Source organism: Hordeum vulgare, chromosome 6H (assembly GCF_904849725.1).
Source record: "Hordeum vulgare subsp. vulgare chromosome 6H, MorexV3_pseudomolecules_assembly, whole genome shotgun sequence".
In the NCBI taxonomy this organism is placed as follows: domain Eukaryota; kingdom Viridiplantae; phylum Streptophyta; class Magnoliopsida; order Poales; family Poaceae; genus Hordeum; species Hordeum vulgare.
This window is the reverse complement of record NC_058523.1, coordinates 286,224,107-286,368,285: the sequence shown is the minus strand read 5'-3', so window position 1 is coordinate 286,368,285 and position 144,179 is coordinate 286,224,107.

Sequence of the window (144,179 nt, the reverse complement as noted above, 5' to 3'; positions counted from 1 at the left end):
CGCCGGTGACTCACCGTGGCGCGCATGGGGGTGCAGAGAGGAGCTGGGGTCGAAACCACGGCCTCAGGACATGGTTTTGGACTGCCAGAACCTACTGCGAGGAAGGAAGAGAGAGGGGAGTCAAGCATCAGTGGCCGCGTAACTCTGACCGGTACAGGTGCGCGCGGGCACGCGTCGCACAAGCTCTAGCGTTGGAGAGGAGGGGTCCTGATGGTCGCGTGATGTAGAGGGGTTGTCTGGGAAGAAGTTGGACACCTCGGGGGAGGCTGGAACTGGCCGAGGGCGTCGCCCCCACCTTGGAGTTCCCTGTAGCGCGCCCAGAGCGCAGTTTTGGCATGCCATGGCATGCTGGCGCGCTCTGAGGTGCTTTGGACGTTTCTAGCATGTCATGGGCACTGGCTGGGATGAGGCTAGCCGTTGAAGTCCCGTGTGAGCTTTGGCTGGTCAAGGGAGACAAGAGAAATAGGTGCTGCCAGCTTTGAGCTAAAGCTTAGGATGGAGATTTTGGCATTTCTACTTTGAACCAGAGAGGGGCTAGTTGACTGGGGTTGGGCATTGATACTGGCCACCTAATCTGAGAGTTTGGGGCAAAGGGGTTGGGATTAGCTATGGTTAGAGGGGCTTTTACCCATCTGTCAGAAGGTGCTCGATAGGTGTTTGGGGTGGTTGCACCCCACCACTGGTTCTGCAACTTAACAGGATAGGGTTTGGTGCTAAATCATGGGTATTTACCAAGTTTGAGCTCCATTAGACAAGTTTAGCTTTGTAAACTTGAAAACTTCCCCATTTGACTAGATCTCCTCCTTTCAAAGAGAGTGTGGGCAAACTAAGTCCCACAAATCCCATTTTTGGTATGGAACCCTCCTTTGAGGTATTAGGCACTCCTGCAAAATTTCAACATTATTGAACAAACTTTGCTATGTAGAGTTGATCTAACTTTAATCTGGACAAAAGGGGTTTTGCAGTTATTTGGTGTCCTTAATCACTTTGGATCTAGATGAAACTTTATGTGGACACCAATTATGGCTTGGGGATACCACTGGAATTTTCTAGGAATTTATTGAGAATATTTCCTTTGGAAATATTTCAAAAGGTCAAAACGGACAGAAATGGTTTTCAGGGTTTTACTCAATTAATATTAATATAAATGGGGGTTAAAAATCTTATGTATGTAAAATATATGTCCTTCACATCATCTCTAAATTTAATCACATTTTTCTAAGGCAGAAAAGTATTTTTCTATATAGGAATACCATTTCTGGCCTCAGAAATGGACACGCAATTTAATTAGAAAAATAATTCACAAAATTAATTGTTTTGTGGTTTTGGTGCACTAAAATAGTGCTAGAATAAAACCACCAACTTTGGGTGAGAACACTCCTTGCCATCAAGGGCATGTAGTGCAAATCAAAGTAGGGTTTTATTTTATCTAGAAATGAGGAAAGGGTTTTGAAATTAATCTGATCTTGAGAAATATGGTTTTTATCATCACATTATCAAGCACACAAGCATACAATGACAATCATGGCACTCACAACATTAGTTTTTAGAAAAAAATAATAAGCTCAGATTTTTGCATTACAGAGAAATATGGTAGTGAAAAGAGGGTGTGACAGACCTATCCCCCTTACAAGAATCTCGTCCCCGAGATTCCTAAGCTAGGTGCTAAAATGTCCGAAAACTCATATCGGAGATAGTCTTCACGCTCCCATGTTGCTTCTGCTTCGGTGTGGTTGCTCCACTGAACCTTGAAATACTTGATGGTACTGCTTCTGGTGCAACGCTCTGCTTCATCCAGGATGCGGATCGGCTTCTCACGGTAGGTGAGGTCTGGCTGAAGGTCGATGGCCTGATGGTCAATTTCCTTGTAAAGATCGGGACGGTTTGGCGCTTGAAGACACTTCCGAAGTTGTGACACGTGGAAGACATTGTGCACACCCGAAAGTTCCGGAGGTAGCTCCAACTAGTAAGCAACCTCTCCACGCCTTGTCGTGATCTTAAAAGGTCCAATGAACCTTGGAGCAAGTTTCCCTTTAACATGGAAACGCTTGGTTCCGTTGAGAGGGGTGACACGGAGGCACACCTGTTCTCCGGGAATGAACTCCACATCTCTGCGGTGAGAATCCGCATAGCTCTTTTGTCGTGACTTGGCTGCTTTTAGGTTTTCTCGGACAAGCTGCACCTTCTCTTCTGCCTTGTGCAAAACTTCCGGCCCGAAAATCAACCCGTCACCGGTTTCGGACTAGTTGAGCGGGGTGCGGCACTTTCGTCCGTACATCACTTCAAATGGGGCCATCTAGAGACTGGACTGGTAGCTGTTATTGTATGAGAACTTAGCGAACGGGAGACAGTCTTCCCATTTGGCACCATGTGCCAAGACGCAAGCGCGAAGCATATCTTCGACTATCTGGTTTACTCTCTCCGGTTGTCCGCCCGTTTGCGGGTGGAAAGCGGTGCTGAAAGAGAGCTTGGTTCCGAGGGCTTCTTGGAACTTCTTCCAAAATCTCGAGGTGAACTGCGTGCCTCGGTCAGATACAATCTCCTTGGGAACTCCGTGAAAGCTCACAATACGATGGATATACAGACTAGCCAATTGGTTTCCATCATAAGTGGTGTTGACTCGAATGAAATGGGCCACCTTGGTCAGATGGTCGACAATGACCCATATGGAGTATGCCCTTTGCTTGACCTGGCAGTCCAATGATGAAGTCCATGCCGACTTTGTCCCACTTCCATTCTGGCACTTGAAGTGGTTGTAGAAGTCCAGCAGGTCGCTGATGCTCAGCCTTGACTCGCTAGCATACGTCGCACTTGGCAACATAAGACGCTATTTCCCTCTTCATGCCATGCCACCAGAATTTTTCTTGGAGATCTTGATACATCTTGGTACCACCAGGGTGAATAGAGTAGGGTGTATCATGTGCTTCCTGTAGGATCAAATCCTTGAGTTCAGCCTTGTTGGGTACGCATAAACGTTTCCCAAACCACACTACTCCTTGTTCATCCACTGAAAATTTTGGGGCCTTCCCTTCATGAATCTTCTTCTTGGTGCCTTCAATGCTCTTGTGCCCCTTCTGGGCCTCCTTGATATCATCAACCAGCATTGGTTTGACTTCGAGGTTAGCTAGGAATCCTGATTCCACTAGCTCCAATCCGAAGTTCTCCATTTCTTCATATAAGGCGGGTTGCGTTTCCTTGAGCATGACGTTCAAGGTGCTGGTCTTCCTGCTTATGGCATCACCCACTACATTGGCCTTACCGGGGTGATATTGAATGTTGAGGTCATAATCTTTGATTAACTCCAACCATCTTCGTTGCCTCATATTCATTTCCCTTTGGGTGAAGATATACTTTAGACTTTTGTGGTCGGTGTATATTTCACATGGCTTCCCCAGAAGGTAATGTCGCCATGTCTTTAGGGCATGCACTATTGCTGCGAACTCGAGATCATGGGTGGCATAATTCTCCTCATGCGGGCGCAGTTCTCGTGACAGATATGCCACAACTTTGTCGTCCTGCATTAGAACTCCACCAAGCTCGGTTCTGGAGGCATCACAATATCACAAACTCCTTGCTGATATCTGGAGTGGCCAATACCGGGGCTATAGTTAATCTCTTCTTCAACTCTTGGAAGCTTGCATCACACTCCGGCGTCTATTCGAACTTCTTGCCCTTTTTCAAGAGCTGAGTCATGGGTCGAGCGATGCGGGAGAATCTTTCTACAAACTTGCGGTAATATCCCGCGAGTCGGAGGAAGCTCCTGACTTCCTTCACATCAATTGGCGACTCCCAGTTGTTTACCATAGTAATCTTGGAGGGATCAACTGCCAATCCACTTGTTGTCATGGTATGACCCAAGAATCCAACTTCGTTAAGCCAGAATTGGCACTTGCTGAATTTGGCATAGAGTTGGTGCTCTCGAAGCTTTTTCAACACTAACCTCAAGTGTTGCTCATGCTCTTCTTAGGACTTGGAAAAGATTAATATATCATCAATAAATACGACGACAAACTTGTACAAATATTCCATGAAGACCTTGTTCATGAGGTACACGAAGTAAGCTGGGGCATTAGTCAACCCGAAAGACATGACGGTGCATTCGTACAGACCATATCGGGTCATGAACGCAGTCTTGGATATGTCTTCAAGTCAGATTTTCAGTTGGTAATATCCAGATCGGAGATCTATCTTGGAGAATACCTTAGCTCAATTTAACTGATCAAACAAGTCTTCAATCTTGGGGAGTGGATACTTGTTCTTGATCGTGACCTCATTGAGAGAACGGTAATTGACGCAGAGTCTGATAGTCCCATCCTTCTGGACACGAACATAACAGGTGATCTCCAAGGTAACGCACTCGGACGAATGAACCCTTTCCTGAGTTGCTCATCCAGCTGCTTCTTCAGCTCCGCTAGCTCTTCGGATTCCATCATGTAAGGCTTCTTATAGATAGGTCTTGACCCGGGCATGAGCTCTATGATGAACTCGATGTCTCAGTTGGGAGGCATCCCTGGTAGCTCATCAGGAAAGACGTCCGGGTACTCACAGACTATTGGCACTCGATCGAGTTCTACCTCTGACAGGCTGTTAACCTGCGGTACTCGAGTGGTTAGTGGCTCAGAGACATACTTGACTTTGACCCCTTAGTCGCTTGTCATGGAAATAGCCCTGTTGGCACAGTCCAAGATGCTCTGATGTTTGGCCAACCAATCCATGCCGAGTATTACTTCTAGGCCTTGCGACTTAATGACAATGAGGTCTGCTGAGAAGCTTATCCCATTTATAACAATCCCGACCTTCGTACATCCTAGGTTGGTCCTTAACACTGCTCCCGGGGTTTGAATTGCCATTTGCCGTTAAGCAGAGTAGGCTTTAAACCACATTTTTCCGCCATTCTTTGTGTAACAAAAGAATGCGAAGCACCACAATCAAACAATACTGTTTCTGGGGTGGAGTTGCCGAGGAATGTACCCATAATGTAGTCCGGGTCTTCGCGTGCCTCTTCTGTAGAGAAATGATTGATCCGCACCGTGCTGTGATACTGCTGATTGCGGGGAGCTTGGTTCCTGCTTTGTGCTCCTTGGCCTTGGTTTGGCGCATTAGGGCGCGGTGTGTCGGGCTTCTTGTTGGGACAGTGCCTGGAATAGTGCCTTGTCTATCCACATCCAAAACAGGTAACTTGTGCTGGAAGATTGGTCTTGACTGCACTGTTGTTCGGTGGGTTGGATGCTGGATTGGTGTTGACTTGCTGCTGAGGCTGGTAGTTCTCGCGAAATGTTGGGGACTTGTACTGCTGCTGTTGATAGTTGGGTCTTGCTGGAGCTGACTGCCATGGGCGTGGCTTCGGGTTACTAGGTCCTCAACTACCCATTAGCTTGTGCTTACGGGTGTCGTCCATAACACGACGCTTATCCTCCAACATAAGGGCCTTATTAACCAGATCGCTGAAGGTCCGCCATTCACACACAACTAGCTGATACTGGAGTGACTGTTGTAGTCCTTCCATAAAGTGTTCCACTTTGGCGGCCTCAATGTTGACACCTTCTGGTGCAGATCTTGACAGGAGGTTGAACTTCTGCAAATACTCCTCGACGGATCCACTGCCTTGCCTTAAGGCTCGGAATTCCCGCTTCTTAATGGTCATCATTCCGGGAGGAATGTGAGCAGTGCGGAACCCTTTGTTGAACATAGCCCAAGTGATGACTTGCCCTGCTCGCATGATCTGAAATCCATCCCACCAAGCTCTGGATGTGCCTCCGAGACAGTGAGAAGCATAGAGGACTTTCTCACGATCGTCAGTGCATTTGACCAGCGTGAGGAGGTCTTCGATGGTACGGATCCAGTCATCGGCATCCAATGGTTCAGTCGTCTCCGTGAATATGGGTGGCGTTGTTCGCATGAACTCAGAGAGAGTAGAGCGACCATTGCCATTCCCGTTCTGCGGCGGGTTGTTCACCAAGACTTGAGCTAGCTGCTGAATAGCGGCATTATTGAATTGACGTTCCTCTCGGAGAGCTTGGAGGAACTGAGCCATAGTCAAGCTTTCAGGAGGAGGTGGTGGTGGTGGAACATCGTCTTGCTGCTCGTGGTGATCTCCAGCTTGAGCTTCCCCTCAGGTTCCCTGCTGCTGACCTGAAGAGGCAGAGCCGTGGTTGCCAAAGGTGCTGGTGCGAGTTGCGATCACCATCATGTCAGGGGAGTAGATAGGTCCATCTGCCGAACTGGCCAAAATCGTAAGGGATGATGCTCTAGTAAAGAGGGGTCTGGTGTTGTGCTAGTGTGAAATTTTTAAGCCAAAGGTTTTTGAAAAAGCTAATGCATTAGATTAAAACAAGCGATGTAGTCGCTCACAAGCTGCCTAAGGCAGAATGCAACTTGCATCCATCGTTCTTACACAACACTCATGGTTCACACGAACCGATACATGAACTCCTACGCTTGGGGAGAACCTCCTAATTGCCTATGTCATCATACTAAGCGGCGGGATGCGCGGTCTCATAGGCGGGTTCTGCGGGATCTTCGTCTTCATCTTCATCTTCATCAGTACTTCCCTCCTTCAAAGGGGTAGGAGAATGAAGCGGTCCATCACGGCGTCTCTTGGTAGGTGAGGCAGCGAAGAATTCGGTGTACTCTTCTGCGGTCAGGCGGGGACTCTGAATAGGAGTGGCCTGAAGCGGTGGTACTCCTCCTCAGAAAGCAATGCCTGATTGTCCTTCGGGTGCTCCTTCCTTCTTCACCTTGCGGTTCTTCATCTTCTCCACGTGGATTAGATCCTTGACTTGGTGCAACTCTTGGCGAATCTTTGTTGAATCCTTGATCAAAAGGTGCGTCAAAGTGTCAGAGGGGAGGCTGAAGTAGGTCTGAAACCTTAGTGGCGTCCCGTCCTCAGAAGATGGGTTGAGTGTCCAACTCCCGTCTATCACATCCTTAACAAAAGGTAGGTGACGAGTAGCTGGCTTGTTAGCCATCTCGGGAAGGATGTCACGGAGACGCATGAGCGCCTCTCGTGAGGTTGTCTCCACTGCCAACATCAGATCCTCCGTCTATGGTCCTTCAAAGAACCAGCTAGTCGGGAATTCATTAGCCTTCACTATCACATCCACGTGATACTTCTTAGTGTCGGCTCAGTGATCTACCTAAGGGTTCCTATAGTCAGGATGGCTCTGATACCAACTCTGTGGGGACCCCGACTTACGAGTCAAGATCGCCGAATGTACGTGCTCAGTGATCCGAGAGATCAATGCTCACCGACCACACAAATACTGAATAATAAGAGTCTTACATCCAAGTACCAAATTATTACATCACGTGACCGAATGGTCAAGTTCACAAGGTAGAGCCTATAAGGCCAAATCACACTGATACAACTAGTAGCGGAAATTATAGGGCTAAGCGGGTGCCCATGCCATCAGCCTACACCAACAGGCATTCTAACTGGGAAGCGTGCTAGTTCACAGGGGCGTCTCTGAAGACGTACTCATCTCCAAACTCCGGTCCTTCGATGTCTGGTCAATAATATAACAAGTGGCAAGCCAATGAGTACTTTTGAATGTACTCGCAAACATCCCATGACATGAACAATGCAAGTGAAGGATAACAATACCATGCTTCTTTGGTGGATATCTCTTGGTGGTAAATAAACATGAGCACGGGTATGCATCATAAGTTAAGAACTAATTTTGAAGAACAGGTTACATATATCAATATATCTGTCAGAGGCTGAACCACCCGGGTTCACCCTATATACCAAGTCACCAAACTTGGTCATATCAAATCTTTCATAATAACTCCTTTTTATCACAACTCATACACACTTGGTTTATGCGGAAACAACTCGACGTAGTTTAAGCAGCACCACCCAACTGTCCTTGACTGTCGACACGACTATTCGTAAAGTTTTACACTCTCCAGAGGTAGTATGATGTACCCACAAGATCCGAGAAACTTCCGTGTCATCCACGAATCGCGGTATCTAACATACCCGAGGTAAGTACCCAATCAATGCCTTTCCCCTGACGATACTAGCCAAAGAGGTCCACTAGATTGGTACCCAGCCCACATGTTGTACGTCTTACGAGCATCGACTCTAGACAGTATCAACCATGCAGAGACCAACGGTGTGCCTAGAACACGTATAAACGGCATAGTCGCCCTACCTAGCACGACCCCATCACGAGAGTGACCACACATCACAACCGCCACTAGTAATGTGGCTCTTTGCTAGCACCGATTAGAGTAATCAACACAGCTCCGTCCCATAAGGGGTAACGTGGTCGTACATCTAAGGTTGGGACAGTCGACACATCATAAATCTAATCCCATTTCCGAAACCATACTCACGCAAATACCCGGTGCACCACTTCACCAAAAGTGGCCTCCTAACTCATCATCACCCTCGGGCAGTATTGGCACCCGATGGGATTTTCATAATCTTTGATTTATACCAACAACATGCTCATGCTAATATTATTCTACCTTTACTTGTGACCATGATATTAGCATGACCCTCATAGGTGGTAGGATCAAGCTCAATGCATGTGCTCCGGAGGAGCCATCGGTAACCTTACATCAGTGATTTACCAGCACTTATGATCATATGCAACGAAAATATTTGCTACACTAACATGCATCATAACATATGCTCACACATGGTCAAAGGGCTGCTTGCCTTGGTCTGCTAGGTATCCGGGGTCTTCGAGGTCTTCTGCTCCGATTCCCTCGTCACACAGATTTTCTATCGCCGTCAAAAGATAAAATAAGAAATAGCTCACTCCAAAATAGATCATAAAGTAATTTTAAAAATGTTGGTTATTTTTGATAATTCTAGGTTGTTATTTTAAAAATATTTGCCTCTGATTCCAATGAAGAAATATTTTAAAAATCAACTAAACAGAAGCAAAATTATTCCAATTTAATCTTGTTTATTCTTATAAAATAGAATAGCTGCTTCAAAAATTCAACCAATGGTTCTATTAAATACTACATACTTTTAGAAGAATAAAAGTGGAAAATTTATATTTTTACACTCGTTAAATCTTTTTATAAAAATCTTTGAATATCCAGTTTTTAAAATAAATAAAAAGGGCTACAACCCATAGTCTGGCTTGGGCTGGGACTGGGCCGGCCCAAAGGCCAGCCACCTAGCCTTCCCACGCGTGCGCGCCATCAGGTTTGAACCTGACGTGTGGGCCCGTGCGGTCAGCGGCTGCGGGTAGCGAGGTAGAGAGAGATGGGCCACCGACTCGTGGGCGACACATGTTGGGGTCGTCTCCTACATCTAGCCAGAGAGGAGGAGGAGCACGCCGGCGTGGCTACCGACGTCCTCGGGCCCCAAAGAAGACAGAAATGGCTCTGGCTTGTCGTCGCCTACCTGTTGATGGTCGGAACAACGACGGAGAGGCTCAGGTTCACCGGCGACAAGGAGGCCAAGGCGTAGGAGTTTCGGGCAAAGGTCGCGGGGGTAGCTAGGGGCACGAATTAGCTTGGGAAAGTTGGGGGAAAGCTCCCTGAGGTCAAGGGGAGTGGTTTGGTGGGCAGAGGGACGCGAGAGTCGTCGTGTAGCCGGAGATCGACCGGAGCTCCGAGGCGGAGGGCCCTCGGTTGATCTCGAGCAACGGGGCTCTACTGGCTTGCTAAGGTGGCTAGGGAGGTGCTAGAGGTTGTTGCGATGCTGTCTGAGGGGTGCTGGAGTGAGAGGGGCTATTTATAGGCCCGCGACGGTGAGCCGACTCGGGAGTGCCGGTGACTCACCGTGGCGAGCATGGGGGTGCAGAGAGGAGCTGGGGTCGAAAACACGGTCTCAGAACGTGGTTTTGGACTGCCAGAACCTACTGCGAGGAGTGCCTCTGATGGTCGCCTGATGCAGAGGGGTTGTCGGGGAAGAAGTTGGACACCTCGGGGTAGGCTGGAACTGGCGGAGGGCGTCGCCCCCACCTTGGAGTTCTCTATAGTGCGCCTAGAGCGCAGTTTTGGCATGCCACGGCATGCTGGCTCACTCTGAGGTGCTTTGGACGTGTCCAGCATGTCCTGGGCACTGGCTGGGTTGAGGCTAGCCGTTGAAGTCCCGTGGGAGCTTCGGCTGCTCAAGGGAGACAAGAGAAACAGGTGTTGTCAACTTTGAGGTGGAGCTTAAAATGGATATTTTGGCATTTCTACTTTGAACGAGAGAGGATCCAGTTGACTGGGGTTGGGCATTGATACTGGCCACCTAATCTGAGAGTTTGGGGCAAAGGGGCTGGGTTTAGCTATGGTTAGAGGGGCTTTTACCCATCTGTGAGAAGGTGCTCGATAGTGGTTTGGGGTGGTTGCACCCCACCACTGGTTCTGCAACTTAACATGATTGGCTTTGGTGCTAAAACATGGGGTTTCACCAAGTTTGACCTCCATTGGACAAGTTTAGCTTTGTAAACTTGAAAACTTCACCATTTGACCAGATTTGTTCCTTCCAAAGAGAGTGTGGGCAAACTAAGTCCCACAAATCCCATTTTTGGTGTGGAACCCTCATTTGAGGTATTAGGCACTCGTGCAAAGTTTCAACGTCATTGGACAAACTTTGCTATGTAGAGTTGATCTATCTTTAATGTGGACAGAAGGGGTTTTCTAGTTATTTGGTTTCCTTAATCACCTTGGATCAAGGTGAAACTTTATGTGGACACCAATTATGGCTTGGGGATACCACTGGAATTTTCTAGGAATTTATTGAGAATATTTCCTTTCGAAATATTTCAAATGGTCAAAACAGACAGAAATGGTTTTCAGGGTTTTACTCAATTAATATTAATATAAATAGGGGTTAAAAATCTTATGTATGGAAAATATATGTCCTTCTGATCATCTCTAAATTTAATCATATTTTTCTAAGGTGGAAAAGTATTTTTCCATATAGGAATACCATTTGTGGTTTTGGTGCACTAAAATAGTGCTAGAATCAAACCACCAACTTTGGGTGACAACACTCCTTGCCATCAAGGGCATGTAGTGCAACTCAAAGTAGGGTTTTATTTTATCCAGAAATGAGGAAAGGGTTTTGAAATTAATCTGATCTTGAGAAATATGGTTTTTATCATCACATGATCAAGCACACAAGCATACAATGACAATCATGGCACTCACAACATTAGTTTTGAAAAAGTTTTAATAAGCTCAGATTTTTGCATTACAGAGAAAGATGTTAGTGGAAACAGGGTGTCACAGCATGAGACGCTCGAGAAAGGTAAAACAAGTCCAGCAAAGCCGCCCGACGTGTCGACGATCCCGACAGGAGCCGCGTATCTCGTTCTCAGGACACGACGGATAAGCGAAGCGTACGGTGGCCTGATAGACATCTCCCGAGTTGCCCCGGGTTGGCTCGTCACGTTGCTCTGTTTTAGACCAGCACTAGCAACACAGCCCCCATGTATTATGTTGAATTAGTGGTTGGGTTCATGACGCCCTATGTTTTTCACTATTATTATGCTGGGAAAATATAGTACAAATGTTGGTCCTTGCCAGATGAGTTTTATCCCAAAACGAAAATCTAGGGGGTCCCCATAACGACCCCAAGCATGTTAGGAGCGCTCATTTATGGAACATAGCATCGATAGCCGAAACTAAGGCGACAAAAGTGGAACAAAACATCAGGCTAGAAGGCTAAGCCTTCCACCTTTTACCAAGTATACACGTGTATTAAATTAATTGGCAATAATATGATGATATAACAAGGAACCCATGTTGGCACATGGAAGCAGATGAACAAACGTAGTTGAATGGATCCTCACATTCCGACACGCTTGCGGATCTCTACCGAGACCAAGGAAATCGGAAACATGAATCAACACACGATATTCACCACAACAAAAGCACCGTATGATGGACAACCTAATATGATGCATGTCCATTTAAATTATGGAAGGCATGACATGGTAATTCACAACTATCAAAAACTACACATTAAGTTAAGCTCAATATGCAACGAGTTGCATATTGACGAAACTCCAAATTTGAATTATTTAGTTCGCTCCCGTTTAGGTACACGACAATATTAAATGTTGTTTAAACATGGCAAGAGGTGAAGCATGTGATTCTACACGTCATTCTAGTCGGTTTACACCTTAGAACATTTGAACGGAGCTACACTCTACCAGATACGTGCAACACAAGATACTATGCCATAGATGCAAGATGCATGCAAATGACAGCCACGACACGTTTCAGTTTCGATAACTCAATGAGATACCGATGCAAATGAATGACGGGGTGATCCCGGTTACCAGGTTCCCATGAGCCGGAGGCATGAATATGGGGTAGAAGCATCATAGTGCAGTCCAAATAATCTCAACAACCCGAACGGACTTAGTCAAAAGAAACAAGGTTCAAATTCAGATGACACTGCTCACAACGGGGAATGAAGAGGCCGGAGGTAATGACTCTGCTAGAACGCAGGAGGGAGGTCGGCCCTCTGGGTCTGGTGGCTGGGGACGCGCACAAAGGCTGGCAGACGCGGGAGCCCATGAGTCTTGCATACGTGGTCGCTACGAGCGTGTTCGCTGCGTTGGCGCTCCTGCTCGATGCAGAGAGCTACGTGCAGTGCGCCGAGGTGTAGGTGAGAGAATGTTGTGGGCGAGCTAGTCCTTGGGCACGGGGAGGATGCAGGGCCGAATGGCGGTTGGAAAAGAATTGACCTGAAGAAGCACTCCGGTTGGAAAAGAATTGACATGACGACTCTGGTTGACAAGAATTGAAAACACAATTTGATTGAGCAAAAGAATTTGCATTTCCATAAAAATATGAGAACACCTCTTGGGAAGTTATGGATTCACCACTTGACATCGAAGCAACTCGAATTACCATACTCCAACAAAACAGAGGATTAGGCTTGCAAATTAGACGGAACAAACATATTAAACATATTCCGCTTGATATTTTCGTGGATAGGATCGCACGGGTTCGATAGTACATTGGATTGTCATATTGAAATGACGGTTGAATATGCTCCATAGGCGTAGCGAACTTCAAGTCTTGTCGAAGCACACTGTGACATATAACGAGACTGTCCCGTGTGAAAATGACCGTGAACAAACAAATCCACTAGATGTCGAACCCCAACCTCACATCATGCATCTGTTGGAAGATTGTCCTATAAGTAACTACTTGAATTCCCACCTAAGAACTCTCGAAATTTTCTCGTCATGCAATTGAGTCCATGGATACAAGGAGTAAAATCCATCACTCAACTCCTAGCAATAACACTATCCGTCCAGTGTATCACATTCGTTAACACATAACTAGAGATCTCGAAAACTCATCTATCTCAGATCCTCGAAAACACAATGATACTAAGTATGGCAGTACATCCGGACGCTCTCCACCAGTACTGGGATGCCAAACTTCTCTCGCCACTACTAGTTTTGAAGCAATTTCGAACATCCTCCATCCTGAGATACTAAGAAATCTGAATGATAACGATGTGCTCAAGAATTCCCTGAAGCTCAACTCACCGGAAGAAATCAAGTCAGATAGGAGGCACCAAGACATAACTCCGTTACATCGACATCATATAGATTCCAGAATACCCGCGTGATCCTGATTTTTTTTGAGTGAGAAGAGGAGTATTATTAAAATTATTACGTCAAGATTCCTCACCAAAGCATAGAAGAAGAGTACAAAGAATCCTACTCTCCGATATATAACTAGACTCAAAACAATTTTTCACTAGACTCAACTCGGCCAGGTTCGATCAATCAAGGGGGCTCCTAGGTCGATCCTGCTGTGATACCAACTTGCAACGCCCAAGGTGCGATCCTATCTTTATTTTGGCAATAGCGCCTCGACAAGGATAGAAGCACATCTCGTCATTTTGCAAGAATGGATATCGATACAAGTACATGTACTGAAGAGATGAGTATATGGAATTGGCTTACACTTGCCACAAGCTACATCAAGTTCACATCAATAGAACAATATACAATCATCATGACCAAGAGCAGGGTCCGACTATGGACCAAAACGAACGACAAAAGAACGACGTCCATCCTTGCTATCCCAGGTTACCGGCCTGTAACCCATCCTAGATCGATGATGAAGAAGAAAAACTTCAAATAACACAATCATCGCGCTCACATCTTAATATCACTTTACCTGTACCTGCAACTGGTGTTGTAGTAATCTGTGAGCCACAGGTAACTCAACAATCTCATTTCCAAAGGTATCAAGACTAGCAAAGCTTAATGGGTGAGGTATGGTTAAGTGGTGAGGCTGCAGCAAGTGACTAAGCATTTATTTGAGGTGGATAACTTATGAGTACAAAAACAAAAGAGGGGGATGATCTACGCATAGAGGATGTGAACTACTGATGATCAAACGAATGATCCTGGACAACTACTTACGTCAAACATAACCCCATCATGTCCTTGATCGGAGAAGGAGCTCACGAAAGAGACATTCGCGGTTATGCACTCAGTTGTCAAGTTTTAATTAAGTTTACTTGAAGTTATCTAGAACCGAATGTTAAACTAAGTTCCCAAGTTGCCACATCATCGCGGGAACAGCTTTACAAAAGATTTAACCCTGCAGGGATGCTCCAAATAGGCCATCACAAACTACCACACACTACGCCGGAATGACCTTGATTAGGAAAACCCGTGATCTCCTCGGGTTCCTATTAGGAAACCTCATCCTCGAGAAGTATCCTCGGAATCCATGCACGAGACGCTCGAGAAAGGTAAAAGAAGTCCAGCAAAGCCGCCCGACGTGTTGACGATCCCGATAGGAACCACGTATCTCGTTCTCAGGACACGACGGATGGCCGAAGCATACGGTAGCCTGATAGACATCTCCCGAGTTGCCCCGGATTGACCCCGCACGGTGCTCTGTTTTGGACTGGCACCAGCAGCACGGGCCCCTGTATTATGTTAAATTACTCCTTGTGTTCATGACGCCCTATGTTGTTTAGTATTATTATGTTGGACAAATAGAGTACCAATGTTGGGCCTTGCCAGACGAGTTTTATCCCAAAACGAAAATCTAGGGGGTTTCCATAACAAGCCAAGCATGTTAGGAGCGCTCATTTATGGAACATAACACCGGTAGCCGAAACTAAGGCGATAAAGGTGGAACAAAACGTCAGGCTAGAAGGCAAAGCCTTCCAACTTTACCAAGTATATAGGTGCATTGGATTAATTGGCAATAATCTGGTGATATAACAAGAAACTCATGTTGGTACATGGAAGCAACTGCACCTGCAACGAGCAACGCTATGAAAAGGTTGAGCAAGTGGTAACTTAGCCAAACAAGGTTTGCTGGTCAGTGGAGAGATTAGAGGTTTTCATGGCAATGTTGGGAGGCTGGTATTTAACAGGTGATAAACAGCGAGACATAGCAAAATAAACAAGACAACTAGCATGACAATGATAGTAATGGTATCTAGGGAAATGATCATATTTCTGTGATCTAGCTTGGAAGAAGAATGAATCCGTGAAGCAAACGAACCAACGTAGTCGAACAAATCCTCACATTCCGACACGCTTGCCGAACTCTATCGAGACGAAGCAAACCGGAAACAAGAATTAACACACGATATTCACCACAAAAAAAACACGATATGACGAACCAATTAATATGATGCATGTCCATGTCAATTTTGAAAGGCATGATATGGTAATTCACAGCAATCAAAAACTACACATTAAATGAAGCTCAATATGCAACGAGTTGCATATTGACAAAACTCCACATTTCAATTATTTAGTTCGCTCCCGTTTAGGTACACGGCAATATTAAATGTTGTTTAAAAATGTCAAGGGGTGAAGCATATGATTCTACATAGCATTCTAGTCGGTTTACATCTTAGAACATTTGACTGGAGCTACGCTCTACCAGATACGTGCAACACAATATACTATGTCATGGATGCAAGACACATGCAAATGACAACCACGACACATTCCAGTTCCGATAACTCGATCAGATACCAATACAAATGAATTGAGAGTGTGAGCGTGCCTAAAAATGATGGATGATCCCAGTTACCGAGTTCCATGCGCCGAAGGCATGAATATGGATATACATGCAACTAACATTTCATCTAGGAAATGTCGAACTCGAAACTCATACAACAATACAAAATCTACAGAGCTGAAATAAAATAAAATATGCAGGGCCCGAAGCATCATAGTGCACCGGTCGAGAAGTAGATTAGGCCCAAGGAACTGAGGGTGTGCATTTAGACAAAACATGACAAAGTAAAATTGTCGAACTCGGCACCTCGAGCTTCAAAGTTGGCTGCTCTAGCCAACTGGGATACCGATATGCTCGTGGTGAAAAGTGGTGGTTAATCTAAATAAGCTCAACAACCCGGACGGACCTAGTCAAAAGAAACAGAGATCAAATTCGGATGAGACAACTTACAACTGGGAATGAAGAGGCCGGCGGCCATGACTATGCTAGTAGGCCCGAGGGAGTCGGCCCTCCGGGTCTGGTGGCTGGGGACAAACATATAGGCTGCCGGACGGGGCAGTCTAGGAGTCCTGAATGTGCGGACGCTACGAGCGCGTTCGCTACGCTGGGGCTCCTACTCGATGCACAGAGCTGCACAGAATGCTCTGAGATGCAGGTGAGCGAATGTTGCGGGCGATCTGGGGCTTGGGCACGGGAATGATGCAGGGGCAAACGGAGGCGACCGAAGTCTACGCGGGATCGAGGCCCACCTGGCCGATGCGGTCAGCGCTCGACGATCGAGCGTTGCTGCTGTCCGTTCATGGTTGTGCCATGGTTGGAAGGAGGCGGCACATGTGGTGGCTTGGAGCGACGGCGAGGCATGGAGCGACCGGGAATGGGAGGATCCGGGGACAGGGACACCGGATCTGGGCGAGGTTCGACGGATCCGGCTAGTTCCCATGGTGGCGACGTCGGGGCTTCGATGGGCACGGCTTGAAACAGAGAGAGAGAGAGAAATTAGAGAGAGAGGTCGAGCAGAGGGAGAGAGAGAAGGCATGGGGGCGGTGATGTGACCTGGTTGCTGCTAACCGACGAGGCTGCACAAAGCGCTCGGGGACATGTGCGAGCGCAAGACGAGGGACACGGTCGGGGCGCAGGAAATTTATACTCCTAGATCACTACGTTCTCGACAGAATGGGTGGCGGCAGCGCGTACGGGACAGATCTCCCAGTTTTTAGGGTTTGGATTGATTTAGGCTTGTTTGAAACTACTCAGATTATATAATTCAGTTTTTATAATCTATTCTGTCTTTAAATAGAATAGATTATGGTGTAGATTATAATAACTAGATGGATAGATTATTAAAAACTCATAATTTACTCTGCACCAGCTAAAATCAGATTATGAATTGCTAATGACCCATTACCCTTGTAAAGTTGAAGATAATTACATTCCTACCACCGCCACCCTCCTCTTTTAAAAAAAACAGAGTACAGACAGGTCATTATGCAATGTAAGACCTGGATTACAGTTTATATAATCTGGCCTCCAAACATGTCCACCTAGATTATTTTTATAAACCAAATTATATAATCTATCTTCATAATCCAGATTATCATAATCTATTATGGTTCCAAACAGGGCCTTAAATTAGGGTCCATATATATAGCTGTAGACTAGCTTGAGGTTCAGCTCGATCCTCTGATTTTTAATCGAACGGTCTCGAAAATAGGTTAGGATGACCAATGGAAAAACATAAGACGGTTTGCGATATAATGGGGTTGATATGGATCCAACGGTTACGACCGTATGTTTCGGGTACCGGGAAGTTTTCACACTCGGTTGCATGCAGGTCGGTGCACCGTGTAGAGGGGCTAGGCGGTGATGAGAGGAAACTCAGGCAACCAGTCATTGAAGTTTAAAATACCGAAACGTCCGACAATTTACCAGCTATAGTGCCACTATGGGTTTAATGGTTCGGTTATCGAACGAACTCTGATTGTGAAAAAATTTGACACGCGGTCTATCTATACTATACTAAGACCGCACGTCAAGTTTCAACCCAATACAAGAAAGTTCTATACACATTTTTAAAAACAAGAATTAGACGATGTCGCGGGCGCGTGCATGTGTGCTTGGTCTCGAAACTGTCAACGGCAAAATGGAGAGAACTAACAACTAATAACAGATGCAAGTTTTAAAAACTGGCGGCAATGGAGTGCTCATACGAGGCGGCCCCTTCCCCCTCTCCTTCTTCCTCCTTCCTCTTTCTTCCTTCTCCCTTCTCCCATTCTACCTTATCTCCTTTCTCTCTCTCTTTCTCCTCCTTCCTTCTCCCCCCCCCACACAAAAAATATTCCATTTCCACGTTTTGAACCGTACTTTTATTGTGTAAGGAGGAGGGCATCCAAACTATCCGTCTCACTCGCGACGGGGTAGTTTGTGGTGCTTGTTTTAAAGCTATTTTTGGTGGTGGTGGTGGAGGTTGAGGTGGAGGTTGTAGTGGTGGTGGTGGTGGTGTGGGTGAAGTTGGTTGTTTTGGTGGAGTTGGAGGTGGTAGTGTGGGATTATTCTCGGTGTTCGTCAAGAGTCGTTCGTCGTTCATCGTTTCTGCGCATGCTTCTAGGGTAATTTTTTTTTTGTAGATTAGTGTATTAAGTAGTTTATAAACTTTTAGGTGCTCCAGTAGATTAGTATAAATTTAGTTGTTTAACTAGTTTTAGGTGGTCTGGTAGATTAGTATAAATTTAGTTGTTTAACTAGTTTTAGGTGCTCCCGTAGATTAGTATAAATTTAGTTGTTTAACTAGTTCTAAGTGGTCCGGTAGATTAGTATAAATTTAGTTTAGTGAATGAAGTAGTTTAATTATTTTTAGGTTCTCCGATAGATTTGGAAAATATATTTCGGTTTGTCGTTCTTCTAATTTTTTTCCTTGTTCAATAATATGTTAGGTCAGCAGAGATGTCTGATTTAGTGACGTTATGTTTGCACTATGGTCTTGGTACCGTTCAAACAAATGAGATGGGAGCTGATCTTAGTGAATTTCAGTACACAGAGGTGCAGGTGTCCTCCCCTAAAACATGGTCTGTTAGTCAGTTGACAGAATGGGTTGCGCGATGTTTAGGGTTCAATACTGAAACACACACCATCGGTGTTCATGCATTATGGACTCGGTCCAGTGCTAATATTTTCTCATATTTGAAGCATATAGAGCGGGACGACCAGTGGGTGCGCTTATTACAATCTTGTGAGCGTAGGGGATGTCATCCTGTGGCCTTACTGCTCCCCGTGCTAAAGCCGGTGACTGAACCTGAAGTGGAACGTAGCTATGAATATGGTGAGAGCAGTGTAGGGATGCATGATTCACAGTCAATTCATGCATCCCGCTGCTGGGGATGATGTTTACGAAGCAGACCAAAGTAGTCAGGCAGAAGGGGGAGATGCAGATGACTATCTCAGCGGTGAGGCGGATGCCGACAAGATAGATGGGCACATGCAAAACGAGATGCATGAAGAAGATATAGCGGGTGATATTTCCGATGAATCCGCCGAATCAGATGGAGAAGAGCACGCACATGAACTGCCTATTCCTACATCATGGAATCAGGACTTCTCATCTGGAATGTTGCTGAACGACGGTCATGATTCTGCCTGGCAGTATCACCAGAACAACATTGCAACAGGTGCCCTCTACCCGAACAAACAAGCTCTGAAGGATGCCATCCTTAATTGGGCAATGTCCACTCAAAGGGTATTTGTAGCTCAAGTTTCTTGTCCGGATAAGTTGACAATGGTTTGCAGAAATCAGGGTTGTCCCGCAAGGGTGCATGGATATCTCCCTAAGTACGACACAAGCTGGGTCATAAGTGACTTAGTTAGTCATAATTGTGTTATTCCATGCATCCCTCGAGATCATCCCAACTTTACTTCCACTGTGATTGCTCGCTTGCTTTACAACGAGATTGTGGAGTGCAAGGCGATGGAAGTGAAGGCTATCCAGAAAAAAGTCTTCGTCGGGTTAAAGTACAACATATCATATGGCAAGGCTTGGAGGGCTAAGCAGAAGGCACTGGAGACCAGATTTGGTTAATATTTTTATGCATATGACTCTGGTGTTCGGCTCGTGCAGACACTGCAGAACCGGAATCCTGGCACGTATGTTGACATCCAAGAGTTGTACCTGCCAGAGTTCCCAACGGCTAGGGTGTTGCATCGGTTGTTCTTCTCTTTCGGTGCCTGCATTGAAGCTTTCAGACATTGTCGACCGGTGATATGTGTTGATGGCACATTTCTCACTGGCAAGTACAAGGGTCAGATCCTCACAGCCATCGGTCAAGATGGGCAAAATCAAGTCGTCCCACTTGCATTTGCTTTTGTGGAGAGCGAGAACATCGAGAGTTGGACATGGTTCTTCACGCAGTTGAAAATAGCTGTTGTGCAAGATAAGCGGAATGTGTGCATCCTTCATGATAGGCATGCAGGTATACTCGGCGCGATCAAGACATTGTCAAACCCTCCTCCCGGTGAACAAACTCCTTGGCAGGACATTCAGAGTCGTTGGTGCATGCGCCATCTAGGGGCAAATTTCTTCTCGCAGTTTAGAAATAAGAACCTCATGAATCTATTCAAGAAACTCTGCAAGCAGAACCAACAATGGAAATATGAGCTGATACGTAACAGACTAAATGTTTGCACACAGAGACATGTTAGGGACAGGAGAGCTGCAAGAGATGCTGCTGTCAGGGCACATGTTGAGGCAGTAGCTGCACAATTAGCAACTGGATCTGCTACCGTGGAGGAAGAGCCGGTCGGGCTTTGTGACTTGCCAGGATTTGACCCTCCTGGTACAAGGAGAAGGCTAGCGAGGACGATTAAAACCTTTGATTAGTGGATAGAGCATGAGCCATTGGAGAGGTGGTCTCTGTTGCATGACACACATGGAGCTAGGTACGGTGTCATGACTACCAACCTAGCTGAAACATATAATTTTGTCCTCAGAGGAAACAGAGCTTTGCCACTTACAGCGATCGTGGAGGGCATTTTCTATGGCACAGTGAAGTATTTCAGGGAAAGACGTCAAATTGCTGCGGAGCATATGACAAACAATCCGAACACACGTTACTGTGAAAGGGTTATGAAGTACATGGATGAAAAGATGAAGAAAGCCCGTTCAGACAGTGTTGTCGCCATTGGAAATCTAGAGCGAAGGTTTGAGGTTCGCTTAGCTAACAACAAATTCGGATGTGCAAATGAGATGAGAACACACGAGGTGAAAATTGGAAATGAATTGTGGCCAAGGTGCGAATGCACATGCAACAAACCAAAGTTGCTTCACCTACCTTGCTCGCATGTACTTGCTGCTTGCGGGCTCATAGGTCTTGACGCAATCTCTTTTTTGTCTCCGTATTTTCTGAAAGAGGCTGTCCTCAATACCTGGACAGGTGAGGTGATGGGTTTCCGATCAATGGGTAACTTCAACACTGTTGAGCCTGCTCAAAGGCGATATAGTCCACATCCTGCGCATATGCGTACAAGTAGAGGGAGGCGGGAGAGTCAACGCATCCGGAATGACATGGATGAATCTGAGGCCGGCGGGCGCACCGTGCAATGCATTCTATGTAATGAATTTGGGCATAGGGATCCTGATTGTCCCACCTTCGTCACTGCAAGGGGCACTAGGCGTGGACGAGGCAGCCGAGGAAGAAGAGGAGGAAGAGGGAGGGCAAGAGGAGGAGGAAGAGTTTAAAATTTATGTAATAGCACTACATTTAAGTTTGTACTAGCACTATGTTTTAAGTTTGGACTATCACTATGTTTTTAGTTTGAACTATCACTATGTTTTAAGTTTGGACTACCACTATGTTATTAGTTTGTATTAACACTATGTTTTAATTTTATACTATGTGTTGCACTACGTTTTGTATTGTATAGCAATGGAGGGAATGTATCTTCTTAATCCGGACGTTGATAGTAAGCATCGTGCTTCGCTATTAACTGAGCAGAAGCTTGTACCACTAGTCACTCGTACTGCTAAGGTGGACTGGAGTATACATCCGCTGTGGGTTGAAAGGTAAATGTTTTTATCTTAAACTTTAATCATTGTATTAAATATTCATTGTAAGTAACATAAATTTTATGATTGGTGGATATGCGGACTCAAATGGGCCGGGCTTTTACCGTTCGCATGTTACCGTTCGCACGTCTAGTTGAGGCCACTGAGACTTCGAGGCACCTCAGCATTGACTCTTCTTTGCTCACTTGCTTAGTGGACCGATGGAGGCCTGAGACCCACACGTTCCACTTCAGATGAGGTGAGATGGCTCCTACTCTGGAAGATGTCTCAATGTTGCTCGGACTTCCGTTGGCGGGAAATGCGATAGGACCGTTGGAGGACCCGCCAGATTGGCAACAAACTTTGGCAGCACATTTCTTCAATATATATGATGGGGCTCCAATACTAACTATATATTACATTTTGTTTCTCTATGGCCTATGGTTAAACATCATCATAAATTACAGGATGACAAGGAAGGGAACCAATAGGACACGGGCTCAGTGGCTACAAAGGCTTGAAGAGTACATTTTAGAATGGGAAACTGCCACTAAACGTAGGTGGCATGAACAACAAGCATTTGATCTCGCTGGATACAATGCATATTTGGAGGGGTACATGAGAGGAACACGATTACGCATTGTTCAGCACTCCAATACAGATGAGATTCCGGACCCACATACGTCTGATACGTACCCGACGTATGATACTTCTGGCTCCACGCAGTACGCGGTAATATTTATTCTCTTTACGTCATTTAAGTTGTTGTTACTTGCTTCATCATCGGTACTTATTATTCTTAATGACAATTTCAGGGTGAGTTGGCATACAGTCTTCATACTGACGTGATGAACTTTGATCGACAATTGTCATCTGCACCTCTTATGGTACCTCGGTCTCGGATTCAACCATGGCACAAGAGGCTCGAGCATATGATAAGAGACATCTATAAAGCTATCACGTGCACGCACACTTCGGATGTTGTGCATCACCAGCCGCAGCCTACGCTGGTGCCGCGTCACTTCGTGCATCGACATCAGCCGCATCCATGTCTACAAGGATGGAACCGACGCCACATCCACCGCCACCTGACCAGCCTGGCAGTTCGGCGTGGCATCAGCCACAGCACCACGCTTCATCATCGAGCTTCATGTTTCAGCCAACCCCGCAACATCACAATCCTACTCCTGGTTTCATCTTTCGTCCACATCCAACAGGTATGGTCCCTCTTGCATATCATGATGTGTTGGCGTCCGGATCCGGGTTAGGGAGTGAACCAGAAGAGCCACCATCGCAAAAAAACATGTGGTTGGACATGTTTTCGACTCGTCCACCGTGGCCCACACAGGATACACAGTATGACCAGGGTGGATCCGAGATTCCTCCTCGTAACATTAGCCCCCCCCACAGGTGGGGATGGAGTACACCCCCACACCCCCTGAGCGCCAACCGAGACGTCGTGAGTGAAGCAAACTCTTTGCCCTTCTATGTATCACTTCAGACTTATGTGTATTTTATGTAAGAAACTTATGTGTATTTTATGTATGAGACTTATGTGTATTTTATCTATGAGACTTATGTGTATTTTATCTATGAGACTTATGTGTATTTTATCTAAGAGACATATTCCTATCTATTTCTATGCTCAGTTGGTTCATCGTGGATAACACATATACTACCAATAACTTGAGATTACAAACAAAGCAAGATTCCGGAGATACATAAAATAAGATACATGAAATAAGACACATTAAGATGGAGAGTACATACAAAAACTACATAAAGTCGTCGTCATCCTTCGATTATGAAGAGCTCTGGCCCTTCGACGAAGCGGTACTCTTGGCACTCGTTGATGCTGCCCTCTTGTCCATCCTACTCGGCATGAAGATATCGTCTTCGTCCTCGCTATCGTCAATCCATAAAAAGGGATGTTTTACTCCACCTCCACCGTGTATGTGCTGGCCTTTCTTCTTCCATCTTTCATTCAACCGCAGAAGTTCCTTCCGAATCTCCTCATATGTCCTTGCAGGCCACCCCTTCCTAGCTAATGCATGAGCAACCTCATTCAGTAGCGTGTCACTACTGATGAGTTCGTCCCATGAAACTATTCTATTGTCTATCTTGAAATTGCTAGCCAAGCATAGAAGACACTCGGACATACCACTGTGAAAACTACGATCGAAAGGATAATGAGACATTTTGAGCACACTCCTTACCAACCTTGCTGTGGAGAGGGTTTTATAGTTTCCAAAGAGAGAGATGAAAACCTAATGGCGGGAAATAAATGGCGGGAAAGCGAGGCAGGAAATAAATGGCGAGAAAGCAAGGCGGGAACAAAATGGCGGGAAAGCTATAGGCGGGAAAATATGGCGGGAAAGAGAGACTTATAGGAAATGGCGGGAAAATATGCTCAGTTGGTTCTTCGTGGATAACACAAATACTACCAATAACTTGAGATTACAGACAAACTAAGATACACCTTGCCGAAATTAAAATACAACTCTCTGAAATTAAGATACAACGTGCTGACACAACTTGCTGAAATTAAGATACAACTTGCTGAAATTAAGATACAACTTGCTGAAATTAAAATAAATCTACTGAGTCCAGCGTGGATATTTTCCTTTTCCATCACCGGCTTCTTCTGCTGCTTTGGCCGCACGAGCCCTTTCTCTCTTTCTCTCCCTCTCAGCTTCACGGGCCTGTTCCCGCTGTCTGTAAACCTCCTACAACCGAAGTTTCTCTTCTTGGTTTTTCCTTTTCATCTCATCAATAAAAGCCCTCTGCTCCACACGGTACTCTTCCCACTCTTTCTTCTGCGCTGCTTTCTCCTCTGCTTCAGCCTTCTCGCGGCGCTCTTCCAAGTCCAAGCTAGCCCATGCACGGCGACCTCTTTCACGAATCTCGGTCACCGCCTAGTCGGGCATTTCCGTGTCAATCCAACGATAGTACATGCAGAGAGGAGGAGGAGACTACAAAAAAATAATATATATCAAGTAAACAATAATATCAACAACATATTTACTCTGGATAACTTGAGCATACCGGAGGCCTGAGGTACGTAGAAATAGAATCGGGCGGATCAGATTCATAATTAGCGCACATGAAAAACTTCATGCCCAACCAATCTGAAAAATCCGTCACCACCTTCACCTTGCGAGATCACCGCACCAACATCGAACTGCTTCCACACCCCGAGGCAAACTCGCACTCTGCATTTTCTTAGGCCTGATGCTCTGATCCGAGCAAGGCAAACTCATATTGACTGGATGATGGAGGAAGGCAATGCTAGTGTTCTCAAGTGAGGCTGGATGATGGAGGAAGGCAGTCCAATGCCTCCTTTTATAGACTTAGATGACTAGGAAGATGGCGGGAAAACGAGGAGGGAAATGAGGCGGGAAAGATTTGGCGGGAAATAAGAGGGTAAAAAGTTGGCGGGAAAAGAAACCGGCAAAATTTGGCGGGAAAGGTGGTGCGAAAAATTTGGCGGGAATAGAGACGTGGAAATATTGGCGGCAACGGAGGAGGGAACGAAATGGCATGGCCGATTGGGGGAATATGGGCGGGAAATGGAGTCGGGAAAATAGCTAACGTTGAAAATAAAATATTCCATCGCGAGTGAGACGAATAGTTTGGATGCCCTCGTCCTTACACAATAAAAGTACGGTTCAAAACGTGGAAATGGAAGATTTTTTGTGTGGGGGGAGAAGGAAGGAGAAGAAAGAGAGAAATGAGATAAGGTAGAATGGGAGAAGGGAGAAGGAAGAAAGAGGAAGGAGGAACAAGGAGAGGGGGGAAGGGGCAAGATTTTTTGTGTGGGGGAGAAGGAAGGAGAAGAAAGAGAGAAAGGAGATAAGGTAGAATGGGAGAAGGGAGAAGGAAGAAAGAGGAAGGAGGAACAAGGAGAGGGGGGAAGGGGCGGGCTCGGGATGGCTCGTGGCCACTAGTCGGCCACGCCTAGGCCGATAGCCTTATCGGCTTCCCCAAGGCCGACAGGCAGTGGCCTGGCCACTAGTCGGCTCCCACGTGGCCAAGAGCCACTAATCGGCCTAGGCCCGGCCGACTGCTTCATGTCGGCCGCACCAAAGCCGACAACCTCCAATCGGCTTCGCAGTGGCCGAGGCAGGCTTATTCTTGAAAATTTTCGAACCGGTGCATTATTTTTCAAAACGAATAAAACAATGCAATATTAAAAAAAATTATCTAGTGTAGGTACTTGGTAACTACGCGAGAGATTGGCAAGTTGATGATGTTGGCTTGATCCTCCCCGGCAATGGCGCTAGAAATTCTTCCTGCTACTTGTAAACTATGTTGGATTTTTATCCTCGAAGAGGAGAGGATGACGCAGCACAATAGAGTAAGTATTTCCCTCAGTTAAGAAACCAAGGTTATCAATCGAGTAGGAGAACCAAGCAACACCACCACCTGCACACCCAACGCAATCCTTCGCACCGAACGTAGATGAGAGGTTGTCAATCTCTCAGTAGTCAAGAAACAAGATTAAGTGATATATGATAGATTTATAGATTGATAAATAAATAAAAGATAAAAAACTATAGAAAGTATTTTTGGTCTTTTGTATAAGTAAAAAATTGATCTTATAATAAAAGTAGACCCGGGGGCCGTAGGATTCACTAGTGGCATCTCTCTCAAGAAAATAGCATACGGTGGGTAAACAAATTACTATTGGGAAATTGATAGAAAAGAAAATAATTATGAAGCCATCCAAGGCAATGATCATGATATAGGCATCACATCCAAATCAATTAGACCGACTCCTGCCTGCATCTACTACTATTACTTCACACATCAACCGCTATCCAGCATGCATCTAGTGTATTAAGTTCAGGAGAATGAAGTAATGCAATAAGAACGATGACATGATGTAATCAAGAAAAAATCATATGATAATTCATCCCAACTTGTTATCCTTAATGGCAACAACACATGCGTATCAACTCCCCTTCTGTCACTAGGACTGAACACTGCAAGATCGAATCCATTACCGAGCACCTCTTCCCATCGCAAGAAGATCTAAGCTAGTTGACCAAACCAAACCAAAACTTTGGAGAAGAATTAGAAGGCTATACTAAATCATGCATCAAAGAGATCAACAAATAACTCAAATTAAATAAGGATATATCTGATCATAAACTCACAATTCATCGGAAGCCAACAAACACACCGCACAAAGTCATTACATTGAATGGATCTCCATGAAGATCATGGAGACTGTTGTATTGAGATAAAGAGAGAGAGAGATAGAGAGAGAGCGAGAGAGAGCCATCGAGCTACTACCTACGGATCCATAGGTCTGTGGTGAACTACTCACGCATGATCGGAGAGGTGGCAAGGGTGATGTAGATCCCCTCCATGGTGAGTTCCCCCTATGGTGTAGTACCGGAGAAGGCCTCCTGATGGGATCTTGCGAGAACACAGGCTTGCCGCGGCGGAAAAAGTATTTTGTGGACTCACTTGAGGGTTTTGGAATATTGCTGAATTTATAGTGGAGGAGGTAGGGAAAATGGAGAATGGAGGGGCCCACACAACACCAGGGCTCCCCCGCTCGGGCGTGCCCTGGTGTCGTGTGGGGCCCTTCGACAAGATTTTCCTTGGCCTCCAAGTTTGAGGTGATCCTTATCTTCAATAAAAAATCCTTAAAAAGTTTTGGGAAAATTTGATCTTATCTGATATTGATTTCCTATGAAACAAAAACAGGGTAGAAAACAAGAACTGGCACTTGGCACAAATTAATAGGTTAGTCCCCAAAAATGATATAAAAATGTATACAATGATAACAAAAACATCCAAGAATAATAATATCATAGCTTGAAACAAGCAAAAATAATAGATACGTTGGAGACGTATCAGGTGTTCATCATTATATTGCTTTGCTTGATCATATAGAGGTGGCATAGTATTTGTGGCAAAGCCACCGTTCATCATTGTATTACATGTTTCGCTAGATCGTTACACATCCTGGTACAGTGCCAGAGGCATTCATATAGTCATATTGTTCTAGACTTATCAACACTACTAGAAAAAAGGCTATTAGTGGCGCACCTATTTTGCCTATTAATGGCGCACTATAGGTGCACCACTATTATCACGCCACTACTAATAAATAGTAATGGCGCACCCCTGGTGCGCCACTGTTAATATACATAACAGTGGCGCACCACCTGGTGTGCCATTAGTAGGCCTAGAAGTGCGCCACTGCTGTGGGTTTACTAATGGCGCACTTGCAGATGGTGCGCCACTACTATGAATATTAGGATTTTTTAGCACATTGTAGCACATCATCATCATCATCATTGTAACTTGTGCACTTTTAGATGGTGCACAGGTTACAAAATACATTGTAGCACATCATCATCATCATCGTCAACTCTAACACATTGTAGCACATCATCACATCATCTCGGAAATAGCTAATAATCATCATAGTCATTACCACCAATACTATTTAATACATTGTAGCACATCATCACATCATCACATTGTAGCACATCATCACATAGTAGCACATAATAACACATTGAACCTAGGACCTACTCCTCTTCTTAGGTAGAATATCAAAAAACAAGATAGGCCCTGACTCTCCACTATGGAGAATGGAGATCATCTTGTCTCCAATTCTTGGCCTACGCACAATGTTGCTTCCAAGTAGCTCTCTAGGATAGACCATACATTTTTTCCAATCTTTGATTGTCATGACTTCATCGGTTTTAGAAATCCGGTATGGACAGGTGTACATCAGATACCTAGGCTGACCTGGTCGCGCTGGTCGTATCATCATAACATGAACGCTACCTCTTGGTAACATCAGATGAGGCACACAATCTTCCGGGGTTTTCTGTTGAAAAACATAGTATTAACTTTGTAGCTAGCAATGTAGTTTAGTTTTACAAGAATTTATGCAAAAGATGCATGGATGTCGTAATAGTAGAAAATCTTACCATGCAATCTCCATGCATGTTACCCTAGTTCACCACGTGCACTAGTGGCACATATTGACCATAATGTGGGGAAGTTTGCTGATTGGTATTGTACTTCTCAAGATCAATGATAAAATGGACAAGATGATGTATCTCCTGACAAGTTAATTCTGCTTCATCATTGTAGTAATAGGTTCTGTCTACCATTTTCCATACATTTTTTGAAGAATGAAAATAAGCTGTCAATGGAAATAAGTTGTCAACTATTTTTAAATAAACAATATAAATTACTTAATAAATGTGGTCGAGAAACTCACATAATGGTAGAACTGAGGCATCTGCACATCGACCCAAATGTCGATATTACCTTCAATTTCATCTTCCGGATGAATATCAAAGGTGATAAGCATATTAGGCTCAAATGCATAAGCCTTGGATAGTGATACCCAAGTTTTGCTTTCAAAGTAGGAGTAGGTGTCTGCATTATACAATTTTACGGCAAAAGTATAACCATGCTCGGTCCTCAAGTGAACTATCTTTACCTCCATAGTTTCTTCACTACTGAAACCAATCTTATCCAACACATAATGTCTTGCATGGCAGGGGATACGCTAGTAGAATAGTAAAAAATAAAAATTATAAGTTGAAGCAAAATAAGTCATGCTTAATTACGAAAAAAGACTTGTCGTTGTGACTTACTGTATCCACTTCGAAGTCCCCATCCAGCATGATGCTGAAGCGCCTATCATCAACTAGGAAAGGCGTGTCGCAAAGCCCGCGCTTGTCTTGGCAGTATTCGCACATAACCTATTCGCCGTCAGACAACAATTCCTAAAACAGAGAAAATTTGGGCATGACATTTACTAAAAAGTGGACATATGTAGCGCCTGAAATTTGCCGGAACGGAAATGAATCAACATTCCGGCAAAACAAGCAAAACTACCAAACATGAAGAGCACTCTTTTGGTGCAAGGGAAGTATCAAAAAGGAAAAGCATGAATGAACAAGAATAAAGAACATCAACATTCTACTTTCATCTTTGTCAGATGATAATTTTTTCGGATAATAATTGGCAAACATCATATCATAGGAGGGGAATGTGAGTATTAAACAGTACCATCACAAGTTAACAACACTAATTTTAAAATCGAGCGAGTATACTATTCAAAGTTAGAACCCCAGTAGTTCAAACAATCGACTCAGCAACTATAGATGGTCGTGACCCATGAAGCCATTAGCAAGGTTCATCTTAAGGCAACCAAATAACATAACTAGAATCAGCAGTTCAAAAACACTAAAGCACACCAAATATAATCATGTCACTTCAAATAGCTTCTAGTTATGCTGTTTTCAACTGATGTTTGGTGTGTTTTTGCTATTTGAAGCTATTCTGATGCCGTTCAAATATAATCATGTCACTTCAAATAGCAAGGTTCATCTTAAGGCACACCAAATACAATCATTGTTCAAAAACACTAAAACACACCAAATATAATCATTAGTTCAAGGCTTCCAGGGACAACAGTCAATGGTCCTCCACATGACACGTGAGCTTCTATCACCAGCATCTCTTAAACTATGGGATCACATGCCCTGCACTTTGGTCATGACTATAAAGTTAATTCCTTTGCAAAGTGGCAAGAACAGAGGCTTTACGCTAATAATCATCTAGACATGATGAAGCTAAACTTTGTTGGATGCACATTCTGAAGGACCGATAAAGTGGGAATAGAAAATTCGATTGTGGGTTTGCAGTTACATACATGTAGTCCACTTCATGGTGTTCACCTTGACAGGTAGAAAAATACAATTTGTTTTATATTGAGAAAGGCGCTAGTGGCAAGCAAATTGATGTACCTTTTCAGGTCATGCATGGTAGGAATACCATTAGTTTGGATGGAAGTTAGGTGCTCCGAAGTCCTGCAATGGGAAGGATGTGCAAGTACCAACGTGTCTTGTATTGGAGTGTTGTATGTTTTGCTCTATCATCACAAGTGAATGAGATCTCAAGGAAAAAAGACTGTCCTGCACATCCACAACAAGCCTAACGTGGGCTACAAAAGGGGAATTACTGAATTTGCTGATGGAAAGCTAAGGAAGCCCTGTTGCTCTGATCTGCTTGACCTGAAGATTGCAAAGGAGATTGACCATCTAGTTCAAGCTATCGTAGATGACAGTGGTAGACTTTACAAGCGAGTCTTCGCTGATTATAAACTGGTTCAAGACATATTGTATGTCCATTTACCCAAGGGGGGTGATGTGAAAACCATTACCAGCAACCCTTAATGGGCTCAGCTGCAATCCTTTTACTCCACCAAGCCTGATTACTAGCTGTGCTATGCTGAATTGGTTGGTTGTCCTAGTTCTGGCACCTGATATTTCTCTCGGCAGTGGAGGCTGTAAGTTCTAGATCAGCTAACACATGAACAAGACCACCATCTATGTTCAATCTATGTTCAAAAATGCAGGGGAGGGAGGTGGGCGAACCTCGGGGTGAACCTCGTAGTCGAAGGAGGGGAGCGAGGCGGAGGGGGAGGTGGCGGCGCCCTTGTCTTCTCCCATCATCGGGGGTTCCTGGCGGCGGTGGGGAGAGGCAGGGAGCGGGGAGGGCGCGGTGCGAGGCGGACGGTGGCGCAGCAGCGAGGGGGGAGTAGGGGGTTCAGCCGACGGCGACAGGTGCGATGGGGGAGGCGGCCGGAGGGCTAGTCGGCGGTGGCAGGTGCGGTGGGAGGGGCGGCCGGAGGTAGGAGAGCGGGAGTTTCTGGATTTGGATCGGGAGGGAGAGCCACGAGGGGAGGGGAGCGGGATTTTTTTTCACTTCTGGTTATCAATGGCGCACCCACATAAGAATGCGCCATTGGTAACCAGGATTACTAATGGCGCACCTCGGAAGAATGCGCCATTAGTAGTTTTTTTAAAAATGAAAAAATATTAGTAGTGGCACACCATGGACATGGTGCGCCATTACTAGTTAAAACTAGTAATGGCGCACTTCCCACGGTGCGCGCTGGCAAGTGTAGGAAAGGGTGGGGGCCAGGTCAAAGATAGTAATGGCGCACCAGACACATGGTGCCCCATTAGTAATATGGACACTAATGGCGCACTTGTATGTGGTGTGCCACTGCTATATAGCAGCGGCGCACCACATGCATGGTGCGCCATTAGTGTCCATATTAGCTATAGGCTTTTTTTCTAGTAGTGCAAGTTGTAAGTAAATAAAAGTGTGACGATCATCATTATTAGAGCATTGCCCCATTGAGGTAAAAGAATGATGGATACTACTGAGTCCTCCAAAGAATTAGGATGAGGTTCCGGAGTTGAAAAAAACATAAAAGAGAGAAGGGGTAGTGTTAATAACCATTCACCACACTTGTGCTTCAAAGTTGCACCATGTTCTTCATATATAGAGTCTCCTGATTTGTCACATTCATATACTAGTGGGAATTTTTTTTTATATAATATGGATTGTATATTTCAATGATGGGCTTCCTCAAATGCTCGAGGTCTTCTTGAGAAAGAAAGTTGGATGCACACCCACTTAGTTTCAGTTTGAGCTTCCATGTATTATACCTCTAGTGAATCTATTGCATGCAAATACATGCTCCTTGCATTGATATTGATTGATGGTTCTCAACATTTCCCATTGATCCTCCTAGTTGATACGACACTTTCTTCATTTTTATCTTCCCTTATGAACCCCTACCACCACATTCTATTCCATCTGTAGTGTTATGTCGATGGTGCACACCCATGTGTTGAGTGTAATTGAAAATGTTGAAGCGCGTGAAAAAGTATGATCCAATTTCTTGACTTGGCACTGTGTTTATCTCGATTTGTGCTTATGCTAGGAAGATGGAGTCATGCAATGTTTACATAATTTAATGAGTAGGTATAACATTCGTTGACCATCGTATATTACGAATAGTAATAATTATGTTCTTATATTCATGGATATTATTATGTTGTTATCAATTACTTCATCGTTTCTTAATATTCATTCCGTAAAAGAGATTACAAGATAAACATGCTAGGTGGCGTTGAACATGAAAACTTTGGTTTTTATTATTTACCTACTCAAGAACCAGCAGGAATTAAGCTTGGGGATGTTGATACGTCTCCAATGTATTTGAAATTTTTGATTGTTTCATGCGATTATATTATCAATCTTAGATTTTTTATGCAATTTTATATCAGTTTTGGGAACTAACCTATTAAACCAGTGCCCAGTTCGAGTTGCTGTTTACTGTCTATTTTTCATTTTAGAGTAAATCAATACCAAACAAAGTCGAAATGTTATGAAACTTTTTTACGATTTTTTCTGGATTGATAGACACCTAGAAGCTTCGAGTGATGGCCAAAAGACTGGAATAGCCCAGGTGCACCCCTTGCCATTTATGTAACCTATCCATGTATGGCACCTTCCAACTTTGGCATGTTCTATTTTGAATGAAATAAGTTTTGCTTCCTTCCTCCTTGTTGCGTCATGGCATCATGGCATCATTCATTGTGTGCTGCAATGTTTTTCTCTTGTGATGATGGTGATGTGAGTGTGTGCATGTGATCTTCATCACAGATCACCATCACCACAAGAGAAAAACATTGGAGCACACAATGAATGATGCCATGATGCAACAACAAGGAAGGAAGCAAAACATATTTCATTCCAAACACAACATGCCAAAGTTAGAAGGTTCCATACATGGAAAGGTTACATAGATGGCAAGGGGTGCACTTGGGCTGTTACAAAGACCTACAAGTTCACGACAAGACAATAGGGTGTGCCTAGAGGGTAGGGCCCGCCCTGATGTCTTGTGGGCCCCTCATGGCTCCATCTAACCTAATTCTAGCGCTATAAATTGCCAACTATTCTTAAACCCCTAGAGAGCCACCCAAAACAATTTTTTCTGCAGTCGCAAGTGTGTGTTCTTTCGCGATCCCACGTGGAGGCCTTTTACGATACCCTGCCGAAGGGGCAATCGATCATGGAGGTATTATAAATCAATCTTGCTGCCTCTGCGATGATGTCTGAGTAGTCTACCATAGACATACAGGTCCATAGTGACCAACTACATGGCTTCTCTCTTTGATCTTGAATACCATGTTCTCTTCGGGGATCTATTCGATGTAATTTTCTTTTGTGGTGTGTTTGTTGTGATCCAATGAATTGTGGGTTTATGATAGGATTATTCGTTTGGAGTAATTGTTCTTTTCTACATTCTTAATTGAATAGTTTCTATATTATTTTATGTGTGATTTATATAGCTATGCAATGCCCATGGAACGTGGCACCCGTCATCCATTTTACTGCTAGGAAGAACCAATGTACATATGTATCCTCCACCCTTTTGGGCCGAAGGAATGTAGCGGCTGTTCCAAGTCGACACTTGGGGCATACCCTTTTGATTCCTCTAAGAACACATCGTTTCTTGGGCGAGCGCCCTGGTCTGGCTCCCCGGACCCAGGGGCTCGTTGGCTGGCCCAAGCTCTCTCTCTCTCTCTCTCTCTTCGAAGCCGGTCAAGTGGTGTAGACCAAGCAAACCACCCCTACCACTCCGCCTAGCTATAAAACGGTTCCCGGCTGTCTAGCTAGAGGGACTTTGGGACGGGAAGGTTTCCACACATGAATGCCAGTTGCGAAGGAGCGACCAACTCGGGCTAACCGAACCATTTACTATTTCTAACCGGCCTGTGCCATACTCGCCCTAGCTATAATATCACTGTGGCTCCAGGAAACCCACGACCGACTCCCCCAGAAGTAGATGCCCCGTCCCAGTCTCAGACCGGCTCCCGACTATTCAGCTGGCGTGACTAAAGCCAAAGGGGATGAGGTCTTTGGTAGACAGAAAACAAAAGGAGAAAAAGGTAAAGGACGAGTCGATAATTACAATTTTTCGAGCAAGTTCAAAGCATGCATTTATACACAAAATCATAAAGGCCGACAACCACATGTTCATTAGATCACACCCAAGTGGGTGGAACCACGGATTAACTATTGCAGGAAGAAAAGAAAAAATCCAAGACAGTGGCGGCTCCATTCTTCGCCCCAACGCCTCCCGCAACGGTCGAGGTGGAGATCCCATCTTTAGCTCCGGCGTGTCCGGCAATGGCCGAGGCAGAAGTCGTGTCTCCGAGGCCAGTGCGTCCCGCCTTGCCTTCGTACCCATGTCCTCCTCTTACACAAGGTCGATGTAAGCGTCACCACTGGAGTTGATGCCCACGACATCCGTCTCATCAGCGCTGTCGTCCGGGTCGTCAAAGGATAGCATATACCGGTCCTCCGGGATCACCGCGCCATCGGATGCCCGCTTCGGGACGAATTCATCCCATAGGGCAAATGACGCAAGGTCGCTAGCACGCACGGCGAGCTCGTCGGCGACCGTGTCTAGCTCCGTGTCTGTACTGGCGTGCTGCCACGCGAGCAATCCAAGGTTCAGCTATGAGATACCACAACTTGGCGAGTCGGAGCACCATGAACGCGCTCGCTCACGCCGCCTAGGCGCGCCATGCGCTCACTTGTGTGCTCCCACCCTCGAGGCACCACGACAACCGGCTCTCGGAGCCCAGCTCCACTGCGTTCGGCCAGAGGGTGCGAACCAGTGCCACCCCAATCTTCTGGAGCCACCCCATAGCCCAAACCATCTCGTTCAGGCGGACCTTGGCGGCGATTCCCACCTCGTGCATTGTCTAGGCGGTGAACGCTCCAACATGGATGCCCAACACCCACTGCTCTTCACGATGGTCCTCCACGTCCGCTTCTGCTTCCTCCCGCATCTCCACGAAGAGGTCTGAGGAAGGAGAACGAACATGCAACATAAGGCGAGAAAAAAGCCAAGCCCAAAGTGGCGAAAGGACGAATAATCAAGACAAAGAAAACTTACCGGTGAGAAGGTGGTCCACCTCGTGCGCCTCCTCCTGCAGCTCCTGCTCTCTCGCCGACCAGGCCTGGATTCGGCGGGTGTGCTCCTCTTGTGCCGCCTGAGCTCCCTCCACCCGCTGGTCATCCTTGGCCTTCAAGGCCTCGCGGTGGCTAGCGTCCCGCTGCTCCCCCTCCACGCGATGGGCCACCTCACGGTCCCTCTTCTCCGCCAAAACGCTGCCCGCCTCTTGGCACAACCGGATGCACTCCTCCTACAGGAGATCTGGCTGCCGGCTGGCTAGGGCCAACCATTGCCGGAGATTAGTCGACTCGCTTTCGGCCTCCCGGTACCGACCCAACAACATGTTGTAAGCGACCACCCATCGGTCATGGTGGGCCTGCAAAGGACAAAGGAAAAGGTTGCCGCATGTAAGACTCAACTCGGCTGCCTCCCAGTCGGCCCGACTCTTAGGGGACACACCTAGTGGGTGCGCTGGCGTGCCCCCAGTGATAACATCCAGAAGAAAAAAATGAAGAGGAAGAACGCCTACCCCAACGTACTATTCAAGATGGAACATTCGCTCCCGAGTCGCCTGCGCTGCCCGTTGCGCCTGGCCACGACACTTAGCAAAGTTCACGATGAGCACGGGCTCTCCGGCTCCCAAGGAGCGGGGAACCCCTCCCTCGGAGGTCCCGCCAGCTAATGCTCAGCTCTCCACCGGTTGGGTCATGGAGCCGGTGCCGACTCTATTCGTAGCCGGGTCTCGCACCGACACGATGATGGCCCGGGCTCCTAAAGGCATGCCCCCAGCACTACAGGAATCAGTTTCTTTGCCATCTTCCATAACGGACGGCAAAGGGGCAGTTCACGGACGGCAAAGGGCTTTGCCGTCAGCCTTCGGTCGGCAAAACTTGTACGGCTAGTTTCGTCGGTAAAGGCCCTTCTTTGCCATGTGCCTATCGAAAGCGGACGGCAAAGGGCTTTGCCGTCATCTTTCCACACCAGGCAGACGCCAAATCCCTTTGATGGAATCCGACAGGCAACTACTCTGTTAGGTGGCTAACAAAGTATTTTCCGTCTGTTGTACTTCATTGGTCTTTGTCGTCTGCCTTGAGGGACCTTTGCCATGTGCCATACGTCAACATGGGAAGCCCCGTTGCCGCCAGGTGGCTGCTCTTTGTCGTCTATGTATGTAGGAAGCTTTGTCGTGTGCCTATTGGGGGAGCTTTGCCGTCATCCTTTGCGGGCCACAGACGACAAAGGGACCACATGGGCCCGCCGCTGCTGCCCCTGAATGCATACGTCGCCGCCACGTGTCCCCTTTGACGTCTGCTGGCTGATGGCAAAGGTCATTGCCATCAGCCAGCATACGGCAAAGAGGACATATTGTCACTCTTTTGTTTGCTTTTATTTATTTCCCTGCATTTTTAAAATACATATAGTTTCACATATTCTAACAACATATAGTTTCAAACATCCACATATACTGTCAAACATTAAATAAACACCTTAGGCCATGTATCAAACATCATATAAGAGAAATACCATCTTATATATAGGCCATAGGCGATGTATCAAACATCTTATCTCCATACATACACATAGTTTTATACTGTTCATCAAAACAAATTAAAACAAAAATTAAATAGTATCAGTCAATCAATGTTGGCTTCCATGAATGGAAGCTTCCATGAGTGCATGATATCTGCAAAATGAGAATAAGAAAGTTAGAAGAAGAAGAATACAACTAGAAGAAGAATAAAACTAGAAGAAGAAGACCAAGGAGGAGAAAAGAAGAAGGGGGAGAATAAGGAGAAGGAGAAGAAGGAGAAGAAGAAGAAGAAGAAGAAGAAGAAGAAGGAGGAGGAGGAGGAGGAGGAGCAGGAGGAGAAGGAGAAGAAGAAGGAGAAGAAGGAGAAGAAGGAGAAGAAGGATAAGGAGGAGGACGAGAATAAGAAGAAGAAGAAGAAGAAGAAGAAAAAGAAGGAGGAGGAGAAGACAAAGAAGAAGGAGAAGAAGGTGGAGGAGGATAATAATAATAATAATAATAACAAGAAGGAGAAGAAGAGGATGATTACAATATTTTTTTTATTTTGAGCTTGTTATGTCATTTTGGAGGAAGATACGCTAAGTTATGAGCTAACCAAGGTTCATGTGATGTTTTTACCTAATTATGTCATAAATGAACTAAATTAGCTAATTATTTAATTTTGGAGGATAATTAGCTAAGTATGTCTTTCTTGGGGAAAATAAGCTAAGGAGAAGAAGAAAGATGAGGAGAAGAAGAAGGAGGAGGAGGAGGAGGAGAAGAAGAAGAAGAAGAAGGAGGAGAAGAAGAAGGCGAAGGAGAGGAAGAGGATGATTACAATACTTTTCTTATTTTGAGATTATTATGTCATTTAGGAGGAAGATACGCTAAGTTATGAGCTAACCAAGGTTCTTGTGATATTTTTTTACCTATATAAGCTAATTATGTCAAAAATGAACTAAATTGCTAATTATGTCATTTTGGAGGATAATTAGCTAAGTATGTCTTTCTTGGAAAAAATAAGCTAAGGAGGAGAAGAATGAGGAGAAGAAAGAGGAGAAGAAGAAGAAGAAGAAGAAGGAGAAGAAGAAGAAGAAGAAGGAGGAGGAGAAGGAGGAGGAGGAGGAGAAGAAGAAGAATAAGAAGAAGAGGAAGAAGAAGAAGGAGAAGAAGCAGAAGAGGATGATTACAATACTTTTCCTATTTTGAACTAGATAAAACTTACCGTCATGGTCATCAAGGAGGAGAAGCACCAGGGTTGCTTGGGGCTGGTGCGTTTGGAGACGGTTGGCCTCGAGAAGGGTTGTGCGATGCCGCTCGGGAGTTATTCTGCAGCAAAGATATTTTGCAATGTCTCGTTAGCATGATGACACTCAAATGTTCATACTAGTTTATAATTACCATTGAAATGAAAGTCACCGTGCCATTAGAAGAAAACACCGACATCCGCAGAGGGGGCTGACCGGTCTTCTCGCACATAGGCTGCACATTTGGTTTTGAAGAGTCTCTTGTATTAGTTCATAATGAAACAAACATTACACACATGATTTGGCTAATGTGAAAAATAAACTTACCACAAAAAGCTCGCACATGACCAGGTGACCCGCATCATTCCGGCCCCTCTCCTCCTCAACAACCAAGCTGTGGTCCGTTCCCTCTCCTCCAGATTCACCTGAAGAGCAGCCTGGTTTGCCGCTCTCTTTCTCAAGAGTAGCTTGGTTTGCCGCTTCTCTTTATGAATAGCAGCCTGCAACACCACTCCTCGTTACCATTGTAATGATCGATGACCACACACATAATGAAATGGATGAAAGTATTCAGAGTCTGTAAAACTGGCCTCGATGGCGAGATCGAATGGCCCTGGACGAGGCGTTATCTCAAGACAGGAGCTCGACTGGCGCCCCTTGATCTCCGAGAGAGTGAGTGGACAATGTATTATCCCATCTCCAATGGCTATCGAGCGATGGGGCCTCCCGCCACCAGATATTATGACCAACTCTAGATCCAAAGGTTCCTGGCTCGGGTTAAAGTCCTCCCCTTTCCTAGCCTTCACCACGTCCGTGTATTTCACGAGCTTGTGGTGGGAGGAGATGTTGGTGAACTTCCTTGGATGATCAAGGTCAGACTCAAAGAATGGCTTGGCCTTCTTACAGGAGGCAGTATGGGCCATGCCATAAAGGTCGTACAACTCTGGCACCTCCGTCTTATCATGCTGCACCTAAAAGAGGGGAACAAAGTATTAGTAAAGGGCTCAAGATAGCATGAAGAATGAATTGCATGAATAAGGAAGCGAACCACATACCCAGTTCCGTCCGAACTGAATTAAGTTGGCGCTGCCTTGATGGTGTGGCACACCAACCATTTGGGCACGCCGATCCTTCGCATTGTCCTGGACGGCTCGCCAGTTGCCTGTGCACCACTCATCCACCATCGACTCCTAACAATCCATCTTATCTGCACATCATCTCGGGGCACCTGTAAGTTAGTAAAAAGAATTTTGAGCGCTTTGCCTATGAATCAAATCAAGAAAACTACGTACAAGGCCTTAAGAATATGTAATTACTTTAATTTACTACTCCTTCTTCATATACTTTCCGCGACACTCATTCTTCTGCCTCTTAGCACCACGCGTGGCGTAATAATCTCAAATAGCCTACGGCCGAGCCTCTTGGCGTAAGTTCTGTAATAGCCGCCTGTACTCGGCCTCGAGAACATTTGCCACCGCTTCCTCATATCCCTCCTCACACCTGTAGAAGGTCCGCAATCAAACGAGACAACACAGATTAGTACAATAATTAGCTATATTGTTAATTTTAGATTGTGTGAAAGGAGAATTTACGCAAAAGGTGTTGATCACCATCTTGGCCCTTCTGTGGCACAAGACACCATCTATAATCTCCTGTGGTGGGACCTGCACAGCCTAGTAGTGCTCCCAGGTAAATCCTATTGTAGGAACCTGACCCTCACCGGGCAACGTGACAAACCCCGAGAAATTTGTACGACAAAGCAGAAGAAGGACAGTGTTCGGATTTTGGACTCCAACGGGGTGTTTCCAACCCCTGCAGTATGACAAGGTCAACGCATTAGATATTTGAAGAAACTTAAAGGCAAAAGGTAAAAAAGAGAGTAAATGCACTTACCTCTCCCCTTCAGGCGTAATCACCAGCCTCTGCTTGCGGTTCACCGATACAACCAGGAGACGTGTACTACCACGCTTGTACACAATGACCCCGTCCACCACGTTGCCCTCACTATCCGTAGACTCATCCCCGGCACCAACAGAATGGCCACTCGGCCCCTCGGTTCGATCCGGCCAGGCACCCCATCTGAACGTCTCCACGTTGCCGAAGCCTCTATGGAGGGAGTCTCCTGGGACGTAGCCTCAGGAATCGTAGTGTCTTGGGTTGAATACCCGTCGACCAGAGGCTCCTAGACCGAAGTCTCATGGGCCGAATGCCCGTCGACCCGAGGCTCCTGGACCGGAGTCCCCGTAGCATCCACCGCAAAAGGGTCCACCATAGTAGTCTTGTGCTTGAGTGAATGAGCTAGTGGTGGTGGCGAGGACGGTGTAGCAGTCCGCCTACGTCTCTCGCGGCCACGTCCTGTACCTTTCCCCTTCTTCCCTGTCCCACCTCGTCTCATAGTGGGCAACACCGCCGACGAAGAAGCACCCGCGGGTGGTGTCACCAGACTGTCCGCCAAGGCTCTAGGAGAGATAGGGGTGGAATGGAAGTACCACCCCTTGTGTGGGCAACCGACGAAGAAGAACCGCCGAGCGATCTAGACCTGCGCCCACCATCTTTCAACACGTGCCATGATAAAGAGTAAAAGATTTATTACAACATAAAAAAATTGAATACCTGACATGAATAATAATATGTACATATACAATTTAAGTTGGTATGCATACAAACTAATAATAGTCTAGACCAATAAATGCATCATCATCATCAATATCACGCGTGTCTTCATGAATGACGTGCTCATCGGGTTCAACGACATGATCTTGTGGAAGACCTTTTTGTAATCGATCAAGCATTGACAGGTCATCCATAACAGTAACCTCTTCTAGTTCCGGCTCAGTTGGTTCCGTCTCAGGGGTGAAGTCGGATTTACTATCGCTGTCTACTTCCATGTTCTAGGGTGAAGCACGACGGTTCTAGAAACATTTCTTGGAAAGACATATTTCTTGGAAAAATTCTCCATCATATATGTCTAGGTTAATGTGAGGTTCACAATCCTCTTCATCTAGGGGAGGTGATCTAACATGTGGCGGCACTTCATAAACGACATGACAATCATTCAGATTCTTATCAGTTTGGCATGCCCACGGTAGATAGAAAACTTGGGTCGCCTGTTGAGACGTAATATACACATCGGGAACATCTAAATGGGTGCTTGGATTGATTTCGACTATCCCTATATGTTCATGAGTCATTCTAGTCTGCTTCAGCTGGAACCAATAACATTTGAAGACTACGACGTTCAGTCGGTTTTCAGCAAAAAATTGAAGTTCATAAATTGCTTCAACTCTTCCATCATACTTGATACCACCTTCTTGGATACCAGAGACACAACAATTTGTAGATTTCCGGTCGGGCATAGATAGCTCGTAGCCAAAGGTACGAAAGTGATACCCGTTGATGTTGTATTTCTGAAATGAATAGACCTTATAGTCAAAACCATTAGTAGAATTTTTCAATTCGGCGTCCATAGACTCTAAATTAGCCTACAAGTTTAATACGAAATGATTGTTGCATTAGCCGCAAGTTAGACCAAGAAATGAAATGGTCAATTATTAATAATTACCGTTTGTTTGAACCAAGAGATGAAACTGGAATAGCCACCTCCATGCTTTGCCAGAAGTACATACTCTTCGACAGAATCAATTTGGATCACCGCTCCATCCAAGAATTTGGCAACGTATCGACTGTATCAAATATCTGGGAATAAGAGCAGCTCAAAGGAATTAGAAGTTGCGGAAAAATGTACCCAGAACTTACTCGATGTACGATCGCACTTTCATTAAGTTGTTGAAGATATACAACAAAATGTTCCGCCATTCTTCGACCACCAACGTTATTGATTTCAAAGCACCGGCTGGTGCGAGCTTCCATTTGAATAGGCTAAGGTTGGATCCACCTTCTTTAGGGTCAGCATCATTGTACCGAGGCTTCAGATTATGCAAATGACGATTTTTGGCTTTGTAGTGTGCTGTCACAAAGTTAGCCACCTCCTCAGTAATGAATGCCTCGGCCATCGATGCTTTAATTCTACGTTTATTTTTAGATTTAGCTCGAAGCATCTTATGCATCCTCTCAGTTGCAAAGCACCAATGATTTTGCACCGGACCACCCAATCTTGCCTCGATCGGTAGATGTAATTAAAATCAAATGCTGCATTGGATTAAAGAAGTACGGCGGAAAGATGTTGTCTAACTTGCAGAGCAACTCTGGCGCGAACTCCTCCATGTCATCTACCAAGACAGGGGACGGTTCTTTCGCACAAATAATAGGGAAGAAATAGCTCAGCTCTGCCAGTACTAGCCATTCATCCTCATGAATAAAGCCACGTAACGTGACCGACATTACCTACTCAAGCCATATGTGCCAATCATGACTCTTGAGACCAAAGATTTTTATTTTTTCAAGACTCTCTCCCCTCTTTAGATTCGCTGCATGCCCATCGGGGAACATATAGTGCATTTTGACCCACAAGATAATTTCCGTCATAGCCGGCCTTCCAAGAACCAGGCATTTGGCTTCAACCAGTTCTGCTTTCCTTTCGATTCTCGCATGTTTTGTAAAGGTCTATTACATAGTGTATATTGATCGACTCTAGCCTTAGTATTATCCTTTGACTTCCCATCTATGCTGAACAATGTACCAAAAATGGCCTCACCGATATTCTTTTAAGTGTGCATCATGTCGATGTTGTCTGGAAGAAGGAGGTCTTTGAAGTAAGGCACATCCCACAAGCATGGCTTGTGAGTCCACGCGTGTTTTGAACTATAACCCTTGAAATACCCTAGATGCTCTGGATCAGGCTCGAGGGCGTTTAACTGATCCAGGATCTGTTGGCCTGTCAACGCATGTGGTGCCAAGGTTTTGACAACTTTACCATTAGTAAAGTTCTTCTTGTATTTTCTGAACTGATAGTCAGGATCCAGGAACTGTCTATGCAAGTCAAAGCAAGAATACTTCCCACCCGCCAGCAACCAATTAAACTGAAGAGCTTCCTTGCACGTGGGGCACAGGAACCTTCCATGCACACACCATCTAGAGAATAGCGCATACGCCGGAAAGTCATGCATCGAGTACATGTACCACACATGCATTTTGAAGTTTTCTTTTCTAGCGGCATCGTATGTCTTGACCCCATTATCCCAAGCTTCTGGAAATTCATCCTTAAGAGGGTGCATGTACACATTCATATTCTTCCCGAGATAGTTGAGCCCTGGAATTATCAACGTCAGGAATATGTTCTTTCTTTTCATAATCTTCCCGGTGGGTTGATTGAGTGGAATGACAAATATAGGCCAACAATTGTATTGGTTTGCCGTCATATCGAAGGTATTGAACCCATCCGTGTCGATGCAGACCCGAGGATGCCTTGGATCTGCCGCTTTATCCTGATGTACTCCATCAAAATATTTCCACGCTTCCCCATCCGACTTGTGTACCGCCTTCTTATTCCCATCCGCATCTACTTTGGTTCTTTTGCCCAACTTGTGCCATGTCATCTGTTTGGCTGTCTCTTCGACCATGAAAATACGTTGAAGCCTTGCTATGATTGGCATATACTGACGAACATTAACTGCGATTTTGGTCTACCTCATCTCACCCATGCCGTTGTCTACCACAAGATACCTGCAAGACTTGCAAATGGGACAATAGTCCAAGTGTGCATACTCCTTCCTAAATAAGGCACATGCTTTATGACATGCATGTATATTCTCATAGGGCATCTTAAGTACACAAAGTATTTTGTCCGTCTGATATAGGTTTGCACGCATGACATGGCCTTTGGGTAGAAAGCGTCCAAATAGTTTCATCATCGCGTCGTAGCATTCTTTTCCCAAGTTGAACTGAGCCTTCAGATCCATTACTTGTGCAATGTCAACCAGCTGAAAAAGCTCAGTGTGCTCGTGGAGAGGACGTTTTGAATACTCCAACATTACATAGAAGGCCTTTGCAGATTCCTCCATCTCATCGTCTGAATCCTGAGCATCATCAAAATCTTGCACCATGTCTTTGATCCCAGTACCATGCTCGTCGGTGCGACAACGAACCACATCAGCTTTGGTGCATTGTATAGACTCACCATGAAATGTCCACATCATATAATTAGGCTTAAAACCCCTTCTCTGCAGGTGTTTAATAATTTTCAGCCCGTGTCCTCTTTTATAGTTGTCGCACCCACGACAGGGGCACCAGTTTGTTTCCTGGCCATTTGCAAATGCGGCTTTCACGAACTCCTTGACTTTTAGAAAACATTATTTGGTCATCTCTTTCTGACTAGGGTCACCGGTGTACATCCGCGAACGATCACTCATCCTGCCTAGTCGAATGCATGGGCGGAGCTCGTCGAACACCAGACCCTCGCAGCGATGAAAACAACTGCACATTCAAATCCAAAGATGAGTAACATAGCATTATTGTTTTTACGTCAACCTAACTAAATATTTACAACATGATGCCACCGCCAAGTTCTAAAAAAACAACTCACACTGCTTGTTTCGTCCACGCACAGGCACCCCTACCCGAAATATATGTAATTCAGGGTTCAAACAACGTCGAGGCACCCTTAAACAATACAGATGTCATTTAGGGTTCCAACGATCCGAGGAACCCCCTAACTCGCTCGTCCCCGGCGCCCTCAGGTATGGCGATGCACGGTCGAAGGGTCAGCACGCCACCTCTTTTGGTTCTGGAGACCTCCCCTCTCTAACTCTCCTCTCCTCTCCGAGCATGCTCCTGCCGAGGTTCGCCGCCCGCGACCTCTTGAAGGCCGAAGAACACCTTATCGGTCAACAAGAGACCGAAGAGGTGTCGGGGGTCGGGGGTTGGGGGTAAGTGCTGTCGGGGGCGGCGTATTAACAATTGCACGGAGTTTCATGGGGAGGTGTCGGGATGTCGCGTCGGGGTGTCGTGTTGGAGTGTCGGGGCATTGTGTGAGGGTGTAGGGGCGTCGTGTCGGGGTGTCAGGGTGTCGTTTTCTTCTTTCTGCTCTTCTCTTATCCCCTTCTTCCTTTTCTTCTTCCTTCCTTTTCTTCTTCTTCTTCTTGTTCTTGTTTTTGTTCTTGTTCTTTCTTTTCCTTTCTCCTCCTCCTCTACTTCTTCTTCTTCCTTTTTCCTTTTTCATCTACTTTATTCTTCTCCTATCTCCTAGTTTTCTTCTTCTTCTTCGTCTTCTTCTACTACTACTACTACTACTACTACTACTACTACTCCTCCTCCTCCTCCTCTTCTTCTTCTTCTTCTTCCCTTATCTACTTATTCTTCTTTTATTCTTCTTATTTTTCTACTTATTTTAATTATGACTAAGTAACTAAACCTAGCACTAAACCTATCACTAAACCTATATAGCACTAAAAAGCAAAAAATAACAAAACCAAAATCTACCAGTAATTAACTAAAAAAGAATCTACCACTAATTAACAAAACAAAATATACCACTAATTAACAAAAACAACAAAAAAACAAATAACCTAGCACTAATTAACTAAACCTAGCACTAAATCTACCAATTAAGTAAATCAATTAACTAAACTACCACTAAATCTACCAATTAACTAACCTACGAACTAAGCTATATATAGCAGTATATCTATTAATTAGAAGAAAAAAAATCAGCTTGCACTAGAAGTGGGCAGCCCGGGCTGTGGGAGGGGGGGTACTGGGGGTGCGGGCCGGTGGGGAGCCGTGGCCGGCAGGGGCACCAATTGCGGGGAGGAGCGCCGACTGTAGAGAGGGGCGCAGGATACGGGGAGGGGCTCCGGCTGCGGGGAGGGGCACCGGCTACAGGGTGGGATGCCAACTACGGGGAGGAGCGTCGGCTTAGAGAAGGGTTGGCTGGCGCGGGGAGGAGTGGGGCTGGCCAGCGTAGGGAGAGCTGCGTGGAGGGGGTGGCCGACGCGAGGAGGAGCAGGGGTGGCTGGCGCGGGGCCGGCGCAGGGAGAGAGAGGGGCGAGGGGTGGCTGACACGAGGTAGCTCGATGGCTGGCGTCACGGGCTAGGAGCGAGGGCAAGGGAGAGAGACAAAGAGTGGGGTGGGGTGGGTAGCTGGGGTAGCCGGCCGTTAGAGAGATAGGGAAGAGAGCACAGAGAGGGGCCTAACGCTGGCCGTTACGGTAGGTGGCCTTTGTTGTCCACCTCCGATCCGAAAAGAGGGGGTGGGGTGGGGGTGCAGCGGCCCTAGCTGATGGCAAAAAGGCCCTTTGCCATCGGCCATATCTTTGTCGTCAGTTTTCTGGAAGCTGGCGGCAAAGAGGTTCTTTGCCATCAGCCAGCACACGTCAAAGAACAGGCTGATGGCCAATTCTCACCGGCGCTGCTGTCCGGGTCATCCAGGGCCAGCATATACCGGTCCTCGAGGATCACCGCGCCATCGGCTGCCTGCTCCGGGAAGAATTCATCCCATAGGGCAAATGACGCAAGGTCTCTAGCCCGCATAGCGAGCTCGTCGGCGACCACCTCTAGCTCCGCGCCCGTACCAGCGCGCTGGGACGCGAGCAATCCAAGGTTCAGATCCGAGTACTACAACTTGGCGACTCGGAGCATCATGAATGCGCTGGCTCGCGCCGCCGAGGCACGCCATGCGCTCACTTGTGTGCTCCTTGCCTCCAAGCACCATGACAGCCGGCTCATTAAGCCCGACTCCACTGCGTTCGGCCAGAGGGGTGCTAACCAGTGCCAACCTAGTCTTCTGGAGCAGTCCCATAGCCCGAACCACCTCTTTCAGGCGGACCTTGGCGGCGATTCCCACCTCGTGCACTGTCGAGGCGTCGAACGCTCCGACATGGATGCCCAACGCCCACTGCTCCTCACGATGGGCCTCCACGTCCGCTTCCGCTTCCTCCCGCGTCTCCACAAAGAAGTTCGAGGAAGAAAAACGATCACGCAACATAAGGCGAGAAAAAAGCCAAGCCCAAAGTGGCGCAAGGAGGAATAATCAAGACAAAGAAAACTTGTCGGAGAGAAGGTGGTCCACATCGCGCGCCTCGTCCTATAGCTCCTGCTCTCTCGCCAACCAGGCCTGGATTCGGCTGGTGTTCTCCTCTTATGCCCCTGCACCGCCTTACCTACCTTTACCCGCTGGTCATCCTTGGCCTTCAAGGCTCGCGATGGCTAGCCTCCCGCTGCTCCAGCTCCACGCGATGGGCCACCTCACGGTCCCTCTTCTCCGCTAGAATGCGGTCCGCCTCTTGGCACAACTGGACGAACTCCTTATGTAGGAGATCCCGCTACCAGCCGGATAGGGCCAACCAGCGTCGGAGATCAGCCGACTAGCTTTTGGCCTCCCGGTACCGACCCAACAGCGTGTTGTAAGTGACCACCCGACGGTCGGGGTGGGCTGCAAAGGACAAAGGAAAAGGTTGTCGCGGGTAAGACTCGACTCGGCTGCCTACCAGTCGCCCTGAATCTTGGGGGCTACACCTAGTGGGTGCGCTGGCACGGCCCCACTCATAAAATACACAAGAAAAAATTGAAGAGGCAGAACGCCTACCCCAACGGACTATTAAAGATGGAACAGCCGCTCCCAAGTCGCCTGGGCTGCCCGCTGCGCCAGATCATGACACTCAGCAAACTCCACGATAAGGACGGGCACTCGAGCTCCTAGTGAGCCGGGAACCCCTGCCCCGGAGGTCCCGCCGGCTAGTACCCAACTCTCCAGTTGTTGGGCCGTGGAGCCGGTTCCGGCTACAACCGCGGTCGGGTCTCACACCGACACGATGGTTGCCCCGGCTCCTGAAGGCACGCCTCCAACCGGGTCCTTTGACGACTTGCTCCCGCGGGGATCCTTTGTTGCGGGGTCCTCGGCCTCCGGCACCCCACCTCCTACCTTCGCGCCCGAACAGGACCCCCTGCCAGCCGGGTCACTGATGTCGTCTACCTTGCCATCTGGAGCCTTCATCCCTGCCGGCAGGACCTCGGCCTCTAGCGATGTGACGTCGGATCCCTCAGGCGCATCGTCCACCCTTGCTCTGGTATCTTGGCACCATGCGGTGCACTCGCGTCCATGCGCGCCTCTTCTACAGCCCGTACATACCCCTTCACTTGTTGCGTAAGGTCGTGTGTCCGACTGCGGCACCCAACTGACTGACTCCATGCGGGCCTCTTTGGGTGCCTGCTTCTGGCCAGCTTCTTGCCACGAGCGGCACTCCTGTTCGTCTAGCGCCTTCTGCGCCACCTCGAGCTCGGACCATGCATCACACTCCTTCTCGATGATCCCGTCGGCCTCCGCCGCCACCGTCAAAGTTGTCCTCCGCGGGGTGTACGGGGCCCTGCTCTACACGTTCCAATGGACATAGACAACAACGAAGAAAATGAAGATAAAAGGGAATAAGCGAGTGGAAGGACTTACCTGGTGCTGACGGGGATCACCCGCCAGACAGGTCCTACCGGCGAGACCTGCTAGTTCTTCTCACCGCCTCCGCTGCCACTAGCCAGATGCCCGCCTGCTGCTCGCTTGGGAGCCAGGTGGGAGCTTGCCGGTTGCTTCCCTCGCGCTCCTGCATCTACCTCGTCTCCAGTGGATCTGCGATCGGCTCTGCTAAGCCACGTCGTCGACACACTGTCGTCCTCCTCGATGGCCTCCGGGACCTCCATGGAGGCTGCATCACGCGACGCCAGTGGATCAACGTCATCATCAAATCAACTCCAAAACATGGATTTAAAGAACTCACCAGCCTTCTCGGACTCGTCCAACTCCACCGCGTGAACTCTGACGCCTCTTCTCCGGCTCGGGCCGCGTCCCCCGGCTCCACTTCGTCAGCGTCCTCGATCTCGTTGGTGTCCGAATCCGCCAAGCCGGCTAATGGCTTGTCGTAGTGTTACAACCGGGGAAACAACTACCGTCGCAAAAGGCATCCGATGTCAAGCACAGAAAAATGGCTTACACAATAGAAAAAAGGAAAGGCGATGTGTTATATATGACGGGGGCCGGATGTTGCTGATCATAGGGAGCCTTGCCCCATTGCCACTCACCCTCGTCCATCAGGGCAGCTGAGATCAGGTTCACCCGCCTCGCCACATGCACCGCCCTTAGTTCCTTCGTGGAGAGCAGACAAGGATTGGGCCGGCCGCCCATCTGGAAGATGGGGTGCGGGCGAGACTGCAGCGGTTACACGAGGCACGCCACCATGGTGGTGAGAAGGTCCACGCCCGTTAGGACCTCCATGTTGGTCAGTTGGGTCAGCCGGGCACAGAGCTGACCCTCCTCCTCAATCGGTTGCGGCAGGACCGTCTTCCAGTTCGGCATGGCGAGTGCACGCGCATTGACGAACTCAGGCAGGTTGACGAGGTCCAGATTTTGCTCGACATTCTTCACATAGAAGAACCCCTTTTGCCAGCTCCTCACCATGTCCTGCAGCAAGAGCTTGGGGAAGTTGGCTCCTGCGCGGTGGTAGACAAGGGTCGCCCCGTAGGCGGTCATTTCCTTCAGCTTGGTGCTTTTATTCAGCATCGTCTGCTTCTTGAGGAAGAAGAGCCAGCTCCAGAGGTCCAGGCGTGGCTCGATCCCTAGATAGCCCTTGCACAAGGAGACGAAGGCGGCCAGCTGCAGAGCAGCGTTGGCACTGAGGTGATGGGGTTACAAGCCGAAATGTGTGAGAAACCGGCAAAGAAGGTGCCCGCCGACAGCCCGAATCCCTGAGCGAAGTACTCTGCGAAGACCACAAGCCCTGCCGGCAGTAGCTTGAAAGCAGTGGTGGAGGCACTCAATGAACTCCTCGTTGACGTCGCTACTGTCCCCGGCGCCCTAGGTCCTCATCGGGCTCAGTGGTGGCTCGACGCGCAGGGCTAAAGGCGGCGGAGGCCATCAGATCTCGGCGGGTCTCGGCGGCGTACGGCGGCACGAAGCGCATGCGACCGGCGTCTCTCTATCTCTGCGCGGGAGGGTGAACGACGGGGAAGAGGAAGGATGTTGGCAGGGGAGCGAATGGATCTCTCTACCTCTCCTCCTGCCCATTTAAACAGTGTGTGGGGTAGTGAGGGAGGGGATCCGATGCACATTATCCCCACTATTCCTGCGCTGCATTGGCGGCATTACAATGCGTTGGGAACGCCAATCGTCGGCCTTGACCCTCAAAAGATCTACACACGTGGGAAGTTGCCGGGCCTCTGGGACCAAGGGTAACCAGGCCCGTCGTCCTATGACCCTGGGCACAAGGCGACAGGATGAGCCTGGTTCGACCCATCCACGAGCCTGACAAGGAAAAACCTCCCGAGGACCTATGCCTCACAAGGCGGGCGCTTGGACACCATCGCCAAGGGCCTCGAGAGGTTGTGTGCTGAAAGATTTCCCCCTAAGACCCGTGTGAGTAAGCTTGCCGAGGGCGACTTGGTCGGAGCCCACGACCCATCTTATTCACATGGATGAAGCAGGCCGCGCAGGCGGATCAGGAGCGGTGCAAGTGGTTGCGTACGGGGAGGTTTTCCCCTTCCATGCTAAATAAGCCGGGGCAGCCGACGTGCTCATGAAGCGACTCCCAAGGGTTTACCATTTGGTGGAAAGAGACTAAAGTCGGAGGCTCCACACAACAGATGTCATTCTCGAGCCCACTAGTGCATCATGAAGAGAACCTTTTGCAGACGAAGACCACCTTTGTTATGGCGGACTACAGTCGTGTCCCCTTTCAAAAATGGTCGCTGTGGCAACCCTTCCCGCCAATGTTTTTGGGGAGAAGAGAACCAAGGCCCATATATAGGAGAGGCCCGGCCTCCGTAGAAGGGGATCCAACCTCACCCCCGATCTAGCCCAATAACTTGCCTATGTACATGTCTGCCACCTGAAGCAATCCCATCACAAGAAGGAGTAGGGTTTTACACCGCTAGGTGGCCCGAACCTAGGTAAACTGTTGTGTATTATAGTTCATCTTCCTAGATCGCACTACCATAGGACCGTCGTGAGGATGAGAGGTTGAACAGGGTTGGAGATAAAGAGCACCCAAGTGTTTGAACCTTTCTTTAGGTCCGCGGAGCCCCGACGCACCACGTAGGGGTGCGCAACCGCTCTTTCGCTCCAGCTCACCGACCCCATGGCTAACGCTCACTACATGCGCCCCGGGAGCTCGGCGCCAGATGGACGTTACCGGTCCGCCAGCGTTGTGGCCACCACCGACGCATCAAGGAAGTCACCCTACTGCGTCTCTCGCCGCCTCTGCCTTGGCCTGCATTCACGTGGGGGACCTGAATGAGCATGACATGCTGCTCATGGCGAACGAACTGCTCCGCCACCGCCCGACGGATGAAGGATACGACGCGTGGGTGGACCATGTCGCCGATCTCGTTGTTGTCCCCAGGAGGGCCTTGGTGCCCTATGCTCAACTTCGACCCCCACCGTCGGAGGCACGAGCCTCGACCATCGAGCCGCTTCGGACTAGCGGCTCGCGCGGCCCGCAGTCTGACGGGCCTGAGCAGGCCCCACCTCATGTCATGCTCCTACTCCTCATGGTTCCTCTGACTGGCCTCGCGACTTAGCTGGCCCCCATTGGCGACGCACCTCGTAAGGCATGCGACAAGTTTTGCGCCCGCCACAACATGCCCACCCACAACACGGAGGACTGCCAGGCGGCCAAGATCCTCAACAGCAAGTACACCGCCTGGAGCAGAAACCCTGTCATCTCCACCGACCACATAGGAGACATCGGTGAGAATGCTGGCCGACCCCACGGCGATGGTGGAAGCGGGCATCGCCGAGAAGATACACGGTGCGGGTCCCCCAGAGGCGGACGCCTCCCGGACGGCGCCGCCGTGCCATCGCGCCCATCACCCTCGGGCAGGGGGAGGGGTGTCATGGTGGGTGCTGGCGTAGTGGCCTACGTGCCACAAGACATCACCCATTTCCCCCTGGAGTGAGGGGTACGCCGGGCATCACCGTCGAACCGGTCTCGAGAGCTCTAGCCTGGGGCCGCCAGGCATGGTTAGAGCGATGGGAAGGCGCGTGGAGGCCCACGAGGGCGCGCCCTGCGTGCGCCCCCACGGGCCAGGGAGAGACTACGAGCATTGGAGTCATGGGAATTCATCGTTTAGGACCCCAACAGGCTGCAAGGGACACGGGGTATGTGCGCCTCACGAGGTGCCATGGTTCCTCGGGCTTGAGAAGCTTCAGGAGCTAGCAACCTCACGATCCTGCTGTCGCCAACCGGCGTTGTGGTTCTCAGCGGTATGTGACGCCACACGGATGGATGCGCCAGTAACGATTAGGCCGTCAAGCGGTTTTTGTACCACCCGGGTTAAAACGGTCCCTGGTATTTTGTACTACCCTGAATGAGTAATTCATGAATATGTAACGAACTTGATTGACTTTCACTTGGAATGGTGTTGTCTGCCTTAAATGCTCAGCTTTAGTGCCGAGCTGCCGTCTTGCGGTCGGACTCTTCGGGTTGTGTGGAGCATGATGGTCCTCGCCGGGAGTCAAGGGAGCGACGAGACGCCGTACGCGCTTCCTCGTCGAGTGGTGGGAAGCGTTGGAGAAGAATCCTGTAGGAAAGGACCCCCCTAGTGGTGCCCATGTCACCAGGCTGGAAGGCATGCACATGGATACAGAGGGTGGGGGCCCAATAGAATCGCCCATAGCTCCAGGCAAGACTCCGCTTGCCTGTGGAGTGAGAGTGTGGGACCCAGAAGACCGTACACGCTTCCTCTCCGAGTGGAGGGAAGTGTTGGAGAGAAATCCCCAGGGGAAGGCCCCCCATGGGTGCCCATTTGTCCAGACTGGAGGTCGTGCGCCTGGATACAGAGGGTGGGGGCCCCATCAGAATCGCCCATAGCCCTAGGCTAGATGCCAAGCATGTTGGGAGTGAGGGTGGCCCCCCCTAGAAGACCGTGCGAGTCCCCGTGCTCCGTGCCACTTGCCTAGAGACATTAGCTGGGAGCTTGAGCCCAGGCACGGAGGCCAACCCGTGACCCTCTCACATAATAACGAGGGGGCTGTAAACACTCGGGGGACTCTCTTGTGTAACCCCATGATGAGCCACGTCGTAGCGGCAGTAGGCCTCCCCTCCCACGTGTTAGTGGAAGTCCTCATGCTCCACTCTATGGAAGAAGCCCTGTGATCCTCTCACATAATAGTGAGGGGGTTGTAAACGCATGGGGGACTCTCGTGTGTAACCCCATGACGAGCCGCATCGTGGCGGTGGTAGGGGCCCCCTCCCACATATTAATGGAAGTCCTCATCCTCCACGCTAGGGAAGAAGCCCGTGAACCTCTCAAGTTATAACGAGGGGGCTATAAATGCCCGACGCTCTCTCCTGCGTAACTCCACGATGAGCCACGTCGTGGTGGCCGTAGGGCCCCCCTCCCACCTATTAGTAGGAGTCCTCATGCTCCACACCAGGGAAGAAGACGAAGGAAAAACCTTGGGGTCTGCATTCCTTTTTAGGTTGACCCATACTAAATACGACAACCGCTTTCTTTCTAATGTTGACCCGTACTGAATATGGCACTCTTTTGATTCACCTTTCTCTTTGACCTACGAGTGAGCCCGCCAGGCTGATCCGTGTTGATGCGATAGCCATGCCCCTCCTTTCTGGGCTCGCTGACAAGTTAGCTTTGGATTTTCTAGTGGAGGCCTTGGTTTTTCTAGTTTTTATGGAGCTCCCCAGATTCTTGTTTTCTTACGGTGCCCATATGTAAGAGGGGATGCCCAAATGCACGTGGGCATGTACGTGCCATCAAGGTTTATTGTTTTTCTCTCTGTAGGACTTCCCACGAGGAGCTTCGTGAGGCGGCTACATGAGCTACCGCCGAGGGCGCGGCCCTGGTGCCACGACGCATTAAAGTGGGCGCAAAAGGAGACGACACGAAGTAAAGGGGAATCGGGTTCTTAAAGCACCCTCGCCCGGCAACCCAGGTGGGGCCCTTGCGAGGGTACCAGCCTCATGAGACTCACACGAGCAACCGCGGTCGAGGGAATGCGAAGCTAGACAGCGCCCGGGGGCTGCCGGTCCGCGCCCCGTGAGCGCTCCAGGGGTGAGGCCTTAGGAGATGTGTGCGATGGGCTCTTTCTATCCAGGACACAGACTACACACGAAGAAAGGGGGGCATTGAAGAAGGAACAAAGATGCACAAAGCTCAACATATAAACATTACTTAGGACAAAGGTAAATTACAAAATGTCTAACGTCTTCACGGGGCCAAGGGTTCCTTTGTGCGCCAGATAAAGGCAGAGGAAGCTCAAGCGGAGGAGGTGCTGTCCTCGTCATGGTCCTCGGGGGCTGCAACACTGACATCGCCGCCCCCCTCGAGAGGCACCGCCTGGGCAAACTGCCCAACTAAGGACTCCACGTATCTGTGTACCTCGTCCACGAGGGGGCCTTGGTCCTCCGTGGGCACTCGCTCCATTGCGCAGGAGAGCTCGAATGCAGGATTCTGGCAGTGCAGGTTGGAGAAAACCCGCGTCGGCGCGTTGGCCAGAAGGTCGCGCGTGCCGGACTCGACGTCTTCCTCCACCATGGAAGCACCCGACTCCAGCGCCTCCACCACTGTGAGGAGAAAGTCGGGGTGGCCCCACCACCGTACACTCACGGAAGCATGGGGGTATCCCTGATGAAGCGGTGAAGCGCGACACCCGCGCGCAGGGCCAGCTCCCGGGACCACTGGGCGCCTTGCTCCTCCATGTGGCGCGCGTCCGCCGCGTCATCTTTTTCCGCTTGTACGTTGTCAGTGGCTTCACCAAACTGTGCCAGGAATGACTTCAGCTCCACCTTGGCCTCCCCCTCGCTCCTGGAGGCGGACTCAAGGGCAATTTGGGCCCCTCATAGGTGGGCCCTGAGCGCGCTTGTATTCTCTTGGAGCTCATCACACTTCAGCTGGAGGAAGGCCTCCCACCTAGCGAGCTCGTCGTGGTACTCCTCCAGGGTGGCCACCCGCTCACGATCCACCCTCGCGTTTAAGCCGACCAAGGCCTGCTCGCGCGCCACCTCAAGGGTGGCCTCGCCACCAAGGACACGCCTCTCCAAGGCCCGAAGGTGGTCATGCTCCGCCTCCTGGTTACCGGCGATCTAGGTGGCCTCCCACTTGCGACTCGACACAATCGCCTCCCACTAGATGATGACAGTCTCCCTGAGAGTCAGGTCCACATCGTGCCTGAGGCCCTGAAGAGCAAATGTGGCGCTCATGACCGTGCGCTCCCGAGGTTCCGCCACCGCCCTAGCTGGGATCGAGGGCCCCTCGAGCCCTGGCACCGAGGAAGAAGCTTCTACGACCGGTTGCATGCTGAGGAGCGCCCTCAGCACGGCGCTCCTGGGCCTCTTAGGCACATGCGTCATGGAAAGCTCACGAATTAGGCTTGCTAGATCAAGCAAGGTTTGTGAGACGAGGCAATAATGGTGGCACACTTACTCATCGCTTGCGACTCGGCGCCCGCACGCCGCGACTGATCTTGGGGACCGAACCTCGCCGCCATGGGTGGGGGGGGGGGGGGGGACAGCGACGCTGAGAGTCTTGCCTGCGCTCCGGCGCTCGCGGTGTCCTTGTTGGACACCATGGAGAAAGTGAAGGCCAAGTTCGCTCAAGGACAGCGAGGAAGCAGAAGAAGATGGCAGCCGAGGGACGGTGCAGTGGTGGGTCTATCCTAGGGACGTGGTAGTTTTTATAAACACAACCATGGCCCATGAGGCACCGCGAGGGTGAAGGCGATGAATGCCCCGTTGGGCCCTGCGCACCAGGCCTGGCCCATGGGCAACAGGGGCTTGCGCCTCCCCGTTCCACCAACAACCTGCTGCATGAATGGCGCGGGCCCAGGGGCAATCTTGTGTGGGAGAGATGGCATTAGTGGGTAGCGCTGATCGACGGAGCAATATTGACCGGCTTTGTGCACAGGCGACATGACATCTTGGTTGGAGCCGTTCCCGAGGCGTTGCGGTAAGGAGGGATCCCACGTTGTGTCGGGTGTTGCGCGTAGAGCTAGGCCCGCACGCGGTTGGGGCCCACCCTCAACCCCGGGCCTGTGGGATCGGGGGTACCATGGCCCGTCAATCTGCAACCCGGGACTCGACGCGACAGGATGAGCCTGGTTTGGCCCATTGGTGATCCCGGCAAAGAAAACCCTTGTGAGGACCTCTGCCTCGTGAAGCGGGTGCTGCGAGACCATCGCCAAGGGCCCATGACCCATCTCCTTCACGGGGATGATGTAGTCTGCGTAGGAGGCACAGGAGCTGTGCCAGCGGTTGAGTACGGGGAGGTTTTCCCCTTCCATGCTAAACAAGCCAGGGCAACTGGCATGCTCCCGAAGCGACTCCCATAGGTTCCCCGTTTTGTGCGAAGAGACTAAAGTCGGAGGCTCCATAGGACGGAAGTTATCCCTGATCCCACCAGTGCGTCATGGAGAGAACCTTTTGCAGACAAAGACCACCTTTGTTAAGGAGGACTACAATCCTGTCCCCTTTCAAATTGGCCATTGTGGCAACCTTCCGCGCCAATGTTTTCGGGAGGAAGATGACTAAGGCCCGTATATAAGAGAGTCCTGGCCTCCATAGAAGGGGATCCAACCTCACCCTCGATCTAGGGAAGAACCCGCTTATGTACCTGTCAGCCATCACAAGCAATATCACCACAAGCACGAGTAGGGTTTTACACCGCGAGGTGGCCCGAACCTGGGTATAATGCCGTGTGTTCCAGTTCGTCTTCCTAGGTCGCGCTACTGCAGGACCGTCGTGAGGCCGAGAGGTTGAACAGGGTTGGAGAGCAAGTGCACCCAAATGTTCGAACCTTTCTTTGGGTCTGTGGAGCCCCGACTCCGACATCAAGACCATGGTCAAGCGGGCCCCGCCTCATGGCCCGGTCTAGTCACCCGCGTGGCGTGTCAGGTAATGGCTCGCAGCACACCACATGTGGCATCTTCTCTTTGCAGTTTGGAGAGCCCGAGGCAGCCCACGGGACGCCAACTGATCGCGATTTCGGCCACCGCCGGCTAGCGAGCGGTCCAGCTTTGGCTCCGCGGGCCCGCAGGTGCAGGATCGAAGCCGGGAGGTCCACCACTCCGAGCCGGTGGGCCTCCCCTGCTTCGAGGATTACTGACAAGGGGATAGCCCCGGGGTAGGCCTATTCAGGCCACTCCCCCTTTTTTCTTCGGCAAATACGGGTGGATGCTTCCCACTGTAGGTTGGCTGCTCCTGGCCGGCTACACAACACGACGCGGCTTGGGGCGTATCCGCCCGTCATCTGGCTCGAAAATGACACTCTAGCCGGCGGGTCAGGCCTTGTCACATCACCCTGAAAAACGCCTCATGGACACATCGGCGAGACGTGGCTATAGCAACCCAAGTCAACTGGTCAGCATGCGCCTGACTACAAACGAGGCGGATGTAACGCTAACCACAACTGATTGCGACTAGGCGAGGTGGCACAGTGGCATCATGCCTCCATCAACTCCATTACCTTCCCCCACATGGCTATAGTGTGACTGGCAGTACTGCTAACCATAGCTAGCCATCGCAAGACGATGTTGTGTTGTGTATCCCGTACCACGGCACGACAAGACCCCCAAGCCGGTGGGTCCTACCAGCGACAAGACCCCCCAGCCGGCGGTCCCTACCAGCGATGAGACCCTTTGCCGGTGGGACACCTGGCCGGCTGAGAGGCTGTCTGCCCGCCCCCCGGGTCCATGTATGTATATTGTAAGCCAGGGGGATGTCCTATAAAACCCCCTGGAGCCACCTCATGCAAGGGGTCGACCAACTTGACCACGAACACACCCACACAGGAGAGGTAGAGAGAGCAAGCTAGCTCCTTCTTCCTCCACCATCGCATAACTCGAGGAGCAGCATTGTAACTGACTCGGTTCATCAACCAAACTAGCACGACTAGGGGTGTTACCTCCAACGGAGGGCCCCGAACCTGGGTTCCACTGGTGTACACCGGTCGTTGCGGGAGCCCATCGGCATCCTTTCGTCCCCAACCACTCTCGATAAGCCACCCCATGGCATCTGTCGTGAGAAAAATACGACATGCGATTCTGTGTAGAAAAACTTTGTAAAATGCAACTACTAGTTGCTTGCGGTGACTACGAGTATCGCACAAGATGCGTATGCGAGTACTCGTGTGTGATGATTAGTAAGTTACACATACATTTCCTTATGTTAACACTTGTGTGATAACACATGACACGACATACGGTTGTCGGGTTGTGTGATCCACTTTTAGTATACCTATGCTCTAGGGAAGGCTTCCCGAGCTCCACATCAGTGAATTGTAAAATCCCCAATCCCCTAGCTAGCTCCTAGCTATAAATAACCACAACAATGGCCACTGCCAACGACTCTCTACTAACCCACTTGCTAGCTAGTTACCCACGCATACCGACCTACCCTCAATGGCGGATGAAAATATGGAGTTGTGTGTTGGCTGAATCGAGGCTGAAGGTACGATGGTCGGCTTGGCTGTCGACGGCCATGACGACGCCTCTCTCGACGATGGCTAGAGGAAGCAGGAAAAGTGGTACGAGAAAGCCTCCAGGTTAGCTAGGGTTGTCCTAAAAGAGGACAAGGATCTCCAGCGGGCGATACTGCTCGCTCGGCGCACAATGCAGTAAATGCTGCAGATGACAGAGAAGGAACCGGGACGACGCAAGGACAATTGTGGTTGTGGCGGCCGCCGCACGAGGCCCATGCTTATGCCCCTGATGGCGGAGGGCGTAGCGCCAGACGTGACCCGGGCATGCCTGGGGGGCATCACGATAGCTCTTGAGAGCCAACATCATCTCGTTTGACGTCACTGGGGCATACTAGGCGGGAACGGTAGCCTTGGTGCGATCTGCCACCGAAGCAGTACCAGCGATCCTCGGTGTCGAGTTTGCCCCAGCCTCGATTGATCAAGGTGTGTAGGTGATTTACTTGGCGGCCTCCGCTCCCACCGAGCCCATGATCGACATGTTGATGGATGATAGCTGATGCGTGTGGTGGGTCGGTGTTAGGCGCATGGTAGCTCTTGTGTGTGCACACGGTTCATTGTATTCTTGTAAATTAGCGAGCTTATGGTTTGTAAATTACTCGTCGAACTATTGATTTGTGCATGCATATCTAATATTTCAATTGTATGGGCTCGCCTATACATATATTATCTCAATTTTCAATATGGACAATTAATATGCAAATTTCTTCTGAACCTCTGTGTTGATCACCACGTTGAAAACATGGACATCCTCTACTCTATAGGGCACACGCTTAAACTGAATGACATGTGTACAATAGTTTCCACGAAAATTGAAGAACTTGGTTGATAGCATTTGAGTAACATATATATACTGGTTACACTATTCAAGAAAAGGAGGATCTTGGTAACACGGTATTTAAATTTTTTACAACCATATGGTCTATATCTACATACTTAACATAGTAACAACTAGCATATTTTAAGAGGCCGAGGTCCAATAACAACAACTATCCGCTGGAAGCAGTTTGATCACGGCGACTCTGCATCTCGTCAATGAAAAGAAAGAACCCTCCTCTACCTTGGTATAGCATGAGTAGTACAATGTCTCCAATTTTCCAATGTTGATGCATTTCCAGAACAAGCGAGAACTTGATAATTTGAATGGTTCCATTAATGAAAAGAAATAACAAGAAAGAACTTTGGCGTTATTAGCAGGCACAATTGTAATTCGACCACGCCGGGAAATCGATTCAGGAATAGCTACGGCGGGCAATTTCTGTTGCAATATAGAATAAAAACCAATTGTCACATATCGTTGAAGATATATATAGTTTATGAACATCAACATAAAAGTAAGACTTTGTAGCAGCATTTTGTGCACACAATTGGTCTTGTTTATTGTGTGCACCATAGGTAGAATTAATCCCATCCAAAATCGAGTGTTCACACGCTATACTATCTCTATGAGATTATCAACAAATTTTATGGCATGTTTCAAGTCTTTCCGGTGAAATTGGGTACGCTGAGTAACGTACAGATCGTTAACTATGCATCCAACATATCCTGCTTGAAACCTGGAAAGGTATTATTTGTTCAAAACATGCAGCAGAATATATACTCGACATAAATTGGTAAATATAATTTGTTACTGCCTAGGAACGGGGTCAGAAAACATAATCACAATTTGTTGCTTAAATAGTGATCAGTTAGTCAGAACAAATACCCCGATTTTGCTAAGTATATTCCAGCATGGATTAATTTGAAAGAACACTAACCTCGATCAGACTGTGATCGACTGATGACATTGGGGAAGTAAACATCCATGTTAATTAGATCAGGCTATGGTGCACGCACTAGAATTTTATTGCCAGCTTTCAGTTCATGAAACTTAGAAATTTATTCTCCAAAGGCCCGCATCAAAATAGGATTGACCATCTTTATCAAGTTTGACACTAACTATCATTGTAAATCCATGCTTCATTGTCAATATGACATCCATGGAGTCATCAACAAAGGAAAGCCCAAGATTTCCTTCTACTCATGTTCTTGCAAAGCAAGGGATGTACTGCTTGAAATGAAAATTAAGATAGTAAATTAGATATATTGAAATAGTAGAGAGAAACAATTGTCTTCGACGTCTAGGCTGTGTGTGGCACCATACCTTTTATCCAAATGTAGTAATATAATGTATATGTTCATAAATTTAGGCAATGGTGATCGTAGTAGGGTGAGATTCAACATATCGAGCGCTCCCTGAAGTCATATGGAATGGTGGGATAGAATTTCGTTTCCGACTGGTCGTGACTAGACTTGCCTGATTTGTGCTCGCACCATGGACACTTGAATTAAAAAATGAGAATTTATGGCAATTTCCGCTGATTGATTAAGAACTTGGACGGATTGCGACAAGAGATGCATGAATATTTCACTAAATTAAGTACCTTCTCCATCAAGAAAATTCCTGGCCTAATCCCACAGAAAACCCTTATCTACCAGAGTCCAGAAACTCGATGCAAGTCGGTGCAGATAGGCGGCGACAAGCGGTAGGGGCAAAATCCCATGCCGTTTCGAGCGTGACCTCCACCCGCCGTCGAGCTTAGGGTGTCCGCCGCGATAGAAGTCATTGAGGTGCAGAGTTGTGGAGGAGTGCACGGTGAGTGGGCACGGCGGGGTGAGTTTTTTCCCTTTTGGATGTGTGAATGAATGCACAAGGTTTGCACAGTGGACGAAGATGAATCATGTGCGATAGTAAATCACCGAGATTGAGGGGGAATCCAAATTTCCTTCCTAATTTGTCAATCAGTTTTTTTCTACGATGAACATAACCCCTCCAATGCAATGTGTTCAAATTTGGCATTTTTCTAGGCATTAATGAACATAATTCAGATTCAAACAACAAGTGCATGAAAAAATGCAAAACATTGAAAACGATGATCATGGTATTTAGTAAATTCGCATGCCTTTTACAAGGAATGTGAAGTGATTTCAAGGATAAGTGTGGCAGGAGTCAACCACAAACTTGTCGTTTATTTGTTTTCAACCATACAACATTACATACATGCTTGAAAAACATGATGTCAGTAATGGTGCCATGGTATGGCCTCATTATGCCATGATAAAAATTTGAGAAGGTTTGACGTATGTCAACATGCACGTCCTTCATAAATCGAACCATCACCAAGGAAGTTTCATGGTTTCGAGAGGGAAATTGTCAATATTGCAGGGGAATCCAAATTTCCTTCGTCCTTTGTCCTTCAGTTTTTTTTCTACGATGAACATACACCCTGCAAATATTCATGTTCAAATTTTGCGTTTATCCCGTCTCATTTGCGATATTTAGGGGATTATGTGCATTCTCTAGGCATTAATGCACATAATTCAAATTCAAACAATTGGTGCATGAGAAGGTGCACAAGAACAGTCTAGAAAACCATGCTTGTGCTATTTAGTAAATTCAATTGTCTTTTACAAGGAATGAGCTGTGATTTCAAGGATAATTGTGGCAAGAACATCAAACGTGTCGTTTATTTAGTTTTCAACTATAGAAAAATGAAATACATGCTTAAAAACATGTTGCTTGTCATGGTGCATGATATGGCCTCACTATGCCATGATAAAAAAATTAGAAGGTTTGTGTTATGTTGTCATGTACGCCCTTCATATATTGAACCATCACCGAGGAAGTTTCATGGTTTCGAGAGGGAAATCACCAAGATTGAAGGGGAATCCAAATTTCCTTCGTCCTTTGACCTTTTTTTTTCTACAGTGAACATACACCCTCCAAATATCCATGTTTAAATTTGGCACCTTTTCCGGGCTCATTCGCCATATTTAGGGGATTATGTGTATTTTCTAGGCATTAATGCATATAATTAAAATTCAAACAATCGGTGCATGAAAAAGTTAACAAGAACGGTCTCGAAATCCGTGTTCATGCTATTTAGTAAATTGTCATGTCTTTTACAAGGAATGGGTAGTGATTTCAAGGATAGTGTGGCAAGAGTCAACCACAAACATGTCATTTATTGGTTTTTAAAATATAGAACAATGAAATAGATGCTTAAAACATGACGCTTGTCATGGTGCCATGGTATTTACTCACTATGCCATGGTAAATTTGAGAAGGTTTGGCTTATGTCGTCATGCACGCCCTTCATAATCGAACCATCACCAAGGTAGTTTCATTGTTTCGAGATGGAAATCACTAAGATTGAAGGGGAATCCATATTTCCTTCGTCCTTCGTCCTTTTGTTTTTTCTACTGTGAACATACACACTTGCAATTCTCCGTATTCAAATTTGGCGCTTTTTCCGGGCTCATTTGCAATATTTAGGGGATTATGTGCATTTTATAGGCATTAATGCACATAACCCAAATTCAAACAATCCACGCATGAAAAGGTGCACAAGAACGGTTTGGAAAGACATGCTCGTGCTATTTAGTAAATGCTCATGCCTTTTACAAGGAATGGGCGATGATTTCAAGGATACATGTGGCAAGAGTCAACCACAAAAGTGTCGTTTATTGTTTTTCAACTATAGAAAAATGAAATACATGCTTGAAAAACATGACCCCTCGCATGGTGCCATAGTATGGCCTGACTATGCCATGGTAAAAATTTGAGAATGTTTGGCTTATGTTGTCACGCACGCCCTTCATAAATCAAACCATCACCGAGGAAGTTTCATGTTTTCGAGGGGGAATCACAAAGATTAAAGGGGTATCCAAAATTTCCTCACTACTTTGTCCTTGATTTTTTTCTACGATGAACATATATACACCCTAGAAATCTCCATGTTCAAAATTGGCAGTTTTTCCTTGCTCATTTTCCATATTTAGGGGATTATGTGCATTTTCTATGCATTACTGCGCATATAAATCCAATCCAGCTACAATTGCATTGGTGTGATGTGAGGGACGTGAATTGTAATTTGATCGCGGTGCATATTACAGTGCACACGCATGATTCACGTGGCTAGGGTTTCGACCAATCATAACGCAATACACAATAGGCTCAGCGCACAGTATTTCCGGAGGCGATGGAGATAAACCGTGTGCTATAATGAATGACCAAGATTGTAAGGGAAGCCAAATTTTCTAAATCGTTTGTCCTTGAGTTCTTAAAAACCACCGCACTGTACGGTTGTCCGGCCACTCCGCCCGAGAGGTCTCTGAAGTGTCGTTTGTGTTGTGTGTTTCCCCCGCTCAAGTTTCAAGTTTTGCAGCAAGATTTTCATTAGGCGCGTTGAAAGCATAATTGCTCCCCATGGTGGTTTCGGTAATTGATCACAACCTATGCATCATTGGATTTATGTGTTTTCCAAGTATATTTCAGAAAAGTTCAAAACATGCTATGGCTTAAGGTTTATGTGGAGATACCCCTGGATGCGAGAAATGACTAATATTGGCTCAAGCTTCAAGCTAGAAGACTCTTAATTTTACATTTGTGATCAATCACTTTCGAGTCCATAGTAAAGCCAATACTATTAAAAGGGGGTGAGGTAGTAAAACGAACTAATTGCTCTAATGCTCAAAGTTAGCCACGAAAACACTCAGTCATTTTTCCCACATATCCACTCTGTCAAGTTCCACATTCACAAATTTGGTGTCACCAACATTGCCACATCAGACCCACCGAGTTTGAACCTCAGACATAACCCTAGCCATTTCCACCAAACCGATGCAACTGAAACTGCATCGGTGCTACCGAGTTCAGTGTGACCAACATTCTGTTGCCAAGACAAACAAAGTTGGAATTTACGAGTTTGAGTATCGGTGCCGCCGAGTTTGGTCATCTGACCGTTAGCCACCTTTTCGGTGCCACCGAGTTCTATATATCGGTCTCACCGAGATTCAAAAGTTCACACTTTTAGTACTAGTCGGTACCACCGAGTTGTCCGCTTCGGTATCACCGAGTTTGCACTTTTGTGTGTAATGGTTGGATTTTGGCTGCTGCCTATATATACCCCTTCACCCACCTCTCATTTGTGGGAGAAGCACTCAGAACACACACTTCATTTCCAGATCCATTTTCTGAGAGAGAACCACCTACTCATGTGTTGAGACCAAGATATTCCAATCCAATCATTTGAATCTTGATCTCTAGCCTCCCGAAACTGCTTTCCATCAAATCAACCTCTCCTACCCACGCATATTCTGTGAGAGTGTGATTTGTGTTGAGGAGACTATCTTTAGAAGCACAAGAGCAAGGAGTTCATTGATCTACCCCATCTATTACTTTTGGAGGGTGGTGCCTCCTAGATTGGTTAGGTGTCGCTTGGGAGCCTCCTACTTCGTGTTGTGGAGTTGAACCATGATGTTTGTAAGGGAAAGGAGATTGCTTACTTCGTGAAGATCTACCGTGAGTAAGGCTAGTCCTCCATGGACGTAAGCCGTTGTGGGATAGACAAGGCCGCTTCTTTGTGGACCTTCCGTGGGTGGAGCCCTCCGTGGACTCTCGCAGCCGTTACCCTCCTTGGGTTGAAGTCTCCACTAACATGGACGTACGATAGCGCCACCTATCAGAACCATGCCAAAAATTGTCGTGTCAACCTCATGCGTTTGATCTCCCTACCATACTCCTCTACTTTATACTTGCATGTGTACTTTATGATGCTATACTATTAGAACTGCATGTGTAGGGTGTACTTGACTTGTTATAACTGCCATAGCTGCCTCTCAAGTAAAATTGGGAAAAGGCCAAAAAAATATCTTCTCAAGTAGTCTAATCACCCCCCTCTAGACATACTTTCGATCCTAGGAGAGTATGGCATCTAGTGAGGGAAATTATCATCGTAGAGGTTCTTACTTCGATGGCACTAATTTTGCTAGTTGGAAGCATAAAATGAAAATGCATATACTTGGCTTTAATCCTCATGTTTGGGCTGTCATTCGTGTTGGCGTGCAAGGTAACTTCTTTGCAGAAGGGCATGAAGCAGATCGTGATACGACAACTAATGAACTGAAGATGTTACAACTTAATGCTCAAGCATGTGATATCATCTTCAAGTGCCTTTCCCCGAAGAATTCAACAAAATCAATCGTCTTGAGAATGCAAAAGAAATTTGGGATACTTTGGTTGATATGCACGAAGGTATTGATTCTGTCAGAGAATGTAAGTTGGATGTTCTTCAAAGTCAACTTGACAAGTTCAAGATGAAGGATGGTGAAGGAGTCGGTGAAATGTACTCTAGGCTAGCTCTCATCACCAATGAGAAGCTATATTTAGTGGCCACACCAAGTTTCACCTCATACCAAGGTTGTTTGGTTCACTAAATAATTCCAAAAGCCTTTCTGTCCAGAACCAAGTCGAAACATCTCTACATTGCAAAGTTCATCCAAATGGGATGAAACTTTGTGGGAGATATCAACTCCCCAAACGAGGATCTCCGCCAAAAATAGGATTTGCACGAAGTGATTTACCCGCATTCCCTTTGGAAGGGGCAAATCTGCCATTTGGGGGGTGATTTATAGTTTGCATTGCCAAACTCATCCAATGAGGCCCAAATTTGGTGGAGTATCTTATTTTTACACCCAAGATAATCATGTTAACTCTCACCACCAGTGGTGAGGTGTTGCTACTCCAAACACCTGTCGAACACCTACTGCCATAATAGCAAAACAGCTCCTACCCCACCCCACACTTAAGCTCTTCCCTCCAAACCTTTTGAGCAAGTAGCCAGCACCACTCCCCAACAGAAGGAGAGTGGCCCCTCTTTGAATCCAAGCAGAAGGCCCGAAAATCCCCATTTTAATTTCTGGTCTTGCACTGGCATCTCTTATTCCCTCTCCTCCCATGGGCAATAGTGAGCCCCTCGGCTCCCAAACAGCTAGGCATCTCCAAGCCAAGCCCCAGGACAGCCCAGGCAAGGCCAAAGTGCACCAGCATGCCGTGGCATGCCAAAGCTGTGCTCTGGGCACGCTGTTGGGCACACCCGAAGCCAAGGTGGCCAGCCTGGCCGGTTCAAGCCTCCCCCTGTTGCTATTTCGAGTCCCCAACAACCTATCTGCATAAGGGCAGCTCGAGGGCCCCTCTTCCCTCGCTCAGTTGACCGGAGCGACGCGTGCCCACGCGCACCAGACCGTGGACACCCGTGCATGCTGCTCCTCTCTCTCTCCCACTCGGTGGGTCACGCAGGTCCTAAACCACGTCCGCACATTGTGGTTTCAACCCCGAAGTCTCACTGCCCCTCCTGCGAGCAGCGGTGAAACCACCGGCACCACCGGCTCGGTACACCATCGGGAGCCTATAAAAAGGGCCTCCCCCTCACTCCAGCACCTCCATACCACCTCTCTAGAGCCTGAATTTGACCCGCAGCCTCTCCATTTGAGCACAATGAGCTCCTGTGCTCGAGATCGACCGAGGCCCCGCTCCGTCGATCTCAGGCTACGGGCCAGCTCTAGTGCTCCTTTCACCTCCTACGGGTTCCTAGCAACCCCAGGGAGCATCCCGATCACCTCCCCGAGCTTATCCACACTCGTAGCACTCAGTTCAGCGACCTCCTGAAACTGCTCCGCCATTGCACCTCGTCGCCGGTAAAGCAGGTAGGCGAGGGTAGGCTGGTTCCATTTCTGCCCTAGGTTGGGCTCGAGGCCGTCGGTAGCATCGCCGGCGAGCCTCCCCTCCTCTCTGTCCCGAGCAGGAAGACGACCCCAACAGGTGGGGCTCACCTGTCGGTGGCTCCTGTCTCCCCCTCTCTCTCCTCTCTGCCACTGACCGCAGGGTCCCGCGCGTCAGGTTTGAACTTGGCCGCGCGTGCGCCTGGGCTGGCTGGCTGGCTGGCTTGCTGGGCCGGCCCAAGCCACAGGCCGAGCCAGACCTGAGCCCCAGCCCTTTTGCTTTTTCTGTTTATTCTAGTTTTAAATGATATTTATAAAAATAATTATCCAATATATTTTTATTATTATTCACCATAATTCTTCTAAAAATGAGTGGTATTTAACAAAGCCTTTTGAACAATTTTTGAGACAACCTTTGTGTTTTATAATAATTAAAAAGGTTATTTTGGAATAGTTTTGCTTTTGTTAAATTGATTTAAAAAATAACCCTTTCACTAAAACGAGAGACAAATATTTTCAAAATAACAATATGGATTTAATAGAATTAAACAACATTTTTAAAGTGACTTTGTGATCTGTTTTTGAGTGAACTACTTATTGGTTTTATTTATTTATTATGATGATAGAAACCACGTTTGACGAAGGAGTTAGACTTGCCCCGATGACCCCGGATACCTATCTGATCAAGGCAAGCAGCCCTTTGACCTTGTTTGAGCAAATGTTATATTGCGTGCTAGTAGAGCATTTATCCTCGTTGCATGTGATCATAAGTATCGGTAAATCATTGAAATGATGTTACTGATGGCTCCTCCGAAGCACTTGCATTTTTAGCATGATCCCACCACCTATAAGGGTCACGCTAATATCATGTTGAACAGTAAAGGTAGAATAGTAGTAGCATGAGCATGATGATGGTTTATATCAAAGTTTAAGAAAAACCAGTCGGGTGCCACTAATGCCCGAGGGTGATGATGAGTTAGATGGCCACTTTTGGAGAAGTGGTGCACCGAGTATTTTGGTGTGAGTGGTTTCAGAAATGGGATTAGATTTATGATGTGTCAACCATCTCAACCTTACATGTGCGACCATGTTACCCCTTTATGGGACGGGGCTTTGTTGATTACTCTGGTCGGTGCTAGCAAAGAGCCACATTACTTTTCGCGGGAGTGATGTGTGGTCACTCTGGTGACGGGGTCGTGCCAGGTAGTGCGACTATGCCGTTTTTACGTGGTCCAGGCACACCATTGGTCCCCTCATGGATGATACTGTCTAGAGTTGGTGGTCGTAACACGTACATCATGTGAGCTGGGTACCAATCGAGTGGACCTATTTGTCTAGTACCGTCAGGGGAAACACATTGATTGGGTACTTACCTCGGGTATGTTATATACCTTGAGTCGTGGATGACACAGAAGTTTCGCGGATCTCGTGGGTACAGCAAACAACCTCTTCAGAGTGTAAAACTATTTGTATAGCCGTGTCCATGGTCAAGGACAGTTGGGTGGTGCTCCTTAAACTATGTCCAGTCGTTTCCGCATAAACCATGTATGAGTGTGTGTGTGTGTGTGTGTATAATGGTGTTATATGAGAAAAAGTTGATATGACCATGTTTGGTGACTTGGCATATCGGGTGAACCCGGAGTGTTCAGCCCTTGACATATATGTTGATATCTATAACATGTTCTTCTAAATACCATCTAGCTTATGTTGCACATCCATGAACATGTTTATTTATAGTAGAAGCTGCTATCCACCAATATTGCATGCTACTTGTTCTTGCATAAATTGCATTGTTCATATCATGGGTTGTTTGAGAGTTGGGTTGCCACTGGTTATATTATTGACCAGACATGGAAGGACCGGAGTTTGGAGAAGAGTGCGTCATTGGAGACGGCCCTTCGAACTAGGACGCTTCCTAGTCAGAATTCCTGTTGGTGTAGGCCGATAGCATGGGCACCCGCTTAGCCCTAAGATTTCCACTACTAGTTGTACCAGTGTGATTTTGCCTTATAGGCCCTACCTTGTGAACTTGACCTTATCGGTCATGTGTTTTAATATTTCGGTACTTGGATGTAAGACTCCTAATATTCAGCATCTGTGTGTTCTATGAGCATTGATCTCTGGGATCACTGAGCACGTTCATTCGGCAATCTCGACTCGTAACTCGGGGTCCCCACAGAGTTGGTATCAGAGTGATCCTCTCTGTACGAAGCCTTAGGTTGCATGGTCGATAGCCGAGACGACTAGTGCACTTAGCCCTTACACTTGAGATTTTCTGCACCCACCAAAAATTTCTAACCCTCTCCTACAACCTTGTAGATGGCCGTTGTACCTGAGATGCTTCTAGAGACGGGCTTTCCCCTACTTTTGGGAGATAGCCTCGAGAAGTGTCAAGTATGCCGCACGCCCATCTTCCTCTACCACGAGCACTGGGTCAACGCCGACACCAAGGAATATCACATGGACATGATAGTGAAGGATAACGACTCCCCAACTAGTTGGTTCTTTGAAGGACCACAGATGGAGAATGTGATATTGGTAGTGGAGACGGCCGCACGAGAGGCGCTCGTGCGTCTCCGTGACATGCTTCCCGAGATGGCTAACAAGCCAGCTACTCGTCACCTACCTTTTATTAAGGACGGGATTGATTGGAGTTGGACACTCAACCCATCTAAAGAGGACAAGACGCCACTAAGGTCTCAAAACTACTTCAACCTCTCCGCCGACACCTTGACTCACCTTCTAATCAAGGAGTCGATGACGCTTCACCAAGAGCTACACTAAGTCAACGACCTACTTTGCCTCGAGAAGATGAAGAACCGCAAGGTCTATAAGGAAGTAGCACCCGGAGGGCAGTCATCCATTGCCTTCCGAGGAGGAATACCACCGCTCCAGGCCACTCCTATTCAGAGTCTTCGACTGACCGCGGAAGAATACATTGAGCTCCTCACCGCTTCAGCGACTAAGAGACGCTGTCACGGACCAGTTCCATCTCCCACACCTCCGAAGGAGGAAAGTACCGATGAAGATGAAGACGAAGACCTTGCAGAGCCTGCCTAGGAGACCGAGAAGTCCGCCACCTAGGAGTATGACTTAGGCAATTAGGATTCTTCCCCAAGCGTAGTAGAGTCCATGTATCGGTTCATGTGAACCATGAGTGTTGTGTGAACATGTATGATGCAAGCCGGATTTCTGCCTTAGGCAGCTTGTAAGCGACTACATCACTTGCTTTTAATTTAATGCATTAGATTTCCCCAAAAACCTTTGTTTTCCCACACTAGGACGGCACCAAAACCCCTTATTCGAGCATCACTCCTTATGATTCCCGGCCAATTCAGCATATTGACCTATCTACTCCCCTGACAGGATGGTGATTTCAATTCGCACCAGCGCCTTCGGCAACCCTAGCTCTGCCTCCTCTGGCCAGCAGCAGGGAACCGATGGGAACGCTCAAGCTCGAGATCACCATGAGAAGCAGCAAGGCGATATTCTTCCGCCACCGCCTCCTCCGGAGAACCTGCTGTGGCCCAGTTCCTCCAAGCTCTCCGAGAGAAATGCCAAGCCAATAATGCCACCATCCAACACCTGGCTCAAGTCCTGGTGAACAATCCGCTGCAAAACGGAAATGGCAACGGTCGCTCTACTCTATTTGAGTTTATGTAGACTATGCCTCCTATATTCATAGAGACAACTGAACCATTGGATGCCGATGACTGGATCCGCACTATCGAAGACCTCCTCGCGCTGGTCAAGTGCACCAATGATCACGAGAAAGTCCTTTATGCTTCTCACTGTATCGGAGGCACGGCCAGAGCTTGGTGGGACGGGTTCTAGATCATGTTAGAAGGGCAAGCTATCACTTGGACAATGTTCAAGGAAGGATTCCGCGCTGCACACATTCCTCCCGGCATGATGACCATTAAGAAGCGGGAATTCCGAGCTTTAAGGCAAGGCAGTGGACCGGTCAAGGAGTATCTGCAGAAGTTTAACCTCCTCTCGAGATATGCACTAGAGGACGTCAACATTGAGGCCGCAAAGGTGGAACGCTTTACGGAAGGACTGCAACAGTCACTCTAGTATGAACTGGTTGTTTGTGAATGATGGACCTTCTGCAATATGGTTAACAAGGCACTCATGTTGGAATATAAGCTTCATGCAATGGACGACACCCGTATGCGCAAGCTGATGGGTAGTGCAGGACCCAGTAACCCGAAACCACGCCCATGGTAGTCAGCTCCCGCAAGACCCATTTATCAGCAATAGCAGTACAAGGCACCAACATTTCGCCAGAACTACCTGCCTCAGCAGCAAGTCAACACCAAACCATCATTCAACCCACCGAACAAGAGTGGAGTCAAGACCAACATCCCGAGACAGGTTACCTGTTTTGGATGTGGACAAGCTGGGCACTATTCCAGGCAGTGCCCCAACAAGAAGCCCGACGCACTGCGCCCAATGCGGCAAATTAGGGACAAGGTCAAGGAGCACCAGGCAGGAACCAAGCTCCCCGCAATCAGCAGTACCACGACAGGGGACGTATTAATCACGTCTCTGCTGGAGAGGCAAAAGAAGACCCGGACTGCATTCTGGGTACGTTCCTCGTCAACTCCACCCCAACAACAGTATTGTTTGATTGTGGTGCTTCACATTCTTTTGTTACATAGAAGTTTGCGGAAAAATGTGGTTTGAAGCCTACCCTACTTAACGGGCAAATGGCAATACATACCCCGGGAGCAGTGCTAAGGACCAACCTAGGATGTAGAGGAGTCGGGATCAATATTAATGGGATAAGCTTCTCACAAGATCTCATCGTCATTAAGTCACAAGGCTTGGAAGTGATCCTTGGCATGGATTGGTTGGCCAAGCACCAGAGCATCTTAGATTGTGGCAACAGGACTATTACCATGACAAGCGACTAGGGGTTCAAAGTCAAGTATGTCCCTGATCCTATGTCCGCTCAAACCCCGCACGTAAATTTCCTATCGAGAGAAGAGCTGGACCGAGTGTCTATAGTCTGTGAATACCCGAACGTATTTCCTAATGAGCTATGAGGGATGCCTCCCGACCGAGACATCAAGTTCATCATTGAGCTCATGCCCGGGTCAAGGCCTATCCATAAGAAGCCTTATAGGATGGGATCTGAAGAGCTAGCAGAGCTCAAGAAGCAGCTGGATGAGCAACTCAGGAAGGGATTCACTCGTCCGAGTGCATCACCTTGGGGATCACCTGTTCTGTTTGTGTCTAGAAGGATGGGACTATCAGGCTCTGCGTCGATTACCATTCTCTAAATGAAGTCACGATCAAGAACAAGTACCCACTCCCCAAGATTGAAGACTTGTTTGACCAGTTAAATGGAGACAAGGTATTTTCTAAGATCGATCTCTGATATGGATATTATCAATTGAAGATCCGACCTGAAGATATGCCCAAGACTGCATTCATGACCCGATATGGTCTATACGAGTGCACTGCCATGTCATTTGGGTTGACGAATGCCCCAGCATACTTCATGTACCTCATGAACAAGGTCTTCATGGAATACCTCGAGAAGTTTGTCATCGTTTTCATCGATGACATCTAAATCTTCTCCAAATCCGAAGAGGGGTATGAGCAACACTTGAGGTTAGTGGTGGAGAAGGTTCAAGAGCACCAACTTTGTGCCAAATTCAGCAAATGCCAATTCTGGCTGCACGAAGTTGGACTCTTGGGTCATACCATGACGGCAAACGGTTTGGCGGTCGTTCCTTCCAAGATTACTATGGTAACCAACTGGGAGTCGCCAATCGATGTGAAGGAAGTCAGGAGCTTCCTCGAATTTGCGGGATATTACTGCAAGTTCGTAGAAGGATTCTCTCATATCGCTCGACCCATGACTCAGCTCTTGAAGGAAGGCAAGAAGTTCGAATGGACGCCGGAGTGTGAAGAAAGCTTCCAGGAATTGAAGAAGAGATTGATTACCGCCCCGGTATTGGCTACTCCAGATATCAGCAAGGAGTTTGTGATATATTGTGATGCCTCCTGAACCAGGGCTAGGTGGAGTCCTAATGCAAGACGGTAGGGTCGTGGCATATTTGTCACGGAAATTGCGCCCACATGAGGAGAACTATGCCACCCATGATCTCGAGTTGGCAGCAGTAGTGCATGCCGTGAAGACATGGCGACATTACCTTGTGGGAAGCAATGTGAAATATACACTGACCACAAAAGTCGGAAGTATATCTTTACTCAAAGGGAATTGAATATGAGGCAGCGAAGATGGTTGGAGTTAATCAAAGAATACGACCTCGACATTCAATACCACCCTGATAAGGCCAATGTGGTGGCCGATACCTTAAGCTGGAAGGCCAGCACCTTGAATGTTATGCTAAAGGAAAGGCTACCCGCCTTGTATGAAGAGATGGAAAGCTTCGGGTTGGAGCTAGTTGAACAAGGATTCCTAGCTAACCTCAAAGTCAAACCAACGATGGCAGACGACATCAAGGAGGCCCAGAAGGGGCACAAGAGCATCGAAGGCATCAAGAAGAAGATCCAGGAAGGCAAGGCCCCAGAATTCTTGGTGGATGAGCAAGGAATAGTGTGGTCTGGGAAATGTTTATGCGTACCCAACAAGGCAGAACTCAAGGACTTGATCCTAGAGGAAGCTCATGACACACCCTACTCTATTCACCCCGCAAGCACCAGGATGTACCAGGACCTCCGAGAAAAATTCTGGTGGCACGACATGAAGAGGGAAATAGCGTCTTACGTTGCCAAGTGCGACGTGTGCCACCAAGTCAAAGCTGAACATCAATGACCTGTTGGACTGCTACAACCACTCCAACTGCTCGAATGGAAGTGGGACAAAGCCGACATGGACTTCATCACTGGTCTGCCCAGATCAAGCAAAGGGCACAATTCCATATGGGTCATTGTCGACCACCTGACCAAGGTGGCCCATTTCATTGCAGTCAACACCACTTATGATGGTAGCCAGTTGGTTAGCCTGTATATCCATCGTATAGTGAGTCTCCACGGTGTTCCCAAGGAGATAGTATCTGGCGGAGGCACGAGTTCACCTCAAGATTCTGGAAGAAGTTCCAAGAAGCTCTCGGAACCAAGCTCTCTTTCAGCACCGCTTTCCACCCGCAAACGGGCAGAAAAACGGAGAGAGTGAATCAGATACTCGAAGATATGCTCCACGCATGTGTCTGGGCACATGGTGCCAAATGGGAAGACTATCTGCCGTTCGCTGAGTTCTCATACAACAACAACTACTAGTCTAGTCTCCAGATGGCCCGATTTGAAGTGTTGTACGGACGAAAGTGTCGCACCCCACTCAACTGGTCTGAAACCGGAGAAGGATTGATTTTTGTCCCGGAAGTTCTACAAGAGGAAGAAGATAAGGTGCAACTTGTCCAAGAAAACTTGAAGGCAGCCAAGTCGCGACAAAAGAGCTATGCGGATTCTCACCGCACAAAAGTGGAGTTCGTTCCCGGAGACCAGGTGTACCTCCATGTCACACCTCTCAAAGGAACCAATCATTTCCACGTCAAGGGGAAACTCGCTCCAAGGTTCATTGGACCTTTTAAGATCTCGGCAAGGCGTTGAGAAGTTGCATACCAGTTGGAGCTACCTCCAGAACTTTCGAGTGTGCACAACGTCTTCCACGTGTCACAACTCTAGAAGTGTCTACAAGCGCCAAACCGTCCAGATCTTTATAAGGACATTGACCATCAGGCCATCGACCTCCAGCCATATCTCACTTATAGTGAGAGGCCAATTCGCATCTTGGATGAAGCAGAGCATTGCATCGGGAGCCGCACCATCAAGTATTACAAGGTTCAGTGGAGCGTGAAGACCGAAGCATAAGCAACATGGGAGCGTGAAGACTATCTTTGATCCGAATTTCCGTACCTTTTTAGCACCTAGCTTAGGAATCTCGGGGATGAGATTCTTGTAAGGGGGATAGGTTTGTCACACCCTGTTTTCACTTCACTTTTACTGTAGTTCAAAAACCTGATTTTATTAAAACTTTTCAAAAACCATTGTTGTGAGTGCCATGATTGTCATTATATTCTTGTATGCTTGATTGTGTGATATCAAAAACCATATTTTTCCTATCTAAATAATTCTCAAAATACCTTTTCTTATTTTTGACTATTTTAAAACCCTGCTTTGAGTTGCACTACCAGTCCTTGGAAGTAAGGGAGTGCTTCCACCCAAAGATGGTGATGTGGTTTAAAAACTATTTTTGCTCACCAAAACCATAAAATAATTATTTTCTAAATTATTTTCCTATTTTATTTGCATGTCAATTTCTGAGGCCAGAAATGATATTCCTATATGGAAAAATACTTTTCTGACTTAGAAAAATCTTAGGAATTTCGGAGATACTCAAAGGACATATATTTTCCATACATAAGATTTTCGACCCCTATTTATATCCAAAATATTTGAGTAAATCCTTGAAAACTTATTATGTTTGTTTTGATCTTTTGAAATATTTTCAAAGGAAATATTTCCAATAAAATCCCATAAAATTCTAGCAAGCTTCCAAAGCTATATTTAGTGGAGACACCAAGTTTCACCTCATTCCAAGGTGGTTTGGTTCACGAAATAATTCCAAAACCCTTTATGTCCAGAACCAAGTTGAAACATCTCTACATTGCAAAGTTTATCCAAATGGGATGGAACTTTGTGGGAGTGTTAAACACCCCAAATGAGAAGCCTCTACCAAAAATGGGATTCGCAAGAAGTGATTTACCCACATTCCCTTTAGAAGGGGCAGATCTGCCATTTGGGGGGTGATTTCTAGTTTGCCTTGTCAAACTCATCCAATGAGGCTCAAATTTTGGTGGAGTATCTTATTTTTGCACCCAAGCTAATCCTGTTAAGTCTCACCACCAGTGGTGAGGTGTCGCTACTCCAAACACCTGTCGAACACCTAGTGCCATAATAGCAAAACAACTCCTACCGCACCCCACTCTTAAGCTATTCCCTCCAAACCTTTTGACCAAGTAGCCAGCACAACTCCCCAACTGCAGGAGAGTGGCCCCTCTTTGAATCCAAGCAGAAGGCCCCAAAATCCCCATTCTAATTTCTTGTCTAACACTGGCATCTCTTCTTTCCTTTCCTCCCATGGGCAACAGTGAGCCCCTCGACTCCCAAACGGCTAGGCATCTCCAAGCCATGCCACAGGACAGCACAGACAAGGCCAAAGCGCGCTAGAGTGCGCCAGCATGCCGTGGCATGCCAAAACTGTGCTCTAGACACGCTGTTGGGCACACCTGAAGCCAAGGTGGTCACCCCGTCCGGTTCAAGCATCCCCCGTTGCCATTTCGAGTCCCCGACCACCTATCTGCATCAGGGCAGCTCCAGGCCCCCTCCTCCCTACCTCTGTTAACCGGAGCAACGCATGCCCACGCGCGCCAGATCCACCAGAAGATCATGGCCACGCATGCACACTCCTCCTCGCTCTCTCTCCCTCTCGGTGGGTCACGCAGGTCCTAAGCCACGTCCACACATCGTGGTTTCGACCCCGAAGGCTCACTGCCCCTCCTGCGAGCAGCGGTGAAACCACCGGCACCACCGGCTCAATACACCGTCGGGAGCCTAAAAATAGGGCCTCCCCCTCGCTCCAGCACCTCCACCCCACCTCTACAGAGCCTGAATTCTACCCCTAGCCTCTCCATTTGAGCACAACGCCCTCCTGTGCTCGAGATCAATCGAGGCACCGCCGCTTCGAAGCTCCGTCGAACTCGTGCTAAGGGCCAGCTGAGTTGCTCCTTTCACCTCCTACGGGTTCCTAGCTACCTCAGGGAGCTTCCCCATAACCTCACCGAGCTTATACACACCGATAGCACTCAGTTCATCGACCTTCAAAAACTGCTCCGCCGTTGCATCTCGTCAACGGTGAAGCAGAGCCTCCCTGTCGACCTCTCGACCACCAGCAGGTAGGCGACGGTAGGTTGGTTCTATTTCTGCCATTGGTTAGGCTCGAGGCCGTCGGTAGCATAGCCGACGAGCCTCCCCTCCTCTCTGTACCAAGGAGGAAGATGACCACGACAGGTGGGGCTCACCTGTCGGTGGCTCCTCTCTCCCCCTCTCTCTCCTCTCTGCCACTGACCGTATTGCCCGCGCGTCAGGTTTGAACCTCGCCGTACGCGCGCCTGGGCTTGCTGGCTGGTTGGCTTGCTCGGCCGGCCCAAGCCATAAGCTGAGCCAGGCCTGAGCCCCAGCCATTTTTACTTTTTCTGTTGATGCTGGTTTTAAATGATTTTTATGAAAATAATTATCCAATATATTTTCATTATTCTTCCACCATAATTCTTCTAAAAATAAGTAGTATTTAACAAAGCCTTTTGAGCAATTTTTGAGACAACCTTTCTGTTTTATAATAATAAAAAGGCTATTTTGGAATAGTTTTGCTTCTGTTAAATTGATTTTAAAAATAATCCTTTCACTAAAACCAGAGAAAAATATTTTTAAAATAACAATACGGATTTTTTAGAATTATACAACATTTTTAAAGTGACTTTGTGATATGTTTTTGAGTGATCTACTTATTTTGTTATTTTTTTATTACGACGATAGAAACCACGTTTGACGAAGGAGTTGGACTTGAAGACCCCGAAGACCCCGGACGCCTAGCTGATCAAGGCAAGCAGCCCTTTGACCATGTTTGAGAATATGTTATATAGCATGCTAGTAGAGCATTTATCCTTGTTGCATGTGATCACAAGTATCGGTAAATCATTGAAGTGATGTTACCGATGGCTCCTCCAGAGCACTTGCATTTTGAGCAAGATCCCACCACCTATGAGGGTCACGCTAATATAATGTTGACAAGTAAAGCTAGAATAGTAATAGCATGAGCATGATGAAGGTTTATATCATAGTTGAAGAAAACCCCGTTCGGTGCCACTAATGCCCGAGGGTGATGATGAGTTAGGTGGCCACTTTTGGAGAAGTGATGCACGGGGTATTTTGGTGTGAGTGGTTTCAGAAATGGTATTAGATTTATGGTGTGTTGACCGTCCCAACCTTACATGTGCGACCACGTTACCACTTTATGGGACAGGGCTTTGTTGATTACTCTGGTCGGTGCTAGAAAAGAGCCATATTACTAGTGGCGGGAGTGATGTGTGGTCATTCTCGTGAAGGGGTCGTGCCAGGTAGGGCAACTATGCCATTTTTACGTGCTCCGGGCACACCGTTGGTCCCCGCATGGATGATACTGTCCAAAGTTGGTGCTCGTCAAATGTACATCCTGTGGTCTGGGTACCAATTGAGTGGACCTCTTTGTGTAGTATCGTCAATGGAAAAGCATTGATTGGGTACTTAGCTCAGGTATGTTATATACCGCGAGTTGTGGATGACACGGAAGTTTCCTAGATTTGATGGGTACAACGTAGAACCTCTGCGGAGTGTAAAACTATTCAAACAGCCGTGTCCAATGTCAAGGACAGTTGGGTGGCGCTGCTTAAACTACGCCCAGTCGTTTCCGCATAAACCATGTATGAGCGTGTGTGTGTAATGGTGTTATATAAGAAAGAATTGATATGACCAAGTTTGGTGACTTGGCATATCGAGTGAACCCGGAGTGTTCAGCCCTTGACAGATATGTTGATATTTGTAACCTGTTCTTCTAAATACCATCTAGCTTATGTTGCACATCCATGATCATGTTTATTCATAGTAGAAGCTTCTATCCACCAATACTGCATGCTACTTGTTATTCCATAAATTGCATTGTTCATATCATGGGCTGTTTGCGAGTACATTGAAAGTACTCATTGGCTTGCCACTGGTTATATTATTGACCAGACATGGAAGGACCGGAGTTTGGAGAAGAGTATGTCATCGGAGACGGCCCTGCGAACAAGGACGCTTCCCAGTCAGAATGCCTGTTTGTGTAGGCCCATGGCATGGGCACCCGCTTAGCCCTAAGATTTCGCTACTAATTGTATCAGTGTGATTTGGCCTTATAGGCCCTACCTTGTGAACTTCAACTTATCGGTCATGTGTTGTAATATTTGGTACTTGGATGTAAGACTCTTAATATTCAGCATCTGTGTGTTCGGTAAGCATTGATCTCTGAGATCACTTAGCACGTTCTTTCGGCGATCTCGACTCGTAAGTTGGGGTCCCCACAGGTAAGCAAGGGACAAGGTAATTAATGCATCTTTGTACATGATCGCATGTGTGCTTCACTGCATGTCCATAGATATTCTTGCATATGTTCCTTTTGCTTTGGGACTAACCCATGTAGGTGAGAGGACTATGAAAACAACAAAGATTGCTCCCAACTCAAGATGATCTTGATCAACATTGAGCATCCACCACTAGTTCACCTAGTATAAGTCTTCTATGACAAAACCCAAGGTTATTTGATCCCGCTTAGTGGGGATATTATATCAAGGGGGATCTTTACTCTAAGACTTGAGTATAAGCATCTCTTAAGGATATGAACACATTAATTCTTATGTAAAAGTGGTAACTCCACTTGTGCTTAACGATGACTATGACCTATGATCAAGTATTCTTACTTGTCTCCTATGTCAATATACTCTTATATAGATGACTTTGTCATCTCCCAAGTGCTTTATAGCAACTAGGATGTGTGTGCATGTTCACCGTGTATTATTCATCATTCTTATGGTGTGAGCATGTTTGTCTTCATGTGTTTGATCTTTCGAGGACATCCAATTGTTGTTATTTGGTTTTTGATTTATCTTTTGCCAATTGGAAGGACAAGAATACCTAGGACCCTTATCTAGCTATCTATGCTATCTCATCTCAAGTTCTATTCATGCTTCATCACAAAACTTCAACAAACACTTGTTAATCCCTCTGTGTGAAGGTGCACTCGGAGTTCTGTTTCGTCAAAGGCTGCATTCCAAAACCTCTTTGAAAAACTCGGTGTGACCAACTCCACAAACTTGGCGCCACCAATTTTTCAAAGTTGATCAGGTTTTCAATCTCGTACCACCAAAACCGCCAACTCAGTTACACCGAGTTTCCCTTTCTGCTGACAGTTGAGGAACTGGATGACACTGATTTTCCATCTCGGTGACACCGACAGCGCACGGGTATATATATCCGCGGACCAAATCTTTGACTTCACTTTGTAAAAGTGTTTCGTTCACCAAACCCTCGCTACCCCCATGTCACGCCCAAGATGCGACCCTATCCTCAATTTGGCACGAAGGCCTCGTCAGGGATAGAAGCGCATCTCGTCGTGTCGCAAGAATGGATATCGTTACAAGTACATGCACTGAAAAGAAGAGATAAATACAGAGTTGGCTTACACTCGCCACAAGGTACATCAGAGTCACTTCAGTACATTACATAATCATCAAGAGTAAGAGCAGGGTCCGACTACGGACGAAAACAAACGAGAAAAATAAGAACGACGTCCATCCTTGCTATCCCAGGCTGCCGGCCTGGAACCCATCCTAGATCGATGACGAAGAAGAAGAAGCAACTCCAAATGAACAATCAACGCGCTCGCGTCAAGTAACCTTTACCTATACCTGCAACTGGTGTTGTAGTAATCTGTGAGCCACAGGGGACTCAGCAATCTCATTTCCAAAGGTATCAAGACTAGCGAAGCTTAATGGGTAAGGTATGGTTAAGTGGTGAGGCTGCAGCAGCGACTAAGCATATATTTGGTGGCTAAACTTACGAGTACAAGAATAAGAGGGGGAAGATCTACGCATAACGGACGTGAACTACTGATGATCAAATGAATGATCCTAAACACCTACCTACGTCAGACATAACCCCACCGTGTCCTCAATCGGAGATGGAACTCACGAAAGAGACAGTCACGGTAACGCACACGGTTGGCATATTTTAATTAAATTACTTCAAGTTATCTAGAACCAGTGTTCAACAAAGCTTCCACGTTGCCACATAATCGCGGGCACGGCTTTCCGAAAAGATTTGACCCTGCAGGGCTGCTTCAACTAGTCCATCACAAATTACCACAAGCCGCATAGAAATCCTCAATCACGAAGCTCGCGATCTCGTCGGATTCCCTAGTGGAAAACCTCAACTCTGAGATTACCCAAAGCATCACCGGAATCCCGATGCACAAGATATCTCGTCAAAGGTAAAACTAATCCAGCAAGGCCGCCCGGCGTGTCGACGAGCCCGATAGGAGTCGCGTACCTCGTTCTCAGGACACGACGGATGAGCGATGGTTACCACGCCAAACACCGAGTTGCCCTGGGTAGCGTTAATAAGCTGCTCTGTTTTGGACCAACACTCGTGAGGAGCACTGGCCCGAGGGTTGAATAAATATCCTCGGGTTAATTACTCCTTATGCAGTTCATTAGTTATTAGGAAAATGTAGTACCACAGTTGGGCCTTGCCAGACCAGCTTTAATCTAAAACGAATTATCAAGGGGGTCCCCATAACAACCCCGATCGTGTTAGGAGCGCTTGTTTATGGAACATAACACCGATAGCCGAATCTAAGGGGGCAAAGGTGGAACAAAACACCAGGCTAGAAAGGCCAAGCCTTCCACCTTTTACCAAGTATATAGGTGCATTAAATTAAATATCATTAATATGGTGATATAACAAGGAACCCATGTTTTCACATGGAAGCAACTGCATCTGCAACTAGCAACGCTAACACAGGGTTAAGCAAGCGGTAACATAGCCAATCAGTGGTTTGCTAGGTCGAACAGGTTGAAGGTTAACGTGACATTGATGAGAGGCTGATATTTAACAGGTGGTAGGCAACGCGACATAATCGATAGAAGCGATAAAACTAGCATGGCAATGATAGTAATGGTATCTGGGGAAATGGTCATCTTGCCTGAGTTCCCGCTTGGAAGAAGAATGACTCCATGGAGTCGGCGAACCAACGTAGTCGAACGGGTCCTCACATTCCGACACGCTTGCGAAACTCTATCAACACAAATATTCACCACACGATGCACAACATGATGCATAACCTACTATGATGCATGATCAGTTCATTGATGCAAGGGATGGCATGGCAATTCACCTCACGCAAACTCTACACATTAAGTGAAGCTCGATATGCAACGGGTTGCATATCGACGAAACTCCACGTCTAATTATTTAATTCACTCCCGGTTATTTACACGCAATATTAAATGTTGTTAACATGGCAAGGGGTGAGCGATGATCCTACATGTCCTAGTCGGTTAACACGCGGGGCATAGAACGAGCTACAACACAAGAACATGAAACACAAGAATATATGCCATGAATGCGTCATGCATGCAAGTTTCAACACGGGCAAGAAGGGAAAGAAACACGTGTCGCCACGGCGAGCGAGAGGGAACCATGGCGGCAAATCGGAAACGATGCCACGGCAACGTTCCTATCCCGATACTCGTCGAGATATCGTGCCAACGTATATGAAGCGTGTGCGGGAACGTTAATAAAGGTGGGGTGATCCCGGTTACCGGGTTCCCATGTGTCGGGGCTCAACGAGAGGAACTCGTGCAACAGCAACATAAGGCGCAAACATAATCATCTCATACATTTCATGAATACGGTTCTCGGCCACGTCTCAATGTTATACCTTCGACGCGTGCGAATCGGAGGGGATCGATTCGAAGCGGACGTCGTGGAAGTGGTGGAAGTAGTCGTACACGCGCCGGTAGTTGAAGTAGTGGTACACGGTCTCGTCGACGGTAGTCGTACATGGTCTCGTCGACGGTAGTCGTTCGCTCGGCGTCGTGGTTCTCAGGTCTTCGGCGTCGGTAGTCGATCACGTCTCCATCGATGTTCGGGGTTTGTCGAGGTCGTCGTTGAAGTCGTGAACCCGTCGAATCCACGGCAAGAGGAACGACGCTCGCAGCGATGCAAGCGGCAGCGCAAGCAAGCAACAGCTACTAGCATGCAAGCTACAACAACTAGCTACCTAGCAGCAAGCAAAGCAGGCACAACAGCTAGCAGGCATTAGCAAGCAAGCACACCAGCAACGGTAGGCAGCAACTAGCAGCTAGCAACGGCATCTGACAGCAGCAACTCACAGCAACCGACAACAGCGGCTACCAACTAGCGGCAAGCAAGCAAACGGACAACAAAAGCAACTCATAAGGCAAGCACAGGCAGCAGCTAAGCTCGGTAGCAAGCTAGCTTAGCAGGCCACGACAGCAGCAAGCAGCTAGCAGCATTGGCGACACAACAGCAGCAGGCACAACAAGAAAAACAGCGGCAATAGAAATAGCATGCACAAGCACCTACCATCAGCAGCAAAATGCAACCGCTAGCTAGCAACATACGACAGCAAATTGCATCGCGACATGGGTCGGCAAGCAAAGCAGCACACAACAATCTTCAGGCAGCGACATGCATGCACAGCAACATCAACAACTCAGGCTCGGCAGGGGAACTAGGCAGGAATAGCAGGTCAGCACGGGACCAAGGGCGGCACGGCGAACGGCGCAGGGTACCAGCAAGGCGCGGGCGTCGGCGCACGGGGCGGAGCTTGCGAGGGGCGAGGGGCGAGGCGACGCGGAAGGGAGGAGAGCACAGGCGAGGCGGAGCAGCACGCAGGGAGGCCGGCGACCGCGTGGGCGCAGGGGACGGCCATGGCGGACGACACGGGTAGGACGGCGCAGCGACGTGAGCTAGGAGCTGCAGGCGACGGGGCAAGGGGCGAAGCAGCACAGGGTGCTCTTACCCGGCCGGTTGCTGTTGCATCTCCGGTGATGCCGGGGGCGACCGGAGGAAGACGACGGGAGGCTGCCGGAGGGGCTGGCGACGAGGAGGCGGCGGGGCACGGCGTTCGGGTCTGCTGGCGCGGGCAGGGGGCTAGGGGGAAGAGGGATCGGGGAGGCCATGGTGGCCGATCGGCCAAGGAAACGGGAGACCGAGGGGGTCGGGAGGAACGGGGAGATGAGAGGCTGCGCGAGGGGGAGGAGAGAGGGGATCGGGCGCCAGGGTTGGGACTGGAGTGCTTGGGCCTGGCCTGGCCGGCTGGGCCTCTCTCCCCTTGGTTTTTCCCCCTTTTAAAAAAATAGAAAACATCACCCCCAAAAATAAAAATAAAAATAAAAAGGATTTAACAAATTTTAAAGAAATTCCTTTGACTCCTTTGAAAAATAGAACCCCAACTATAAGAAATAGATTGGGCCTTTTAAAATAAATAAAAATGAAACATTTTCGAAGAAATAAATAAACCCTTTTGAAGAATAAAATAAAACCTCTTTTATATAAAGAATAAAATAAAAGCCCTTTAAAAGAGAAAAGTAAATGAGACGGTTTTAAAATAAAACCAAAGGAGAAAATAAACAAAACCCAAGGGTTGCCCCCGCATTTAATAATAGGATTTTTAAAAGAAGACACTTTGTTTAGAAGGGTTAAAACGGAAGCTTTAGCAAACCGCAAAAACGAAATAAGAAGGGAGAGGGGGAGCTACTATCGCACTACAACTCGCTGATCACTCGAAGCACAAAACTCAAAACACCACATGTGACAGACGATGCAAGATGCCACGCATGATGCGACGATGCAAACTAAATGATGATGCAACAAGATAAGATAACCAGACGACGGAAACGGTAATAAAAGGGGGAATCTTCTGGGCGTCGGTCTCGGGCTGTCACAACTCTCCTACACTACAAGTGGATCTCGCCCCGAGATCCAAGAATGAAAGGGGGGAGAGGATGAGAAGGAACAAGAGGTAAAAACTTAGTCACTTCTTTGACAAACGAGTGAAACTAATGATCCTTGAAGGTTGCAAAGAGATGAGGAATGACATGAGAAAGAAGCAATAATTCACAGAAAATTTTGGCAGCACTTCGGTAGGAAAATGGGACAAAAAAATCGATAAGATGAAAGAAATAGACAATATTCATAACAAACAACTAAATAGAGAAAGGGAACACCAAGATCTTGATAGAACAACAAGATAGACCCAAAAGAGCAACATCACAATGCCTCCTGAAGAATATAATAGGAACTAGCTCAAGCGAAAGAAGAGAATGAAGCAAAAGAATGAGAACTATCATCACAATAGAATTAAAGAGCCTCCGGACAGAGAATTGACTTAGTAGTTGGAAAAACCTACAATGAAAAGAACAAGACAGTAGTGGGCTTAAGGAAACCTTTTCAAACTAATGAAGTGACAACCAGCCACTAACAAAAACAAGGATTGATTGAGAGAAACAAGATATGAACAATTTCTTACACCAAGAGGATACATTGAGAATTGCATTAATGACGAGCACCATGATAGCACAATCCATAGGAAAAACTTTAGGTGAAATCCAAACCAAGATAGCTCAATGAAGAAATCATGGGTTGAAATTATCTCGTGATCATAGAATTGGTGGGTTTAATTATCTCATTCTTGAAAGGAAATCTCTTCGAGGGTCCTACACTAACAAGAAGGCTATAATACCACCGCAAAGGATAAAGGAAGAACAATTGCACATAGAAATGCAAGAGAAAGGATACTTGAGCTTCTCCAACAGAAATATTGAAGAACACATGAGAATGAATGACATCCTTGAAGAATCAGCATGACGAGCCTCCGTATGAAAAGGATGAAGCAAAGATAAGAAGGATGAAAGATTAAGAGCTTGCCAAGATTTAGATGAAGCTTCACCAAGAGATACTTAAAAGAACTCGGAACTCCGGAAAAGAAAGATAGGCACTTGAGAAAAGAATTGATATCATGAGCCACTCCGGAAGAAGAATTTAGATTACTATGAACAAGAATAATAATTATATTATGCTTATCCTTCATGAAGTTTAATTGATGACAAGCAACGGATTAAGCATACAACTTATTCTTCTTGAAAGAATCTTGAAGAGATAGAGAGAAGAGCACCATTTGAAGCATAATTGAAGGAAGCACCGGTAAGAATTCACAATTGAATGGGAAAAACAAGAATTAATAGAGATACATGAGAATGATGAGATCATAAGCCACCTGAGAGAAAACTTGAACAAGGAACCGTAATAATTGAGAGACGAACGAAGAGACAACAATGGAGAAGAATTGAGGATGAAAGCTGAAAGCTGAGAACGAAGAGTCTTCTGAAATGATGGCCTTTGGAGAATCTAGAAATAAAAACAACTCAGAAATGCACCGTATAGCACGAAAGGGATTACTCATGATTGGAACAAATAAGATGATGGCACAAAGCTGAAATGATGAATCTTCAAAAGAACGGACCAAGATTGAGAGAAACACCCCTTCGAATCTTCAATTGAGAAAATGACGAGAAGAACCTCACCAAGAATAACTGAGGCACTCCGGAATAAAGAAGAATGCAAGGTTGAGCCAAATATGAGAACTAATTCGAATATATCTTGAGAAGGGATATGACTGATGAAATTCATACTTACGTCATAGTTGAAAATAATTAATGATCTCCGGGAAAAGATTAAAAGAGTCAGGTAAGATCCTGGGAAAGAACCTGTGGGTTATGGGCCCACTCAAAGAAAGCACCGTTAGAAAGATTGCTTAGAAGAGAGATATTGCACCGGTATGAATAGAACTAGATGAGGTTGAGAACCTCGAAATAATTGAAAATGGAACTACTGAGATACTTCAGCACTCCGAATAGGAAAGAGATGAATGAACAACATGATATGTTGATAAGAATCTCCAACACCGGAAAGAATAACAAGGATGAAAAGGATATGATGAACACGGACAACTGAATAGAATTCACCGGAAAAAGATAACGAGGTTGAAGGAATGATGAACTAGAACTCCTAAGAATATACACAATGAATCACCGGGTAAGAGAGAACATAACAGACAGCGAAAGCACAACGAAAAGGAAACTCTTGGATGAAAATTAAATCACTGAAGAAAAAAGGGTGGGATGGTGGGAAAAACAAAGACAACTTGGGACAGATGAGACAAACTCCGGAAAGAATTCATAGAATGATCTGCAACAATTTAGAGAGGATTGAATTCAGTTGAAGAGAAGCACACCGGTTGGAAAATAATTGATATGACAACTCCGGTAGACAAGAATTGATATGACAATTTGAACGAACAAAATAATTTGCATTCCCACATAAAAAATATGAGAACACCACTTAGGAAAGATCTGAAATCACCACTTGACGTCGAAGCAACACAAATTACCATATTCCAACAAAAGAAGGATGCGGCTTGAAATTAGCCAGAACAAACTCATGAGAAAGATTTCGTCCGATATTTTCATGGACAGGATCGCACGGGCTCGATTTTACAGCAGCCATCAAGGGCAAGGCAGTGCACCCGACATACGAAGCGTCCCCGAGTCGTAGCAAGCTACAATGACTCTTTAAGACACAACGTGTACCGCTGTAAGTCAACCGTGAACAAACGAATCCACTAGATGTCGAACCCCAACCTAACATCATGCATTTGTTGGAAGAATGTCCTATAAGTAACTACTAGAATCCCCACCTATGAATTCCCGAAATATCTGGTCATGCAATCTGGTACACGGATACAAGGAGTACTATCACACAACTCCTGTACTAACCCATCACCTGTATCACATCCGTCAACACACGACCAGAATCTCGGACCTTCATCTACAACAGACCCTCGTGATCACAACGATACAAAGTATGGCAGTACTCCCGAACAATCTGCACCAGTACTGGGGACATCGGGGTTATCTCGCCACTACTAGTATTGAAGCAAATACAAACATCCTTTGTTTTGGGATACTAAGAAATCGGAATGATAATGATGTGCTCGAGAATCCCCTGGAACTCAACTCCCCGGAAGAAAATCAAGTCAGACAGGAGGCACCAAGACAGAACTCCGTCACATCGGCATCAAATAGATTCCAAAAATATCCGCGTGATCCTAAAAAAAATTTGAGTGGGAAGAGGAGTAGAGTAAATTATTACGTCAAGATTCGTCACCAGAGCATAGAAGAGGAGAAAAAAGAATCCTACTCTCTGATGTATAACTAGACTCAAAGTATTTTTTACTAGACTCGACTCGGCCAAGTTCGATCAATCAAGGGGGCTCCTAGGTCGGTCCTTGCTCTGATACCAACTTGTCATGCCCAAGATGCGACCCTATCCTCAATTTGGCATGAAGGCCTCGTCAGGGATAGAAGCGCATCTCGTCGTGTCGCAAGAATGGATATCGTTACAAGTACAGGTACTGAAAAGAAGAGATAAATACAGAGTTGGCTTACACTCACCACAAGCTACATCAGAGTCACTTCAGTACATTACATAATCATCAAGAGTAAGAGCAGGGTCCGACTACGGACGAAAACAAACGAGAAAAATAAGAACGACGTCCATCCTTGCTATCCCAGGTTGCCGGCCTGGAACCCATCCTAGATCGATGACGAAGAAGAAGAAGAAACTCCAAATGAATAATCAACGCGCTCGCGTCAAGTAACCTTTACCTGTACCTGCAACTGGTGTTGTAGTAATCTGTGAGCCACGGGGGACTCAGCAATCTCATTTCCAAAGGTATCAAGACTAGCAAAGCTTAATGGGTAAGGTATGGTTAAGTGGTGAGGCTGCATCAGCGACTAAGCATATATTTGGTGGCTAAACTTACGAGTACAAGAATAAGAGGGGGAAGATCTACGCATAACGGACGTGAACTACTGATGATCAAATGAATGATCCTGAACACCTACCTACGTCAGACATAACCCCACCATGTCCTCAATCGGAGAAGGAACTCACGAAAGAGACAGTCACGGTTACGCACACGGTTGGCATATTTTCATTAAATTACTTCAAGTTATCTAGAACCAGTGTTAAACAAACCTTCCACGTTGCCACATAACCGCGGGCACGGCTTTCCGAAAAGATTTAATCCTGCAGGGGTGCTCCAACTAGTCCATCAAAAATTACCACAAGCCGCATAGAAATCCTCAATCACGAAGCTCGCGATCTCGTCGCATTCCCTAGTGGAAAACCTCAACTCTGAGATTACCCAAAGCATCACTGGAATCCCGATGCACAAGATATCTCGTCAAAGGTAAAACTAATCCAGCAAGGCTGCCCGGTGTGTCGACGATCCCGATAAGAGTCGCGTACCTCGTTCTCAGGACACGACGGATGAGCGATGGTTACCACGCCAAACGCCGAGTTGCCCCGGGTAGCGTTAATAAGCTGCTCCGTTTTGGACCAACACTCATGAGGATCACTGGCCCGGGGGTTGATTAAATATCCTCGGGTTAATTACTCCCTATGCAGTTCATTAGTTATTAGGCCAATGTAGTACCAAAGTTGGGCCTTGCCAGACCAGCTTTAATCTAAAACGAATTATCAAGGGGGTCCCCATAACAACCCCGATCGTGTTAGGAACGCTCGTTTATGGAACATAACACCGATAGCCGAATTTAAAGGGGGCAAAGGTGGAACAAAACACCAGGCTAGAAAGGCCAAGCCTTCCACCTATTACCAAGTATATAGGTGCATTAAATTAAATAACATTAATATGGTGATATAACAAGGAACCCATGTTTTCACATGGAAGCAACTGCATCTGCAACTAGCAACACTAACACAGGGTTAAGCAAGCGGTAACATAGCCAATCAGTGGTTTGCTAGGTCGAACAGGTTGAAGGTTAACATGGCATTGATGAGAGGCTGATATTTAACAGGTGGTAGGCAACGCGACATAATCGATAGAAGCGATAAAACTAGCATGGCAATGATAGTAATGGTATCTGGGGAAATGGTCATCTTGCCTGAGATCCCGCTTGGAAGAAGAATGACTCCGTGGAGCCGGCGAACCAACGTAGTCGAACGGGTCCTCACATTCCGACACGCTTGCGGAACTCTATCGGAACGGAGCAAACCGGAAACAAACATCAACACAAATATTCACCACACGATGCACAAGATGATGCATAACCTACTATGATGCATGATCAGTTCATTGATGCAAGGGATGGCATGGCAATTCACCTCATGCAAACTCTACACATTAAGTGAAGCTCGATATGCAATGGGTTGCATATCGACGAAACTCCACGTCTAATTATTTAATTCACTCCCGGTTATTTACACGGCAATATTAAATGTTGTTAACATGGCAAGGGGTGAGCGATGATCCTACATGTCCTAGTCGATTAACACGCGGGGCATAGAACGAGCTACGACACAAGAACATGAAACACAAGAATATATGCCATGAATGCGTCATGCATGCGAGTTTCAACACGGGCAAGAAGGGAAAGAAACAGGTATCGCCACGGCGAGCGAGAGGGAACCATGGCGGCAAATCGGAAACGATGCCACGGCAACGTTCCTATCCCGATACTCGTCGAGATATCGTGCCAATGTATATGAAGCGTGTGTGGGAACGTTAATAAAGGTGGGGTGATCCCGGTTACCGGGTTCCCATGTGTCGGGGCTCAACGAGAGGAACACGTGCAATGCGCAAACATAATCATCTAATACATCACATGAATACGGTTCTCGGCCATGTCTCATCGTTATACCTTCGACGCGTGCGAATCGGAGGGGATCGGTTCGAAGCGGACGTCGTGGAAGTCGTGGAAGTAGTTGTACACGCGCCGGTAGTTGAAGTAGTGGTACACGGTCTCGTCGACGGTAGTCGTTCGCTCGGCCTCGTGGTTCTCAGGTACTCGACGTCGGTAGTCGATCACGTCTCCGTCGATGTTCGGGGTTCGTCGAGGTCGTCGTTGAAGTCGTGAACTCGTCGAATCCACGGCAAGAGGAACGACGCTCGCGGCGACGCAAGCGGCAGCGCAAGCAAGGAACACCAACTAGCATGCAAGTTACAACAACTAGCTAGCTAGCAGCAAGCAAAGCAGGCACAACAGCTAGCAGGCATTAGCAAGCAAGCACACCAGCAACGGTAGGCAGCAACTAGCAGCTAGCAACGGCATATGACAGCAGCAACTCACAGCAACCGACAACAACGGCTACCAACTAGCGGCAAGCAAGCAAACGGACAACATAAGAAACTCATAAGGCAAGCACAGGCAGCAGCTAAGCTCGGCAGCAAGCTAGCTTAGCAGGCCACGACAACAGCAAGTAGCAAGCAGCTAGCAGCATTGGCGACGCAACAGCAGCAGGTACAGCAAGCAAAACAGCGACAATAGCAATAGCATGCACAAGCACCTACCATCAGCAGCAAAACGCAACCGCTAGCTTGCAACATACGGCAGAAAATTGCATCACGACATGGGTCGGCAAGCAAAGCAGCACGCAGCAATCTTCTGGCAGCGACAGGCACGCACAACAATAGCAACAACTCAGGCTCGACAGGGGAACGAGGCAGGAACAGCAGGTCAGCACGGGACCAAGGGCGGCGCGACAAACGGCGCAGGGTACCGGCAAGGCGCGGGCGTCGGCGCACGGGGCGGAGCTTGCGAGGGGCGAGGGGCGAGGCGATGCAGAAGGGAGGAGAGCGCAGGCGAGGCGGAGCAGCGCGGGCGCAGGGGACGGCCATGGCGGACGGCGCGGGCAGGACGACGCGGCGACGTGAGCTAGGAGCTGCACGCGGCGGGGTAAGGGGCGAAGCAGCACAGGGCGCTCGTACCCCGCCGGTTGCTGTTGCAACTCCGGTGATGCCGGGGGCGATCGGAGGAACACGACGGGAGGCTGCCGGAGGGGCTGGCGACGAGGAGGCGGCGGGGCACGGCGCTCGGGCCTGCTGGCTCGGGCAGGGGGCTCGGGGGAAGAGGGATCGGGGAGGCCATGGTGGCGGATCGGCCAAGGAAACAGGATACCGAGGGGGTCGGGAGGAACGGGGAGAGGAGAGGCTACGCGAGGGGGAGGAGAGAGGGGATCGGGCGTTAGGGTTGGGACTGGGGTGCTTGGGCCTAGCCTGGCCGGCTGGGCCTCTCTCCCCTTGGTTTTCCCCCTTTTTTTAAAACAGAAAACATCACCCCCAAAAATAAAAAATAAAATAAAAAGGATTTAACAAATTTTAAAGAAATTCCTTTGACTCCTTTGAAAAATAAAACCCCAACTATAAGAAATAGATTGGGCCTTTTAAAAGAAATAAAAATGAAACATTTTCGAAGAAATAAATAAACCCTTTTGAAGAATAAAGTAAAACCTCTTTTATATAAAGAATAAAATAAAAGCCCTTTAAAAGAGAAAAGTAAATGAGACGGTTTTAAAATAAAACCAAAGGAGAAAATAAACAAAACCCAAGGGTTGCCCCCGCATTTAATAAAAGGATTGTTAAAAGAAGACGCTTTTTTTAGAAGGGTTAAAACGGAAGCTTTAGCAAACCGCAAAAACGAAATAAGAAGGGAGAGGGGGAGCTACTATCGCACTACGACTCGGTGATCACTCGAAGCACAAAACTCAAAACACCACACGTGACAGACGATGCAAGATGCCATGCATGATGCGATGATGCAAACTAAATGATGATGCAACAAAATAAGATAACCAGACGTTGGAAAAGGTAATAAAAGGGGGAATCTTCTAGGCGTTGGTCTCGGGCTGTCACACCCCAAGACCCCAGGTCATCGGCTTTGTCTCCCTGAGTGACGCCGCCTCCGGGATTCGCCGCCGTCGGCGCAATCTGCTCCTCCGTCGTCGCCGTAGCCAGACCACCACCAAGTTACGGTACGGATCCAATTTCCTTTGTGTTCCCCATCTGATTCTTATGCATTGGGAAAGTTTTTTCTTTGAGCCACCATGTGCAAACCCTTCGTTCCACTAGATGAATCTCGTAGTGTAGAAGAAGTAGAAATTTTGTATCTGATCTGCCGTAGCATGCAACTCGGTGAGATCAGGTTTGTAAAATCGGTTCCACCAATACTTGTTTTAGGGTTCTCGAGAAGCAACTCGGTGAGACCGAGCAGCTCTTTTCGGTGCTACCAAAAATTAGTGCCAAGTCTCTGTCAAGCAAGTAAGCCTTCTCGGTGACTACGAAAATGCCAACTCGGTGCCACCGATTTACATCCTGTAGAAGATCATACCCTAAGTTTCAAACTTCAAATTTTCAAAAAACAATTGAATTTTGTGATCCTTATCCATTCTATCTTTCCTATATCCACTTCACAGGTTCTGTTTTTTGCTATTGAGTGTGTCTGTCAGTATGTCAGGTTCAGATGATAATCAGAATGAATTCAGAGAGCAGAGTGTCGAGATGGACTCCTTCACTAGTCCAGAGAAGACTTCTTCAGATCCAAGTTCTCCCAATTCTCATGGCTTGCCCAAGGAAGCCACCAGGCAAAGGAGGAAGCTAGTTTCTGATGAGGAAGACTCAAAAATTTCTAGAAGAAACTTCAACCTCTCCTAAGGCTCCTGCAAGGGAAGTTGTGAGGAAGATATCTCCTAGTGCTGCTGATCTGAGACCACCCGAGTATGCCAAGAAGCGAAAAGCAATTGCGAAGGATGCACATGCAAAGAAGTCTGGTGTGAAGAGGCCCAGGAAGAGAACTATCCATCTTGTTGGAAGAAAGACTTCTATGCTTGAAGACCCAGAAGAAGCTCGTCAGGAGATCCTAGTTCCTCCCAAGAAGAAGAAGTTGATGCCTGACGCCATGAAGTCGGCTCCTAATCCTGCTGCTAAAGCAAAGAAGGTTGTAGCTTCCAGGAATACCACCAAAGATATACCTAGAGATGCTAAGAGCAAAGGCCGTGCATCCAGTGCCCATGTTGCAGAAGAGGAAGAAGATGAGAATGCTCCAGTTCTCAGGAAGCTTAGACCATTCCTTCCACTCCACTATAATACTCATCCTATAGAAGAAGATATGAAGAAGACGAAGGATGCCGGACTAAGAAAGTGGAGAGCTATTGATCCATTTGCTGTTAGATGAAGAACTGTTGTTGATCTAAGGTTTCACACCAAGGAACAACAAGATTTTTATGAGATTGCCTTGTATGACAAGAGCCCTGCTGTCAGTGATAGGATTTTTTCACTGTTTTGATCCTTAAGGCGTAAGTTCATCACAAAACGAACTCGGTTCGAAAGTATTTCACGTTTTGACCCTCTTGGAAACGCCAGAGACCGTGGCATTGCAGTCCTTAGCAGAAACGCCAGTCTACTGGACGTTGCAGGCCTCATGTGCAACGCCAGTCTACTAGACGTTGCAGACCAAAGAAGAAACGCCAAGGAGGCTGGCATTGCAGACCAAAGCAGAAACGCCAAGCTCCCTGGCATTGCAGGGCTCATAAGTAACTGGCCCACGTCCCCTTCCTCCACCTCCACTTCTTTCTTCCTCCTCTTCCACGAAAAATCTCTCCCTCCTCCTCCAGATCCCCCCCCTTCGATCTCCCTCCTCCCTCAACCGTTTTGTTGGTTCTTTGGGGCAAATCGAAGAGGCCGGTAAGGTCCTCCAATCCCTCCAATTAGTTTTTGCAATGATTTTGTATTTGTGTAGATTTATTTTGCACTAGGTGTACGTATGTTTTGAAGTAAAATTTATTTTGTGATTGTTAATAGGTGTAGTTTATGGTGTCTCCATGTGTAGTTTTTGGTGGCTATATGTATAACCTAGGTTTTGTTCATATTATCCGCATTAGGTTTATGCCTAGGTTTAGTTCATATTATTCGAAGACGCCGGTAATAATTTTCTTCATATTATGTAGGATGTTTCGTCCCGATCAATATCTGGGTCTTGATGACTACTATGAGCAGAAGCATCGTGCGGTGCTAGTTGAGAGAGGAGAGGTAATTATGATTTTATTGATGATTATTTTTATATACTCCATGATTTGTATATTTTCACAAGTTGAGTCCATTAACAAATTATGCCTTTGTTTGTTTAGGTTCCTCCACTACTTCGTTTGAGGAGGCACAATCCCAATGAAACTCTTGTATATGACCCTAGTTACGAGCCATATTTTAGAAGAATGGATCTTCTTCAATTTGTGCTCAACTTTAAAGGCACACCACCATGGTTGAACGCCACTGCCCTAACAGCACTTACGGATCGATGGAGGCCGGAGACACACTCTTTTCACCTTCCTCTTGGTGAGATGAGCATAACCTTGGAGGATATTGCTATGATCTCCGGGCTTCCTATCGAGGGCAGGGCTCTTACAGGGTAGGTTAGGGCCGCCGGGTGGCGACAACGGGTTGCAGCATTGGTTGGTGTCGAACCCGAGCTATGGATTGATGAAACTAGGAAGGATCCTAGGCCATCCGGTGTGTTGTTCTCTTGGATACAGAGACATTTTCACAGATGCCCAAGGGACGCTAGTCCGCTTGTTGTGGAGAGGTTCGCGAGAGCTTATCTCTATAATCTTTTGACCCAAGTGGTGTTTCCGGATGGCATTGGGGACACAGCCTCATGGATGTTCTTGGATCCGCTTCGTGACTGGGATGTGAAGTGGAGTTGGGGTTCGGCGGCACTAGCCTTCTTGTATCGTCAGGTATGGCTTAATATCATGCATTTTCATTTTATTCAATGGGATATGATGCATTTTCATTTTACTAAATCTGTAGTTGGATGGAGCATGCATGAGGAGTAAGCCGACGTCCTGTCTTGGAGGTTTCGTCTGGGCCCTACAGGTTTGGATGTGGGAGCGTATCCCTGTTGGCCGGAACTTCAGCCTTGCTCCGGAAGAACCCTGGAAGTACCCGTTTGACGGGGACAAGGAGCGATACCCCACTATCGCACACACATGGGCTAATGTCCAATGGACGAGTATCGTGGCTATGGGGCGGTATAAGGCATACATAAGCGAGCTTGACATGCTAACTTACGAACAGGTAAATGCTTTATCAAATTTGCTGATTTTGTTTCATGGATGGTTGAGTGACTTGTTGTTATGTAGGTTAATTGGAGGCCGTACACGGTACTTAGGCAGTATCCTCTGAGCAACATGTGCCTTCGTGACCAGCATCTTTGGCGTGTGCGGTGCCCGATGATATGCTTTTATGCGGTGGAGTGGCATCTTCCTCATCGTGTTTCAAAGCAGTTCGGGGTACAACAACGCACCCCGCCGGATTACGTCGAGACAAGTGTGAAGCTACATAAGTGAGTCTTTTGTATCACGTGTTTCTCCTGTTGATCAATGTCTAACATGAAAAAATGAAACTGATGTAGTATTCTAATGCTTTGTAGGACAAACCGGCAAAGCAATAAGACTGTCATCAATTGGGAGGAGCACCACATTACTTGGGTGGACATGTGGAATGCTCAGAGACAACATCGAGTTGAAAATGATGAAACACCACACACTGACGAGGCGGCATACTTAAGGCATTTGGAGTGGATGCGTACGGAGTATAGAGTTATCCATAAGGATGCCTGGACTCGTTCCGATTGCTTGGACTTACTGCCGAGTGAGGCTGCTGATGCTGCATTCAACAATTCAATTAGGGAGACAGTTGGAGCACATCTTGACTATGGTTCTCTCCATGACCGAGTGGTACGTCCCTCCTTTAAAATATAAACAAGTGTTATTTATTCGTGGATGGTATGTCACATGTGTTTTATCCAGGGCCCGGAGCTATGGAGATGTATCAACGAGAGTAACGTGGTCCTTGCCCGTGCCCCATGTCCACAAACAGACGAACTTGTTAGAACTACTCTGCAGGTTTGATGCCTTGTTAACCTTTGTTTTGTCATACCTTTGTTAGCATATTAACATGTCATTATCTTTTCCTTGCGCAGAAGGTCGCCAATCGGTGCCGCACACTAGCGGCTTTACTTTCTTGCCATGGTGTTTCGTCCACCGATGTGAGTGCACGTGCGCAGTACATGAAGGATGTGCAGACTTCCGCTCGTCCGTCTGCCAGCCGGCCACGGGCCTCTTCCGCTCGTCCTTCTTCGAGTCGAGCACATGGTTCTTCTAGCCGAGCACATGAAGAGGAGATTGAAGAAGAAGATGAGTCCGACAACGAGGCCGCGGATTCTGGCGTCATTGAGTTTGGGGCTTCGCAGATGGAAGATGCTCCGCAGTCAAGTCAACCCACTCAGCCGACGGAAGCAACACGTCGAGCTAGCTCAAGGAACATCAGACGTCCTGGCTGGCAGAACACTCCAGAGGGCTACGTTACTAAGGGCAAGATGGCTTCAAAGAGAGGGAGGAAGTGAAGTATGTTACCTATGTCGTATTCTGGGTGTTATGATGTTGTCTGTTAACTATGTTTTCTGTTGAACTATGTTATTTGTTGAACTACGTTTGTTAAACTATGAACTATGATGTTATGCTGAGTCTTATGATTTAAATTATGGTGTTATGCTTTGAATTATGGTGTTATGTTTTGATGAATGGTGTTATGCTGTGAATTATGGTGTTATGTTTTGATGAATGGTGTTATGCTGTGAATTATGGTCTTACGATTTAAACTATATTCTATGAAATACGTTTGTTGATCAAAAGAGTGAAAATATCTTGTTTTGGGGTACTGGACTAAGAAAACGCTAGGAATCTTGGCATTTCTGGTTGGGTCTGCAACGCCAGCATGTCTGGCGTTTCTGCGCTGGGTGCAACGCTGGCCAGGAACCCAGCACTGCGGTACTGGACTAAGGAAACGCCAGGGAGCTTGGCGTTTCTGCTTTGGTCTGCAACGCCAGCCCCCTGGGTGTTTCTACTTTGTCTGCAACGTCCAGTAGACTGGCGTTGCACATGAGGCCTGCAACATCCAGTAGACTGGCGTTTCTGCTAAGGACTGCAACGCCACGGTCTCTGGCGTTTCCAAAAGGGTTAAAACGTGAAATACTTTCGAACCGAGTTTGTTTTGTGATGAACTTACGCCTTAAGGATCAAAACAGTGAAAAAATCCTCAGTGATATGGGGTATGTTGACTGGGCATACATCAAGGAAAATGAAAATTTATTTCCACATGTTAAAGAGAACTTTAGGCTGGTGGACACAGAAGACATTGTTGGGAAGAAGATGACCCCATGGAATGATGAGCAGATCATGCAATTCTATGCAGTTGTTCATTTCTATGGAGATGACTCTTTAGTCTGGATGACTGATGGTCACAAGTATGAAGCCACAATTGCTGAATGGGCTGCAATCATTGGTGTCCCCAAGCAGGAAGAAGCAAATGTAGATGTGTATGCAGAAGCTAAGCAGAATAACAACTCCATGGACAATATGTACAAGACAATTCCACATTAGTACTTGGCCAGTTAGAAGTTTGGTTTAGTATATTTTCTGCAAACTAGCATTCCCACGAAAAACACTATACTACAATACACCCTCATGCCCAAGTTAGGAGATGAGAAGATGATCAGAGGATATTCTATCAACCTGCCGCACCTACTTGATACCCATACCAGATTTAGAGTGATGGACTTGATAGTTAAGACTATCCGAAGGACTGCTGCAGATCAAAAGAGATCCTATGGATATGTACCATACATTCAGATGCTCATCAATGCCAAGCTAGGCAATCATGCATATCTACTTGATCGTCCCCATCTACCTCTTCAGCCTGAATTTGAAGATAATGAGGTTGCGATGGATGAAAATGATCCCAACTCAGCTGCAGCAAGAATGGTAGCAGAGGCTGAAGCTGCTAGAAATAGGCCACCTCCAGTTCCATGGCTCAGAACCAAGCTGATAAAAAGGAATTTCTAGTGAGCACTGTTCAAGGCACGAAGAAGAACATTCAAGAGATCATACAAAATAAGAAGAGTCTCGAGAGTGTCGTGGAGACAAAATTCCACAACATGGTTATGAAGGTAACTGAGTTTACCACCATTATCATACAACTTCAACATGAAGTTCAGTCTGTGGAGATTCCACGCTCAGAGGATGAAGATGAACATGATGATAATGATGATGAAGAGGACGAGTCTCCTCCTCCCACTACCACTAGGTTCAGCACCCAGCCTCAACTAGTTGTTGTTCCTGCTCAGGAGTTAAGACAAACATCTTCAGCACAAGCTTCAACACCTTCAGTACCAGCTCTAGGTCAAGCTCCTTCAGTATCATCTCATCCAGCTCCAGATTCAGCAGAAGCCTTCGCCGACGCTGTTCTATCTACTCCACCGTCAGCTGCCCACAGAGACGAGTAGTTCTATACTTTTGAACTTTTTGATTACTTGTTACCAAAGGGGGATAAATGTATAGATCATAGACTTCATGTGAGAGAGAGATTTTGACTTTATTTTCTCTCATTTGGTTTCAAAAACTTTGGTTTTTGGATGACTTTATTCTATCTCTGTGATAGATAGCATCCTGTGTGATGCTACAATATGATCTTTTAGCTATCCTGCCGATGATCATTCACTTAACTTGTTGGAGTCATGTGCACTGCTATTATTTTTACACACCACCAACATGTATGTGACATGTAAAAGTAACCCATGATCCTAATCGATTGTGCATTTGCATTCAAACACAAAATTTAAATAATGCACAAATTTGGCGGGAGCTCTTGCTTTTCACATACTTGTCAAAGCGTCGATGCTAATCATTGATTATATCTTTTGTCGAAGCTTTGATCGATATGTTCTCATCAATTACCAAAAAGGGGGAGATTGAAAGCACAATTTCTCCCTAGGGTGGTTTTTATAATTGATCACAACATATGCATCACTGGACTAATGTGTTTTATAAGTATATTTCATAAAAGTTCAAAAGATGCTATGGCTTAAGGTTTATGTGGAGATACCCCTCGATGCAAGAAAGGAATAATATTGGCTCAAGCTTCAAGCTAGAAGACTTTTCATTTTTAATTTGTGAGAAATCACTTTTGAGTCCATGGGAAAGCCAATACTATTAGAAGGGGTGAGGTAGTAAAATGAACTGATTGCTCAAATGCTCAAAGTTAGCCACCAAAACTCTCAGTCATATTTCCCACATATCCACTCTGTAAAGTTCCACATTCACAAATTCGGTGTCACCAACATTGCCACATTGGACCCACCGAGTTTACACCTCACACAGAACCCTAGCCATTTCCACCAAATCGGTGCAACAGAAACTACATCGGTGCTACCGAGTTCAGTGTGACCAACATTTTTTTGCCAAGATACACAAAATCGGAATTTCTGAGTTTGAGTATCGGTGCCACCGAGTTTGGTCATCTAACCATTAGTCACCTTTTCAATGCCACCGAGTTCTATATATCGGTCTCAATGAGATTCAATAGTTCACACTTTTAGTACTAGTCGGTACCACCGGGTTGTCCACCTTGGTGTCACCGAGTTTGCACTTTTGTGTCTAACAGTTGGATTTTCACTGCTGCCTATATATACCCCTTCACCCACCTCTCATTCGTGGGAGAAGCACTCATAACACACACTTCATTTCCAGATCCATTTTCTGAGACAGAATCACCTACTCACTTGTTGAGACCAAGATATTCCAATCCAATCATTTGAAACTTGATCTCTAGCCACCCCAAACTGCTTTCCACCAAATCAACCTCTCCTACCCATGCGTATTCTGTGAGAGATTGATTTATGTTGAGGATACTATCTTTAGAAGCACAAGAGTAAGGAGTTCATTAATCTACTCCATCTATTACCTTTTGGAGGATGGTGCGTCCTAGATTGCTCAGGTGTCGCTTGGAAGCCTCCTACTTCGTGTTGTGGAGTTGAACCAAGATGTTTGTAAGGGCAAGGAGATCGCCTACTTCATGAAGATCTACTGTGAGTAAGACTAGTCCTCCGTGGACGTATGTCGTGGTGGGATAGACAAGGCTGCTTCTTTGTGGACCCTCCATGGGTGGAGTCCTCTGTGGACTGTCGCAGCCGTTACTCTCCGTGGGTTGAAGTCTCCACTAACATGGACGTACGATAGCGCCACCTATCGAAACCATGCCAAAAATATTCGTGTCAACCTCATGCGTTTGATCTCCCTACCTTACTCCTCTACTTTATACATGCATGTTAACTTTCCGCTGCTATACTATTAGAACTGCATGTGTAGGGTGTACTTGACTTGTTATAACACTCGTAGCTGTCGGGACAAGGCAAAAAATCATCTTGTCAAGTAGTGTAATCATCCCCCCTCTAGACATACTTTCGATCCTACACGCGCGATTTCAAAATTTATTCCTCCCACCACATTCCCATCCATCACATTTTCACGGTATATCCCCCTCCCGGTAGATCAAACCATCGTCGTCGCCACCGTAACCACAGCTTGAACCGCATCTACATTCTGCCCGAGCAAAGTCGAGCCAGTGAGGTAACCCACTAATCTATATTATGCCCTTGGCCTGATTGCTTAAATGGCGCGTGCGAAACATCCTCATGCCTCCAAATCCCTACCGCTTTACGTCTAGAGCATCACCGCACAAGCCCAACCACATATCACATGGAGGTCGAGGAGCTGATGGCAGTCGATGTCGCAATGGCCGCTGTGCGTGTTGACCCGGAGGAATACATCGCCTCTAGCACCGACTTGGTGCAGGCTCTAGCCGAGATGAAGTTCCCCATCGACTACCCCCCCCAGGACTTACCAAGTATGATCTAACTAGCTCAATCTTACCAATATGAGTTGCAATGTCTATGTTTTGTACGATTGATGTATTAAGCATGTTCGTGCCTTGTTTATTTCAGTACTACACACTGTGTGATGTTCAAGTATCAACTATCCAGTTCAATTTCACCAGTACCAGCAACAAACTTATAAGACATGACTCGGGATGCCCTTAAGCCTGTTGTAATTAACAGTTGTATCCATTTTTTAATCTGCCCCTTTGCTATCGTGCCACTCTCCAGAATGAAGATATCACTAGATATGCTATATTTTTATTTCCGTTTTCTATTTTTGATGGACGCTAATCATGTTGTATTTAACATGCCTTTCCATGTACTTTCGCAGGGCCATAACGGGCGATGGTGCTGTTTGCCGTCGGGGTTAGCTGCACGCCATCTTTCACATCATTTGTGCAATTGCAGTTGAACTTCTAACATTTACCGGTTGCCTGCAGGTAGACATGTCACCTGCACTGATCCATGCTTCAACCCAGAGGAACACCTCGCCTCCGCTGCCGCTGACTTGGGGCGGGCTCTGTCGAAGTTGAAGTGCTCGAGCAACTACCCCTCTGGACTTACCAAGTATGATCTGACCAGTTCAATCTTACCAATACCAGTTGCAGTGGCTATGTTTTGTACGCATTAACATGTTATAGTAAACAGGCCTAACATGTCTTAGTTATTTTACCTACCTTTTTATAGACAAAACGACCATTCTCTACTTTGGCAGCACTTGCCTTGCGATGTTTAACTCTGTTAATTGCATTTTTATCCGTACAAGTTTCATTGGCTATAGTAGGTTGCGTGTAGTTAAATGTGCCTTTTTATTTTCAGTACTGCACACTATGTGATGTGTCGAGGGTATAAGCCTGACAGTAGATGTGTAGGGTACGAAAAGGATGGGCAGAGTCCCAGCTACGGCGAGGATGTATGAGTTCGGGCCCCTCTGCGGTGGAGGTAATAACCCTACGTCTCAGTGCTCAGGGAGCTTTGTTGTCGAGTGGAATATGGAATACAATGAGTTGCTAACCCCTCTACTAGTGGGGGAGGGCGGCTTATATAGAGTGCGCTGCCCTCCACAACGGTTCCGGTACAGGGGTGGAGTAGTGGGGATTGAATGCGTACGTTACAGGTAACGTATGCTCTAAATGCCAATAAATGCACCCGGAAACGTACGGCCGTTTCCCTCCAGAGAGGTTACGATGTACCGAGTGTAGCCAGTCGGTTAGCTTGGTATCCTCCGAATGCTAGTCTCCGACTGGATGGTTGAGGACCTGTTACCGACTGGATGATGGGGACTCCTTAATTCAGTCGGGACTGACTAAGGGCCTTGTCCTTTGTGAGGGGTAGTCCTTGGGTAGGACCAACATGACACGCCTATGACCCTACCCTAGGACTATGACCCCATCATTAGTCCCCGAATGGATTGGGGTTGAAATGACGAGGCGGTGTTTGAAGTTTGGATCCGACTGGAACAGATTTGGCTTGGGCGTTGCCTGCCCCGATCCATTTTATCTTTTCTGACCAACGATCCGAGTGGAAGTACTCGCGAAACAGACTATCGGAAGCCGAGTGCTTCTGCGGCATCTTTTGACGCGACCGGTCAACTGACAGCGGCGGATTTTTCGGGATCTCAAATTTCGGATTCCGCGCGCTCAGCGGGGATGACGCCAGCGCGCTCGAGTAGCGCCTGACGCCTCGATTCTCGCGCCTCCAACCTCTCCACTAATATCGCCGCGGTGGGTCGGGGGTTAAGGTTTCGGGGCCACCTGCCATCGACCCAATCGGAACCCTATTTAAATCTCGGTGGCGAGGCTTCTCCGTTACGCTCGCCGAATCCCTTGCTCTCGCCTGCTCCGCCCTTCTCGCCATCTCCAGCGCTCCTATACTCCTCCCTTCTCCTTCCCCCCGAGGGCTCACAGCTGTCGCCATGACCAAGGGCCAGACCAGCAAGATGGAGGCGAGGAAGAAGAAGGGGAAGACGACGGCGTCTGCTCAGCAGCGGCAGCGGCCGCTGCCGGCGAGATGGATCCAGGGCGACTTCCTCCCCTCCACGGTGACGGAGGGGGATCTGCTGCAGCTGGTGGAGCACGGGATGATCGTGCACAAGTGCTGGAGGCTGCTGGCGGAGAACGAGGTTGAGCCAGCGCCTCGGGAGGGGGAGCGCGTCCTGCTGCTCAGCCACGTCTACCGAGGTTTTTCTTTGCCCCCGCATCCTTTCTTCAAGGGCATCATGAATCACTTCGGGGCCCAACTTCACCATTTTCCTCCGAATGCCATCGCCCATCTTTCTGCCTTTATAGTTTTGTGCAAGTGTTTCATCGGCTGCCCTCCCCATTGGGGTTTGTTCAAACACATCTTTTCCGCTAGATCCCAGACCATCAAACGACTTAGCTAGTCGGATGATAAAACACATCTTTTCCAGCTCTGCGGGGGTCTAGGTTTCCAGAAAAAGAGTCGGAGCAGTTATCCTGCCCTCCAGCTAAGTGAGTCGGTCAGGAATTGGCAGTCGACGTGGTTCTACTGCTAGGATATCGCCTGTCCGAATGCTTCGACAGGGATGCCTCCCTTTAGCCTAGATCGGCCCGCCCCACCTAAGCAACTCGCGCTCACGAGGGCGGAGAAGAACGACATCCAGCCTCTGGTCGGGGCACTCGTAGATGTCGTCAGGAGGGGGATCACTGGCATACACTTGCTGGAGGTCTTCCTCGGTCGGCATATCCAACCCCTGCAGGCTCGCGACCACGCCATGTGGCATTATACGGGGCCCGAGGATTCCAGTCGAACCAACGTTGTGGGCGTGACTGAGGAGAGGGTGACCTCGTGGGTGCTCCAGATCACAGGCCCCTGCGAGAATCCCAAAGGATCTTAGCGAGTGAAGCCCTTCTGCGCGGATAATCCTCCTCCGAATCAGGTGAGTGGCACTTGTCGAGTGCTCTTAACTGTCTTAATCTTATCGCTTGCTTGAATCTCTGTGTGATGTCTGATGTCGCCGACTGAATTTTATGGAGGAGTGGACCAATTGGTTTTCTCCCGTCTCGAACGGGAACCCGGCCGAGGAGGAGGAAGGCAGCCAGGAGGGCAGCATGGAGAGCGCTGAATATGTCTCCAACAGCGGGGAGTCGGAGGAAGAGACCAGCGAGGAAGACGAGGAAGACGAAGAGCAGGACTCTCCGCCTCCGCAAACAGAGCATCGGACCAAGCGCTGACACGAGCCTGCCGTTCCCTCGGCCCCTCCAGCATCTTCGAGTGCTCCGCCTACTGCCCCGGTGGCCCCGAGTGCTCGGAGCACCAAAAGGGCCAGGGATGCTGCCGTTGAGCCTGCGGGCCAGTCTTCCAAGGCGGTCAACCGAGTGGGTCCAAACTTCGGAAGGCTCTGCCGCGGATGAGGGTTGCTGTCCCCGTCACCTCCACGTAAGTGTATCGATCCTCTAATTTCTTCTGATATCCGAGTGAATTCTTGTTCATTGGTCGAATGGATTCCACTCGACAAAGTTGCTACTTCTGCCACCTCTCCGGCGCGCCAAGAAGATGACCCTATGGACACGGACAACGTCGTCTCGTCCCAGCCAGGTGCGTTGTAGTGACTTCGAGTGTTTTATTCTATCATAGGTTCTGCCTCTTTCTTTTTCTGAGATCTTGCGTCGTTCGGTCTCTCAGGGGCGATTTGCATGGACGAGGGCGATCAGGGGAGAGCTGAACAGGCTGCGGAAACCGTTCTTGAGGCCGCTCCGCCTGTTGCTGCTCTCGCCGCCAACGTGCCGCCGACTGAGGCGCTGCCGCCGACTGAACCGGCGCTGGTGGTTGAGGTGCCGACTGGAGCGGACCTCGGGATGCCTCAGGAGCTTCCGACGATGCCAGGCTCGTCGAATGCCGAGTTCAACATCCAGCGTCTCCCGGAGGAGCGGGTGGGAGCGGCCAAGGGAGCCATGGTGCAGGCAGAGCTGATGGCTGGGGAGGCCAAAAGGGCCTATGACTCCGTCGGGTCCTTGTACCAGCGGAGCCTGGAGCTGCGGGATGATATCCGAGTAAGTGGGCTAGTAAGTATTTACTTGTCTCTTGTAACCCACTGGGTGTTTTTGGATAGCATCTGTTGTTTGCAATGGGTTCACTCTGAGTGAACCAAGTGGGTGTAGTCCCCGAGACTTCTGTCGAGTGCTTGCACCGGCAGTTGTCTTTATACATATTGTCTTTGCTTTGGTCAGGTCTGTAAATAACATGACGGAGTGCGCGTAGTTGTGGCACTCGGAGTGCACTTACTGTAAGAGTCCCCGATAGTAATTTGTACTCAGGTCGGGTAGTATTGGCCTCGTAGGCGTAGGTGATAACATGCATCTCAATAGGGCAGGCCTGCTTGAGCTGCATGCCAGTGGGGTCACTCTCAGTGAACCCACTGGGTGTAGTCCCCGAGACCACTGTCGACTACTTGCGTCGGCAGGGGTCTGAAGAACTTAGACTTTTAACTGTTGAACTTTCTGATTGTCCCTTGGTGCTTGGTGGCAGAAAACTTGTGAAATGGGAACAACCTATGAGACTCTCAGGGCGGAGAAGAATCAGTTAGCTGGTGAGCTTGATGCGGCGCTGCTCGCAATAGCTGGCATGAAGGATGCCCTGGCTGGACGAGAGAAGTCATTGGAGCAGGCGCGTGAAGCGAACAAGGTGTTGACTGAGGAAGTGGAAAAGATGGGGAAACAGAGGACTGCGCTGATGGGTGAGATGGACGTGCTGAACAAACGGTGCAGAGCACAGGAGAAATACGTCAGCGACTGGGCTCGGCAGATGATGACGCGTCTGGCTGGTAAGTCTTGCTCTTTCCGAGTGGTTGTGTTATGCGCGTCACACTCGGCACTTATTGTCTGCTTGTCCTGTTGACGCAGATTTTTGCTTTGACGATGAAGCTGAAGCGGCTGATGTGGAGCGGTCGATTCTCGAGAACGTGCCACTCGGCGAGGACGCCAATCGGGATCTGCTCCGTGCGCACATCCGCGTGGGCAAAGTTGGTCCTTTCATCGGTCGACTGAGAGAAGTCGTCGGCCGAATCGACAAGGAGCTTTGGCCAGAAGATGAGTCGCGACAGGAGATGGATAACCTGATGACCCGACTGCAGGAGATTCCGAACCGAGTGCAGTCGTGGAAGAAATCGGCAGCGCGTTGCGGTGCAGATGTTGCTCTGTCCTTGGTCCGAGTCCATTGCAAGGAGGTGCGTGAGGAGAAGCTGAAGACACTGAAGGTCGCCAACACGAAGAAGCTTCGATACAAAGACTTCATGGAGACGTTCCTTGAGAGTGCTACCCACATCGCCGACGGAATCGACTTGGACACCTTCGTGGAGCCCTCCAGTCCTGGCGCCGACCCAGGTGACGCGTAAGAAACCTTTATCCTCGGTACGCCGAGTGTTTATCTGTAAGGTACTTTGGCCACTTCTGTTGGCCGTCACATTCTTAAATCGGTGCGGGTAAGCTTGATCCGCACCGAGTTAGCTATCTTTGCGAGAATTTTGGAATCCGAATCAAAGCGTTTACTCTTGTGTTTGAATGTTGTTTCAAGTGCGACGTTTAGTGCACACTCGGAGGGAGTTATTACTTAGGTGATTCTTGGTCACAGCTAAGTCCCCGAGTGCGACGTTTAGTGCACACTCGGAGGAAGTTATTACTTAGGAGATTCTTGATCACAGCTAAGTCCCCGAGTGCGACGCTTAGTGCACACTCGGAGAAAGTTATTACTTAGGTGACTATTGATCACAGCTAAGTCCCCGAGTGCGACGCTTAGTGCACACTCGGAGAAAGTTATTACTTAGGTGATTCTTGATCACAGCTAAGTCCCCGAGTGCGGCGTTTAGTGCACACTCGGAGAAAGTTAAGACTTAGGTGATTATTGATCACAGCTAAGTCCCCGAGTGCGACGCTTAGTGCACACTCGGAGAAAGTTATTACTTAGGTGATTCTTGATCACAGCTAAGTCCCCGAGTGCGACGCTTAGTGCACACTCGGAGAAAGTTATTACTTAGGTGATTCTTGATCACGGCTAAGTCCCCGAGTGCGACGTTTAGTGCACACTCGGAGAATGTTAAAACTTAGGTGATTATTGATCACAGCTAAGTCCCCGAGTGCGACGTTTAGTGCACACTCGGAAAAAGTTATTACTTATGTGATTCTGGATCACAGCTAAGTCCCCGAGTGCGACGTCAAGTGCACACTCGGAGAAAGTTAATACTTAGGCGATTCTGGATCGTAGCTAAGCCCCCGAGTGTGACGTTAAGTGCACACTCGGAGAAAGTTAAAACTTAGGCGATTCTGGGTTGCAGCTAAGCCCCCGAGTGTGACGTTAAGTGCACACTCGGAGAAAGTTAATACTTAGGCGATTCTGGATCACAGCTAAGCCCCCGAGTGTGACGTTAAGTGCACACTCGGAGAAAGTTAAAACTTAGGCGATTCTTGATCGCAGCTAAGCCCCCGAGTGCGATGTGTAGTGCACACTCGGAGAAGGTTAATACTTAGGCGATGCTGGATCGTAGCTAAGCCCCCGAGTGTGACGTGTAGTGCACACTCGGAGAAGGTTAATACTTAGGCGATGCTGGATCGCAGCTAAGCCCCCGAGTGTGACGTGCAGTGCACACTCGGAGAAGGTTAATACTTAGGCGATTCTGGACCGCAGCTAAGTTTTTTTTTGTTGAGACCGGAGTCTGCGACCGCGGAAGAACTTTGAACCTGCAAAAAACTCAATCTGCTTTATATTATTTCACCAATACTTGTTCTTTACATTGCTTTAGTCGACGGTCACGCGTAGAAGCGCTTCAGGAGATCTCCGTTCCATGCACGCGGCTCGTCTGTCTCCCTCTCGATGTTGTAGAGTCTATATGCTCCGTTGTTCAGCACCTTGGAGATGATGAAGGGTCCTTCCCAGGCCGGAGCCAGCTTGTGAGGTCTTTGCTGATCCACTCGGAACACCAGGTTGCCTGCTTGGAACGCGCGACTTCTGACGTGGCGTGCATGGAGACACCGCAGATTTTGTCGATAAATGGTTGAGCGAGTTAGTGCCATATCGCGCACCTCCTCTAGAAGATCCACTCCGTCTTGCGTTGCTTGTTCTGCGTCGGCTTCTAAGAAGAGTTTGACTCGTGGCGCATTGTGAAGCAAGTCACTCGGAAGGAATGCTTCTGCTCCGTAAACGAGGAAGAACGGTGATCGCCCTGTAGATCTGTTCGGGGTTGTGCGTAGTCCCCAAAGCACTGAAGGTAGCTCGATAACCCAAGCGCCAGCGGCATGTCCTATCTCTCGCAGGAGTCGGGGCTTCAAGCCTTGTAAAATAAGTCCGTTTGCCCGCTCTGCTTGTCCATTGGACTGAGGATGCGCTACGGAAGCAAAATCCACTCGGATGCCTTGGCTTGTACAGAAACCTTTGAATCTGTCCGAGTCAAAGTTTGTCCCGTTGTCCATGATTATGCTGTGAGGTACACCGAATCTGAAGATGATGTCCCTGACAAACTTGACGGCTGTTGAGGCGTCGAGCTTCTTGATGGGCTTCGCTTCGATCCATTTCCTGAACTTGTCGACTGCCACCAACGGATGTGTGTATCCACCTTGGCCTATCTTGAATGGGCCGACTGTATCTAATCCCCACACTGCAAACGGCCACACAAGAGGGATCGTCTTCAACGCAGACGTCGGCTTGTGGGACTTGTTGGAGTAGAACTGGCATCCCTCACATCGGTCGACCATATCTTTAGCCATCTCGTTAGCCTGCAGCCACAAGAAACCAGCCGTGAATGCCTTGGCAACGATTGCTTTCGAAGAAGCATGATGACCGCAGGTCCCCGAGTGAATATCCTCCAGAATCAGCTGCCCCTCCTCTGGGGAGATGCATTGTTGAAGAACGCCTGAGATACTTTATTTATACAATTTGCCATGAATGACAGTGAATGACTTTGACCTGCGGACTATCTGCCTGGCCTAGACTTCGTCTTCTGGTAGTTCCTGCCTCAGATCTTATGCAACGATCGACACAGTCCAATCGGGGATGACGGCAAGAATCTCCATGACCTGATCAACCACAGCTCTTTGGTTGTACCGGCTCCTCTGTGAAAGGATCTTCTTTGACTGAGGGGAGGTGGAGGTGCTCGAGGCAGATGTCACTCGGGACTGGTCTCTGAGTGGATCCGAGTTTTGCTAACTCATCAGCTGCTTGGTTCTTCAGTCTTGGAACATGGTGAAGTTCTAGACCTTCAAACTTCTTGTCAAGCTTCCTCACTGCATTGCACTATGTAGTCATGGTGGGGTTTCTGACGTCCCACTCTTTCATCACTTGATTGACCACCAAATCTGAATCGCCGTAGACCATCAGGCGACGGACGCCGAGTGAGATGGCCATACGCAACCTATAGAGGAGAGCTTCATACTCTGCCTCGTTGTTGGAGGAATCGAAGTGTATCTGTAGCACGTACTTGAGCTTGTCGCCCTTTGTTGATATGATCATAACGCCAGTGCCGGAGCCATTCAACATCTTGGACCCATCGAAGAACATTATCCAATGGGCCGAGCAGATGTGGGTCGGTTGCTGTTGTTCTACCCATTCTGCTATGAAGTCAGCCAGAGCTTGAGACTTAATAGCTTTCTTGGCCTTGAACTTGATATCGCAGTACAGCATCTCCATCGCCCACTTCGCCACTCGGCCTGACGCATCCGGAATGTGGAGAATTTCCGATAATGGAGCATCAGAAACGACAGACACCGAGTGGTCTTGGAAATAATGGGCCACCTTGTTCGCAGTCATGTAAATCCCGTAGATAAGTTTTTGATAGTGGGGATACCTCTGCTTGGAACGAGTCAGGACTTCGGAGATGTAGTACACTGGCCGCTGAACTTTGTATGCTTTGCCTTCTTCTTCTCGTTCGACTGTAAGAACAGTACTAACGACTTGATTTGTAGCCGTGATATACAGAAGAAGGGGCTCTTTACTGAGCGGAGCAGTAAGAACCGGCTGGGTGGAAAGTAGGACTTTGAGGTCGTCGAATGCGACTTAGGCTTCATCTGTCCACTCGAAAGTATCTGATTTCTTCATGAGTCGGTACGGAGGAAGTGCTTTTTCGCCGAGTCGACTGATGAACCTTCTCAAAGCCGCTAGGCAACCTGTGAGCCGCTGAACATCGTGTATTCTGACCGGCCTCTCCATTCGGACGATGGTCCCGATCTTTTTGCGGTTGACATCGATCCCTCGTTCGGAAACGAAGAAACCGAGTAACTTTCCGCTGGGAACGCCGAATGAACATTTGGCGGGGTTGAGCTTGATATCATACCTATGAAGGTTGGCGAATGTTTCTGCCAAGTCAGTTAGCAGGTCGGAACCTTTGCGTGACTTGACTATGATATCATCCATATACGCCTCCATATTCCGACCGATCTGATCGAGGAGACATTTTTGGATCATGCGCATAAAGGTAGCTCCTGCATTCTTCAGACCGAACGACATAGTGATGTAGCAGAAGAACCCAAATGGGGTGATGAAGGCTGTTTTTAACTCATCGGGACCATACAGACGGATCTGATGATAGCCCGAGTAGGCATCAAGAAATGACAGACGCTCGCAAGCCACAGTCGAATCGACAATTTGATCTATGCGGGGGAGCGGAAAATGGTCTTTCAGACAGACCTTATTGAGATGCTTGAAGTCGATGCACATTCGGAGCGACTTGTCCTTCTTGGGCACCATGACAACATTGGCGAGCCACTCGGAGTGGTGAACCTCGCGAATAAAGTTGGCTGCCAGCAGCTTGGCCACCTCTTCCCCGATTCCCTTCGTCTTGTGCGCGGCGGACCGGCGCAAGCGCTCTCGGACAGGCCGAGCCGTGGAATCCACGTGCAGTCGGTGCTCAGCCAACTCCCTGGGTACACCTGGCATGTCGGAAGGTTTCCATGCGAAGATGTCCCAGTTCTCACGGAGGAATTGGGTGAGCTCGGCTTCCTATTTAGGATCGAGGGTGGTGGAGATGTTCGTCGGGGCAGCAGTGGCGTCCGTCGGGTGGATGCTGACCTTCTTCGTCTCTCCCGCCGACTGAAATGCAGACTCTGAAGCTGGCTTCTTCGAGCGCATTAGGTCGGCGGGGTCCACTGTTTTCTTGTACTCGTCCAGCTCGAGGACGGCCATCTTCTTGTCAACGATTCTTGATCCCTGCTGCAGACACTCTTCAGCCCGCTGCCGATTGCCTGTGATGGTGATCACACCCTTCAGGCCTGGCATCTTCAGCTTCAGGTATACGTAACATGGACGGGCCACGATGTGCGCATATGCTGGGCGACCCAGAATTGCGTGATAAGCGCTCTGGAAGTCAACCACTTCAAACGTCAGCTTTTCCTTGCGAAAGTTCTTGTCGGAGCCAAAAACGACGTCCAACGCGATCTGGCCGAGTGATTTGGCCTTCCGTCCAGGGACGACTCCGTGGAACTGCATGCTGCTCTCGCTAAGTTTGGACATCGGGATGCCCATCCCCTTGAAGGTGTCGGCATACATGATGTTCAAGCCGCTGCCGCCATCCATGAGGACTTTGCGCAGTCGGACTCCTTCTACCACCGGGTCGACGACGAGGGCCTCTCTCCCCGGGGTGGGTACATGCGCCGGATGATCCGACTGGTCGAAGGTGATCGCAGTCTGAGACCATTTGAGGAACTTGGGGTTGGTAGGGGTGGCCATGTTCACCTCTCTGTTCACCAGCTTCAGTCGGCTCTTGCTCTCGACGTCAGCAAAGATCATCAGCGTTGCATGGACTTGGGGGAACGGATCCATCTTATCCTCCTCATCCTGTTCATGGTCCTTCTCACTCAGTTGCGCTTCGCTGAACCCCTGGATCAGGAGGCGACACTGTCGAGTGGTATGCTTCGCATATATGGGGTTGCCTTCTTCATCCATCTTCGTATGGACCGCACATGGCTGGTCCAGGATGGGGTTATTGAACTGCTTCTTCTTGGGGGTGAACTGAGCCTTCCCTTTGCCCTTGAACTTGGCATTGGTTACGGCTGCAGCTTCCGCTTGCGGAGCGGTCGGAGCTTTCTGCTTCTCCTTTCGAGTGTTGCCCCCATCGCCATCAGCGACTGTTTTGTGCTTCCGCTTCGGATGCGGTCCTCTTCTTCACCATTTGCATAGCGTGTTGCTATCTCCATCATCTTGCTCATGGAGATGTCGCCTGTTCGGCCGAACTTCAGGTACAGATCCCTGTACCGCACGCCTGCCTTGAAGGCGCAGACTGCTTGATGCTCGGTGACGTTCTCCACCGTGTGATAGAGAGTTGTCCAGTGCTGGATGAAGTCACGCAGGGGCTCATTCTGCTTCTGGACGCAGTGCTGGAGCTCCACAAGGCTAGCAGGGCGCTTGCATGTCCCTTCGAAGGTCCTGATGAACACTCGGGCCAGATCTGCCCAACTGTAGATGCTTGAGGGCGCTAACTGGTTCAGCCACGCTCGCGCCGAGCCGTCGAGGATCAGAGGGAGGTGCTTCATGGCGACATGGTCGTCCCCTCCTCCGATCTGGACTGCCACTCGGTAGTCATCCAGCCACGTTTCTGGCTTGGACTCTCCTGTGAACTTGCTAATTCCCGTCGCCAATCGGAAGTTGGGAGGGATGTCAGCCGAACAGATGGCTCGACTGAAACACTCGGGACCAGAAACGGTGGCCCTGCTTCCACTCGGACGGTCAATATCGCGACCATCACGGTGGGCCCGACCCCTGTTGACCCTCCGCTGGGCGATATGCCCTCTTGCGTCGGGCCTTGGGTCGTAAGTGTCACCGACTGAATGCCGATCATCATGATTTCGGGACCCATAGGGCCCACCCCGTGGAGGGGTGCGTGAGCGGCGGCGATCTTCGTGATTTATGGAACGGCTGCCTCCTTTGTGCCGCTGATGGGAACCTGGGCTGTGAACCGACCGATGCGTATTCGCATGAACAGAACTATTATAGATCCAGTTGTGCGACTGGGAGACCGCCGAATTCTGTTGCTGCGCCGTGTGCAACAGGGCTCGGATCTGCTCGATCCCTCTACCAGCCTCTGAATCAGTCGGCTGGAGGGAATCGGCTATCTTGGCAGCTGCAGCCAAGTTGAGGAGGGGTGTGCGGAACAGCTCCACGTTGCTCCGCCGAATGTGCCGACTGGCAGAACGGCGAGGTGGACGACGTGCGCCGGACGCTTCGCCGATCTCGTGCTCGTTCCGGCCAGCTTGATGGGGATCTTCATGGGAATTGGCCATGTGTACTTCTGTTGTGGGCCCGCGACCCGCATACTCGGAAGGAAACTCAGTCGGAACCGAGTCCGAGTGCTGGGACGGCGGGGCAACCACAACAGACTCAAGAACCGCCACTTTCGAAGAGGCGTTCTCGCGCGCTTGGGCATGCTGCACCCAAGCTGGAGCCGCGGACGGCGGGACCGCTTGCTGCGATGCGTGGCGGTGGTGCAGGTCGATACCGGAGTCGACTGTTGGAGAAGAAGAATGCCGCGGGCGCCGGCACGGAAGTGCGTAGCCCCGCGACTGGGAAGCGCCTCGACGTCGAGGGGCGCATCCCGAAGCCACGCCGAATCCGACGATGAAGGAGAGAGCGCCAAAGAGGATCTGGTGACCCATGCTCGAATCTCCACCGGACGACATGACGAAAGGAAGTAGTCGCAAACTCGCCGGAAGTCGCTTAGACGCCTGCCCCAAGGTGGGCGCCAACTGTCGTGGGTATAAGCCTGACAGTAGATGTGTAGGGCACGAAAAGGATGGGCAGAGTCCCAGCTACGGCGAGGATGTATGAGTTCGGGCCCCTCTGCGGTGGAAGTAATAAACCTAGTCTCAGTGCTCAGGGAGCTTTGTTGTCGAGTGGAATATGGAATACAATGAGTTGCTAACCCCTCTACCAGTGGGGGAGGGCGGCTTATATAGAGTGCGCTGCCCTCCACAACGGTTCCGGTACAGGGGTGGAGTAGTGGGGATTGAATGCGTACGTTACATGTAACGTATGCTCTAAATGTCAATAAATGCACCCGGAAATGTACGGCCGTTTCCCTCCAGAGAGGTTACGATGTACCGAGTGTAGCCAGTCGGTTAGCTTGGTATCCTCCGAATGCTAGTCTCCGACTGGATGGTTGAGGACCTGTTACCGACTGGATGATGGGGACTCCTTAATTCAGTCGGGACTGACTAAGGGCCTTGTCCTTTGTGTGGGGTAGTCCTTGGGTAGGACCTACATGACAGGCCTATGACCCTACCCTAGGACTATGACCCCATCATGATGTTGAAGTATGAATTGTCCAGCTAAATTTCACGAATAGCAGCTACAAACTTATAGAACATGACTTAGGATGTTGTTAAGCCTGTTGCAATAAACAATTGTATCCATTTTTTAATTTGTCCCTTTGCTACCGTCCTCCTCTCCACAATGAAGATATACCACAGATGTTGTCGTTTTATTTCCATTTGGTATTTTTGGTGGATGCTAACCCTATTGTAGTTAAAATGCCTTCCGATATACTTACGCGGGGCCATAATGGGCGATGTTGTTGTTTGCAATCAAGCTTAGATGCATCCCATGTCTACAATATTTTACATCATTTGAGCAATTGTAGTTAAAAATATAACATTTACCTGCTTCTTGTAGGTACACATGTCAGTGACACTGAGCAACGCTTCGACACATAGAAACACCTCTCCTTCGCTGCGGACGACTTGGGCCGGGCTCTTGCCCATATGAAGTGCCCCAACAACTACCCCTCAGGACTTACCGAGTATGAACTGACCACTTGAATCATACAAATACCAGTTGCAATGGCCATGTTTTATACAGTCTATGTATTAAGCATGTTATAGTAAACATCTCCGAACTAGTCTTATCTATTTTCCTGACTTTTATAGACAACATGGCCATTCTCTGCTCTAGCAGTACCTACCTTGTGATGTTTAACTCTCTCAATTTCATTTCTATCAGTAGTTCAATACTAGTTTCATTGGCTATACAGTTGTCTATAGTGAAATGTGTGAGTTGTAGTAAACAATCCTATCCATATTCTAATCCGTCCCTTTGCTATCGTGCTACTCTTTTGCAATGAAAATATCACTATAGATATTGTCGTTTTATTAACATTTGCTATTTTGGTGGATGTTAACCCTGTTGTAGTTAACATTGCCTTTCCATGTACTTATGTAGGGGAGATGTTGTTTGCCGTCGAGGTTAGCTGCATCCCATGTCTTATACACCATGTGTTCCTAAATATATGTATTTTTGAAGATTCCAATATGGACTACATACGGAGAAAAATGAGTGTCACACCCTCTGTTTGACTCTCCTGACTAAATTAACTTATCTAAAAAATTAGGACCAATTAAATTTTTTATGACTCATTGTGATGCTTGATGTGATTGCTGCTTGCTTGCTTGTGTTTGAATCCCAATGTTCCTGCTACTCTCTAGACTCACCTCCTTGACCCAAACCCTTGCCTAATGAACTTGCCATGTGTATAGGACCAGAAACTATTTTTACCAAAAAGCTTTTATTTAATTTAAGCTTCCAAAAACCCCCCGAGTTAGGATTTGTACTATAAGGCCTCAAATAAGGGAAGTTATTTTGCACAAAATATTTTATTTAAAACCCATTATCAAAATGGCTTGCCAAAACCACAATATGATAAATCTAAAAGTTATTTTACTGTTTTATTTAAATACCTCTCTATGAAGCCAGAAATGGTCCCTTATGAAGGAAAGTTATTTTTATTGCTTTCAAAATATTTGATAAAATTTAGGGAAACTCACTGGACATATATATTCCATATATCTGAGTTTCAACACATGGTCAAGTTCAAAATATTAGGCAAAACCCTTCAAAACCCTTCGTGCCTATTTCAAGCTTTTCGAATATTTCTATAAGAAATATTCTCAATAAATCCGAGTAAAATTCAAGCATGTAACACTTGAAATATGTGATGATCTTCCCAAGTTTCATCTCAATCCAAGTTAAATTGTTTCAGCAAAATATTCCAAAACCCTATTTGTCCAGATCCAAATTTGAGCAACTCTACATGGTCAAATGTCTCCAATTGTGCTCAAATTTGGTGGGCATGTTCTCATACTCCAATAATGCATCCACACCAAGTGGTGCATCAAGGAGAATACAAGAACTTGTCCCAAACCCACCAAAACCTTATATGTTGATTTCTAACTTTGGGGAACTTTACATTATAAAGTTTCTTCATTTGATCCCAAACATTTTGGGCATTCTCTAATGCTCAAATAGTGCCACCACACCAAGTTGTGGATTTGTGGGAATTGATTTGCATGCTTTTATATGCAGAAAGCCATTTCTGCCCATTTCATGGGATTTTCAAGTCTACATTGGAAACTTTCTCCACCAAATCCCAAATTTGGTGTCCAACCCTATTTTTACCTATTGTGTGATCCTATTAAGTTTCATAGCAAATGCAGTCTATTTTCTAGCCATAGCATCCATCAAATAACTTCTGTCCAATTACCAAAACTACTGCTTTGGCCCCTCCCACTAATCTCCTTGAGCTTAAATATTTACCAGAGCTCTATCCAGTACCCTTTTTCCTCGAGTAACTTTGCCATGGCCTCTAGTCAATTATCGGAGGGTGAGTCCATCTATCTACCTCTCATTTTTAACTTTGCAGCACTATTTTTACTCTCTTGCTATACTTCTGCTTAAGCAAGTGCCCCTCCTCTTTCCAGAGAGCCTCTAGTATGCTAATGCATCATTTCAAAACAATATATGGCATGCTCATGTGGGAAATATGAGCAAACCATCTGAAACTTGATTTCTGGCTGAAATGTAGCTTTGAACTACAACTTCTAGATAGACACCTCCTCTTGATCTGAAACTTTGCAGTAGTGTAGTCCTTCCATAAAAATACTGCTAGAAAAGGTTTTGTTCCACAAGCCCTCCTGCTAGTGCCCTCATTACTAGCCCTAAGTTTGCTGCCACAAACTTAAATGCAGTCAAAACCCAGTCTAACCTGATCCACTTGGGTCCAAAATTCACGAGTGCTCTCTGGCACGCATGCCTTGCATGATTGACACCGTGGTCTGGCCCAGGGGTGGCCCTGGACACGTAGTCAGGTGGTGACCACCTCCATGGTGTGTAGAAACGGTGCTCTCGACCTTGTCCCCTTGCTACAGCTCGTGTCGGCTGTCGCAACATGTCTCAACGCGTCGGGGCACTCCCCTTTTCACCTTTGCCCCCTCCGTGACACCAGCTCGCTTCCAAACGCACTTGGCACATGTGTTTCTCCCGTCCCAGAGCAACTGAAGTGACTCGAGATCCTTCTCGTCGCCCCTCTAAATATGGCTCTCCATGAGGGCCCTGAACCCTCCATATCAACCCCCTCCTCCCTAGCTGTCTCATGGACCTCCCCTTCTTCCCTCCCGAGATCTCCTCCAATTCCTCAATGGCCGCGAGGTGCCGCCTCGGCCTCCGATAGAGCTTGCACACCCCAGGGCTCCCCCTCGAACATGGATAGTGCGGGCTCCCACTGGCCTTCGCATGCCCTCCCTTCGCCCCCGTTTTCCTCGTCAAGCACCACGCACCGAGGCCAGTGGGAGCCGACGGCCCCTCCTCTGGTCGCCCACACTGGCGCCGTTGCATCCTTCCCCCGCGAGCGCGAGGAGCGGGAATGGAGGCGGTGCAGCCCTCCAAGCTCGCGGGAGTGCAGGGCCCCGCCGGGGGTTGCTGGGGGAGCTAGCTCCAGCATCGTCCAATCTCTCCTGCCTTTCCTATGTGCGAGCGGGAGGTAGAAGGAGCACCTGACGGGTGGTCCCCTGTGTCAGCCTCCCAGTGGCCAGACCGCTGTTTTTAAGTGAAGGTGCGTTTTGTGAAAACCGTGTCCCAGCGCAGGAAACGTAAACAGGTGGAACACCCCTTCGGTGTGGTCTGTGCGCGCGGCTGGAGCTGTTCTGCAGGCCCACGAGCTATCTTGCGCCCTCGCGCAGTATAGCTCCCCTCGTATAGCTCTTGCTCCTTTTTATTTTTAGCAGAGCTTCACAAATTCACATCTAATTCATTTCCACTCCAAATCTAATGGTTCAAATTCCTACAGGTTCCTAAAATCAAGATGAATATGTTCTTTGCACATTTTTCCAAAGATATTTTCTCCAGAGATCTAATGCAAACATGGATCTGATTATTTCAAACTCCACCTTTGTAAATTATTGTAGCAGTCAAACCAACTCCAAATGGAGTGATTCCAATTTCCACAGGCCTATAAAATCTTGATCTAATTTTATAGCCTTAGTCAACATTCTTATCTTCTATATTTCTGTTGCATCAAATAAATAGCCCCCTTTGCTATTTGTTCCATATTAGAAAATACATAGGAAATTCATACCCACTCCAAATCCAGTGAAACCACTTCCTAAATATTTCTAAATTCATTCTCTATTAAATGAGTGCCTCCACTCATTTTTAGCAGAATGTTTTATATAGACTTCTTATAGGATCACCTATTCCTCCTTTCCTCCATTCAAAAATCTCTTATGATCCAAATCTCCTAGAACAAGCTTCAAGTATTTTTCTTACGACTAGAGAGGTCCATGAAAAATAAAATTTCTATTTTTAGAGCACTTTTGTTTCTGCTTGTTGTGTGGTTTACTGTGGTTGTTTCCGATGATAGTTGACAGAATAGACGGAGTACTCGGAGTTCGACCGAAAGACCTTGAAGACCCCGGAGACCTATTAGAGCAAGGCAAGCAGGCCTTTGACCATGCGTGAGAAAATATTTCAAGAATGACATGTTGATTACTTTATTCCGATGCATATAGTCAAGATTAATCGGTGCACCCCACAATGCAACATCTAATTTTTTAGACCAATTCTTTGAGGACCTGTTGACAGTCTTTTGCAATATTATTTTTATTTCTGTATTGATTAATTCTACTTGACCACTAGATTGAGGATGATAGGGAGATGAAATTATATGGTTAACATCATATGTAGCAAGCAACTTATGAAAAGCACCATGAATAAAATTTGAACCACCATCAGTCATTAAATATCCAGGGACTCCAAAACATGGGAAAATAACTTCCTCGAGCATTTAATAGAGGTGTTATGATCATCATTATTGTTTGGAATAGATTCTATCCATTTAGTGACATAATCAACAACAACAAAACTATGTGTATACCCATTAGAGGAAGAAAAAGGTCCCATATAATCAAATCCCCAAACGTGAAATGGTTCAATAACAAGTGAATAACTCATAGGCATTTCTTGACGCCTACTAATATTACCAATTCTTTGAAATTCATCATAAGAGAGGACAAACTTATGAGCATCTTTGGAAAGAGTAGGCCACAAAAATCCACACTATAATACCTTGTGTGTAGTTCTATCTCCCGCTTGGTGTCCTCTATAAGTCATCCCAAAATTAATGTCTTAAATCAGAGAAGAATTTTTCTTTTTTTTGATAGGTGAAACTAGGTGGTATCTATTTAGCAACAATATAATTAGCATAATCAGAAAACCATGGTGTGTTATGAGAAACATTGACCACAACCATTTATTCATCAGGAAAGCTATCATTAGTAGGTAATGGGTCATGAAGAACATTTTCTAACCTAGACAAGTTATCACCTACGGAGTTGTGAGCTCCTTTCATATAAATAATATGCAAATCAAATTCTTGTAGCAAAAGAACCGACCTAATAAGTCTACGGTTAGCATCTTTATTTTCCATAAGATATATAATAGCAACATGGTCAGTGTGAACAATTACTTTGGAGTCAACAATGTAAGATCTGAATTTATCACAAGCAAATAGAAGTGTTAAGAATTCTTTTTCAGTGGTAGCATAATTTGTTTGGGCATTGTCTAGAGTTTTAGTAGCATAATGAATAACATTTATTTTGTATCAACTCTTTGTCCTAGAATAGCACCAACAACATAATCACTAGCATCAGACATAATTTCAAAAGGCAAGTTCCAATCAAAAGGTTGAACAATAGGTGCATAAGTTAAGGCTTACTTAAGTGTTTCAAAGGCTTCTACACATTCATCATACAAAACCAAAGGAAAATGCTTTTGTAATAAATTACTAAGAGGCCTAGAATTTTTAGAGAATCCTTCAATAAACCTCCTATGGAAACCAACATGACCAAGGAAACTACGGATACCTTTAATATCTTTAGGACATGGCATCTTCTGAATTGCATCAACTTTAGCCTTATCCACCTCAATACCTCGTTCGGAAATTTTATGACCCAAGACAATACCTTCATTTACCATAAAGTGGCACTTCTCCCAATTTAAAACAAGGTTAGTTTGCTCAATCTCTGCAAAACTCGATCAAGGTTGCTTAAGAAATCATCAAAATAAGTTCAATAAACGGAAAAATTATCCATGAAGACCTCAGCAATATTTTCACAAAAATCAGAGAATATAGCAGTCATACATCTTTGAAAGGTAGCAGGTGCATTGTATAATCCAAAAGGCATACGTCTATAAGCATAGGTTCCAAAATGACAAGTAAAGGTGGTTTTCTTTTGATCGGGTAGTGACAGAGGTAATTGTGAGAAACCAGAATAACCATCTAGAAGGCAAAAATGTGTGTGCTTCTATAATATTTCTAGCATTTGGTATATGAAAGGTAAATGATAATGAACTTTTCCAGTGGTGTTGTTTAATTTTCTAAAATCAATTACCATTCTATAGACAGACACAATTCTTTGTGGAATGACTTCATTTTTATCATTAGAACAACAGTAATACCTCCTTTCTTAGGAACGCAATGAACGAGACTTACCCATCGACTATCAGCCATGGGATAAATTATACTTGCTTCTACAAGCTTTATTATTTCATTTCTTACTACTTCTTTCATTTTGGGATCTAGTCTTTGTTGGTGATCAACAACGGGTTTAGCATCTGGTTCCATATTAATCTTGCTCTAACGTAGAGTGGGACTGATGCCATTAAGATCACCAAGAGTATACCCAATAGCAGCTCGGTGCTTCCTTCAAAAGTTTTTAACAATCTTTCTTATTCATGCTCTATAAGGTTAGCACTAATAGTAACAGGATATATCTTCTTTTCATAAAGATAAACATATTTCAAAGTGTCAAATAATTGCTTTAATTCAAACATAGAATCACCATTGGGTGGAGGAGGACCCCTTAGAGTTTCAACACACAAGTTGTGTTTAAGGATAGGTTTTTGCTCAAAGAACATATTATCCAGTTCATTTCTTTCATGCATATGCATATCATTTTCATGGTCTATCAAATATTATTCTAATGGATCCGTAGGAGGAATGGCAAAAGAAGCAAGACCAATTACTTCATCTTACTAGGCAATTCTTTGTCATGGGGTTGCGTACTAAACTTGGAGAAATGAAACTCATGAGACATACCACCAAAATTAACACTAGCACTTTCCTTTTTGCAATCTATTTGAGAATTGACTGTGTTCAAGAAGGTTCTACCAAATATTATGGGACAAAAACTATCTTGTGGTGAGCCAAGTACTAGAAAATCACTAGGGTAATTTACTTTTCCACATAAGACTTCAACACCTCTAAGAATCCCAAGTGGTGTGATAGTTTCAGCTTCAACATTGATTGGTTCTTCAATTTTTGATTTAATAGGTGGATGATATTTAAACCATTTCTCTTCAGGGAGATCAACATGAGGAGAAAAGGTTTCATAGATTAAGTCTACTATCTGAGAGTCAAGTCCATACTTAGTGCTAAAATCATTGAAAGCATCGGTATTCATAATAGATTTAACACAATCAAACTTAGGTTTTATACCTGACTCTTTACCTTCATTGAGATCTCAATATTCAGAGTTGTGTTTAATTCTTTCCAAAAGATCCCACCCAAACTCAATAGTATTCTACATAAAAGAACCAGAGCAAGAAGTATCGAGCATGGTTTGATCATTACGAGAAAGTCGAGCATACAAATTCTAAATAATAATTTCTCTCCAGAACTCATGATTGGGGTTTTAGGGAACGTCGCATGGGAAACAAAAATTTTCCTACGCGCACGAAGACCTATCATGGTGATGTCCATCTACGAGAGGGGATGAGTGATCTACGTACCCTTGTAGATCATACAGCAGAAGCGTTAGAGAACGCGGTTGATGTAGTGGAACGTCCTCACGTCCCTCGATCCGCCCCGCAAACAATCCCGCGATCAGTCCCACGATCTAGTACCGAACGGACGGCACCTCCGTGTTCAGCACACGTACAGCTCGACGATGATCTCGGCCTTCTTGATCCAGCAAGAGAGACGGAGAGGTAGAAGAGTTCTCCGGCAGCGTGACGGCGCTCCGGAGGTTGGTGATGATCTTGTCTCAGCAGGGCTCCGCCCGAGCTCCGCAGAAACGCGATCTAGAGGAAAAACTATGGAGGTATGTGGTCGGGCAGCCGTGAGAAAGTCGTCCCAAATCAGCCCTAATTGCTCCATATATATAGGAGGAGGGAGGGGGACCTTGCCTTGGGGTCCAAGGGACCCTCAAGGGGTCGGCCGAGCCAAGGGGGGGAGGACTCCCCCCCCAAACCGAGTTGGACTTGGTTTGGTGGGAGGAGTCCCCCTCCCTTCCCACTTCCTCCCTCTTTTTTTTATTTTCCTTTGATTTCTTTTTCTTGGCGCATAGGCCCCCTTGGGGCTGTCCCACCAGCCCACTAAGGGCTGGTGTGTCTCCCCAAAGCCTATGGGCTTCCCCGGGGTGGGTTGCCACCCCCCCGGTGAACTCCCGGAACCCATTCATCATTCCCGGTACATTCCCGGTAACTCCGAAAACCTTCCGGTAATCAAATGAGGTCATCCTATATATCAATCTTCGTTTCCGGACCATTCCGGAAACCCTCGTGGCGTCCGTGATCTCATCCGGGACTCCGAACAACATTCGGTAACCAACCATATAACTCAAATACGCATAAAACAACGTCGAACCTTAAGTGTGCAGACCCTGCGGGTTCGAGAACTATGTAGACATGACCCGAGAGACTCCTCGGTCAATATCCAATAGCGGGACCTGGATGCCCATATTGGATCCTACATATTCTACGAAGATCTTATCGTTTGAACCTCAGTGCCAAGGATTCGTATAATCCCGTATGTCATTCCCTTTGTCCTTCGGTATGTTACTTGCCCGAGATTCGATCGTCAGTATCCGCATACCTATTTCAATCTCGTTTACCGGCAAGTCTCTTTACTCGTTCCGTAATACAAGATCCCGCAACTTACACTAAGTTACATTGCTTGCAAGGCTTGTGTGTGATGTTGTATTACCGAGTGGGCCCCGAGATACCTCTCCGTCACACGGAGTGACAAATCCCAGTCTTGATCCATACTAACTCAACTAACACCTTCGGAGATACCTGTAGAGCATCTTTATAGTCACCCAGTTACGTTGCGACGTTTGATACACACAAAGCATTCCTCCGGTGTCAGTGAGTTATATCATCTCATGGTCATAGGAATAAATACCTGACACGCAGAAAACAGTAGCAACAAAATGACACGATCAACATGCTACGTCTATTAGTTTGGGTCTAGTCCATCACGTGATTCTCCCAATGACGTGATCCAGTTATCAAGCAACAACACCTTGTTCATAATCAGAAGACACTGACTATCATCGATCAACTGGCTAGCCAACTAGAGGCATGCTAGGGACGGTGTTTTGTCTATGTATCCACACATGTAAATGAGTCTTCATTCAATACAATTATAGCATGGATAATAAACTATTATCTTGATACAGGAATTATAATAATAACTATACATTTATTATTGCCTCTAGGGCATAATTCCAACAGTCTCCCACTTGCACTAGAGTCAATAATCTAGCCTTCACATCACCATGTGAATTTACATTGTAATAAATCTAACACCCATACAGTTCTGGTGTCGATCATGTTTTGGCCGTGGAAGAGGTTTAGTCAGCGGGTCTGCTACATTCAGATCCGTGTGCACCTTGCATATATTTACGTCCTCCTCCTCGACGTAGTCGCGGATGAGGTTGAAGCGTCGTTTGATGTGTCTGGTCTTCTTGTGAAACCTTGGTTCCTTTGCCAGGGCAATGGCACCAGTGTTGTCACAGAACAAGGTTATTGGATCCAGTGCACTTGGCACCACTCCAAGATCCGTCATGAACTGCTTCATCCAGACACCCTCCTTAGCCGCCTCCGAGGCAGCCATGTACTCTGCTTCACATGTAGAATCTGCTACGACGCTTTGCTTGGAACTGCACCAGCTTACTGCACCCCCATTAAGAATAAATATGTATCCGGTTTGCGACTTAGAGTCGTCCGGATCTGTGTCAAAGCTTGCATAGACGTAACCTTTTACGGCGAGCTCTTCGTCACCTCCATACACGAGAAACATCTCCTTAGTCCTTTTCAGGTACTTCAGGATATTCTTGACCGCTGTCCAGTGATCCACTCCTGGATTACTCCGGAACCTACCTGTCATACTTATGGCCAGGCTAACATCCGGTCTAGTGCACATCATCGCATACATGATAGAACCTATGGCTGAAGCATAGGGGACGGAGCACATATGCTCTCTATCTTCATCAGTTGCTGGGCACTGAGTCTTATTCAATCTCGTACCTTGTAAAACTGGCAAGAACCCTTTCTTGGACTGTTCCATTTTGAACCTCTTCAAAACTTTATCAAGGTATGTGCTTTGTGAAAGTCCTATCAGGCGTTTTGATCTATCCCTATAGATCTTAATGCCTAGAATGTAAGCAGCTTCTCCTAGGTCCTTCATAGAGAAACTTTTATTCAAGTAACCTTTTATGCTCTCCAAAAGCTCTACGTTGTTTCCAATCAGTAATATGTCATCCACATATAATATTAGAAACGCCACAGAGCTCCCACTCACTTTCTTGTAAATACAAGATTCTCCAACCACTTGTATAAACCCAAATGCTTTGATCACCTCATCAAAGCGTTTGTTCCAACTCCGAGATGCTTGCACCAGTCCATAAATGGATCGCTGGAGCTTGCACACCTTGTCAGCATTTTTAGGATCGACAAAACCTTCGGGTTGCATCATATACAACTCTTCCTTAAGGAAACCGTTAAGGAACGCCGTTTTGACATCCATCTGCCAGATTTCATAATCGAAAAATGCAGCTATTGCTAACATGATTCTGACGGACTTAAGCATCGCTACGGGTGAGAAGGTCTCATCGTAGTCAACTCCTGGAACTTGTGAAAAACCCTTTGCCACAAGTCGAGCTTTATAAACGGTCACATTACCGTCAGCGTCCGTCTTCTTCTTAAAAATCCATTTGTTCTGAATAGCCTTGCGGCCCTCAGGTAGTATCTCCAAAGTCCACACTTTGTTCTCATACATGGATCCTATCTCGGATTTCATGGCTTCTAGCCATTTGTTGGAATCTGGGCCCACCATTGCTTCTTCATAATTTGCAGGTTCATTGTTGTATAACAACATGATTGATAAGACGGGATTACCGTACCAATCTGGAGCAGCGCGTGATCTCGTCGACCTGCGGGGTTCAACAGAAACTTGAACTGGAGTTTCATGATCGTCATCATTAACTTCCTCCTCAACCGGAGTCGCAACGACAAAGGTTTCCCCTTGCCCTGCGCCACCATCCAGAGGGATGAAAGGTTCGACAACCTCGTCAAGTTCTATCTTCCTCCCACTCAATTCTCTCGAGAGAAACTCCTTCTCGAGAAAAGTTCCGTTCTTAGCAACAAACACTTTGCCCTCAGATTTGAGATAGAAGGTGTACCCAACTGTCTCTTTTGGGTAACCTATGAAGACGCATTTTTCCGCTTTGGGTTCCAGCTTTTCAGGCTGAAGCTTTTTGACATAAGCATCACATCCCCAAACTTTAAGAAACGACAACTTTGGCCTTTTGCCATACCACAGTTCGTATTGTGTCGTCTCAACGGATTTTGATGGTGCCCTATTTAAAGTGAATGCAGCTGTTTCTAATGCATAACCCCAAAATGATAACGGCAAATCAGTAAGAGACATCATAGATCGCACCATCTCTAACAAAGTATGATTACGACGTTCGGACACACCATTACGCTGTGGTGTTCCAGGCGGTGTTAACTGCGAAACAATTCCACATTGTCTTAAGTGAGTACCAAACTCGAAACTCAGATATTCACCCCCACGATCAGACCGTAGGAACTTGATCTTCTTGTTACGATGATTTTCCACTTCACTCTGAAATTGCTTGAACTTTTCAAATGTTTCAGACTTGTGCTTCATCAAGTAGATATAACCATATCTACTTAAGTCGTCAGTGAAGGTGAGGAAATAACGATATCCGCCGCGTGCCTCTACGCTCATTGGACCACACACATCGGTATGTATGATTTCCAACAAGTCACTTGCACGCTCCATTGTTCCGGAGAACGGAGTCTTAGTCATCTTGCCCATGAGGCATGGTTCGCACGTGTCAAGTGAATCAAAGTCAAGTGACTCCAAAAGTCCATCAGCATGCAGTTTCTTCACGCGCTTTACACCAATATGACCCAAGCGGCAGTGCCACAAAAATATGGCGCTATCATTGTTTACTCTAACTCTTTTGGTCTCAATGTTATGTATATGCGTATCGCTATCAAGATTCAATATGAACAATCCTCTCACATTCGGTGCATGACCATAAAAGATGTTACTCATAGAAATAGAACAACCATTATTCTCAGACTTAAAAGAGTAACCGTCTCGCAATAAACAAGATCCAGATATAATGTTCATGCTCAACGCAGGCACTAAATAACAATGATTTAAGTTCATCACTAATCCCGATGGTAGCTGAAGTGACACTGTGCCGACGGCGATTGCATCAACCTTGGAACCATTTCCTACGCGCATCGTCACTTCGTCTTTCGCCAGCCTTCGTCTATTCCACAGTTCCTTTTCGAGTTGCAAATGTGAGCAACAGAACTGGTATCGAATACCCAGGCACTACTACGAGAGTCGGTTAAGTACACATCAATAACATGTATATCAAATATACCTGATTTTCCTTTGCCCGCCTTCTTATCTTCCAGATACTTGGGGCAATTGCGCTTCCAGTGACCCATACCCTTGCAATAGAAGCACTCTGTTTCAGGCTTAGGTCCAGCCTTGGGTTTCTTCGGTGGATTGGCAACAGGCTTGCCGCTCTTCTTCGAATTGCCCTTCTTGCCTTTGTCGTTTCTCTTGAAACTAGTGGTCTTGCTCACCATCAACACTTGATGCCCTTTACGGAGTTCAGACTCTGCGACTTTCAGCATCGGAAACAACTCACCGGGAGACTTGTTCATCCCTTGCATGTTGTAGTTCAACACAAAGCCTTTATAGCTTGGCGGCAGTGATTGAAGGATTCTGTTAGTGATAGCTTCTTGCGGGAGTTCAATCCCCAGTTCAGCTAGACGGTTTGAGTACCCAGACATTTTGAGCACATGTTCACTGACAGACGAGTTTTCCTCCATCTTGCAAGCATAGAATTTATCGGAGGACTCATACCTCTCGATCCGGGCGTTCTTCTGAAAGATAAACTTCAACTCCTGGAACATCTCAAATGCTCCATGACGCTCAAAGCGACGTTGAAGTCCCGGTTCTAAGACACACAAGACTGCACATTGAACTATTGAGTAGTCCTCCTTACGGGCTAACCAAGCGTTCTTAACATCCTGATCAGCCGTAGCGGGTGGTTCATCTCCTAGCGCAGCATTAAGGACATAATCCTTCTTCCCAGCTTGTAAGATTAGCTTAAGATTACAAGCCCAGTCTACAAAGTTGCTTCCATCATCTTTCAACTTAGCTTTCTCTAGGAACGTATTAAAATTCAGGATGACACTTGCGTGAGCCATGATCTACAACACAAATATATTCAAAGTGGACTTGACTATGTTCAAGATAATTAGAGTTCAACTTAATCAAATTATATGCTAAACTCCCACTCAAAAAGTACATCTCTCTAGTCATTTGAGTGGTTCATGATCCACTTACACTATCCAAGTCCGATCATCACGTGAGTTGAGTATAGTTTCAGTGGTAAGCATCCCTATGCTAATCATATCAACTATATGATTCATGATCGACCTTTCGGTCTCATGTGTTCCGAGGCCATGTCTGCACATGCTAGGCTCGTCAAGGTTAACCCGAGTGTTCCGCGTGCGCAACTGTTTTGCACCCGTTGTATGTGAACGTTGAGTCTATCACACCCGATCATCACGTGGTGTCTCGAAACGACGAACTGTAGCAACGGTGCACAGTCGGGGAGAACACAATTTCGTCTTGAAATTTTAGTGAGAGATCACCTCATAATGCTACCGTCGTTCTAAGCAAAATAAGGTGCATAAAAGGATTAACATCACATGCAATTCATAAGTGACATGATATGGCCATCATCTCGTGCTTCTTGATCTCCATCACCAAAGCACCGGCACGATCTTCTTGTCACCGGCGCCACACCATGATCATCCATCAACGTGTTGCCATCGTGGTTGTCGTGCTACTTATGCTATTACTACTAAAGCTACATCCTAGCAAAATAGTAAACGCATCTGCAAGCACATATGTTAGTATAAAGACAACCCTATGGCTCCTGCCGGTTGCCGTACCATCGACGTGCAAGTCGATATTTCTATTACAACATGATCATCTCATACATCCAATATATCACATCACATCATTGGCCATATCACATCACAATCATACCCTGCAAAAACAAGTTAGACGTCCTCTAATTTTGTTGTTGCATGTTTTACGTGGTGACCAAGGGTATCTAGTAGGATCGCATCTTACTTATGCAAACACCACAACGGAGATATATGAGTTGCTATTTAACCTCATCCAAGGACCTCCTCGGTCAAATCCGATTCAACTAAAGTTGGAGAAACCGTCACTTGCCAGTCATCTTTGAGCAAAGGGGGTTACTCGTAACGATGAAACCAGTCTCTCGTAAGCGTACGAGTAATGTCGGTCCAAGCCGCTTCAATCCAACAATACCGCGGAATCAAGAAAAGACTAAGGAGGGCAGCAAAACGCACATCACTGCCCACAAAAACTTTTGTGTTCTACTCGAGAAGACATCTACGCATGAACCTAGCTATGCCACTTTTGGGGAACGTCGCATGGGAAACAAAAATTTTCCTACGCGCACGAAGACCTATCATGGTGATGTCCATCTACGAGAGGGGATGAGTGATCTACGTACCCTTGTAGATCGTACAGCAGAAGCGTTAGAGAACGCGGTTGATGTAGTGGAACGTCCTCACATCCCTCGATCCGCCCCGCGAACAATCCCGCGATCAGTCCCACGATCTAGTACCGAACGGACGGCACCTCCGCGTTCAGCACACGTATAGCTCGACGATGATCTCGGCCTTCTTGATCCAGCAAGAGAGACGGAGAGGTAGAAGAGTTCTCCGGCAGCGTAACGGCGCTCCAGAGGTTGGTGATGATCTTGTCTCAGCAGGGCTCCGCCCGAGCTCCGCAGAAACGCGATCTAGAGGAAAAACTATGGAGGTATGTGGTCGGGCAGCCGTGAGAAAGTCGTCTCAAATCAGCCCTAATTGCTCCATATATATAGGAGGAGGGAGGGGGACCTTGCCTTGGGGTCCAAGGGACCCTCAAGTGGTCGGCCGAGCCAAGGGGGGAGGACTCCCCCCCCAAACCGAGTTGGACTTGGTTTGGTGGGAGGAGTCCCCCTCCCTTCCCACTTCCTCCCTCTTTTTTTTTCTTTTCCTTTGATTTCTTTTTCTTGGCACATAGGCCCCCTTGGGGCTGTCCCACCAACCCACTAAGGGCTGGTGTGTCTCCCCAAAGCCTATGGGCTTCCCCGGGGTGGGTTGCCACCCCCCCGGTGAACTCCCGGAATCCATTCATCATTCCCGGTACATTCCCGGTAACTCCGAAAACCTTCCGGTAATCAAATGAGGTCATCCTATATATCAATCTTCGTTTCCGAACAATACAGGAAACCCTAGTGGCGTCCGTGATCTCATCCGGGACTCCGAACAACATTCGGTAACCAACCATATAACTCAAATACGCATAAAACAACGTCGAACCTTAAGTGTGCGGACCCTGCGGGTTCGAGAACTATGTAGACATGACCCGAGAGACTCCTCGGTCAATATCCAATAGCGGGACCTGGATGCCCATATTGGATCCTACATATTCTACGAAGATCTTATCGTTTGAACCTCAGTGCCAAGGATTCGTATAATCCTGTATGTCATTCCCTTTGTCCTTCGGTATGTTACTTGCCCGAGATTCGATCGTCAGTATCCGCATACCTATTTCAATCTCGTTTACCGGCAAGTCTCTTTACTCGTTCCGTAATACAAGATCCCGCAACTTACACTAAGTTACATTGCTTGCAAGGCTTGTGTGTGATGTTGTATTTCCGAGTGGGCCCCGAGATACCTCTCCGTCACACGGAGTGACAAATCCCAGTCTTGATCCATACTAACTCAACTAACACCTTCGGAGATACCTGTAGAGAATCTTTATAGTCACCCAGTTACGTTGCGACGTTTGATACACACAAAGCATTCCTCCGGTGTCAGTGAGTTATATGATCTCATGGTCATAGGAATAAATACTTGACACGCAGAAAACAGTAGTAACAAAATGACACGATCAACATGCTACGTCTATTAGTTTGGGTCTAGTCCATCATGTGATTCTCCCAATGACGTGATCCAGTTATCAAGCAACAACACCTTGTTCATAATCAGAAGACACTGACTATCATCGATCAAATGGCTAGCCAACTAGAGGCTTGCTAGGGACGGTGTTTTGTCTATGTATCCACACATGTAAATGAGTCTTCATTCAATACAATTATAGCATGGATAATAAACTATTATCTTGATACAGGAATTATAATAATAACTATACATTTATTATTGCCTCTAGGGCATAATTCCAACATGGGGGATGAGTATAATATTGACTTCAGCCTACCCCAAGATAGAGTGATACTTACTCCTTCACGAGGCCAAAAATTATAGATAAAATTCCGATCACGATGAACAAGATGCATATGATAGAATTTTTGGTGTAACTACAATTGCAATTGATTCTAGTTCCAAGATCCCGTATCATCACATAGCCTGTACCATGTGAATGCTTTTCACCCAAAAGATAAAGGGAAAACATTCTTCTTGAATTCATCTCTAGATAGACCCGGAAGCTTATATAATCCACAAACTTCATTCCCATAGATTAGGTGCATATCAGGATGTTTTTTCCATCTCGTGAAAAAGGATTAGCTAGCGGTTTCTCTATCATACCCAAAGGAATTTCATAATAAATATTTTCATTAGGTTCAGCAGGTTGAGGTAAAACTCTTGGTTTTTCCGGTCGAGGTGAAGATACCCCAAACAGAACTCTCAAAGGATTACTTTCCATAGTGATAAGTAACAGTAAATTTCAACACGTAATATAAATTTTCCCTTACCAAAGGCGCTTCACTCCCTAGTAACGACGCCAGAAAATAGTATTGATGACCCACAAGTATAGGGGGTCAATCGTGGTCCTTTAGGTAACCCAACGAGGAGTGGAAGGAAATGACAAGCGGTTTTCCGGAAGGTAATTTCTGCAAGCAATTAAATAGTGGTAACAAGTTCTTTGATAGGAAGATAATTGTAACAACTGACAAGTAGCCATAGTAACAAAATGTGCAGAAAGGTACCGCAATCCTTTTTTGGCAAAGGACAGGCCGGAACATTTTCTTATAATAGGCAAACTGTTCTTGAGGGCACACTGGAATTTCATCTAGTCACTTTCGTCATGTTGGGTTAATTTTTGACTGAAAATAGTAGGAGAGGCTCATAATATGCTATATTAATATATAATAAATATTTACATGTCTTGGAGGGAAGTACCCAAAAGGAGGAAAAAGTACAATCAGAGTCTAAAGAGTTTTTACAAAGGAAGTGATATAATCAATGAGATCACAAGATACTTTGTATCTAAGCGAGACAAGATGCGTTCGGTATTTTGATAAATTGATATGTGGGTTGATCGGTGCTTGGGTGTTTTTTCTTACTTGAATAAACCTCCAACTTATGATTAACCCTCCCGCAAGCATCCGAAACTACGAGAAAATTATTAATAATAAATTCGAACCATATCATTAAACATAGGGATCCAAATGAGCCCCTTGAGAAGTAGTGGATAGGCTCGGGTTTTAGTTTCTATCACTCTCGCAACCGACCCTCTATTTACTACTCTACAATGCATTCCCTTAGGTCCAAATATGGTGAATGTTATGTAGTTGATGTTCACATAACACCACTAAGGGAATCACAACATTCATATCATCAAAATATTGAACAAATATCAACTTCACATGAATACTTGCAACATGATTTCTCCTGTGGCCTCAAGAAAAAAAGTAACCACTCACAGGTGATAAACTTGTTCATGGTCATAGAGGTATTAAATAGCATAATGGATTTGGACATATAATCTTCCACCAAATAAACCATAAATCATCAACTACAAGATGTAATCAACACTACTATGCACACCCCACGTACCAATGTGAGGTTCCGGTACAAGGTTGACCACAAGAGTTGAAATAGGGTTTTGAGTGGAGATGGTGCCAATGAAGATGTTGATGAAGACTAGCCTCCCCAAGATGAGAGGGATGTTGTCAGCGTTGTGGGAAAGGGGGTACCAGACCTGCCTGCCTACGGCCCAGGGCTGGCCCACTTCATCAAGCGAACCAACGGGCCTGACATCACTCAAGACAATGCCCTCGCGAGGGGCCAAGACTTGCGGGGAGGAACGTCATCAGGACCAGTAGGGGGCCTCCTCAGGACACCTCCGGAGCGGCGGATATTTCCAGGCGAGGCCCATCCTGAGGAGTCAAGGATGATGCAGAAGAAGGACAAGCGGGCAGCGAACAACAGGACAACGTAGTTTCCCCTTTGGTGCAAAGGGGGCAAGGACGAACGCAGGTTCCCAAGGCATCTCATAAATGTTTCCATTCTGGTGCAACAAGACCCTGGCACCCGCCGGCGGGACGGACGTCATCCCTGAGCCAGCCCCTGCAGCGCTAGCACCTACTTTGCAGGCGAAGACCACTTTTGGGTAGGGGAAGCATGTTCCCATGTCCCCCTTCTAAATTAGCCGTTGTGGGATCCCTTCCCGCCGAAAATGATAAGGGAAGAGGATCGGGGCTGCCACTATAAATAGAGGATAGGCTGCTTCGTAGAAAAGAAAAACCATTCACTCACCCATCTTCGCACCACTAGGGCCATCTAGCCTGAGGAGGCCGAAGAACATTGTACTAGTTCATCCACCAGCCCCCACGGGAGGCAATCCACCAAAGCATGATTAGGGTTTTATGCTTCACATCGGCCTGAACCTGGGTAAATTGTTGATTCCTGTGTTTCCCTCACCATCGAGTGAGTTCTTAGACGTTCCCAAGCGAGAAGTGAGCTAGGTGAGGTGAACCACTGAGATATCTACGTACACGCCCCTGAGTTCAAATCTTTACCGTTTTGCGGAGCCCGAAATCGGACATTTGGCACGCCATGTAGGGCGTGTTTCGAGGTCTCTCCCAGGTCTTTGCTCGCTGAAGCTGATCACACCCATGGAGGGGAAACAACGATTCCGCCTGGAGAGGCGGGCCGCCCGCGTGGTGGGGAGAGGCGGACCGCCCGCGTGGCGCGGACGGTGCAGGCAGGCCAAGACGCCCAGCGGTGCTCCGCCACCCCGACAATCGGCGTCCATGCTGGACAGGCTTCCAACAGGTGTCGGGGACTGCCGCCTTCACCGACCGTATTGCGTCCCCCCGTCTCTTCGGACCTTCCTCGCGTACAGGCAGATCCTTCCCTCATCCAAGCCTATCAGCACCCGACGCACAGGCATGTCACGCACCTGGTGGCGCACGAGCTCATGTGCTAGCGCACAGACCGCCGCCGCCGCAATCTCGGGCGCGACGCTGCCAGTGAAACCCAAGCGCGCCCCCGTGCGAGCCGCGCTCGTCGGCTTGTATCGCCAGGGGTTGCAGTGGGAGGACCATGCGGGCGCTCCCCGAACATCCACACAGGCCCACCCTTACTGGAGATTTGACGGGAGCTGATGGAGGCACGGGATTTGGCTTTGTCGGGAAGGCGCCACCTAGCGTTCCCCGACGTGCTTCCCAGAGTGAAGAGGGAGTATTGGAGGCCCGACTAAATCAACCCTTGGGGCGCACACAGTTCGACAACGACCGCATCGGCGCACCTTTGGGCTACGGAGGAAGCAACGCAGATCACCACTACAGCAGGAGGCACGAGCGTGGCCTCGGGGGCAACCCTCTGCGTGAACAGGTATGACCAGCACCGCGGGGGTGGCTTCGCGAGGACGCCCAACGCGGGTGTCCTCGTGGGGCACACTTGCTGGTCGGGAGCTGCTTCGGGCAAACGTCTGGGTTTGGGGACCGGGGACCTCTCGCCTTGGACAGGGTGGATGCACCCTCGTGAAAAGGGCGTGGGGCCCTGCATGGGGACTGGGGGTGGAACATATGCCCGTGTTCCTGGGCTAGACGATCCCAACCTAGAGGCTGGGGTGGTCCATCTGCCCCTGCCCCCAGGGCGCGCGACACCTGCCTGGGGACTGAGGGTGGAACACTCGCCCATGTCACCAGTGCACGCTTCGTTCGGCTGCCAGCAGGTGTTCGGGTACCTGCCGTTTTCCTTAGGCTGGGCTAGCCCGGCCACGGGGCATGGCCCAGGGAACCAATGTGTAAACCTGGGGAGCCCTAGTGAGGTGCGTTGGGGCAGCGCCCCAGGTTCTCAAGATCCACCGTCTGGGGGAGCCTTCCGGCGAACGAGCGTTGGGGGCTCCTCCCATGCTCGAGGGCTCGCTCATGACGGACAGCGCCACGCCGCTACGAGCCCGGGGACTAAGAGCAGGGCACGCGCCTATGGGCATGGGTCTTCCAAAGCGTCCCCGGAACCTGCATCAACCCATGACGCCTCTACACCACCCACGCGCCGCTTCAGCACTGCCTCTGCACCGACCCTACATTGTCCTTCAATCCTTCCGGAACGTACTTCATCCCATGACACTCTCACGTAATAATGAGCCGAGGGTGTATACGCCTAGGGCCCCCCGAGGACGCGAAAGGGGTCCACACCACGCCTAGTGGGGAAAACGAAGGCAATCAACACAACCCAGCAATGACTCGCGGGGCTCATGCCCCAATGCCTCGGTGGTAGGGAAACTAGCGAGGCCAAAGAGTCCTCGCGACCTCCGAGATACACCCCCACCATGAAAATCTCACATAATAACGAGCCGATGCTATATACGCCCCGGGCCCCCCGAGGACGCAGAAGGGGTCCACCGCACGCCTAGTGGAAGTCCTATGCTCAGCGCTAGGGGGAGACGGAAGTGGTGAATAGCTAGGGAGCCGGACGCGGCCGTTTCCTCGTTCCTTCCTTGCGTTTTAAGTGTGGCCCACCAGGACCTCCCCTTTTTGTATTTTGAGCTATCGAAGGCTCAAAGGCTTCTTTGCTTAATGTTTTGAAAATAAAAGAAGGGCGGGAATTTCTTCTCCGTGTTTTCTCGTTTTACAGAACTCGCGTTCTCTTTGTTCTGATTCGTGTTTCGCGGGAACCTCGGGAGACCTCCTGAGGCAACCGCAAAAGGGGGCGGATTGGGGAATCGCTCGATTGTCAAAGGGGGCTCCTGAGAATCGAGCCTCAGGAGTCTTACCGGTTGTAAGGCCATCAACCACCCTTGGTGTCGTCCTAGGGCTCAGGTCGATTCCAGGAGCGACGGTGCCCCGCCCCGTGAAGTTCGTCGAACCTAGCGGCGGTGGGGAAATGTGCGTGACTGGGACCTGTTGACGTAGAGCGGTTTGATTGTTAAGGGGGACTCCTGACCAACACGCCTCTGGAGCCTTACCGGACGCAAGGGCACTCGGCCACCCACGTGCCACCCATGTTGGCACCGAGGGCATCGGGGCTTTGCCCCATGGGGGATAACCTTGGTAATGGGTTGTGACTTAGGACGGCAGGGAAATATGCGGGACCGAGACCTGCAGACACAGAGTGCCGAATGGGTGCTCAAACCGCCCCACAAGGATGGAGGAGGCGCCATGAACGAAGCCACGCTCGCGGGCTAGAGTGCCAGCGTCGCGAAAACACGGGCTGGCAACGACCACGACCAAGAGGGAAGTATCGTGCGCACCTCGTCTTTAGAAAACACAGATAAAGGTACCCACCAGATACATCAAAGTTATTGTTAATCTTAATACATAACCCTATCAGGAGAGCAAAGTGGCGGATCAGGGGGACGCATCGTTGCCGGAGTCCACACCATGGCCTTCGGGAGCAAGCCTTGCCACCAGGTCTTCCACGTGAACCTCGACCCATTCGGCCAAGGCGGCACAGACCGTCTCCAGCACTGGATCCAACACTTCAGCAAAGTTGAAGTCTGGGTCGAGGAGAAGGAGGTGGCTGAAGACGTCAGAGGCCGCTTGACTCAGGAGGTCATGATTCTTTTCCTCCGCGAGCGCGAGGGCCCTCGCGGAACCTTCCTCAAGACGCTCCACGACACGGAGGAAGAAGCCCAAGTACCCAGCGTCGTCAGGGACCAGGGGTTGGAGGCACTCTCGCCACAGATGTCGCTCAAAGTGTGGGAGGCTCTCCTCTCGAGGGACTGGAACATCCGGGAGCATTCAAGTTGGAGGCCGCTAGCACGGGATGCCTCCTCGGAAGCCTCTCCGACCAGGGAAGCCTCGCCTTTCAACTGTTTGCAAACGTGAGACAGTTTACCTTCGGCTGTGGCCTGGGCGTCCAACGCGACTTGTCGATGTTTCACCTCCTGATCCTACCTGCTTCGGAGGGCATTGAACTCATTTTACAGGTGACCGTAGCGCTCAAGGAAGCGGGACTCCTGGAGCCTCAACTTCGCATGGTAGTCGAGAAGAAGGGAGCGCTGAGCCTCCACCACCCCTCTATCTATCACCCCGTGGAGCTTTGCTTCACGAAAGCGAGGCATTCCTCAGCAAGCGACACCTGACGCTCCCTCATCTCCAGATGATCCTACTCCAGGCTCTGCTCCACCTCTACAAGCGCTAGCGAATCGGCGGACGCTCGAGAACCCGCACCGGCAGGAAGGACTCCGCCGGCGGACCCCCTGGGTGGCTCTCAACGGGGATTGCTCTTCAAGATCGGCGATGAGGATGCAAAGCTCCGTGCGGCAATCTTCGGAGGCCCTGCATCGACAATCGGCATCCTCGTCCTCGAAGAGAGCTCGCTTGTTGGCCTCGACCGTTGCAGCAAAGGATGCATCTGTCTCGGCGCGGGCACGCTCCCACTGCAGACGGCCAAGGTTCCTGGCGACTTCAAGCTGGCGCCACCCTGACTCCAGGTGTCGGCGCCCACTTTACCGGTGGGCTTCATGACAGGCGAGCCCCGCCATCACGCGTTGAAGCGCACCCCCCGCGGTACGGAGCAAACACCACGGCGCGGCGTGCGAACCCACGATCGGGTCCAGTGGCCAAGAGTTCCCACCTTCTTCGCGGCGAACGGGAGAGGCGCGCGGGGAGCCTCCCGGCCCGAGTCCATGCTCGGGGGCTGGGGGCTCATGCACAGACGTTTCGCCGGAAGTAAGCGCCCCATGAGGCCTTGCATCACAAAGCGGAGGGGGTCAAGAGGGGGGCTGCAGCACGACCCTAGGAGGGGCCACAAGTGAGGGGAGTATCACTCCCTCACGGAGCCGTAGTCCGCGGGCAAGGAAGAGCGTAGGAGGCTCACACGCGAGAGACCCGGAAGGTTGAACTCCTCGGGATGCAAGGGAAGAGGCTACAGGATGCTTGGTGATCTCAGGCGCAGGCATTACTGACCCGCCTCCTCTATCGCCGGTGGGAAGCCTGCGGAACAAAGGCTCAGACGGAAGACCTCGAAGGAAAGGACGAAGGAGGATACGGACTCTTACTCATCTATGGCGATCCACTTCTTCTTCATCGGAGCCCGCCGAGTTTGGGAGCGGCCGCCCCCGGGCGACCACCTTATCCGGCCGGCATGGGTGGCCTGGCAAGGGGGCTCGGCAGCCCTCGGCCAAAGCCCGAGGGCAGGGGCAACAGTCTCCACCATCAACCGGTCGCCACCATCAATCATGGCTTGACCGAGAGCAAGGGCCGGGGGTGCAGGCGGCGATGCATCTCCCGCTATGGCCCCGGGAGGGGCGACACGACCAGAGTTCCCGTGGGCCTGAAACCAAGGGACCAAAAACCCCCGGGGCCACCTCCTTGATAGGGAGGAAGCCGCACACATTGAAGAGCGACATCTCCGCGATGAGAGCTTCCGGGGCCTTGAAGTTATATAATGGGAGGCCATTCTGGGGAAGCTCATCGGGATTGCCACCAGTCAGCCGACGGAGCAACATGAATCAGACGTCGAAGGAAAGAGGCATGATTTGGATCCTCATTGGGTCTCGAGGTCCTGTATAGGCCCACATTGGACGGGAATGGCTCTGGAGAGGAGCAATCCATTGACAGATAAACTCCCGCACCACCATCGCCATCGTCACCCCTGTCCGCTTCAATCTCCCAGCCGGGTCAAGACCGTTGTGAGCCGGGGATCATCGAGCTCCTTGTGCATCCACCCCCGGTTCGGCGTTGCAGGGGTTGATGGGTGCTCGAACAAGGCCCCAGCCTCGACACTCTCGACCTGCACCCACTGCCGCCGGAACCCCTGTGCTTCGGGAAGGAGCTCAGCGTCAAGGGCCCCCCTAACCGTCACGTCGACCGATTTCAAGGACACGCATCCATAGCACTACTCCGCGAATATCGATTGGAGGGAGAAGAAGTGGCGGAACAGTGCCACGGAAGGGGGGACGCCCACAAAGGCCTCGCACAAGAATGCGAAGGCCATAAGGAGAACCAAAGAGCTGGGGTCAAGATGGAGCGCGTGGATCTGGTAATGTGAAAGCACTACATCGAGGAAGCTCGAGAACAGCGGCAGTACACTAGAAAGGAGGGCGTGGGTATGAAGAGGAACCGTGGGGGATACCATCTAGCCCCGAGGCCATGAACCTGGCCAGATCTGGGTGGCCCTCCAATCATTGGAGCCGGCCGTGACCACCAGTCGGACCATCTCCAACCCCTCGAAGTTCACCCTTGTTGACCCGCCCAACATGGGCCGAGGCGCACCTTTCATAGAAATGGCGAGAAAAATTAGGGTAGGGCGATGCAGCACGCGGGGGTCGAGAGGAAGAACCGGCGGTGGAATCGACAGGAGGAGGAGGAGGCGTCCATGCGCGGGTCAGGAGTTCCTGCGCAGAGAAGACGGGTCCGCCATTTAAAGGCCTGGCCCGCAGGCATTTAGGGCCCGAACGCTTCAGGCCGCCCTCATTGCTTCGCCAAGAAGCCAACACGGGCGTGCATTGGGCCCGGGGGCTACTGTCGGCGTTCTGGAAATAGGGGTACATAGACCTGCGTGCCTACGGCCCAGTGTTGGCCCACTTCATGAATCAAACCAACGGGCCCGACATCACTAAAGAAATGCCCTCGTGAGGGTCCAGGCCTCGCGAGAAGGAACGACATCAGGACCCGCAAGGGGCCTCCTCACGACCCCACCAGAGCGGCCTCAGGAGTCAATGATGACACAGAAGAAGGACAGGCGGGCAGTGGACAACACGACGGAGCAGTTTCCCCTTTGGGGCAAAGGGGGCAAGGCCGAACGCAGGTTCCCAATGTATCTTCTAAAGGTTTCCGTTCTGGTGCAACTAGACCCTCGCTGCCCGCGGGCAGGACGGACATCATCCCTGAGCCAGCCCCTGCAGTGCGGGCACCTACTTTGCACGTGAAGACCACTTTTGGGCAGGGGAAGCATGTTCCCTTGTCCCCCTTCAAAATTGGCCGTTGTGGGATCCCTTCCCGCTGAAAATGATAAGGGAAGAGGACCGAGGCCGCCACTATAAATAGAGGATAAGTTGCTTCGTAGAATAGAAAAACCATTCACTCACCCATCTTCGCACCACTAAGGCCATGTAGCCACAGGAGGCCGAAGAACGCTGTACTAGTTCATCCACCAGCCCCCACGAGAGGCATTCCACCAAAGCAGGCGTAGGGTTTAACGCTTTGCAATGGCCCGAACCTGGGTAAACTGTTGTGTTCTGTGTTTCCCTCACCATCGACTGAGTTCTTTGTCGTTCCCAAGCGAGTAGTGAGCTAGGTGAGGCGAACCAGTGATTGATCTTCATACACGCCTCTGAGTTTGAATCTTTAGGGTTTTGCAGAGCCCGAAATCCAACAACTATTGGTGATGACGATGGCCTCGATATCCCCCTCCGAGAAGGAAGTTCCTCCAGCGGAATCGCTTTGCCGGAGGGCAAAAGTGCTCGTGTCGAGGTTCCGCCTCGAGATGACGATGCTTCTTCCCGAAAGTTCTCCTCTTAATTTTTTCAGGAGTATTCTTTCCCATTGCTAAAATAAAAGGACGAAGCATATCTTTGAGTATCTAATTTACTCGTTCCGTCTGTCTGCTTGTCCGAGGGTGAAAAGCGATGTTGAAGGATAGCTTGGTTCCCAAGGCTTCTTGGAATCAGTTCCAAAATCTTGAGGTAAACTGGATACCTTGATCTAACACGATTTCCTTAGGAACTTCGTGGAGGCTCATGATCCGGTTGATGAAGAGGTTGGCCAATTGGTTTCCATTGTAGGTCGTCTTGATGGGGATGAAGTGGGCTACCTTGGTCAGGTGGTCGATGGTGACCCAAATGGAAACATGTCCATTGCTTTACCTGGAAAGTCCGGTGATTAAGTCCACCCCAACTTTGTCCCACTTTCATTCACGCACTTTTGAGAGATTGTAGAAATCCAGCGAGGCGCTGATGCTCATCTTTGACTCTCTGGCATACGTCTCACTCAGCGACATATGTGGTTATCTCCCTCTTCATGCTATGCCACCAAAATCTTGCTTTGAGGTCTTGGTTCATCTTGGATCCTCTTGGATGGATGGAATACAAACTGTCATGGGGCTCTTGCAATATCAAATTCTTGAGATCAACTTTGTTGGGTACGCAAATACAATTCCCAAACCATATGACTCCTTGTTCATCCATTGAGAATCCTGAGGCCTTGCTTTTGTTGATCTTCTTCTTGATGCCTTCGACGATTTCATGTCCCTTTTGAGCTTTGTCGGCGTTCTGGGAATGGGGGTAACCAGACCTGCCTGCCTGTGGCCCAGGGCTGGCCCACTTCATCAAGCAAACCAATGGGCTCGACACCACTGAAGACAAGGCCCTCATGAGGGACCAAGCCTCACGAGGAGGAACGTCATCAAGACCCGCAGGGGGCCTCCTCAGGACCCCTCCGGAGCGGCGGTTATTTCGAGGCAAGGCCCTTCCTCAGGAATCAAGGGTAACGCAAGGGAAGGACAGGCGAGCAGCAGATGGCAGGGCGGAACAGTTTCCCCTTTAGTGCAAAGAGGGGCAAGGACGTACCGTGGTTCCAAGGGCATCTTCCAAAGGATTTCCTTCTGGTGCAAGAAGGTCGTCGCCGCCCGCCAGCAGGACATACGTCATCCCCGGGCATGTCCCTTCAGCGCGGGCAGCCACTTTGCAGGCGAAGACCACCTTTGGGCAGGGGAGCATGTACCCCTTCAAAATTGGCCGTTGTGGGATCCCTTCCCGCCGAAACGATAAGGGAAGAGGATCGGGGTCGCCACTATAAATATAGGATAGGTTGCTTCATAGAAGGGGATCCAATCCGAACTATTCACTCACCCACTAGCACCACGCAAAGCCACCCAGCCACCGGAGGCGCCCAATCACTGTACTAGTTCATTCTCCAACCTCCACGACAGGCAATCCACCAAAGCAGGAGTAGGGTTTCACGCTTCACAGCGGCCTGAACCTGGGTAAACTGTTGTGCTCTGTGTTTCCCTCACCATCGAGTAAGTTTCCTGCCATCCCAAGCGAGTATCGAGCAAGGTGATACGAGCCAGCGAGAGATCTTCGTACATGCCCCTGAGTTCGAATCTTTAAGGTTTTGCGGAGCCCGAAATCTGACAAGCTTCCTTGATATTGTCCATCAGCCTAGGCTTTGCTTCGAGGTTGGCCAGAAATCCAGGTGCAACTAGTTCCAACCCAAAGCTTTCAAGTTCTTCATACAAGGCGGATAGCCTTTCCTTAATCATAGCATTCAAGGAACAAGCCTTTTTGCTCAAGGCGTCGGCTACCACATTGGCCTTTCCGGGGTGGTATTGAACACTAAGGTCATAGTCCTTGATTACCTCCAACCATCTTTGCTGCCTCATGTTCAATTCCTTTAGATTGAAAATATTCTTTAAACTCTCGTGGTCTGTGTATATCTCAGATTTCTTTCCCAGAACATAATGTCGCCATGTACTCAAGGTATGAACCACTCCTTCCAACTCAACATCATGGGTGGCGTAGTTCTCTTCATGAGGACGTAGGTGTCTGGATAGATATGCCAGGACTCCGCCTTCTAGCAACAGAACACCACCAAGCCTGGTTATTGATGCATCACAATATATCACAAAATCCTTGTGAATATTGGGGGTGGCTAAAACTAGTGCTCTTCTCAGTCTCTCCTTGAGATCCTGAAAGATTTCTTCACACTTTGGTGTCCATTCAAACTTCATGTACTTCTTCAAGAGCTGTTTCATGGGTCGAGTAATGCTTGAGAATCCTTCAAAAAACTTGCGGTAATATCCTGCGAGTCCGACAAAGCTTCTGACTTCCTTCACATCGCTTTGAGATTACCATTCATTCATGGCTTCAATCTTGACATGATCCACTAACAATCCTTGTGTCGTCAACACATGACCCAAGAATCCAACTTCAAGCAGCCAAAATTCCCACATGCTGAACTTGGCATAACGCTAGTGCTCTCAAAGCTTATCCAGGACCATCCTCAAGTGTTGTTGATGTTCTTGTTCAGACTTGGAGAAGACAAGTATGTCATTGACGAAGACAACGCCAAACTTTTCCAAATACTCAAACAAGACTTTGTTCATGAGGAACATGAAGTAGGCTGGGGCATTGGTTAACCCAGACGATACAATCATGTACTCATACAGGCCATACCGGGTCATGAATGTCGTCTTCGAGATATCTTGGGGTTTGATCTTCAACTGGTAGTAACCTAACCTGAGATTGATCTTGGAAAACACCTTGGCGCCATTTAGCTGATCAAACAGGTCTTCAATCTTGGGGAGTGGGTACTTGTTCTTCATTGTGACCTCATTGAGAGAACCGTAATCGATCCAGAGTTGGATAGTTGTGTACATCTTGGACACAAAAAGAACACGTGGTCCACAAAGAGAGGCACTAGGGCGAATAAATCTTTTTCTGAGCTGCTCAGCTAGTTGATTCTTTAGTTCAGCCAACTCTTCGGATCCTGTTCTATAGTGCTTCTTATAGATGGGTCCTATTGTAGGCATTAGCTCAATTATGAACTCAACGTCACGGTTAGGAGGCATTCCGGGCAGC